The following is a 135,613-nucleotide window of genomic DNA, read 5'->3' as shown; positions in this document are numbered from 1 at the left end:
ACCTGTCCGTCAGTCCATCAGTCCGTCAGTCCGTCAGTCCTGTTTCTTGTCATCGCAACTCCTCTCAAACCACACAACAGAATTTCACGAAACCTTTTTAGATAATAAGGACATACTATGTAGTTGTGCATATCGACAGGAAATTACGATTCAATTCTTTTCTAGGAGTTACGCCCCTTTGAACTTATTTACTTTAATGTACTACTGCAACAGTTTGTCATCGCAACTCCTCTCAAACCACACAACAGAATTTCATGAAACCTTTTCAGATAATAAGGACATACTACGTAGATGTGCATATCGACAGGAAATTACAATTCAATTTTTTTTCCAGGAGTTACGCCCCTTTGAACTTATTTGCCCAATATACTACTGCAACGCAACCTTTTGTCATCGCAACTCCTCTCAAACCACACAACAGAATTTCATGAAACCTTTTCAGATAATAAGGACATACTACGTAGATGTGCATATCGACAGGAAATTACAATTCAATTTTTTTTCCAGGAGTTACGCCCCTTTGAACTTATTTGCCCAATATACTACTGCAACGCAACCTTTTGTCATTGCAACTCCTCTCAAACCACACAACAGAATTTCATGAAACCTTTTCAGATAATAAGGACATACTACGTAGATGTGCATATCGACAGGAAATTACAATTCAATTTTTTTTCCAGGAGTTACGTCCCTTTTAACTTATTTGCCCAATATACTACTGCAACCTTTTGTCATCGCAACTCCTCTCAAACCACACAACAGAATTTCATGAAACTGTGTAGATAATAAGGACATATTATGTAGATGTGCATATTGACAGGAAATTATGATTCAATTTTTTTTTCTGATACAATTTTTTTTCTTACACTTATTTTATTTCTCCAATGACAATGTGGGGACGTGGGGTATGTGAGCATGCTCACTAAGGTTCTTTAATTTCACATGTTTCATCATGAAAAATAAAAAAATTACAAAAAAAAAGTATTCAGAGGATAGAAGAAGAAACTATAGAGTGTTGCTCACTTTGATTTATGCCCATTAACAACAATTGCCACTTTCCAACATATCTAAATATATCAAACTACTTATTTAATAAGTTCAAAAGCAATAAGCCAGTTCTATTCTGGATTTTCAGAAGAAACTTTGAACTATGAGTGGTGTGATATTGCAATTACCTTGTTTGTAGTTCCAACAAATAATATATTTCACACTTTTCTCAGAAACAACTAAACAGAATTACTTAATATTTGGTCAGCGCTTGTCAGATACCTACATCTTGTTTCTTGTTACTTTTTTCTATATGATGAATGAATTAAAATTTTTCATCACACATTTCTCTAATACGACTGAACAGAATGACTTCATATTTGGTCAGCAGCTCAACAGAAATAATTATTAATGTGCGCATTTTTTGGATCTGTCAGGTAACTATTTCCAGTTTTCTAATACTTTTAATTGCAAGTGTGGTATGTTTTAATAGCACGACAAAGCAAGCATACTTGTTTGTTAATGATGTTGCTGTGATATAATTGTACACTAGTGACTTTGATGATAAATATTACACTGAACTATAATTTTAACATCCTATTTCTCAAGACGATCATATTTTGCACTTAAATTTGTACTTTAAATAAATAATTTATAAGTAGTTGATTCGTAAAGGAAAATCAGTTGAAAGTTCTTGTACGTTAAAAGAGACAAATTTAATATGCATATGGATGTTAAGTTTAATCGACCAATGTTCAAACCTGACAACTGGAATAAACTCTTTTTTTTTAATGATTTTAAAGAAAATGTTTGTCTAGTGGTATCATGCATGGACTGAAGACAAATGATCTGCAATGAAAATACATGAAATTTTGAACTCTTCATATGAAACTCGTTTTTGAGAGGATAAAAGATTGAAGGTAAAAAGTTAAGTTATTTTGTAAGTTATCTTAAGTTAACACAGTGGTCAGAGGATTCTTAAACTAGATGTGACGGAACGACAAGAATGGATCCGCTCTCAAAAAAAGCCATTTTTAAGAGTGTAAATTTGAGAAAAAAGTCTGTATAACTGTTATTATCATGAAATTTTCAAAGTCCAAAAGCCCATAATTTCAGCAAAAAGCAGCGGAGCGGAACCAAATGTAAATTTGATCTGTAACTCATCAAAGTAGACTCACATACTAAAAATCAGCTCAATATGTGAAGGCATTTAGAAATAAAATGCTTCGCTGGGCGCAGCTTGATACGACCGCAGAGGTCGAACCCTGAACAGTTGGGGCAAGTATGGACACAACATTCAAGCTTGATACAGCTCTGAATTTGGATTGTGATTAAATATTTGACACAGCATAGGTTTCTGACACAGAAAGAATGTGGTCTAAGAACTTCAATTTTTTTAATTTACCTATTATGGTCCAATGTCCAAAATCAAAATACATGGTTAGATTCAGCATATCAAAGAACCCCATATATTCAATTTTTGTTGAAATCAAACAAAGTTTAATTTTGGACCCCAACTTGGACAAACTTAAAAACTGGTCCCATAATCAAAAATCTAAACACATGTTTAGATTCAGCATATCAAAGTACCCGAAGAATTCAATTTTTGTTAAAATCAAACTAAGTTTAATTTTGGACCCTTTGGACCTTAATGTAGACAAATTTAAAAAACAGGACCCTAAATTAAAAATCTAAAAACACAGTTAGATTTGGCATATCAAAGAACCCCAATAATTCAATTTTTGATGAAATCAAACAAAGTTTAATTTTGGACCCTTTTGACCTCAATATGAACCAATTTGATAGCGGGCCCACAAATAAAAAATCTAAATACATGGTAAGATTCAGCATATCAAAGAACCCCATATATTCAATTTTTGTTGAAATCAAACAAAGTTTTATTTTGGACCCCAATTTGGACCATCTTGAAAACTGGGCCAAAAATCTAAAATCTACATACATGTTTAGATTCAGCATATCAAAGAACCCCATATATTCAATTTTTGTTGAAATCAAACAAAGTTTAATTTTGGACCCCAACTTGGACCAACTTGAAAACTGGTCCCATAATCAAAAATCTAAACACATTTTTAGATTCAGCATATCAAAGAACCCTAAAAATTCAATTTTTGTTAAAATCAAACTAAGTTTAATTTTGGACCCTTTGGACCTTAATGTAGACCAATTTAAAAAACAGGACCCAAAATTAAAAATCTAAATACACGGTTAGATTTGGCATATCAAAGAACCCCAATAATTCAATTTTTGATGAAATCAAACAAAGTTTAATTTTGGACCCTTTTGACCTCAATATGAACCAATTTGATAGCGGGCCCACAAATAAAAAATCTAAATACATGGTAAGATTCAGCATATCAAAGAACCCCATATATTCAATTTTTGTTGAAATCAAACAAAGTTTAATTTTGGACCCCAATTTGGACCAACTTGAAAACTGGGCCAAAAATCTAAAATCTAAATACATGTTTAGATTCAGCATATCAAAGAACCCCATATATTCAATTTTTGTTGAAATCAAACAAAGTTTAATTTTGGACCCCAACTTGGACCAATTTGAAAACTGGGCCCATAATCAAAAATCTAAACACATGTTAAGATTCAGCATATCAAAGAACCCTAAGAATTCAATTTTTGTTAAAATCAAACTTAGTTTAATTTTGGACCCTTTGGACCTTAATGTAGACAAATTTAAAAAACGGGACCCAAAATTAAAAATCTAAATACACGGTTAGATTCGGCATATCAAAGAACCCCAATAATTCAATTTTTGATGAAATCAAACAAAGTTTAATTTTGGACCTCAATGTGGACCAATTTAAAAACGGGGCCCAAAATCCAAAAACTTAATACACGGTTAGATTCAGCATATTAAAGAACCCCAAGAATTCAAGAATAAAACCCCATTGAAATTGATCAAGAAATAAGCAATTTATACGAAGTATCTTCTTTTGCACAATACTGTGCAATTGAATATTTCTTGCTATTGTGCAACACTGTACAATTGATAATTTCTTGCTATTGCGCAATATTGTGCTATTGGATATTTCTTGCTATTGCGCAATACTGTTAAATTGAAGATTTCTTGCTATTGCGCAATACTGTGCAATTGAAGATTTCTTGCTATTGTGCAATACTGTGCAATTGAAAATTTCTTGCTATTGCACAATACTTATTATATAATAATTTACACATCCTGTTTGGTGTGTATCTCCTACCATATCATTATTATTTGCTTTTAAGTATAAATCAGAAATAACCAACTTAAAATGGAAAATTTTAGAAGAAAAAAAAAAGGAAAAAAAGAAAAAAAAAAAAAAAAAAAATCCCCCCCCCCCAAATTTTTTGAACCCCCTTATGATTCATCACCCCCAAACTCAATCCCAGCCTTCCCTTTGTGGTATGGTACCTTGCAGTACAATTTCAGAGAGATCCATACACTTGAACACAAGTTATTGTCTGGAAACTAGAAAAATGCTTATTTTTGGCCCCTTTTTGGCCCCCAATTCCTAAACGTTTCGGGCAATTACCCCCAAACTCAATTCCAGCTTTCCCTTTGTGATATGGAACCTTGTAGTACAATTTCAGAAATATCCAAACACTTACACACAAGTTATTGTCATGAAACTAGAAAAATGCTTGTTTTTTGCCCCTTTTTTGGCCCCTAATTTCTAAAATTTTGAGGCAATTACCCCCAAAATCAATTACAGCCTTCCCTTAGTGATATGGAACCTTGTGGTACAATGTCAGAGAGATCCATACACTTACACACAAGTTATTGTCTGAAAGTCACAAAAATGCTTATTTTTGGCCCCTTTTTGGCCCCTAATTCCTTAACTGTTGGTACCATAACCCCCAAAATCAATCCCAACCTTCCTTTTGTGGTATTGAACCTTATGGTGAAATTTCATGGAGATCCATTCACTTAAACTAAAGTTAGAGTGCGAAAACCAATGTGTCTTCGGACGACGCCAGACGACGCCGGACGACGACGACGACGACGACGACAACGACGACGACGACGACGACGACGACGCCAACGTCATACCAATATACGACCAAAAAATTTTTAATTTTTGCGGTCGTATAAAAAAGTCAGTACATGTATAACTGTTTGTTGCAGAATGACGGATAACGGTAGCACTAAATGGCCCCAACCACTTTGTGGCTTGGCCATAAAAATAATCTTTAGTGAGAACAATAGACTGACGTCAGAGAAATGGGTTAATGCAATGTGATGCAAATTTACTGAGGAACAAACTTCATTTAGAAAACCTTAACATCATCAATGAATCGTAAGAAATAGGTTCAAGGTTAAGTACAATTCCTGGCCAATATGGAACAAACTCTTAGACAAATCAATGTCCCTGTGGTTGATTCCCTCAAGTGGCGGTGGTTGTGGGTTTGATCCAAATCTGGGTATAAACAAATACTTTTAAAACTGGTATTAGCAGCATTTAGGAATAAGAACAAAAATCTACCACAATGCACTACATTTCTATGAAAGATGAAAGTTTCAACTCATGCTTACAATATTTCAAGTAAATTGCTGATTCTCCTTTGCAATTAATAAATTCACAACAGGTAAAGTTGACCTTAGACTATTTTTTTCTGTTTTGTTAAAACCATTTTGGTTTCATGCTCTCAAAAGTTTTATATTTACTGATATGGATTTACAAACTTTCTGTCTCAAACATTCTTGATTAAAGTTGACTAAGAAACATGTTTGTGTGCAAAGAAATCATTTACATGTAAATACACATTTTTTTGGAAACTTTCAATGCCGATTCAATGCCTTCCATGAGATACATTATTCATATTCAAATGAATGTTGCTTTTATTCCACAATCTTTCGTCCTTTTAAACAATTAAAAATTTGAATTTCAACCCACATCAGCATTCCATGCATAAACATTATCCAGAGCACCGCAAATGCAATAAATAATTTAACTTGAAGACTATTATAAAACAAAAATTAAAAAAAATATTTTAATATATATAATATAAATGTATAATATATAAATATATGGCATAAATTAAGTATATATAATAGTTCCAATTTTCGGTACAAAGAAGAGGGTCCTAAAGTACCTTCAACATCCACATCTCAATTCATATAAAATTTTGTGAAGTTGTACAGTTCATTCTTTATTGTTTTTTTGTTTTCATTACATATCAATTATGTTACTGACAAGATAAATCTAACTAAGTATTACCTCCAACAACAAACATTAACAATAAAACCTTTATGTTTAACTGAGTTTTCTGATCACAATATGAAATATTCAATATAAATTAGCCTTTCACTAATGTGGGTGTCCATTGACCTCCCACAAAATTTTGCTTAAGCGGCTTTGTTTAGGAATATATTTGTGTATTTCAAAGATAAGCTTGGAGCAAATTATGTAGAGTTATTCCCCTTGTCTTTCAAATTTTTCCAATTTTAATCCTTAGTCTTAATTTCCAATTAATCTTTACTGTAGCTGTTCTGAGTTCTTTACTGATCAAATGTAGTCACATGACAAGTAAGGAGGTATTTTTTGTATGATATCATCTTGTTCATTATCAATAAAACAACACAAATTTTGAAAGAATTGAAGAATTTTACTATTTTTTGAAGTAGGAAAATGGCTCTTATCAAACCTCCTCGATTGACAGTTATGTAGCAATTCATAAATTACTACCTTACCTTTCATACGACTTTACCATTGATGATTTATAAAAGTAGAGCTATGCTGAGTATAGTAAATTGCAGACTGTGTGAAACCCTCATGGGTAGTCAAGGTATTTAATCACTAGTAGTAGTAGTGATAGTAAAGATGTTGATGAAATCAAATTTAACAGGATTATATGTATGCTTTCTTTTTGCACTCGCCCTACAAAAACAGGTGACTTGACCATGGGTCTCCTAGAACATTTTGGTAAAAACATTTAGCAGTTCAGTTTGATTGGATGAACAAAATTGCAATTGGGTCTGAATTTTTATTACAATGGATGAGAGAAACACATTAATATCGTCCTCAAATAAAGACATATAGAACTTGCTCGTTCTACCAGAAATATATGTTTCATCAAAGATTGAAATGCAAATGTAGCCACTAAAATCAATTTTAACTGTAAATAAAAAAAACCATCAGTTCCCAAATGTATCTATTGCTAATATGATTTATTATGGTTCATTTGTATTAAAATGAAAAACATATTTGGTTTACTATAAACATGATAAAAGTAATCAACATTAAAGCATACAAAAAGTCAATATTTATGTATAATATGTATGTAAGTAGGTTAACTTTCCATCACCTCCTCAATAACACCACAGTTCCCTTGAAGTATTAATCCAGTAATACTTATTTATAACCCTGTTAGTCAGTATAACCCTCTATTAAATGTACCCTCATTTTATTGTCCTTGCAATTTTAAAATTAGACTGGAGACAATTTTCATCACAATGATATAAGAAGTCAATTTCTTATTAATTTCATTCGACATAAATAACTGCCCCTCCACCTGGTTGTGTAGCAAACAGGTTTTCTGTAACTCTTTCCTTAAGTCTCTCATCCTTCCCATAATACCGTTCTGTAACTGACTTTATGAAAGAATCAACTTGATTGGCTGGAACCATGGAAACAGCACATCCTCCCCAACCTGCACCTGTAAGTCTTGATCCAAGAGCACCTGATTGACTGAAAAAACACAAACACTGTTAAAAGGTATATTTTTTCATAAAGATTTCAGATAAATATATTTAAAGATTAAAAACAAGCATTCTGAGAGTATTGCATGGCAATACATAGTCCCCTAACGGTTAAAAATTCATTGTATTGGAACAAAATGCTAACTTGATCTATAACTTGTCATGATAAAACAATACACCAAATATCAAATCAATATCTTCAAGCACGAAGAAAAAAAGTGTGGAAAACTGATTTGCCGGACTGACAGATGGACAGACTGACGGACGGAGTGCAAACCTAAAGTCCCCTTCGACTTCGTTGATAGGGGACTAATAAGGAAACGTATAAAAAGATATTTATCAGACAAATTGTATTATCTAATATTGTATTTTGAATTTGAAATACTACAGCTCCAAGAAGCCAAAATCTATTCTAATCATGTAGAATTTGCATTGAATTGTTACAGCATTTTTTAAAAGACAATGATGAAAACAAATGTAACAAAAAATAGCAAATTTATTAACAAGATTTCGGGAATAAAAATATAGTAATGACTAGTTTTGGAACCTGATTATAAAAAAGCAGTGCATGAGTCCCCATGTCAAGACTAACACAGCTGGTCATTGGGTATTTATCCAAAAATACTGCTAGCTTGAAGGCAAATATGTAACAAAATATAAATAATACCTGCAACTATTTGAGGCCTTAACCACTGCAGTAAACCCTTTGGAATCATATAGAGAAAGATTGACAGGGATTCAAAGATCTTGGTGGACATATCCTGTTCTGCTGAAAAACGATTTTGTTACACCATGTACAATATCACATGTATTTCATTGACAACCATTAGACCCAAAAAAGGAATTATATTCCTTTTGAAGTTGCTTTAAAAAAAATAAGTAAGTTTCCCCTAATAAGTACTTTGTGAAGTGCACCAAAACGTTGACAGGAGCATGCAAATACTCAATTACACAATTATTTACCAAAAAGTAGCTAAAGAATTGAAGAGGTTTCCAAAAAAATAAATTTGGGCTTTTTTTACTAGTTTGTACTATTCATGGTAATAGCAGACATGTGTGATGGTCATTATCATTATTAGATATTACTTACTTACTGTATTGATGATTCAAATCATTTTTAGTTCCAATTTGCAAAGCAGTATCAGAGAATGATATTTTTTTAAGTTTCTGAGGGATAATGGAGACACCTTGGAATAAAATTATAAAAAATACACTTCAATTTAAACTTGATATAAACATAAAAGCCAGATAATTAATTCTTACCAACAAATATCAACTAATCTATCCAAATCCTCACAGCTACATTGGTATAAGTCTCTACAGCTGGTATGGCTGTCATTCATCAAGTTACCCAAGACAACTGAAGCATCATCTGGTTTCAAGTCGCAAGTTCTCTTGAATTGTAATACCCTATTGGCCTCACTAAACACATGGGTGGCTCTGTCATGTAACTTAAATGATTTAACTGTAATGTACAATTATATTCACTTCCAATAGATATTAAAGTTTATTTTAGTTTAGATGTCATTATTTTTAATTGAATTTATTTTGACCGTGTTATTAATGATGTACTACTGCTAAAATACCGATACAAATTTGACCAATAGTGACTACAGAATAGTTTCATTAGTTTGTATGCAATCCTGTCAAAATAAGTAAATCCATTACCAACCCCTTCAAACACCAGGGGAAGTTCCAGCCATTTTTAAAAGGGGGTTCCAACCATATGTCCCCATTCAAAAGCTTTGATCGTCAAAAAAAGGGGGGTCCAACACCGGAAGCCCCCCCCCCCTGGATCCGCCACTGAACACTATATAAAATAAAATGCTCCGCTGGGGCGCAGCTTGATACGACCGCAGAGGTCGAACCCTGAACAGTTGGGGCAAGTATGGACACAACATTCAAGCTTGATACAGCAATGAATTTGGATTGTAATTAAATATTTGACACAGCATAGGTTTCTGACACAGAATGAATGTGGTCTAAGAACTTAAAAAATATTAATTTACCTATTCAAACCATATCATTATTATTTGCTTTTATATATAAATCAGAAATAACCAATTTAAAATGGAAAATTTTAAAGAAAAAAAAGGAAAAAAAATCCCCCCCCCCAAATTTTTTGAACCCCCTTATGATTCATCACCCCAAAATCAATCCCAGCCTTCCCTTTGTGGTATGGTACCTTGCAGTACAATTTCAGAGAGATCCATACACTTGAACACAAGTTATTGTCTGGAAACTAGAAAAATGCTTGTTTTTTTGCCCCTTTTTGGCCCCAAATTCCTAAACGTTGAGGACAATTACCCCCAAACTCAAACCCAGCTTTCCCTTTGTGATATGGAACCTTGCAGTACAATTTCATAAAGATCCATACACTTACACACAAGTTATTGTCCTGAAACTAGAAAAATGCTTGTTTTTTTGCCCTTTTATGGCCCCTAATTCCTAAAATTTTGAGGCAATTACCCCCAAAATCAATCCCAGTCTTCCCTTTGTGGTATGGTACCTTGCAGTACGATTTCAGAGAGATCCATACACTTGAACACAAGTTATTGTCTGGAAACTAGAAAAATGCTTTTTTTTTGCCCCTTTTTGGCCCCTTATTCCTAAAATTTGGAGGCAATTACCTCCAAAATCAATCCCAGCATTCCCTTTGTGATATGGAACCTTGTAGTACAATGTAAGAGAGATCCATACACTAACACACAAGTTATGTCTGGAAGTTACAAAAATGCTTATTTTTGGCCCCTTTTTGGCCCCTAATTCCTTAAATTTGGAGGCAATTACCTCCAAAATCAATCCCAGCATTCCCTTTGTGATATGGAACCTTGTAGTACAATGTCAGAGAGATTCATACACTAACACACAAGTTATGTCTGGAAGTTACAAAAATGCTTATTTTTGGCCCCTTTTTGGCCCCTAATTCCTTAACTGTTGGTACCATAACCCCCAAAATCAATCCCCACCTTCCTTTTGTGGTATTGAACCTTATGGTAAAATTTCATAGAGATCCATTCACTTAAACTAAAGTTAGAGTGCGTAAACCAATGTGTCTTCTTACGACGACGACGCCAACGTCATACCAATATACGACCTCAAAATTTTTTTGTGGTCGTATAAAAATACATTTTGAGCATCAAAAGTATAAGATTATTATACAGGTAGTATGTTAAAGTTGCTTTATCATGTGTAGTAACACATATTGTTGAGTTACAGTGTACTAGACAGTGATTAGAAAATATTACCATTTGATAGGAAATAATTGCTAAGATCTTTCAAATTTTATTAAAGCAGAGGTTTCCACAAGATAATAACAAAAATTAGAGTAAAATAAATTCAACAGTTTTTTTTCTCTCACAAAATCTAGAAAGCGTATATTAATAATTACCATCAAGTGTGTTTGCACTAAGACTAGTTTGAGACAGTTCATCAGCAGTTACTTCTAGAATTCCACAAACTTCCTCTTTTGTGTATGGCTCTGGATGAAGTATTTCCTTTACAACATTTACAGCATCATCTAAAGTTAATCCTAATGCTTTCTGTACATCAGCAAATCTTTTGAATTCCCTCCACTTTAATCCCTTTGTCTTTGCTATTATCTGCAAAACAATGCATACTACATTTACTACTGAAAGCATATATGTGTAAATAATTTTTATGCAACTGGTCATTTCTATTTTGATTTTCTCAATACCTGGTTTTAAAAAATGTCAATTAGTAACCAATATTGCTCCGGTGAAACTCAGATAAACATAAGGTAAAGTCGTGTAGAACATGCTGTTTCACTTGACCAATGTTGACATAAATACCTAACAATCGTATGAATATCTCTAGATAAAATTAAAACTGAACTGAACTATGGTGACCTATAGTTACTAACTTCTACATCATTTGGTCTCTGGTGGAGAGTTGTGTCATTGGCAATCATACCACATCTTCTTATTTTTATACAAACAGTTACAATAAAATTGGTAAACACATGTATGGATTCACTTGTAATTCAAATGTTTTATTGATATGACAACAGCTGTTTACAAATAATCAGTTCACTTTTATGAATGTAAAAATAATATGAATCTTCCAGTAACAGTCTACACATAATTTTGATGCTGTTATTAATATCATATATATAACTACAGGTTAAGTATTTAAACAAGCTCTTCAATTTGTAGAATTTGTTATTTTGGACTGAATATCAGTAACCGTAGAATTACCATTTAATTTCTAGCTTGTCCCCCCTTGTCCTAAAATTTAACTTCATCTAGTTCTTACAAGTAATTTGATGGTTAAAAAAAAGTACTATACCTGTGAAGCCAGTCGACATTCTACAACCCGGATATTAAAATGTGAGGTAGCTGCTTTGTTTAGTTCTACACAACTATTTGATATCACAAACACTACATCTTCTGGTAGTTCAACATCTGTTGATTTCAGTGGATTGAATTCTATTAACTTGGCCTATAATGATGAGTAAATACTTGTGAAAAAATGAATAATATTTTCTTATATTTACTGGACTTGTAAAATTTAAACATGATTTTCTTCAATACACACTGATTCAATATACTTTAAAATAAATTTTCTTTCTTGACCACAAACAATATCAGTCAAAATGTATCTTCTAGTTACTTTCAAGATGAAGAACCAATAATAGCATTGTTCCTTTGATATATGTTATTCCTAAGTATACTTTGGCAATATTGTCTCATGAACTCATCCTGTTTCCCATAGAAAAGATAAAATACTAAAGGTTTATTCACTTGTATCATAAATTATTCTACCATATGTGTGGTATGCACAGTTCCTTGATATGTTCATCAGACTTAAAAGATGAAAAATGTTTGCCGTGTATCTTGTCAAATGACAGACCAGGATAATTATATCATTAAATAAAGCTGTCAAATGAATGCAAGCATATATCTTCATTGTTAGCTTAGGACCCTTTTGAACAAATAGAGTTGATATTTATTATCAATTATATATAAAAGTTTTCCTTAATATTTGTGGGATACCAATTATTTGCAGATTTCATGGGTAGTTGAAAACTAAAAATTTAAACACTCTACAAAAAACAAATTTATGTTAACTTTGATAGGAGCAAATGATGAAACCTTGATATAGCATTTTTTCTCCAAATACAAAAATGGATACCAACTTAAATAAATGAATCCACAGTTTATCTTCTGTTTCCAGATTTTTTTATAATTAGATTTTGAAGAACTAATCTCAAAATCCAAAATGCAAAAGAAAATGCAGCACCCAGAACTTTCAAGATGAGGGTAATGTGATGACGAACAGATAGACTAATGGATAGATAAAACATAAGTATAGCCTCCTCAGCTAGGCTGAATATAAGTTTACTTACAGTGCCTTTGTTTGCCATAAATGATATTGCTTGGTCCATTCCACCTCCTTCAGTTCCTATATAATGTTCACAATGGGCACACATGTCAGACAGCTCTTTCTAAAATATATAGGTATTTCTGATAATATGTATTGTCAAATATATTATTAAAAACATTCTAATGTAAAGACAAAGCAAGAATGTGTGTCAATAGGACATGACCTGCTCGAACTATCACATTTCTAACTATGCTACTACATACATGAAAAATTTGCTCAAAGTTGTTAGAAAATGTGGAAAAAAAAACAAACAAAAACTATAAATTTCAAATTAAACTAATTTCATGAAACTCAATTCTTAGTGTTATAGCAAACCTTCAATATCAATTTGTTATTAATTTTGTTTATGATCATGTTTTTATAAGAATCTTTTTGTTGCAATAAATATAAGAAAAAAAGAATAAGCTACAACAGAAAAAACTTTCCATCATCTTATTATAATGAGTTACACATTAAGATCTACAGAAAAATTCTTTCAAACTTTTTTGAATTACAGATTTCTTAAAGTTTATTGCAAGAAAAGTAGGATTGATTTTTTAAATGCAGGTTTAAGAATATGAAATCACCTTTTTCAGAAGAACTGTCTGAAGTTTCTGTGTACAGAATTAATGCCAATAGATTTGAGCTAATAGTAGAGACAGAAACAGCTTTTCTATAAACAAATACTGCAATCTTTCAGAATATAACAATATTGCTATACCTTAGAAAGTGATTGTCCATTGGCATGCATAGTCACCAGTGCAGCACAACATACTAATGCACTAGAACTAGACAGACCAGCACTTTTAGGTATAGTGCCATCTACAACACACTGTAGTCCTTTTGGCTTGGTCACTTTACAATGTTCAAGTAGTCCTTTTAGTCCACACAGAAAATAGTTATGCCATACTGGTTTCTCTTTGTTGATGGAAAAATTGTTTATTTCACATTCAAACATTCTGAAATACAAGAACATTAGACTTTCAATTGCTTTTCACACCACAAGAAAAAGGCAAAAGAAGAAAATGTACATTTCACCTTTGTCATGTAATTGTAACCAAATTGTATAAGCTGCAATAAGTCATTATATATATTTTTTAAGGACATCACGTAAAGCTGATAATACATGTTCCACTTAGCATTATTCTGAACTATCTTTTCCTAAAGGAACATTTAAAGTGTATCCATTATTTGCTATATAAATTTTTATTATCCTTATTTCATACTTTGATAGTATTTTGCAAACACAAACATGATTGATAAAAAGATCTTAAGTAGGGTTTGGCAACTTGTTTGAAATTTGTACAAAAGACCAATTGAAACACTGACCAGTAACAAGTTTTTTAAACACTTTTTTTTATTTGATACAGTCATTTCAAATTAAAGTTCCCAGACATTGGGCAAAGTCCAGTAAAATTTTATTTGGTCAAGTTAATTGATATGCATTACTGGAGCAAATGACCGGTAAAATTTTTAATTTTGTCCAAATCAAATGTCCTGTAAAAAAGAGTCTGGTCCAGGTAAGAATGGTTTACTGGACCAAATGTCCAGTTGATATTTCTCAAAACCTTGAAAGGAAACCACTGTGATTAGATTTAAAAAAAAAAATTATATAAAAGAACTTTACACCACTGTCCCAGGTTAGGGGGAGGGTTGGCGCCTTTAAACTTGTTTAACCCCGCCACATTCTGTATGTGCCTGTCCCAAGTCAGGAGCCTGTATTTCATTGGTTGTCGTTTGTTGCTGTATATCATATTTGTTTTTCGTTAATTATTTTGTACATAAATCTGGCCGTTAGTTTTCTCGTTTGAATATTTTACATTTGTCATTTCCGGACCTTTTATACCTGACTATGCGGTATGGGTTTTACTCATTGTTGAAGGCCGTATGGTGAATTATAGTTGTTAATTTCTGTGTCATTTGGTCTCTTGTGGAGAGTTGTCTCATTGGCAATCATACCACATCTTCTTATTTTTATATTGTTATTTTTTGAATTGAATAAAAAAGAACTTACCCATATTCCATGTTGGTGTTAACTATTTGAAGACGACCACTGTCATTTGACTTTACAGCGATTACTAGATCCTGTTCTATAGCCATCGGCAACACAGAATATCCACAGTAATCTATATGTTCACCTGTCAATACAATTAAAGTCATGAAAAATAATATATATATATATACTCTATGTTATTTAAGAATAATTTCCATTTTCATGAATATACATTACATGTCCAACCCCAGAAAGTTAAACTAAGAGATTCTCTTGAACCTATATAATTTCTGACTTGCACTAAGTCCGACTGTACTATAAAGGGTATAGGTATGTTTTATTGTAGTGGTTGTCTATACCACCGTGAAATCAACTTATCTTGTATGCAATATTGTAATAACAACTAAACTATGGTCTATAAATGAGGTTTTTAACTAACATCAATCAAAACCACTTTCATCAGGTCATTTAAAAACATGGGATCATTATGACCAACTGACCTCCTTAATAATTTCATCTCTGCTTTGCAATATGTTACAAAGGAATACTGTAAATCATAAATTTTTACTACGGGGTTTATTTTAAATAAATGGGGAATGTGTCCATGGGACACAGATGATGCCCCCGCTTGCATATACCGTTATACCGGACATAACTCAAGAACTGTAAAAGTGACACTACCCAAATTTGTACTTGATCTGAGTTTTGTAGTAATAAGTATTGTTTATTAGTTTCATAACATTTGGTTGAGGCAAGTTTAAGTGAGAGAACGGAAACAAAAAATTCAGCAATTTTTAAATTTTTAAAGGGGCATAACTCTAGAATGGTAAAAGTGACACCACCAAAATTCAATCTTGATTTGTGTTTTCTGGTAATAAGCACTGTCTATAAGTTTCATAACATTTGGTTGAAGCAAACTAAAGTTAGAGAAAGAAACGAAAAATTCAGCAATTTTTCCATTTTTGTATAGAGGCATAACTCTAGAAAGGTAAAAGTGACGCCACCAAAATTCAAACTTGATCTGTGTTTTGTGGTAATAAGCATTGTCATTAAGTTTCATAACATTTGGTTGAGGCAAACTAAAGTTAGAGAACGGAAACCAATTTTGGGACGTACGGACGTATGTACATAGATATAGGAAGATGTGGTATGAGTGCCAATGAGACAACTCTCCATCCAAGTAAGAATTTATAAAGTAAACCATTATAGGTCATCATTTGGTTGAGGCAAACTAAAGTTAGAGAACGGAAACCAATTTTGGGACGTACGGACGTATGTACATAGATATAGGAAGATGTGGTATGAGTGCCAATGAGACAACTCTCCATCCAAGTAAGAATTTATAAAAGTAAACCATTATAGGTCAAGGTACGGCCTTCAACACCGAGCATTGGCTCACACCGAACAGCAATCTATAAAGGGCCCCAAAAATTACTAGTGTAAAACCATTCAAACGGGAAAACCAACGGTCTAATCTATATGAAAACGAGAAACAAGAAACACGTATGAACTACATAAACAGACGACAACTACTGTACATCAGATTCCTGACTTAAGACAGGTGCAAACATTTGCAGTGGGATTAAACGTATTAATGGTACCAAACCTTCTCCCTTTTTCCGTACAGACGGACAAGGGTAAAACTTAATGCCCCCTCCGCTATGGCGGGGACATAAAAATTTCTCAATTAAGATAAAATCTGAAAAAATCTCCCCTCACATAAATTTGATCTTTATGAAAGATCAAAATTAAGTACAAGAAAAAAAATGGAAATTAATAAATACGAAAACTTTTTGCCTAAAAAATCATAAAATTCAAATTCTGCAAGAAATTACCTTCACTACAATATGGGGTGTGCCATGGATGTTCAAGATGCAACAATAACATGTGCAACTGAATGACCCAATAAAAGAGTAATTTTCATTACTTAAACAAAGATTTCTCAGAAAATCAAGGTAAATCTTATTTATTGAATTATGTGGCAAATGTTAGGCTAATTTTTAATTTTAGAAATCCACTGCTTATGTGAAGAAAAAACAGAATCAAATTATCTCCCTTCCACTATATCAAGGCTATGGAGGTTCTGAAACCCATCATCTCCATAGTATTGGTGTAACACCACTTATTCGGCCTGGCCAGAAAGCACATACCAGAAAGTAGTACATATTTAATACAAAATAGTTCCTACGCATGAGTGTAACTTTCAAAATATGTAGAATATTTAGGTATTGTTGGTATCAAATGAAAGTTTAATGACTGGTGATCATTGTAGAACACTTTTTGACTTATAATTTTGAATATTAAAAAAACTGCACCAAATTTTATAAAGAGGGTACTTTTTGCCTGTATGTCAGATCTGAAGTACCTGTTTTGGTACATCCGAAGTTCCGGGAACCAGTTCTTTCTTATATGCCATTAAAGGTATGTTGATTTTTCCAGTACAAGACACCATAAAGTGTTGCTTTGACATGCAATGATTGTCACTTTATTTGAACTTGAAACAAAAGAGCTGTGTCTGATTGATATTGAGGAATTTAACATAGAAAGCAATGGGGCCATGAATTAGTGGTGTACTTCCTATTAATATAGTGGAAGGGAGATAATTTGAATCGTTTTTCATAAAATTATCTCCCTTCCATTATAAGACAATGGACATGATAGAGGTGTGGAAACCCGAAACCAACTGTGGGAGACACTCATGGGTAGTCAGGGTTGTTAAACACTCCCTTAGTAGGAACCCAAAACTTTTTAAGATGTGGCTCTTTGTTAAATGAATCTGATGAAAACTGAGTAAGTGTTCTGTTTAAAAATTTAATCACACACCAATTAGATTGACTCTTCCTGATGCTCTGGCATAAAAATCAGGTTTCCCTCCATAACATCCCATAAACTTTTCTTTAATTCTACCATATCTGAAATACAATTAAAGGAGATGAGCTTGTATTATTTTAATGTTTCAAATAAATGTATAAGAAAAGTGTCATTATGTCTTAAGATTGGAATGGTCTATCCTTAAGAATCAATATAAACTTATGTTACATGCTGTCAAGAAAACAACATATCAATTCAAGTGTAGATTTTGAGGTTTAAAAAAATAGAGAACCTGTTAGAATTGTATCTCTCATCTGATTTCTATAAATAATCCCTATAATATTTTTTTCCAAATATTGATCTAAATAAATCAAAAGGTTTCAATATTTTATGCAGTATTTTATTATAAATACTACCAAATGTTAAACTGTGATTAACCATGGCAGCCACAACCGAAATCAGATGGTATCATAGTGTGTAATAGACCATCTTAGTTTGTTACTTCAAAGTTTGATAGCAGTTCTCTTCTGGATTTTGCCAAACTTTCTATATTAGGCAACAGTGGTAGCCACAATAATGCATTGTTCTCTTTTGGCTTTCTGTGTTGTGCTTTGTTGACTGTTTACTTTTCATTCTTTTTTCCTTTTGAACATGATCATGATGATGCGGTTCAACTTCCTATAACTTCAAAGAGTTTTCATTGTTCCCTTTCTTGAACTTAAAAACCAATGAAGTGCTAGCTTTTGCATAGAAGACACAATCATAATTTCACAAAAAATTTACACAAGAAACTTCAATAAAAAAATTTACGACAAAAGAAACCATTTTTCTCTATATCTTTTTTGTCTTTTATGAATGCTGCTGTTCCATTTGCCCTTTCTCATGATGAAACCTTATTCCAAACAGGATGTCACATTCTAATTTGTATGTTAAATGTTCGTATTTCTATTTTGAACTGGCTTTGCAAAAGGCCATGTTTTTCTCAGACTGTTGATGACTTCTTTACACTAAATCAGTTGGATGTGCATGATGTGTACTGATTGAAATTTTAGTCACCATGGTCACTGAAAAAATGATTTATATTTTAGTTGGAATTGGACTAAGATGTCAACAGGGGTAAATTTATTACCTGCTTCCTTGAAGTTTACTTTTGTCAATTTTTTATATAATGTATGCTTCTCTGTGGTGGTTGTCCTTTTGCCAAACTGAACCTTTTCTCTTTATAAGACAGCAAAAAGTAAAATTACAAAAATACCGAACTCGGAGGAAAATTCTAAACGGAATGTCCCTAAGTAAATGGCAAATTCAAAAGCTCAAACTCATCAAAGGAATGGATAACAACTGTCATATTCCTGAATTGGTACAGGCATTTTCTTATGTAGAAAATGGTGGATTAAACATGGTTTTATAGCTAGCTAAACCTCTCACTTGTATGACAGTCGCATAAAATTCCATTATATTGACAACGATGTGTAAACAAAATAAACCGACATAACAGGTAAAAATGTCAAAAATAGGGGTACAGCAGTCAACATGATCATCGTGTTATAATCTTTATAGATTTAAACATGTTGTTAGGAAAATACACAAAGGTAATTGTGAAATAAAATTTGACTCCACAATTCTTGATTACAAAACAAAAATTAAAGCAAGTAAAATATCTAATAATCTCATTTTATGAAAAAAATATCTTCAATATTACATATAAAATTAATATAAATGACTCACTGTAATAGCTAAGACCTGATAGGTCCCAGGTAATAAGCAAGAAAAAAGGAATATATCTTTAATTCAGTCAAAATATTTTTTTATTAATTCTTTTTTCTTGGTTAATTTTTTTTTCAAATTGGTTCAAAATTTTGAATTTGATTTCAATTATCATTGAGAAAAATCTTTACAAAAAATGTTTAACCTAATTAAATAAAATATTTTATTTTACAATTTGAATGCCCTTTGGTATCTTTCGCCTCTCTAAATTAACCTCTTTGTATTCTCCTATCAATGTATTTTAATCTAAATTGTTGTCCCTTGTTAAAAATTGATAATTTGACAAAGAAGCTGGCAATACCCCTGTTGAAATCTTGTCAATAATAATAAACAGTTATCATTTCTAAGAACAACCACCTTTATCACTGTTTATTAGTTTTAATATACATATTTAATCATTGGACCCTCTTATCAACAGATCAATAACATAACTAGCTATATGCACACTGTTATGTATAACTGAAACTGTCAAAATAAACTATTAAAGTTACTATGAATTGTTATCAAATGAACTGTAATCTCAAAGTGATGAAAACCATATGGCACCGCCTAGACTGTTACCTACCACAGTTGTATCAATTGTCGCGATATATAATATGTTAACTTGCTTGATTATTTTAGTGTAGAATAAAATGCTAATCTGAACAGATGCCTTCTACTCTCAATAATGTTATAGTTAGTAATACATAACAAATTGGCGACGAGGATGGGATTGAACAGTGGACTTCTTATACAGAAAGACTAGAACAATATTTCGCTGTGAATGAAATTAACAACGATAAGCGTGTACCTGCTTTACTTAGTTTAATCGGTGGAAAAACTTATGCTTTGTTAAGAAATTTAACAACACCAGACAAACCGAAAGATAAATCATACGAGGATATTGTGAAAGTTTTGAAGGAACATTTATCACCCGCACCACTGGTGATAGCAGAACGTTTCCGTTTTCACAAGAGGGACCAAAAAAGTGGAGAGTCTATTAATGAGTATGTAGCACAAATTCGCAAATTTTCGGAATATTGTAATTTCCCTGATTTAAACGATACATTGAGAGACCGATTGGTTTGTGGGTTGAAATCAGAACAAACTCAGAAGAAACTATTGTCAGTCCAAGCATTAACATTAGAAAAAGCTATGCAGATTTCTGTAGCGATGGAAACAGCTACAAAAGACGCATTGGAGCTACAAGGAAAACAACCAGAATCAGCTGTACATAAGGTTAAAAGTCAAAAACCGAAGGTTAGCTTCCATCAACAGAAACTTATAACGTGTTACCGTTGCAACAAGCAAGGACATAAAGCCGATACATGTCGTTTTAAAGATCAAACGTGTCATAAATGTAAGAAGAAAGGACATATTCAAGCAGCATGTCGTAGTAAAATGATAAAACGGAATGTGCACTCACTTAATGCTGATGATTCTCAGGATGATGAATTTGGAATTTACACAGTGTTCAAAGATACACAGAAAGGAAACAATGATGTAGGGATTTATACAGTGAATTCCAAAACAAAGGAGATAACTGTCGACGTGAAAATCGACAACAAATCTGTTGAAATGGAAGTGGACACAGGATCCGCTCTCTCGATTATTCCAAAGAAGGAATTTGATCAAATGTTTCCGAATCGTAAGCTTGATTCAACAGACGTTATTTTGAGAACATTTTCGGGTGAGAAATTTACACCACTAGGAGTAACCGCTGTAAATGTAAACTACAACGACCAAAGTGAAATATTGTCGCTGTATGTCGTACAAAAAGGAGGAGGAATCTTATTTGGAAGGGACTGGTTACGAAAAATCAGACTAGACTGGAGTAAAATCAACAAAGTAAGTGTTGAAAATGTTGATGAGAAAACAAAAGAATTGCTTGCTCAACATGCATCTGTATTTAGTGACAACATCGGTTGTGTGAATGGAATTAAAGGAAATTTAATTATGAAAGATAATGTTAAACCTGTGTTCATGAAGGCGCGACCGATACCGTATGCACTAAGACCGAAAGTTGAACAGGAGCTCGACCGTCTTGAAGAGGAAGGTATTATTACAAAAGTGCCAACTAGTGAATGGGCAACGCCTATTGTGCCTGTCGTGAAGAAGTCATGGGGCGTGAGAATTTGTGGCGATTTTAAGGTCACAATTAATCAGCAGCTTCAAGTTGATCAATATCCTTTACCTAGAATTGACGATATTTTTGCTTCGTTATCTGGAGGTGAAAAATTTTCGAAAATAGATTTAAGACAGGCATATTTACAGCTCGAGATGAATGAGGAATCCAAGAAGTACTTGAATATCAATACGCATAGAGGACTTTATCAGTACAACCGAATGTTATTTGGTGTAGCGTCTGCACCTGCAATCTGGCAGAGAACCATTGACCAAATACTCCAAGGGTTGACAGGAGTACAATGCATATTAGATGATATGGTTATAACCGGTAAAAATGACCGAGAACATTTAGTGAACCTCGACAAAGTTATGAAGCGATTAGAGATGTACAACCTTTCAGTTAATAAGGACAAGTGCAAGTTTTTCAAAGATGAAATCAAGTTTTGTGGACATAAAATAGATAAGCATGGATTACACAAAACAGAGGATAAAATCAAAGCGATTTTGGACACACCAGAACCACAAAATGTTACTCAGGTACGTTCAATCCTCGGATTAATGAATTACTACCATAAATTCCTACCAAATATCTCATCTGTTGTGCGCCCATTACACAGACTGTTAGAAAAAGATGTCAAATGGGATTGGAATAAAGAATGTAAGGTATCATTCAAGAGGGCCAAAGATTTGGTAACATCTGAGCAGGTTCTATGTCATTATGACCCAGAACTACCTATTCGATTAGCTTGTGACGCTTCTCCATTTGGATTAGGGGTAGTTTTGTCACATAAAATGCAAGATGGAACGGAGCGCCCTATTGCTTTTGCGTCAAGATCACTTAATAAAGCAGAAAGAAACTACAGTCAAATCGACAAAGAAGCTCTAGGTATAATTTTCGGCGTTAAAAAGTTTCATACTTATCTGTATGGTCGTAAATTTACACTGATAACAGACCATATGCCGCTTGTGTCAATATTTAATCCGAAAAAGGGAATTTCTACCACTTCAGCAGCACGTTTACAGAGATATGCGTTGTTTTTAAGTGGATATACATATGACATCGAGTACAAAAACACTAACAAGCACACAAACGCAGATGCGCTATCGAGAATACCACAGGAATCTACAGAATCAGATGGTGAGGAATTTGATGCAGTTGACGTTTTCATGTTAAAGCAACTAGAACAGTTAAGCTTAACAAACAACAACATTAGACGAGAAACTGCGCGTGACAAGATCTTATCAAGAGTCTATGAATTTGTACAAAAAGGTTGGACCGTCAATGATGATATTGACTTGAAACCGTATTTCAACCGGAAAAACGAACTTTCTACCAGTCAAGGTTGTTTACAGTGGGGAATACGTACTATTGTTCCGACAAAATTTAGACAGCAAACTTTAGAACTGTTACATTCTGCGCACCCAGGAGTAGTGAAAATGAAATTATTGGCAAGGAGCTACGTATGGTGGCCACGTATTGATTCTGAGATAGAATCTCTAGCAAAAAGTTGTTCCGGATGTCAAAAACACCATCGTAACCCGAAACAGTCACCACTTCACCCATGGGAGTGGCTGTCAAGTCCGTGGAAACGTATACATATTGACTTCGCTGGACCATTTATTGATCATATGTTCTTGATTGTCATTGATGCTAATGTCTAATAAGGGGACAATCCAATCAACAATTCAATAAATGATGAAAATGCATTAGATGTGTTTGTCTCTTCGTCAAGTTTGTGGGTACTTAAAAATAGAAATTAAAAAATCCTATTCTTATTTAAGTGGTAAAATGTAAACAAAAAATAAGGACCATCTATTGAACAAACTCAGAAATGATGACAGCGAATATAAGCTTTGTAAATAGTAAAACCTTGAATTTGTCTCCACAGATACTTTTCCGACCGGCACGTTCTCCATCTTTTTGTCATGTGGCTTATCATAGTCATGTACATGCTTGAATAAAATCGTCTGCTTTGTGCTTTGTTTTTTTTTTCTACCAAATAATCGCAAGACATACCCAGATCAGAATAAAGATGGCGATCTCCACAACAAGATCACGACTTTTCAATTTATTTGACAAAATCAGATATAGACGCTTTATTTCAAGGTCAAATCAATCATCTGCATTACTGAAAACAGAAGAACAAGACAATGATCTACACTATCCTCCCATTAAACCAAAATACCCACCTGGGGAATGGGGTGGAATGGACAGAGATATTGCATGGACCTGGCATGAAGAAGGAGAAACATGGAAAAGTATGGCATCTGTAGAGGAGCGACTGAGTTTTTTGGCAACCAAAGAATCAAAATATGGTTCTAAATTGTGGAAGTATAATTCAATTCAAGCAAATACTGGCCTGTCAGATTATCAGCAGGATAAAACAAAAACTGTTCTTATCAATGATGCCCCAGATGTTGTCAAAAACATAGATATAGATATTGAAAATGAATTTAAAGACATTAGAAATATTCTCCAGGATAAACTACTTGAGGAACAGGAGTTTTTGGTTCAACATCTTGGCAAAATGTTTGATCCTAAAAAGCCAGAGGCTTTGAATACTAAATTAATTCAATCTTTGGTTTTCGATTTGATCACAGTACTTTCAACTAAATATGAACATTTGTTTAATTTACAATTTGATCCAGAAGTAGAAATTTCAGCCTATTGGGATAGATATGGAGTCCCACCAATGAAACCATGGAGAAACTATGAAAAGGCAAAGACAGATTACTCAATTCCAACATGGCCTCTTCCCAAAAAGTATTTTCAGAACTATTCCAAGTATCAGTCAGAGAGCAAGTTAAGCTGTCAGTTACGGACATCAAATCCACTACCAGAGGTAAACAGAAATTTGCCCTCATTTCTAATAAGAATACCTCTTTATTATTAAATGGTAGTAGGTTACATGTATATATGTATATAATATAAGGTTTCCTAAAAATTGTATAAGAAATGGAAATGTCTGTTTGAAAAACCCAAATAAAATAATTATACTTGTCATTTGAAATATAATGAATGAATGATATTATTAAAGTTATATATGTTTGTTTCCATCATGTCCATTATCAGTCCATATTTTTCATTTAAAGCAGAAACTGTTTAAAAAAATATCAATGTAAGTCTGTCTGTTTTTTCATCCTTCATGTTGAAGGGAGTTTATGATTAACTTGAAACTTACATGTTGTACATGTACATGTTTTTAATGATATGCACTTTTGTTTTTTGATCAAGATTTCACAGTTCACTGAAATGTCATAGTGTGATCCCGACATGGTACATTTTTAGCTCACCTGACCTGAAAGGTCAAGTGAGCTTTTCTCATCACTTTGCGTCCGTCGTCCGTAAACTTTTACAAAAATCTTCTCCTCTGAAACTACTGGGCCAAATTTGACCAAACTTGGCCACAATCATCATTGGGGTATCTAGTTTAAAAAATGTGTCCGATGACCCTGCCAACCAACCAAGATGGCCGCCATGGCTAAAAATAGAACATAGGGGTAAAATGTAGATTTTGGCTTATATCTCTGAAACCAAAGTATTTAGAGCAAATCTGACATGGGGTAAAATTGTTTATCAGGTCAAGATCTATCTGCCCTGAAATTTTCAGATGAATTGGACAACCCGTTGTTGGGTTGCTGCCCCTGAATTGGTAATTTTAAGGAAATTTTGCCGTTTTTGGTTATTATCTTGAATATTATTATAGATAGAGATAAACTGTAAACAGCAATAATGTTCAGCAAAGTATGATCTACAAATAAGTCAACTTGACCAAAATGGTCAGTTGACCCCTTAAGGAGTTATTGCCCTTTATAGTCAATTTTTAACCATTTTTCGTAAATTTTTGTAATCTTTTACAAAAATCTTCTCCTCTGAAACTACCAAGACAAATTTAACCAAAATTGTCCACAATCATTATTAGGGTATCTAGTTTAAAAAATGTGTCCGATGACCCTGCCCGCAAACCAAGATGGCCGACATGGCAAAAAAATAATACATAGGGTAAAATGCAGTTTTTGGCTCATATCTCTGAAACCAAAGCATTTAGAGCAAATCTGATGGTATAAAATTGTATAAAACTGAGGGAAACACATCAACTATAAGAGGAAACAAAACGGAACAACATCAACACTGAACTGCTACAAAAACAAACGCCAACATACATAGAAACAGACTATTTGATAACAACTGCCATATTCTTGACTTGGTACAGGACATTTTTAGAAAAGAATTATATATTTTTGCAACAATAAATCAATTAAATATTTTCCAAGGACATCTGTTACTGAGTTTGCCTCTTATCAGATTTATTGTGTTTCATGCTCATTCAACAGTTTCCTTTTTTTTCACTTTCATAAGTTTTCTCATGAACAACGATGAAATACTGTGTAAACATCAGAATAAAAAATCAGGATTTAAAATTTGGATGTAATCATTAGTTTGCCTAACAGTTTGTACCAATCAAATTTATATTGTAATATGTAGCAGTGCTATGTTTTAATTTTCTTAAACATAATAATTTTTACAACCTTAAGTTTAAAAATAGAAATTCAAACATATCAAGTGCATACTACATGTATATATAATAAGAAAAACAAGGAGTTTTCATGTGTGAGTGAATATGCAAAAAAACTAGAAATGTTTTGAAACTTTCAAGCAAATACTGCAATGTATTTCAAAGTAATTCAAAAGTTATCCATAATTTCCTGACAGATAAGCAATGTACATGTAACTCATTACTTTCAATTACAGTTTTGTACTTTTAAAATTGTAATTACATGTAATTACAGGTATTATTACAATTACCTTTTTTAATTACCCCAGTTCTGCAGCTATGGATACATTTTCTTGTTGTTGAATTGGGTATTTTTATGCCTCACCTAGGGGCATTATGTTTTTCGGTCTGTGCATCTGTCCCGCTTCAGGTTAAAGTTTTTGGTCTAGGTAGTTTTTTGATGAAGTTGAAGTCCAATCAACTTGAAACTTAGTACACATGTTCCTTATGATATGATCTTTCTAATTTTAATGCCAAATTAGAGTTTTGACCCCAATTTCACGGTCCACTGAACATAGAAAATGATAGTGCGAGTGGGCAGGTTAAAGTTTTTGGTCTAGGTAGTTTTTGATGAAGTTGAAGTCCAATCAACTTGAAACTTAGTACACATGTTCCTTATGATATGATCTTTCTAATTTTAATGCCAAATTAGAGTTTTGACCCCAATTTCACGGTCCACTGAACATAGAAAATGATAGTGCGAGTGGGGCATCCATGTACTATGGACACATTCTTGTTTATATTTATATACCTTTTGAATTTTCTCGTCTTTTCAGTTTGTACCAAGAGATGATGTCAAATGTACAAGTGAACCCTATCCAGAATGTAGACTATGGCCAAATGTGTTAGGAACTCCTAATGCTTGGGTCAAACCAAAGTGTGATCCAGGTCTGTACTAGATGTTGTATGTCTGTATTTTCATTGAAGTCCCATATGTGCATAAATTCATTTCAGAATTGTTTACTCATTTTCATCACTAAATTGTATCTTTTACAATGACGGTCATTGAACAGTCACCAGCAAGTTTATATTAGTTGTTCTAAATCCTATATAATCATTGATAATGATGTATACATATTTACATGAATTGTATTTCTTACAATATAGAAGCTGATTGTACACCTATCAGAAGATGAAATAGAGGCATGCATTAACAATAGTTAATGTCAATTGACATTGAAATTCCTCATAAATAAATCAAAATGCATTTGTTTTAAAAAAAAATTCAAAGATACAAGACTTGTAATTTGGTATGCCAGTTGACTATTCATCCTCATAAAACTCACCATAACAATTGGAAGGCCAATCAAATACCAAGTTAAAGAGCATTTAAAATGGAGAAATCTAAAAAAAAAGTTGTGCTGAAAGTGAAGTTAAAATATTGAATATTGATGTTATTTTAATATTTGATTACCGGTACATGTGTACATGTCGTATGAAACAAACTGGAATTTATTTCACAAAACTCCTAGAAGTTACATAACTACCTTTACAGGAATAGTTAAGTGAAACAAAATAAAAGGTACAACTGTGGGCCAAGGGTATGAATTGATCTGTAGGGATCTTAGTATCAGTTTCTATACTTGGAAGCATTTAATTAATCAATTTAATTATTTTTTTCAATATATACATGTACATGTTGTAGTGTTCAATGATCCAACCTGCCAATTTGCCAACCACTATGGCACTGCCATGCAGATATGGCAAAAAGTAGAACATACATGGTAAAATGCAAGTTTTGTCTATTATCTTGAAAACCACTACCATGACTAGAGATAGAGAACATCTACCTACTGTCCATTTTCATTAAAAATGTCAGAGGACTTATAGGAGTAATTGCCCTAAAATGACAAATTTTACCATTTTTTTCTTTATTTTTGTCTGTTATCTTGAAAACTAAAATAGATATAGAGAAACTTTTTGAAAATAGCAAAAATGGTCAGCAAGACAAGAATGAAGATCTGCTGAAAGTCAACATGGCAGAAATGTTCAGTCTACTCCTTGTTGGAGTTATTGCTCTTAATGAAAATGTTTACCAATTATTTGCAATTTTACCCATTATCATAAAAGATTATAATAGATAGTTACAAACTTTTAATAGCAAAAATGATCAACAAAACAAGATCTACAAATAGGTTAAACATTGCTGAAATTGTCAGTTGACCTTATAGCAGTTATTGTCCTTAATTGATGATTTTTGCCTTTTTTTTTCTTCTTTCGTTATTGTCTATTATTTAGATAACTATAATAGAGAGATACTTTAAATAGCCAAAATGATCCACAATACAAGATTTACAAAAAGTCAAATTGCCAAAATACTTGGTCGACTCATTATAGAATTCATTACCTTAAATGCAATTTTTTACGTTTTTATACGACCGCAAAAAAATTTTGTGGTCGTATATTGGTATGACGTTGGCGTCGTCGTCGTCGTCGTCCGGCGTCGTCGTCCGAATACATATTGGTTTTCGCACTCTAACTTTAGTTTAAGTGAATGGATCTTTTTGAAATTTGACCATAAGGTTAAATACCACAAAAGGAAGGTTGGGATTGATTTTGGGGGTTATGGTACCAACAGTTAAGGAATTAGGGGCCAAAAAGGGGCCAAAAATGAGCATTTTCTAGTTTCCAGACAATAACTGTGGAACGGTGTATGGATCTCTCTGAAATTATACTACAAGTTTCCATACCACAAAGGGATGGTTAGGATTTGCTTTGGGGGGTTATGGCTCAAACCGTTTAGGAATTAGGGGCAAAAAAGGGGGAAAAACAAGGTTGTCCTGGTTAATGGACAAATACTTTAGTACAAAACATAATTTAAAGCAGTGTAAGGGAGATAAATCAAATACATCATTGAAATTATCTCCCTTACACTGCTTTTAAATTATGTATAAAGTAATGGTTAATGAACAATAAAGATAATCTAAAACAGTGTAAGGGAGGTAATCCAAATACAACGTTTTGGTTACTTCCCTTACACTGCTTTTAAATTATGTTTAAAGAAATGCATATTTATAAAGGAAGACCAGTAAAAATATCTGCAAATGTTTTCAACTTTTTTTTTTACAAAAAAATCCATATGAAAGATTTGACACTATATTTTTATTAATTCTATTATAAAATAGATTAAGTTAGCACTATGGTAAATTTAAATGGGTAATTATGGTTGCCAACTCCATTGGAAATTTGAATTGAGATTATGACCATATCTTGAGGGAAAGAATTTTTTGGGGGGAAAAAGGGGGGGGGGGGGGATAAAAAGAAATTGTGGGGGGCCAATTTTTTCTCATTTCAGATTTCAGAAATTAAAAAGAATTATTCTTCAAATATTTTTTTTTTTTCAAATTTCAAATATTGAAAAATTTCAAGAAGTAATCTTTAATTGCACAGTATGGCGCATTAGATTTGTAAAATCTTTGATCACATTTATTTATTTGTTATGCCGAATCTAACAGTGTATTTAGATTTTTAATTTTGGGTCCAGTTTTCAAATTGGTCTACATTAATGTCCAAAGGGTCCAAAATTAAACTTTGTTTGATTTTAGCAAAAATTGAATATATGAGGTTCTTTGATATGCTGAATCTAAACATGTATTTAGATTTTTGATTTTTGGCCCAGTTTTCAAGTTGGTCCAAATTGGGGTCCAAAATTAAACTTTGTTTGATTTCAACAAAAATTGAATATATGGGGTTCTTTGATATGCTGAATCTAACCATGTATTTAGATTTTTTATTTGTGGACCCCGTTATCTAATTGGTTCATATTGAGGTCAAAAGGGTCCAAAATTAAACTTTGTTTGATTTCATCTAAAATTGAATTATTGGGGTTCTTTGATATTCCAAATCTAACGGTGTATTTAGGTTTTTAAATTTGGGTCCTGTTTTTTAAATTGGTCTACATTGAGGTCCAAAGGGTCCAAAATTAAACTTAGTTTGATTTTGACAAAAATTGAATTCTTGGGGTTCTTTGATTTGCTGAATCTAAACATGTGTTTAGATTTTTGATTATGGGCCCAGTTTTCAAGTTGGTCCAAGGTAGGGTCCAGTATTTAAACTTTGTTTGATTTCAACAAAAATTGAATATATGAGGTTCTTTGATATGCTGAATCTAAACATGTATTTAGATTTTTGATTATGGGCCCAGTTTTCAAGTTGGTCCAAATTGGGGTCCAAAATTAAACTTTGTTTGATTTCAACAAAAATTGAATATATGAGGTTCTTTGATATGCTGAATCTAACCATGTATTTAGATTTTTTATTTATAGGCCCCGCTATCAAATTGGTTCATATTGAGGTCAAAAGGGTCCAAAATTAAACTTTGTTTGATTTCATCGAAAATTGAATTATTGGGGTTCTTTGATATGCCAAATCTATCCGTGTTTTTAGATTTTTAATTTGGGTCCTGTTTTTTAAATTGGTCTTCATTGAGGTCCAAAGGGTCCAAAATTAAACTTAGTTTGATTTTAACAAAAATTGAATTCTTGGGGTTCTTTGATATGCTGAATCTAAACATGTGTTTAGATTTTTGATTATGGGCCCAGTTTTCAAGTTGGTCCAAGTTGGAGTCCAAAATTAAACTTTTTTTGATTTCAACAAAAATTGAATATATGGGGTTCTTTGATATGCTGAATCTAACCATGAATTTAGATTTTTTATTTGTGGGCCTGGCTATCAAATTGGTTCATATTGAGGTCAAAAGGGTCCAAAATTAAACTTTGTTTGATTTCATCAAAAATTGAATTATTAGGGTTCTTTGATATTCCAAATCTAACCGTGTATTTAGATTTTTAATTTTAAGTCCCGTTTTTTAAATTGGTCTACATTAAGGTCCAAAGGGTCCAAAATTAAACTTAGTTTGATTTTAGCAAAAATTGAATTCTTGGGGTTCTTTGATATGCTGAATCTAAACATGTGTTTAGATTTTTGATTATGGGCCCAGTTTTCAAGTTTGTCTAAGTTGGGGTCCAAAATTAAACTTTGTTTGATTTTAACAAAAATTGAATATATGGGGTTATTTGATATGCTGAATCTAACCATGTATTTTGATTTTGGACATTGGACCATAATAGGTAAATTAAAAAAATTCAAGTTCTTAGACCACATTCTTTCTGTGTCAGAAACCTATGCTGTGTCAAATATTTAATAGCAATCCAAATTCAGAGCTGTATCAAGCTTGAATGTTGTGTCCATACTTGCCCCAACTGTTCAGGGTTCGACCTCTGCGGTCGTATCAAGCTGCGCCCCAGCGAAGCATTTTATTGCCTTTTATCTTGAAAACTATAATTGATGAATAATTTTAATAACTAAAATGATCAGTAATCTGGCTTTAGGAGATATTGCCCCTAAATTATAATTTTTACAAATTTTGGGCGCTTTTGCCAGTACTTGTACTATCTTAAAAAATATAAAAGATTCATGTAGATAAAAACTTAAAAAAATCAAAATTTATCACCAGATCTTATAAATACATCAACATGCTAAAATGGCCTAAATAGTCAGTAAACTTCTTACAGGAATATGTCCTTGAATGATGTTTTTTACCTATTTTTTTATTTTTTGGTGAAAAACATTGGTGGATAAACAGAAACTGCAAACAACAAAAAATTCATAAAGTAAGATTTTCTTATAGGTCACCTTCAACATAGCTGTAATTGATGGTCGTCTCCTTATAGAAGTGATTGCCCTTAAACGATGAGTTTTCCCCTTTTTCATTTTGGCAAAAAATATAGAAGATAAAAGAGAAACTGTATACAGTAATCAAAGCACTGTAAGCGCTGTAGGCAGTTAACCAAAAACCAAGGCAAACGTAATTATGAAAACTGTGGCAGTGTTGCTTCAATTTTTTTTTAAAGATTTGAAAGAACAAACATTAAACATTCGTATATTGTACATTTATGTTCATTAAATGAATTGATTATTAAGGCAAATTAATTAATATTTCATCAAGGTTTTCAAAAGCAACTCATATATCAATGTAAATGACCCCATCTTCACCCCAAGTGCATGATGTTACTCCATACCAAGTTTGGAATAAAATGACAGGTGATTATAAAACAGTTGGTCAAGTATTCTCGCTTTACACTGCTTGAAAGATTTATATGTTTTCTTTAAAATGAGCCATAAATGAAAATTATTATAGATAGATATAGGAAGATGTGGTATGAGTGCCAATGAGACAACTCTCCATCCAAGTTACAATTTATAAAAGTAAACCATTATAGGTCAAGATACGGCCTAGAAATAATTTAATAAATAATTAAAGTAAATTCAATTAACCTAGACTTATTTTTTGCATCAATAAAATTTTATAATAAACAAGAAATAATTGTAACAGGATGCCGTTATGAAGTCTCCCAAACAAAGCCTCCATAATTCGTCATTCCCATGGTCTCCTGACATTGGGCAAAGTCCAGTTTATATTGGTTTGGTCTAGTAAAGTTGTATGCATATGTGACACCTAGGAGATTGACCCTGTATGTCATTCAAATCTTTTTGAAATGATGAACAGGAATAAATATGGTTTAGGTGTGGGTATCTCGACCGTTTACAAGTTCTCAAACAGGAGGGGTAGGGGTGACCCCATGGACTTCCCCTATATTTCATTTGATTTGTTATATTGTCCCATACATGAATACATATGGTTTAGGGGTGGGGATCTCGACCATTTCCAAGTTCTCAAACAGGAGGGGTGGGGTGACCCCAGGGACTCCCCAAATATTTCATTTGATTTGTTATATTGTCCCATACATGAATATATATGGTTTAGGGGTGGGGATCTCGACCATTTCCAAGTTCTCAAACAGGAGGGGTGGGGTGACCCGAGGAACTCCCCATATATTTCATTTGATTTGTTATATTGTCCAATACATGAATACATATGGTTTAGGCGTGGGGATCTTGACTGTTTACAAGTTCGCAAACAAGAGGGGTGGGGTGTCCCCATGGACTCCCCCTATATTTCATTTGATTTGTTTTATTGTCCCATACATGAATATATATGGTTTAGGGGTGGGGATCTTGACCATTTCCAAGTTCTCAAACAGGAGGGGATGGGGTGACCCGAGGAACTCCCCATATATTTCATTTGATTTGTTATATTGTCCCATACATGAATACATATGGTTTAGGGGTGGGGATCTTGACTGTTTACAAGTTCTCAAACAAGAGGGGGTGGGGTGTCCCCATGGACTCCCTCTATATTTCATTTGATTTGTTTTATTGTCCCATACATGAATATATATGGTTTAGGGGTGGGGATCTCGACCATTTCCAAGTTCTCAAACAGGAGTGGGTGGGGTGACCCGAGGAACTCCCCATATATTTCATTTGATTTGTTATATTGTCCCATACATGAATATATATGGTTTAGGGGTGGGGATCTTGACTGTTTACAAGTTCTCAAACAGGAGGGGTTGGGGTGTCCCCAGGGACTCCCCCTATATTTCATTTGATTTGTTTTATTGTCCCATACAGGAATGTATATGGTTTAGGGGTGGAGATCTCAACTATTTCCAAGTTCTCAAACATGAGGGGTTGGGGTGACCCCATGAACTCCCCATATATTTCATTTGATTTGTTATATTGTCCCATACATGAATATATATGGTTTAGGGGTGGGGATCTCGACCATTTCCAAGTTCTCAAACAGGAGGGGGTGGGGTGACCCCAGGGACTCCCCAAATATTTCATTTGCTTTGTTATATTGTCCCATACATGAATATATATGGTTTAGGGGTGGGGATCTTGACTGTTTACAAGTTCTCAAACAAGAGGGGTAGGGATGTCCCCATGGACTCCCCCTATATTTCATTTGATTTGTTTAATGGTCCCATACCTGAATATATGGTTTAGGGGTGGGGATCTCGACCATTTCCAAGTTCTCAAACAGGAGAGGGTGGGGTGACCCGAGGAACTCCCCATATATTTCATTTGATTTGTTATATTGTCCCATACATGAATATATATGGTTTAGGGGTGGGGATCTCGACTGTTTACAAGTTCTCAATCAGGAGGGGGTGGGGTGTCTGCTTTACATTGTTTGTTAATATTCTGTAAATATTGTTGTTTAATTTGTATTAATCATTCTTACTTCAAGCATAACTTTTTTAAGACATTGCAGATGGACTTTTATGTTAATTTTTTTTTTTAAATTCCATTTACCCTGGTAATTCTGAATAAAAGGGTAAGACAGAAGATGAAATATTTCATACAATTGTTCTTTGACATCGTAGCCAAAAGCACAGGGGATATAAACTACGTACGGATTTCTATTGACCACTACTTCCTATGTGCAACTTCAAAACTTTTGGGTAGTTCGACGATCATTTAAGGTTTTTCTGGTCATATTTTTTGTATTCCAGAAATAAAAGTATTAAAAAAATGTCCAATTAGTTATAAATAACATAATAGCCAGCTAGATAATATTAATGGCACGTATTTCAGCATTTATTGGGTAGAACACAAATCTAGGGTGCTCGCATAAGGCAGCTTAACTGCCTAAAAATGATCAGAAAGACATGATTAGCCATAAAAGAGGTTTTAGTCATAAATTATATTATAGTCTACAATGTTGGAGAATGGCCATTGTTGATGATTCACATAGATCCAGGTGAGCAACACCAGCTCTTTAGAGTCTCTAGTATATATGATATTATGGTTTATGGTTGAAATCATTTTGACCTGAACTGTCATAATGAAGTTTTATTTGTTACCAAATTCATTGAAGTTTGCATTTCTATATTTTGTAGGTTATCTTCCACAAGATCCATACCAGTTTGTAAATCTATCCTTCATACCACGTAACATATCTTACTGTCAGTATTTAGAGAAGAATCTCGGAGAAGAAATAGCTTCTGAATCGCTGAAATACTATGGAATGAACACTGCCTTTATATCCACTGTAGCTCAAGCTTATAATCAAGGTATATTAGTGATAGTGTCTTGATTCACTCCATATTTTTACCGCAGTATATTTACTTGCATGTATACAAAGAAGAATAAAGTTCAGTTTTCTTGTTTGCTAGGTTAACAATAACATCAACATTTACCTTGTTTTCTACATTTGTACCTATTGAAAGATTGATTGATTGTTGATGTTTAACACCACTTTCACCACTCTTGGCTTCATCATTGCAGCCAATTTTTATTGGTGGAGGAAGCAAACTGTACCGACCACGACCTCTGGCTATCTCAGTAAATTAAGATCTGAGACCAACACATTTTATCAAGCTGTTATCAAATTTCCAATCTCATTGTCTACAGGCTAGTTACTACTTACAGTAAACTTTAAATTTGTGCAAAAATCATGCCTTCATCATCAGCATGGGGTGAATAAAAGATTTTGAAACATTTATGTGGGTATTAAAATGCTATATTTTTATCAAGAATTGTTCCAAGTAGTACCATCATCTCCTTTAGGGTTTTGCATCACAGATTTGACAGACTTGATTTCATAGAAGACAATAACTAAATTTTAATTTATACATGTTTGCAAATAGTTCATTCAAGCTGATACACATATATTTCATTTTGCAGGATTCAGCACCTTTGTGGATATAACTTACCCATTTACAACACAGACAATAATGACAGATGGTAGACTGTTTTCTATCTATTCTTATCAATTAAATACACTTCATTTGTGGAAAGGTGATGATGCGAATCCCTTAAGGAACATATGCTTCTTACAGGACAGTCTACCTCTGTATGATGTCATTGAAAACGGACAGTTAAAAGGTTTTAATGACGATACCTTTAAAGCCTTAATGAGATGTTTCGCGTTAAAGCCAGTAGATCGTGGATGTGAACTGAGACCAACAATTCCACAAGATTCACCAGACAGAATGCAACCAGAAATTCCTAAATATGTGGAAGAAGTAATTATTGAAAAAGAAGTTACTTATGATGAAAGCTAAAAATGATGGAAATGTAAGCTTTAGATGAAAAAATAAATTGTTTTAGACAATTTTAGAGTGGTGTAACAGCAAAATATAAGTACAAACTAAATATCAGTTGGAAAAGGACTTGAAGTGTGAAGCACAAATAAAAAACTAACAAAAGAACAAAAAACGGAAGGTGGTACCTATATGAATACTCAGTTAATGAAAACTAGCTTCTAACCTGGTTAGCTTTACAAATAATATATAAAATTGAGAATGGAAATACCACAGACAAAAGTTTTTCCAGTGATGTATTATTTTAGAATTAAAAAAGTTGGTATTTAACAACATGAATTTATTTTTTGATATTTGTTTGAAACCTAGATCATGAATGGTATTAATACCAAGGTACACAACTGAACCATATGTTTGGTAAATTTTATGATCATTTTTGCCTTGCCTGTGACGGCATCAACTATTTGTATAAAGCTTTATATTTCAGAATATAGAATACCTGGATGCATTATACCTTCACGACTTGTATGCAGATACTTTGTTACAATTTTTCCATCTGTCATATTTCCATTGTCCTTGACCTCATTTTCTTGGTTCAATGACAGCTTAAAAAAAAATGCATTTTTTTCTTAAACTGAAATACTCACTTATTATGAGTAATAGGATACTGTCAATTCAGAAATTATTGTATGCATTTATTATTGCGATTTTTGAAGAATGGGCAAAAATGCGAAATTGATTATTGCGATTTTAGGAGAATCTGAATACAGCCATATGTATCCGATATCAGAATGCAAGTTCTTATTATTGCAATACTCACCCAGTCGCATTAATCGCATTAATAAAACCTCGCAATAATTTCTGAATTTACTTAACTATATTTGGTATATGGTTTCCTTGCAAGGTCTATATGTCTGTCAGGTAGGTTTCACCTGACCTCTACCTCATGTCGTGGATCAGTGATCAAGGTTTAAGTTACATGGTCAAGTCTATATCTCCAATATTACAGTATATGCAAAAGGTCAACTAAATTCGGTGTATGGAATGATTGTAACGTGTACATATCTGACTGGCAGGTTTCATCTGACATTGACCTCAATTTCATGGTTCATTGGACAATGTTTAGTTTTTTGTGTTTTGATCTATTTCTCAAGACACTTTAAGCAATAGGGCCTCTACATTTGGTGTATGGAATGATAGTAAGGTGTACATGTCTGTCGGGCAGGGTTTATATTACCTTGACCTCATTTTCATTGTTCATTATCAATTTAAAGATTTTGTTGTTTGATCTGTTTCTCAGGTACTATAAGTGACGGGATCACTATATTTGGTGAATTTAATGACTTGTAAGGTGAACATGTCGGTCTTGCATGGTTTATCTGACTGTGACCCCATTTCATAGAACATTGATAATGTTAAGTTTATGTGATATGATACTTGTAGTAAAGCCTTTATATTTCAGGCTTTCAACATAAATTCAATTTTAAGTAAAGCAGGCGAGACATTTCAGTGGTGTGCACTCTTATTATAGGAGAAAAATTACATTAAAATGCCCAGTGAAATTATTTTTAAGTCCACAACATGTTTCATGATTTGTAAATGCAGAAACAAAATTCTATCGTTCCTGAAGCTAAATATTCACACATGTACTGTCACTTCAAACTCTGATAATCAAATAATCAAAATCAGGTTTATCATCAGCATTTCCTGTACAGATTAATTTAAAAAAGGTTTTCTCATTCCCTTTGAAATACGTTTGGGGTTAAAATTAAGGGAACCTCTGCCATTCCTGTACCAAGTCTTTTCTTAGTTCAGCAACTGTTATAAATCAAGGTACTTTCTGATTAATGTTTTGCATGATAATATCCCACATGTGACATTGCTTGAAATGGTTTGGTGTCAATTGCCTCAGATTCCAAATTTTGTCTCACAATCCAAGCACAATGGGGTCGAGCATTGTCATCCTGAAAGATAGGTCTATTGGCCAAAGCATGACCATCAAAATGTGGCGATACTGTCCTATCCAACATGTGCAGGGGACAATAAGTGTATTCACTTGAAATTCATCAAGCTATTCCTCAGACTATCTTAATTCTGAATCAAAGGTAACAGCTAAATTGAAATCATTCAAGTATGGAAATGATGTTCATTATCCTTTTGACACAATTTTGAAAGATTTGATTTTTTTTTTCTCATGTGAGGTTTCATATATCATATCACATCAGGGGTACCAATCTTAAATGTTTACACCAGTCTTATCCCACTCCTACATAACCATCATTTAATTGTGAAATTGAGAACAAACCACCCTCTTTACATAATACATCTTGTATCAAATGTATATAGTAAACCTAGAATATTAGATACCTGCTTGGAAACATTGACCATAGTTCTTAGTTACAACTACATTGTTCTTTTAAACAAAAATATGAATGTTTGAGACATAAATTTTGAATAGTCTGCATCTCCATGTATTAACTGATGTTTCATGTTTCTATGTATCTACTTCACATCACACAATCTGAACCTTGATGAGAGGCAGATGGACACCCTTGTGATTGTATCTTCTTGACAAAATTATGTAGGCAAGGACTTAGATGTGAATTTTATGGCATCATCAACTATGTAAAAGTTTGCGATCAGGTTAGTTTATGGGGAATTACAAACAGATAGTTGATGATAATAGGTATGCAGTTGTATTAGCATTGGCACATCATTTCCATAAAGATTATTTAACTCAGCCTTCTCAGTCATGGTCTACTGAGGGAATAAATTTCAATATTTGCTGTATACTAGCAAAATTATAAACAGGGGAGACATAACACAGTGTCAACTGTTTATAATTCAATTAAGAAAAACTGACAGAAAAACAATGTTTTAAATAGATATAAGAAGATGTGGTATGAGTGCCAATGAGACAACTCTCCATCCAAGTCAAAATTTATAAAATTAAACCATTATAGGTCAAAGTACGGTCTTCAACACGGAGCCTTGGCTCACACTGAACAGTAAGCTATAAAGGGCCCCAAAAATTACTAGTGTAAAACCATTCAAACGGGAAAACCAACGGTCTAATCTATATAAAAACCGAGAAACGAGAAACACTTATGAACCACATCAACAAACGACAACTACTGAACATCAGATTCCTGACTTAGGACAGGTGCAAACAAATGCAGCGGGTTTAAACGTTTTAATGGTACCAAACCTTCACCCTTTTTCTGAAACAATAGTGTAACATCACAACATAGAAAGACACACAATAAAATATCAACTGAAATAGCTTAACTCAATCAAAGGACATATTAACACGAGTGAACATACACTGAACAAATAAATTTGACCTATGATACAATGCAAATACAAAATAAATAAACTAAGGGAAGAATAATAAAAGTAACCTGTTATATCGGTATGAAATGTTAAACAATTTAAGAAAAACAATATGCTCGAACAAAAATATCAGCCATTTGCAATAACTTTAAACACAGGTAAATGAAAATAATTGTGTTGTTAGATATACGTGTACAGTTCCCATAGAGAAAGGAAATATTTTTACAAAATAAATAATTTTGATGTTCATAGTACGAAACGCCATATTATGACCTATTGTTTATTATATATCCACATCAATTGGACTCTGATGGAAAGTTGTCACAATGGCAATCATAATGCATCTCTTTATTTTCATATGTACCTTGATTTCACAGAAATGTAATTAAATCTCATCTCATGATTCTCATGATTTATTTTTTCAATCCCCACATTTTTGTGTTGTCAGTTTTGCCTTTTCCTGTACAAAATATTCATATTGACTCATATAATCTTGTTTAGGGAAAGAAAGAATATTTGATGAAAACTGCAGACAAATATCCTATGATATACTAGAAACTAACCAATACCTCAAATTAACTCAGTCTTCATTTCTCCATCTTGATAGTTTCTCAAAAGTCTTCATCAATGAACTGAAAAGCTCCAACCTTTGTGCAAAGTCAAGAATTACATTCCTTTTGAACTCAACAGACTCTTGAGGCTTATTGAGCTAGTGGGCATGATATTTGTCATTGTAACCTTACAAAAACATTTTCTAAAATTTGACTTTTTACAAATGATGTACTTATACAGTATATTATAAAAAAACAGTGGCCAATCTTATAACATGGATTTTATGCAGTATATGTTCCAAAAAACAATTGATCCACGTTTTAAGATAATCATAAAATCAAGCAGTAAATATTGCATGCATTCTCAGGACAACATATCCTTTGTACTAGACTGATATTCTGACTCATAGCATCAACAGTACTTTGGCCTATAATTGTTTACTTTTTACACCTTGTGACTTGGATGGAGAGTTGTCCCATTGGCACTCATACCACATCTTCTTATTTATAAGAGCTAATCAGTCTCAAAACTAAATGCTATGTTAAGTTGAAAAGCAGCACATACCAATATGAAAACCCTTTTAGCCTTGACCCTATGACCTCACACACAAGCTGCAAGGACCAGAACACCAAGATAATCATTCATTAACAGACTAACAGTAACAACTTTATAATGACACTTGAATGTTTCAATGCTATAACAGAAAGTCTCCCTCTCTACAATAATGAACAACACATGTCATGTGGTACTTTTATTTATTAACAGAAAAAATAGTAACAGTCTACCTCTGAATAATTAAACAAGAGAGATTGTAACAACAAAAAATACTAATGTTAATTACTTTAACATTGTTTATGATTGAAACAGAACATAACAAGGTATTGGTATAAACTGTATTAAACCTGTAACGCTACTGGACTGTTTACAAGTTGTTATTGGATAGATGCAGGATAGTGGTCTATTTATTACAGGGATTTAACCATGATTTATGAAAAGGTTATTGATGAAATTGCCAGGCAGAGGTGTTGATTATACAGTACTTTAAGCACTTAATAACATTTCACCATGGTTGTGTTTCTCCTATTTCTTTTTATGGACAAAGATGATGATCCTAATATCAATCGTCTACTATATTGAAAATATGTGAAAATGCATGCTCACACAAAGCTTGATACTTAGCTTCAGGAATACATGGTTATACCTCCTTTATAGCTGGGTTATAACGAGAAAAACAGATTCCTTCCCTCCAACCTTCTTTGATAATAAGAGTAAAATTATCTGACAAGAAATGAATTATTATTCATAATATTTTAAAGAAACTTTTAACAAATATATATGCATAAATCACCTGGTTTTGTAATACTTCACATTTTAGGCCAAGTAGGGCCCACAGATCACCTTCTTCTTTTTAACAAAAATGCATGCCTTTATCTAGTTGTTTTTAGATTTAAAAAAAAAATCACAATATTTTAGGACAGATCTTGGCCCTTATGATGGCTTATCCTTTTTACTTCATTTTAATTCTGTAGGAAATGGAGAACTGTCCTATTCCACAAAAATAATCATTAGATGATCATTTTCAGTAGCACCATATTAGAAATATCAACCTTCAAATTTAATTGAATTACGTTCTTGATAAATAAACATAAGTAAGCAGATATAATGATGGATGTCCAATTACACTCTAATGCTCAAAGTTTTTATGCTTGGAATCTAAAGAAGAAAAAAAGTTGTGCTGCATGATGTTTCCAAGGCAGGTTTCATGATTAAAACATATTTCCACTAATTGCTGCCAATTTTGTTTAACAACCAAGCTGTTGGTTTTATGAATATGCATGCTGCCATTTAGGAGACTTCCTGTTGATTACAGATATGCTGCCCATCCAATATACATCTGACATTGATTCTTCTCATCTGTTGCTTCCTGCAATAGTTCAAATAAATATGAAAATGTGAAATATGAAACCATTTGAACATATATCCTATCATACACAGCTATTTCTATGTACTACCCATAATCCATTTCTAAACTGAACCTCAACATTCAAATAAAAAAAATTTAAATTCGTAAGGGTTCCGCGGAACCCAGTGTCTCGCCTACTTTTGCTGTTAGTCGCAGGCTCAACAAAAATGGGGACATAATTATTAAAATTTTCCTCTAGATACTATCTTTTGAATGTAAGAAGCTTCTGTTCAAGTTTGGTAAGAATCCAGGATGGTTTATGAATCTAATAAATGTTTTAAAAACTTTAACTGCAGACTGTAATGTTAACTGGAAGAAAAACTAAGTCCATTTATAAGTAATATACGGAAAAACAGGAAATTTTTTTTTACAAAATTTCCTTCTAGATACTAGCTTCTGATCATAAACAAGCGTCTGTCCAAATTTAGTACAAATCCAGGATAGTTTAAGACAGTTATTAAAATTTTGAAAACTTTAACCACAGAGTGAATGTAATGTTAACTGGCAGAAAAACTAAGTCCATTTATAAGTAAAATACGGATAAACAGGATTTTTTTTTTTACAAAATTTACTTTTGAATACTATCTTATGATCATAAACAAGCTTCTGTCCTTAGTATGGTACAAATCCAGGATAGTTTAAGACAGTTATTAAAATTTTGAAAACTTTAACCACAGAGTGAATGTAATGTTAACTGGCAGAAAAACTAAGTCCATTTATGAGTAAAATACGGATGAACAGGATTTTTTTTTTTTTCAAAATTTACTTCTGGATACTATCTTATGATCATAAACAAGCTTCTGTCCAAGTTTGGTAGAAATCCAGGATAGTTTAAGAAAGTTATTAAAATTTGAAAAACCTTAACCACAGAGTGAATATTTGTGGATGTCGCAGCCGACGGAATGTAGGATCGCTATGTCTCACTTTTGCGACAAAAGTCGCAGGCTCGACAATAAAAGAAATTAATGGTCTAATTCAAGTACCATCTCAAAAATACCTTGTGCATGAAATTAACTTACACAGGTATTACATTTTAAAACCATAATTACATAATGTAATTTGAAATGTGGAAAATAATGTACAGACCAAACCATACTTTAAGGTTACCGGGTACCTGCATAGATACACCTTCCCTGTGACCATGCTGTGTGGTTAAGCTATTCCCTTATCTTATCTTTAAGTAATGTTGTTTTAATCCCCAGCTGGTTAAACCTTAGACTAGAAAATTGCTAATCATTCATCATTTAGGAGTAAGAGCAAAGATTTGTCAACTCAAAGAGTCAGAATAATGTGTCCATGGACACATATGCTCAATTACTAACATGTTAAAAAACAAGCTCTGGATGTCAGTATAATACAAAGTAGGGTTCATTTTCATATCATATTATCATGTTCTCGTTAAGGCTTCCAAAATGGTCATATATTTCGGACATTTGTATAATGTCCGGTAAAAGTCCGGCTGGGCAACCATGGGCAAAGCATGAAACGGTCATCTACTTTTTAGTTATCAAGGCTTTCTTAAGAGACAGTCATTTTAACATAATTCGCGATCTTTTTGACCCAACCTTTTACCTTAAACAGCCACATATTTCCGGTCATAAAAGTGACATGATCATTAAGTACTATCAAAACAACCCCTACTTTAATACCTTCTCATTTTAATCAAGGCTAATTAGTTGTCTAACAGCTGAAATTTACCTGTTCAGGTGACAGGTAAACTATTTTGAACCGGACATTGATCAGTCTATTCAAAGTTATTTTCTTACATTTCAGCGGTTTGCATCTAATTAATTTAGTTAAAAAGATTTAAATTATCAGAAATACGTTTACAAATATGATTTGATGAAAAAATTAAAAAGGTGAAAATGAAAAAATCGTCATAACCACGTTGATTGAACCAGAGACATGTCTCCGTTTGAACTAGTACACGTGTGCACATGTGCGCAGGTGTGAAATTTAATTATGCATCCTAATTTCTTCAAAAAATGCTTAAATTGTCATTGATACATTTATCTCACGTTTATTTTGAATATTTTCTTGAAGAAATAACGTAGAAAGAGCTACTTACACTCATTCATGCTTTGCAAACATACACGGAATTTACATATCAGTCTCTGATCCATGTTTTACCATTGTGAAGATAACATCCGGTATTAGATTTAAAAACGAAAGTAAAGTTTTTGACAACGTTATTTTGCACAAAAAAGAGTCTAAGGCAGATATAAGTACGCTGATCTGCACACTTCGAATGATGCACTGCCAATTTAACAGTTTACGTCAGAACTTCGAATTTGAATCAAAGAAAGTTTAATATCGGTTTTTTTTAATGTCAATCATTGGGATGGCCAACTCGGCAACTGATTACCATAATTGCCTTTTGTTTATTTTTTCTTAAGGGATTAAAATCGGGATAATATATAAAATGTCCGGCTGGCTAAAAATAATTTTGGAAGCCCTGGCTGGTTCTCGTCCTGATTTGCATGTAAATATTATTTGCTACTCTACTGGAAGTTAAAACACAACTATTCATCACAAAATACTGCTACATCTTTAGAACCAAATGACTCAACATATTTAATATCTTAATATCTACATTTGATTTTAGATCTACCTACATTTATTAGATGATTGACATGGCCCTCTATAGATAGAGCAACACTTTTTGGTTTAGCTTGTCCTCCTTGCTTAGGTTCATTTTTCAGTATTCCTTTCAACCTGTCTTCAATGTCTTGTACATGTTTCATGGCCTGAAATTTATGTTTCAAAAAGACAACATGTAGATTATGTAAAAATCATTTAATATGTCTTTTCTCATTGGCTAAAAGCATACAAAGTCTTCTTTGATAAAACATTATATTCATTGCGGGAAAAATCATGAGGTTAATATAAGATTTGGAATAGCTAACGTGTTCCTTAATATAGATATTCCAAGGCAACGTCAATGACGTCGAATTATCACGTCACACAAATTCTCATTTTTTCTTTTTCTTCTTGTTTTCGTTTTTTTTTTTTTTTTTTTCTCTTCTTGTTTTCTGGTGTATATTTTTTAGTAAACATTACTGAATATTTGAACTTATGAAAGTTAGCAACTGCAAAAGCAGATAATATATTTAGTATAAAAACAAGGAGCAGTTTGAAAAGTATCTTGAGCAAATAGTAGAAAATTTGAGAAGGGTAAAAAGTCATATAATAAAACAATTGTTGACTTTTGATTTTTGTTGATACAACGATTTATCAACCCCAGCGATATGACATTCACACTCGGCTGTTGGCCTCGGTATATATCATATCTCTTGGGTTGATAAATCATTGTATCAACAAAAATCAAAAGTCAATAGTTGTTTAATAATGACATTTACAGCAAGTTAAATGACAAATGCTTGTTACAATGTCTGTATCCCATATTGAAGACACAACTTATATTGTATAAGAAAATAGATATCAATAAACTGTTAACACAGAGATATGTCTCGCCTATTTGTTATTTTGATAATGCAAATGTTGAAATTAAAATAGCAATACTTTAACATGTATAAAGTCGTTCCCTTTAAACAAACCTAAACACAAACATTAACTTGTAAACTATGTAAAAGTTTCAATGTCAATGAACCATAATTAGGGGGTGGGGTTATATAATCTCCATGGAAATGAAACTTGCAAATGCCAATACATTTGCATACGAAATATCATTGACTTAACATTAGTGGTTCATCTTAATCTGACCTAATCACAAACTAATACATGTAAACTAAGCAAAATTTTCAAAGTCAATAGACCATGACTGAGGGGTAAGGACCAAATATTCTCCACAGAAATGAGATGTGCTAATGATTATACACATTCAAACCAATTATCATTGACCTACCACTAACAGTTCCCCTTAAACTGACCTAATCACAAACTAATACAGTCGAACCTCGTTGTGTCGAACTCGGTTGTGTCGAAAACTCGGATGAGTCGAAGTAATTTCTCGGTCCCGGTAAAATTCCTGTTTGATTAATGCATAATTACCTCTAATGATAAGATAAGATAAGATATTTTATTTCCAATTATGGGCCCCAAAGGGCATAAACATTACAACATCAATAATTTTTCATAATACAATACAAACAATGAGATAAAAAAAAAAAAAAAGTTAAACGAGAACTATTTAAGTTCTTAAAGAATACGTAGATAAAGAATCTATAGTATGTTGTTTTTTTTTAATACTAATGCATTTTATTGCAAGTGTGGTTGATATAGATAACAAACAAGCAGCCCAAAAAGAAAAAAAAAGAAAAATAGATATCCACATATGTATAGTACACAAAAAGTTGGATCAATTAAATATATAATAATTAGCCAAAAAGAAAGTAGAAATTAAACATGTCCATGACTCATCCTGTGTCAGCAGCAAATAGGAAAGCATTATGGTTTCCTAAAGGCAGCTGACACCAGGGGGCGATACCTTATGGGCCATAGGCATGTAAAATGAGTAATGAGTCGAACTCTGTTGATTCGAATACTCGGTTAAGTCGAGTAAATTTTATAGTCCCGTCGAAGTAAAATTAATGTAAATGACCCCGATGTCTCGAAGTTCGAAAGTAAGAATTTTCGAAAGATGCAGGGCTAATGATAAAAAATCAAATCGGATGTATTTCTTATGTCACCTAATCATTTTCAAAAGAGATTAAAGCTGAGTAAACATACTTGTTTGTATAACAGTTAAAATGACATGTTTATGAAGACCGCTTATTAACACCTTTGTTGATCGTTCAAGCGGAATGTTAGTGTTGTTGAACATTTTTCACCTGAGATAAAAACGAAACGAATTTAAATGACCCAAGCCGAGATTAAATGAAACGTTAGATTTAAAACTCATTAATTACAATAAATAAAAGGATTAGGACAGTTTTAATAAATTCATGATAATTTAATGTAAAGCAGACGACCTCATCAGAGATCGTTCAGAACTTATTTCGTGCCGCAAGGGATTTCATAATTTATAGTGACTGACATTTGTAAATATTTGTGTAGACTATTGATTTTATTTGTGCATGATTTGTATCTGTACTTGTGTGTTTAATTATTACGAAGGACCAAAAATGGAGATTGAATACACAATCATAAAGTGTCATATCGAAAAAAGGCACACTGTTCATTGTATCTAGTTTACACAAATCTCATACCGTAGTTCATGCATTCCAAATTTATGACGACACACTCGACCTCGGATGAGTCGAACCTCGGATGAGTCGAATACTTTGGTCCGGTCCCTTTGACTTCGACACAATGAGGTTCGACTGTATATGAAAACTAAGCAAAAGTTTCAAAGTCAATAGACCATGAATGAGGTGGGAAAAGGGGGGGGGGGGGGGGGGGCAAATAATCTCCATGGAAATGAGATATGCCAATGCTTATACAACTGCATACCAAATATCATTGACCTACCACTAGTGGTTCCCCTTAAACTGAACTGACCTAATCACAAACTAATACATGTCAACAAAGCAAAGTTTCAAAGTCAATAGACCATGAATGAGGGGGCGGGGCCAAATAATCTCCATGGAAATGAGATATGCTAATGCTTATACAACTGCATACGAAATATCATTGACCTACCACTAGTGGTTCCCCATACACTGACCTAATCACAAACTAATACATGTAAACGAAGCAAAGTTTCAAAGTCAATAGACCATGAATGAGGGGGCGGGGCCAAATAAAATCTATGGAAATGAGATATGCCAATGCTTATACAACTGCATACCAAATATCATTGACCTACCACTAGTGGTTCCCCTTAAACTGACCTAATCACAAAATACATGAAAACTAAGCAAAAGTTTCAAAGTCAATAGACCATGAATAGGGGGCCAAATAATCTCCATGGAAATGAGATATGCCAATGCTTATACAACTGCATATCAAATATCATTGACCTACCACTAGTGGTTCCCCATAAACTGACCTAATCACAAACTAATACATGAAAACTAAGCAAAGTTTCAAAGTCAATAGACCATGAATGAGGGGGCGGGGCCAGCTAATCTCCATGAAAATGAGATATGCCAATGCTTATACAACTGCATAACAAATATCATTGACCTACCACTAGTGTTTCCCCATAAACTGATGCAATCACAAACTAATACATGTAAACTAAGCAAAGTTTCAAAGTCAATAGACCTTGACTGAGGGGGTGGGGCCACATAATCTCCATAGTAATGAGATATGCCAATGCTAATACAACTGCATACCAAATATCATTGACCTACCACTAGTGGTTCACCATGAACTAGACCTAATCACAAACTAATCCATTGTTGAAGCATACCCATGTCTCGCTTTATGACTCCGTCAAGGCGAGACAAAAACCTATGCCACACAGAAGTTAATATTTTTTTCTTCCTTTTTTTCATCAACATTCAAGAACTTCTATTTCAAAGGACTGGTAATTCACAGTTTGATACTAATATCAATACACCAGTTACTTACTATGTAATAATAATATTATTTAACCCAATAGTTTAGACAAATTTGTACCATTATCAAGCCAACTTGGTTTGCAAGTCCATGAATTGTTATATTGACCATTCTTAGTGCTATTTTCCTAATGCTTGTAGTTTAAAGGTTTGGTTGGCTTGCTTGCTTTGTTTGCATAAATGTTTGCTCAAGCATTGTAATTAAGATTGACATCTGCAATCAATAGATTGGCGGGGCTTTAGCTTGTATACATTATACTCTGCATTATACTTGACATCCAATAACATTTAAAAGTATAATGTATACAAGCTGAAGCCCCACATATCTATTGATTGCAGATGTCAGTCTTAATTACAATGCTTGAGCAAACATTTATACAAACAAAGCAAGCAAACCAACCAAACCTTTAAACTACAAGCATTAGGAAAATAGTTCTAAGATTATTGATTTCTTATACTGTAAATTCAGAAATTATTGCGATGTTTTTATTGTTGCAAAAAATGCGACAGAGTTATAAGCGCAATAATTTAAACTCGCATTTTGAAATTTTTTATCTGAATTAAACAGGATTTTTCTCAATATCGCAAAAATTAAAATCGCATTTTAGTCTTAAATGACAAAATCGCAATAATAAATGCACGCAATAATTTCTGAATTTACAGTAATTGACTGTCTTAACAAATCCAAATACCTGTTCATTATTGATTTCTCCAGTATCAATAACACTTGTCCTTTGACCAGGGACCAATGCTGACCTCTGACCCTGAGGTTTCACTGGTTTACTCCACTCCACTAAAGGATCATAGATAAAAGGCTTTAACACACTGCAATGTAAATAACATATAATTGGAGATTTTTTAATGATGAATTCCTATGAATTTTAACCTACACATAGTATTATAGGTTCCAATATAGTACTAGTTACCCTGTTATCAAACAATTGTGGTAGTGTCATGGTAGCCTGCTTGTCTCTAATATAAGATCTTTTGTTCAATTTCCCTCTGAGTCATTCCAAATACTTCATAACTGTATCTGATCCTTCGTTAAGCATATCACATTTAGGGGTAAGAGCATAGATAGGTCTGCTTAAATCTTTTTTAAATATCTGTATTCCGCGTGTCGATCTAGTGCACATCAAGGTATATTCAAATGACAGTTCAATGTTATTGTAATGAATATAGTGAAGTAATTTTATGTCCCCCATCATCTGATTACCAGTCAATTTTATCCCAATAGGCCACTCAAAAATAATGAAAACTCTTTATTTCCACTTTTTATCATTGATAATTTTTTAAGTAGAATCTTATTCTTGAATGTACATGTATAAACAAAACACTTACTACTTTAAAAATGTTTAAGATTACATGTTTCACATTCTGCAGCATGCATTGCAGGTGTGACACAAAATATACTAGTATATGTTTGATTTAAAGAGATATATTTCAATCTTCATACCTCATCAATGGATCCATCTGTGTCCTCATTACCCTTAATGTTACCTCACTGGCTTTCCTGAATATACCTTCATAACCCATAGGTCCCTGTAAATAATTTGTATTTAGTAACCTATAAAATTTCATTTGCGATGCATCAATTCCAAAAGAAAGTTAGGAATCTAACACTATATAAATGCTATGATATGTTTTGTTAGTTTAATAAACCATTCTTAAAACACAAATATATATCTGGTTGTCAACTTAACTGGCTGAGGAAAACAAACTTCAAAAGCAAACAATTAACCCTTACCAAATAGTTGCTCTGTCCATTTTTTGTTCGGATGCTCTAAAATGAGTTCTGCTTGTGACATCTCAAAATTTTGGTTGACAGCATATCAGATGAAGGTAAATCAGTATATGTGTAGTGATTAATAGAACAAAGTAATCATCTTGCTTATTTTGAAAATGAATGGAGCAACAGTTGAACACCTTTCTTACAAGTTATTGGCTCAAATGCTTGGTTTATGTAATGTTGTTCAGCTGAGCAAATCTCTTCACAAATCAAGATGAAAATTTTAAAAACTTATTTTGTTTTGATGATCAGTCATGAATAAGCATCCTTTTTTTTTAAGAAACGGTTACCAAAATATCTTTGCTGTTTACAAACCTGATAAGTAAAATTGAATTTTGAAAATACAGTAAATTTGCTTTTAATTTAAAAACTAACATTTGTCAAATAAGTGAACAATGTGTGAATTTAATGCTTAAGTTACATGGTCAAAAAAGGAAGCTGAAACTTTTTACAGTTAAGTCTTGAAAGACCACAAAAAATCCTGGCTCACATTATATTCAATAAAAAAAACCTTTGTTCTAATAGTGTTAGGGGAAAAAATAAACTGAAAGTGCTATTTAAACGCTCTGATAACCAAACTACACATGTGTTTTACCTGAATGTTTATTGCTAAAAATGTCCTGTTTGAAAGCATTTGAAGGAAAACTTTACCACCTATAAAAAAATTTCAGTTTTGACCCACAAAATAATGTTAAGGTACTTACCATAGCTTCAATCATGTTATGTGTCAATCTGAATGGCACTCTTTCTGGCCATTCAAAGGTTGTACCCTAGAATAAAATAGTAATGAGCAAGTGAATACATGCAACAAGCTTTTTTAAGTCCATGTCACTCACTTGGTTGTTATTCATAACAATGAAACAACTAGAAAAATTTGTCCCAGCTGTAAAAATAAATCTGTCCACTTTCGCTTAGAATTTATCAATCTACTGAATATTCTCCCTGGATATTTCATAGTAGTAAATTTAGCAGGGATACTTGATGGAATGCTGTACACCAAGTTTTATTGTTAAAACAGCAATATGTGCAATAAAGATCTTGAATTTGAAAAAAAAAAAAAAAAAAAAAAGAATTTATCAATCATTCAGGGGGAATCAGACAAAAGCATTTTTTCATGGACACCAAATGGGGACAAAAATACTTCAGTTTCTTGAAATTAAAACCTTAAAGAAATTTGTGTCATTATTTAAAACTGTTATTTTACAGTAATGTAAGAAAAGATTTTCAAAATCTACTATTCATAGCAAGCTATTGTTACAGCATGCTTAATAAATAAACTCATCATAAATACCAGGATCAAAACTTTGAATGCCAGACGTGCATTTCGTCTACAAAAGACTCATCAGTGACCCATGAATCAAAAAAGGTTAAAAGGCCAAATAAAGTACCAAGTTGAAATAAATGCAAGTTAAATAAATGCAAGTTAACAAAATGATAAATATTAATTTTATTCAATAAAGTTACATGTACAATAAATATAAAAGCTTACACAAACATAAATCTATACCCCACTCACCTTCTAACAAACATAAATAAAACAGAAACATTATAAAACTGACCATGTACTGTTTCAATTACCTTATTAAACAGACAATTGAAATCCACATGTACACAATCTCCATTTGTAGAATCAAACAGTATATTTTCTCCGTGTCTGTCTCCAAGTCCTAGTATATATCCAACCATACTCATAACAGCAGCAGTACGGGCATAAGATACACGAGCATTATACCTAAAAAGAAAATTAACTCATACTATCTTCTATTTACCTTTAGCTATTAAAAAGATACAGTTACACTTAGGCTGTGGATGTGAAATCTGAACCTTGTTCTTAGGATGTAATCTCTTAATGGTGAATAACCTTTCAGCTCATTATGTAACAACAGTCAGTATTCTGTTGTGTGTAGGAACATCCACCTTTTTCCACTGATTCTGATGTTGCAAAACTTTTTTTCCATTCTCTGGGCCAGTACACTTTTCAAAACATAACTGATTTATTGCTGAACTTCTACTAATTTAAAAAAATGTGCGCAAAATGTGTCTCTTGGTGAAACTAACAATCAATCAACAAGTTGTATATGTATTACAGCTAATTTCATTCAGTGTGTAGGAAAAGGTAATATCTTTGGTTAGCTTGCTTGCTAGCTGAACCGTGAAGTCATTATTAGATTAGGTAAACCACCGTCCTATATGAATAGACTAGTCTCACAGATAACCTTCTATCAGTCTGTCGGACTAGTCTACTCATAAAGGAGTGTAGTTTACCTAATCTAATAATGACTTCACGGTTCAGCTAGCAAGCAAGCTAACCAAAGATATTACCTTTTCCTACACACTGAATGAAATCGGCTGTATTTATTTCATTCCTATTTATTTAAACTCTGAAATACAAATGGCATTTGTAGTCTATTTTAATTTTGAGACCAAATATCACATAAACATGTTCTGAAGCTGACTTTTCAATACTATTACAGCATTATTTACCAAATATATTTACAAGTTTTATTTCATAGTCAAAACATAAAAATGAAAGATATGAATGCTAAAATCACTCACATGTATGTATGCTGTATCATGTTTATAGATTGAATGATTAATGGGGTGTAAAATGGTGACAAAAATAGCTATATACAGACATACTTACCATTCCATAGTTAACAAGACTTACCAAGATGTTGGGTCTTGGAAAGTTCTTAGAAACCATTCTTTAAACACTGGTGGATGACGTGGTAATAACTTCTCCTTCAACACTTGCAGTTTTGTTCTGTAATTACAAAATCATTTGAAACATAATCTAACATAACCAAAGTAATATCTGCACTTTCTATTGAGATAAGATAGAGCCTTGCAATACTCCTCAGGTATAGAAATGGCAAAGTATTGCTTTTACAACTTCTCATGTATAATGAACAGCTTTTTTTAAGAATAATGTTCCATAACTCCTAAATGTCATATCAGAAATTTATAAAAAAAACTAAAGGGAGGTTATTCTAATAGATATAAACCAGTCACCAAAGTTTCATGAAAACTGCTCAAAGCACTTTTGAGTTGTCAGAAAACTGAAAAATCCCCCTTTTTTAATGAATAAAACCCCATAACTCGGAAACTTAAAATCTAAAATTTATAAAAATTGAATGGGAGCTCACTTCAAAAGATAGAAACAATTCACCAAAGTTTCATGCAAATTGGTTAAAGCGTTTTTGAGTTATTGTACGACATGTTGACGACGGACGGATGGACGGACAACGGTAAACCATAATTCGTCCCGTAAACGGTCGTATAAAAATGAAAAAGAATTTGTTTTGCTAAGGCAAACTCCTAAACTATGAATTAAACTATATTTCCCGCTGTGTAGAGATGATTTCACAGTTACATAATGAAGTAATTCTGTCAAATTAAGTACCATTCATATGAAATTTGCAGGTGATTTAGTGTTGTCAAAATGTGTTTTTTTTTTACCAAAAATACTGCGAGTTCTAATGCTTTTTTATATGTGAGTATTGTGAGCAATGTTGAGCAGCATATGTTTTACAATACATGTATATCTAACATTAAGTGAATGGAAAGTTATCATATATCTAAAATATTAATATTGTTGACCTGTTTTTTTCCAGCACCAAGCATATATTTTCTGACCAAAGTTTAGAAAGCACACAATAATGCTGGCTCAAAACTAATATTATTATTACATAAATTATGACATTGTTGACCAACTCTATGTCAAATCTCTTTGATGTCATAAGCCATTATTAAAGAAGTTCTGAAGAGCTAAACAGAATGATCTAGATATTATATACTTACTCCAAAGAGGATTGTTTGGAGGGACAGGCATCCTTTAATTCCTTTCCTGTCATACCACACCCCCTTTCTCTGTAATACTTCAGTAATATATATCTCAACCCACTTGTGTTATTAACCCACTCTATTAGTCCACATTCTTCATTCAGTGGAATCACAGACTATAAATAGATATCAAGAAAAAGAATCTAACTTCTATGTTTGAATTTGGTACAAAATTTAGGTATGCTACTACTTTATTATTTAAGCATAGTATAAAGTTTTCTATAAATTAGCTATCAAGTATTCATCTATTCATTCTGGAATAACAGTTATCTTCTAAAAGCTCAAAACTTAAAACTGCAAATGCATTAATGCATTATCTAAAGTCAATCCACTTACTGTTCAAGTGGATAAATTCTCTACATCATAACATATACTGTGTACTTAATTGGTCATCTTGGACAGAGGAATAACAAAATGAATGCTATAATGAGACATAAAGTTATGCTTATGCAATGCAGAATTACCAAGGCATTTAATGTGGTTTTTTTTTTAATTTACAGCCAAAAATGAAAAAAAATATTGCAATTCAAATGTAGGTTGACGTAAAAGTACATACATAAGTTCTGATATGAAGTTGACGTCTTCTTGAATCCGGATCCTTGTGTAAAAACTTATTGATAATTCCATTAAATTCCATCAGTCTGCAATCCTTTCTTAAATCATCCTAGAATGTACAAAATACTTCAAACTCATCTACCATGCTGTAATTTTAATTCACATTTTAAAAACATTTACAAATGTGTACCACCGAAACTAATTGTTAAATTCAAATTGTTGCCTACTAAAATTTCCTTTGTGCCGATATCATTTTAAATAACAATTCTAAAACAAGATATAAAAAAAGTTTAGAGATTCTGTAATGAATTTGTATCTATAGGATCTTTCTCATTTCAAAGTTTTGAAAAGAAAATAACTGTTAGCAGAAGTCTTAAGTCTTACATTCTGAAAACAATTTCTGAGAGACTTTGCAGGTCAGTTTTAATGACTAAATTTCTAAAATTGAAATGTATATCAATTACTGAAATTTTTCACCCACCTTTGGTTTACACATCATGATATAGAGTTTACCATCACTCCCTGTTAAAGTTATCTTCTTTGGTCTCTGTAAGGATGGCAGCACTTCTATCTATAAAAACCAAGGTTTATAAAACAGATTTTCCAAAAACAAAATTTGAATCTTAATACAGAAAATTAATGACCTCTAAGAAATATCATTTATATAATTTTTCAGTCACTTGCTAATGTTTTAGTCCAGAGATCAAATCTTTGCCTTTTAATCTAACACCATCTTGATTTGATTAACTGTTTATATGGAATATCTGTATCACAGATTGCTGCCAATAGATTCATTTGTTGTTACTGGAGTTCATCCCCATTGTTTTGCACTTCTCTCTCTTTAATCTTTAGTTTTCTGTCGAGTGTTTTGTGGACAATTCATTTCTTCCCTTTTGTGCTATTGACCAATGTGTTGTCTCTGCCTCTCTTTGACTTATAATTGCCTTTAGGTACCTTCTTATTTATTTCAACTGGAACTCACACAGGCTATAAATATAATAAGCAATATTTTTCTATTATCTAGATGTCCATGATGAACTTTGTTATTATTGGATTGTTTCACTGATATTTTCTATAGATCTCCTTAATTCATATTTCTAATTAAACTCACTGTGTCTTCAAATCCTTTAATAAAGACTTCATTACAAGGGAAAGGGTTATGGTCCTGGTGTAATCCTGGTGTGTTTGGTAATGTCACTGTCATGGAGGACTGCAGTGGTACCAATATCTTACTGAAGTTGCTATGAAGAAGATATGAATATCATTCTTTAAATACCCTAAAAATGTTCAACAACTTTATGACACTGACCTTGCTAATTTCCTTCACTTCAATTTACACATACAAAAAAATTTATCAAACCTAATCAAATATATTTTCAAGAATGCATAAATCACTTTCATAAAACATAAAGAAATTATTTTTATTGCAGTTTCTACATAATAAGAATTGTTAAAATATTTTGTACACTTTTACCTTCCAAACTACAATATTTTACACATGCAAATTAGGCAACAAGATAATAGCATATATACATGTAGTAAACAGTTTTTTGCCAGACCATGATTATAAGTTGCTAGATCATCACAAATCCCAGGACTTAATCAACCTTACCTGTCCTCCAATAGTCTTTTCAATGGACGGAAGTGTTGTGTTACACTAATTGTTAAAGCATTTTTAAAATCCTTGTTACATAATTCTAATAACCTCTCTGTTAATTTAGTGCCATCCTGTAACAGAGTGAAAATCATTATAACATAGGTATTTATCATTTCAAAGGAGAAGGTACAATAAGGCACCTAAGTTATAAAGTGTCATAAATCTATCTAACAGACACCTTTACATCTTCATACGTCCATTAAACTGTCAGATACAAATATTGCTGTTTCTTTTTAACATGACAGATGCCACTTAAAGAGAATGAACTGCTTACCCTCCCTGAACACCTGAGTCGACTCCATTTTTTGTGGAGAAGGGTTTCTGTGTTGTGCTATGTTGACTTTTTAACATGACAGATGCCACTTGAAGAGAATGAACTGCTTACCCTCCCTGAACACCTGAGTGGACTCCCATTTTTTGTGGAGAAGGGTTTCTGTGTTGTGTTATGTTGACTTTTTAACATGACAGATGTCACTTGAAGAGAATGAACTGCTTACCCTCCCTGAACACCTGAGTCGACTCCATTTTTTGTAGAGGAGGGTTTCTGTGTTGTGTTATGTTGACTTTTTAACATGACAGATGCCACTTGAAGAGAATGAACTGCTTACCCTCCCTGAACACCTGAGTGGACTCCATTTTTTGTGGAGGAGGGTTTCTGTGTTGTGTTATGTTGACTTTTTAACATGACAGATGCCACTTGAAGAGAATGAACTGCTTACCCTCCCTGGACACCCGAGTTGACTCCATTTTTTGTGGAGGAGGGTTTCTGTGTTGTGTTGTGTTGACTTTTTAACATGACAGATGCCACTTGAAGAGAATGAACTGCTTACCCTCCCTGAACACCTGAGTTGACTCCATTTTTTGTGGAGGAGGGTTTCTGTGTTGTGTTATGTTAACATTTGAAAAATAAACTTTAAACACAAAGATATGGCAGTTTTCCTGTTGAAGGTCATGGTTCTCTCCTGGCACTCTGGCTTCCTCCACCAATAATAACTTGCCATCAGGATATAGCCAAGAGTGCTGAATGTTAAACACCAGCAATCAATCAATCATCCAACATGGAGTAGTTTTTCCATGAAGGGTGCATAACGAGTACAAATTTTCTGCTGCTGAAAGTAGCGTAGTACTTTGTGAGCTTTTTGTTAGTGAAAAATTAGGAATACATGTGTGCATTAAATCATGCATTTGTTGATGTTCACTGGAATATGCAAGATTTAAGCACCATACTTCCAATAAACAGCTGCGCCATGAGCGCATGATACTCACGTTGTCTTGTGTGTGAGGTTTTATGCAATAATCATAAATCGTTACTGAGCTACGGTGCGACATGTGAAAACCCCCCTTTTTTTTATAAAAAATCAATGTCTAAAATAAAATTTTGAATCATCACCAAAAAGTATACAGATCTTTAGATTAATATAATTAAGAAGTGTGTAAAGTTTTCAGCAATAATCAAAAATCGTTTTTGAGATACGGCGCGACATGTGAACCACCCCCCCCCCCCCCCCCCCCCCCTTTTTTTTTTACAAAAAACTCAATAACTCTAAAATAAAATTTTGAATCATCACCAAAAAGTATACAGATCTTTAGATTAATATAATTAAGAAGTGTGTAAAGTTTTAAGCAATAATCATAAATCGTTTTTGAGATACAGCGCGACATGTGAAAAAAACACCCCCCTGTTTTAGTTACAAAGTCCTGTAACTCAAAAAGTTTTAATCTTATTTTCACCAAAAAGTAAACAGATCGTTTGACCATCATAAAAAACAACCATGTTAAGTTTCATGAAATTTGGATAAGTCGTTCTCAAGTTACGGTGCGACATGTGGAAGCCGGACAGACGCCGGACATTTGTATACCATAATACGTCCCGTCAAAATTTTGACGGGCGTATTAAAATGCTTCTGGAAATTTAGATGTAAGAAAAATTAATTTTAACTGACTCTATCCTTATAACACAACAATAAACACATAAAACTTAATGACTTGTAATTGCAATTTATCTCACCTCTATAAACTTCTTTAAATCAGAATTCCTGGACCTATTAAAGAAAAGAAAAGATTACCTGCCAAATTTCTATTTTAATATGAAAAGGTATATGTCTAAAATTTAACTGCATATTTATTTAAGAATTTTTATTTTGTTTTTAAACCTTTTAAATTATAAAACATCATTGCATGATTATATAAATTGAGTTCATAAATATTCATTGGATAATACTTTTCTTCTTTCATAAGCAGCATTTTTTCTGAATTGGATTATATTGAAAAGAAAGTAATATTGTAATAAATAAACAAATGAAGGAGGAGATTTAACTTAAAGATCAATTTAATGACAGATTTCTTAACCAATATCAATTAAAGAAAGTTTTATCTCGAACTCATTTTAGTAGCTGTAAAAACAATTCTATTGATCGAGTTCTTTCCTCCAAGTTTTTTTTTTAATGATCATAAAGTCAATAGATACATGTTATTGCCTTTACCACCAACTCTCATTTTCAACTCATGAAGAGAGATAAAACATTTCAGTTAGCATTGCTGTTTGAAAATAATATCAAGTATCAATTGATCTTAAACGACATATTAAGAATTTCACATACATGCATTCTTTTTAATCACAAAAAATTAAATTCAATCTTACTTAGCTTCAGCAAATATATCTTGACATCTCTTCACTCTCATAGAATAGGAAGACTAAAAATATAAAGTCAAATATATTTTATAAGAAAAGTCAAACAAAAAGAAGATTTACATATGTAAGTCAGAACCAAGTGCAGAAGGTTTACATATGAAATTCAGAACCAAGTGCAGAAGGTTTACATATGTAAGTCAGAACCATTCCAAGTGTAGAAGGTTTAAATATGTAAGTCAGAAACAAGTGCAGAAGGTTTACATATGCAAGTCAAAACCAAGTGTGGAAAGTTTACATATGTACTAATTCAGTTTTACTGCCATTTAATGATGTTTGGTGCAAAATTCAAAATAAGAAAAATTTTCATAAAACTTTTTTTTGAATAGGTAACCATGAACACTTGGAATGAGAAATCCTGATACTATATATATATATAAACATCAACTTTAAATCTCTGTACCTTTCAATGTTAAATTTGAAAATAAGAAAAACATCATCTATAAAATATAAAATTCAAATTTAGACTATTTAATACAGTACTTTGTTACCTACAAATTAAAGACTATTTAATACAGTACTTTGTTACCTTGGAAACAGCCATCATCATCCACAGGGACTGTTTAGGGAAATGTACAAAGATTCTTGCAACAATATCTTTAAGATGCTGGAAAACATCACTCTGAGCATGGCAAATCCTTGATATCAATTGAGGATATGCAGTAAACAACTGGTATGGTGCTAACTCCTTCCCAAAGTTACTTATCAACTGAAATGTAGTAAAACATTACATTGTACTAGCTAAATATCAACTTGTCAACTGGAAAAAGAAACAAATAAATATGTGACAACATTTTATTTAATTCATATTAATAGTAAATTATCAACAGCAGCATTTCCAAAATGTGATGTAAAAATCTTCCAAAAAGTTACAATGCAATGAACATATGGGCAGTACAGAGCATAACATCTCATGCTTTTTGAACCTCTACAGTGCTTTAAAGCTTTAATCTTGTAAGCATTGCAACTTGATCTATCACGCTGAAACTGAATGGAATATAAGCGATATTCATGACCAAGCACTTCACAATGTATAATTTTTGGATGAAAGACTGTAGCTAACAGTGCCTACATGCTTTAAATATTTTTCTTAATTCAAGTTGTGACCTTGACATTGAATTCAAATAGCATTTGGCATTTATAAGGTGCCTAATGGTGTCAATTAATATTCACTACTTATTGTAACAGGCCATTAACTCTAAAAATAAACTGTTGAAGATTGGATGAAATAATGTAACTGCATATATCCTTCAAGAATGACATAGAGGGACTAACATGTTACTATATCCCTTCCATAATTTTTTCGTTGGTGAGTAAACAAACAGTGTGTAAGAAACTAACAAACCAAGATACTGGTGAACTGAACAACATCTAGTCTAGTATTCAATTATAAATTTGGTTGGTTTCAGTTACTGTGGATTTATTATTATTCATGGGGTAACAATTTATGTGGCTTTCATGGACATAGTTGAACCACAAATTCAAGTATTCCACAAAATGCACATTTCTTGTGGGCTTGTATGCAAACTTTTGCACTACTACAAAATCAAGTATCCATGAAAAAACAAAAATTCTATAATCCACAAAAATTGATATCCATGAAAATAAATGGATCCACAGTAATAATCAATAAAATTCAGAGTAAAACATATGGGAAAATCAGGAAAAATTATGAAAAATGAAAGACTTTGAAATAGATTTTTTTTTTTTTTTTTTTTTTTATAAAACAAGAAATTCTGTAAATAGACTTGTACCCTATTCAACTTTCCAAGAATGTTTCTCATGTTCTGTAATCTTTGAGAAATTTGAGGTTTTTGTTTATCCTGCTTCTCATACTCAGCCACCTGTGTTCCATACTCTAACCACAGACTGAGGAGTCTAGGCATTGATTGGTATATATACTGGTTACCATGAAGTAGAGATTGTCCAAAATTCCTGATCACATGGTAGATAAAGTCACTGAAAAAAACCCAAATACACATTATATTCTGTGTAGCTATAACTTAGTTTATCAGTATATAAGGTTTGTAGTTTCTTAACAATCTAAGAATTTTTTAACTCTTTAAGTTGGTTGCTACCAATATCTTTATTTTTCTAGTGCTCACCATACTTTTGGGAATTGCCTGATGAAGGGTCATCCAGAAAAAGAAAAAAAACCACTACTAACAACACAATTTGGTAGGTACTATAGTTTTTAATCCACAGACCAAATTGCCACTCATACCTTTTACTAAAATTACCATTTGTCAGACTAACAGTTGCATTCAAAATGATTGGGTAAGCAATGATATAAAGTTTGCTTTCAACACAAACACGTTATTCCTGCTTCCTGCTCTAAAAATCAAAATCTGACCCCCCCCCCCAAAAAAAATGAAAGAGGTTGCAAAACTGAATATTGGTTAATTTAAACTTTGAAAAAATAATGGTGAGATTTAAGTATAAGAGATACCTATCCTCTTCATCATCACTAATGGATAACATGTTAGAATCCTCTGATACCATGTTCTCTTGACGAGAAAATTTGATTGCTGTACTTTTTGCCATCCTACTATATGTAAGAAATGAAACTGGTACATGTCAAAGTTGTATATGATTCATGCAACGAGATATCCATGCTCATGCAATCACACACTGAAGAGAAACAACGGGCATGTCATATTTGACAAAAAAAGACACACTTCATTTCTAAATACAGATATGCCAGTGATTATACAGCATATGCAATAAAAAATCATAAGAAACTCTCAACTTCTGGTGTCACAATCCATTGCGTCTTGACAATAAAAAATCTGAAGTAAAACTTATAAGAACCTAAAATTTAGACTTTATTGACAGACTATGACAGCAAATTAAAGACTAAGGCATCATGCAACCAATTAGCACCACATTTGGATATATCCAGCTTACAATACCAAAGGTTGGTTTTTTTCAAAAGTTAACAGGTATGGTCACACTTGTAATTCGAAATCTCTCAAACCTAAAGGCTACCATGGACCTGAATCAATCAACTTGTGGTCTCCAATTATATGACTTTTTAAATTATACTCTTAACTGGTATGAGAGTAGTGTACATCCATTTACAAAACCATTATGTCTCAAAAAAAAGTTTTATTCTAAATTTCTATTTCTACTTTTTGAAAAATATATATTCTATAATTAAAATACAAATCTATTCACAGTAATGGAGCTGGATTGATTGATTGAGATTTAAAAATGTGTAAAATTGGTACAAATCATGCATACTAGTGTTTGAAACAAGGTGGCCTATTTGTGTCAGAAATGAATTGTTCAAAATTTATAAAGGTAACATGACGGGTGCCCTTAAGGGTAGGTGAAAACAAAAACATTTCATGATAGGAAGCATATCAAATACTATACCCTTTTGCAACATTCTCCTCAAACAGTGTGGTCATAATTTTGTCGTAATACTGTGCCAGATAAAAATGTCCTTCCTCCCAATCATTGTAAATATCTATCACCTCACGATATTTCCTGAGAATTGAGTTACTTTCCAAACTAGATGCTTCATCACTGTATCTTCCAAATAACAATAAAGCCTGCGATTTAGAAATAAAAACAATTCATCAAAATGCTTTATGAGTGAATGTTTATTCTGATTCTAAAATGTGAATAAACAAGCATGTACAAATGCTCTTACATATAAAAGAACATCACAAAACAACTCAGGATGCAATATTCTAATATCATGGCAAATACTTTGAAAGGACAATTATTTCATTTTCAGATTGCATCATTCGAAGAATTCAATTTCATACACATGACAAATTTTTCATGATTATCAACTGAACAAGGAAAAGCACACTCATTATTTAGCATATCCTTATAAACTTGTTACAACAGACAGCTACTTTGAAAAAGTAATATGGAACAGACTGTTGTTTTCCTATCATCTTTTATTCTACCCCCTATATAATAACCATGACATAATCATATATGCAGAGTTTTTTACCCATATATTTGTCTTTCAGTAATTGTAGTCAGTGTATCAGTATTTATCAGTAGTATAAACTCGCAGCACTGCTACACTGTTGAATTTGGCAAAGGGAGTGGGGAATTCAAATTTAACTGTCTCAAGTGGAGAAATATCGTAATACATGAGTTAAAGTGGTGGAATCTGTTTCTCTAATGATTTTTAGATGATATCTAAATATAGTTTATCCTTCCTTTTCAAAGATTTGCAGAAAGTTGTGCTCTTTATATGTGATGTCATCAGGCATGTTCGCCTTTTTTCATGACGTCACAATAGGAAATTCAGAAGAAACCAAGAAAATTTGACGTCATTATCAAATTTTGACTAATCATTTGCCAAGAACAAAGTTTTCCCTAAGAGATGAGAAATATTTTTCTCACACTGATCGCAAAATGTAATAAAGCATGAAAATTAGAGAATTAAAACTTCATCACTTCAGCATACATTTTGATCTCCTTTAAATTTTAATTTCATTACCAGAGCATATATTTTAAGCCTCTTTATAGCTTGTTCTGTAGTGTCAGATTTAAGTGCCTGTATATCATTACCTGGGCGTATATTTTAAGCCTTGCTTTAGCTTGTTCTGTAGTGTCAGATGAGAGAGCCTGTATATCATTACCTGAGCGTATATTTTAAGCCTTGCTTTAGCTTGTTCTGTAGTGTCAGATTTGAGAGCCTGTACATCATTACTGTTCTGTAGTGTCAGATTTGAGAGCCTGTATATCATTACCTGAGCGTATATTTTAAGCCTTGCTTTAGCTTGTTCTGTAGTGTCAGATTTGAGAGCCTGTATATCATTACCTGAGCGTATATTTTAAGTCTTGCTTTAGCTTAGTCAGTAGTGTCAGATTTGAGAGCCTGTATATCATTACCTGAGCATATATTTTAAGCCTGGCTTTAGCTTGGTCTGTAGTGTCAGATTTGAGAGCCTGTATATCATTACCTGAGCGTATATTTTAAGCCTTGCTTTAGCTTGTTCTGTAGTGTCAGATTTGAGAGCCTGTATATCATTACCTGAGCGTATATTTTAAGTCTTGCTTTAGCTTAGTCTGTAGTGTCAGATTTGTGAGCCTGTATATCATTACCTGAGCATATATTTTAAGCCTGGCTTTAGCTTGGTCTGTAGTGTCAGATTTGAGAGCCTGTATATCAGGGAAGTGTACAGACATCCCTCTCTCTAGACAGGTGAGGGCTTGGTCCTTATCTCCCTTGCTCCAGAACCACTTAGCTTTCTCTACAAATACTTCAGGTAGATTATAATCTCCTGCCTGTAACAGTGAACTGTATGCTGTCTGGTTATACCCTTCTCTGCAAAATAAAGCTTTTTTCTAGAAAACCCTTTAAATCAAGTTTTTCAAAGACATGCCATTTACCAACAGCCATTTCAGGGACAAATAAACAATATCTCTCTTAATTCATATTTTGAACTTATGGATATGAATGTAACAGAAGATGGTGTTTACAGACATGTTCAAATAACTTCACATTTCAAAATACTGTAGGTAAGAACACTGACTATTTTTTTTTTCTATCATCATGATTATATAATCAAAAATATATACTGGCAACCATTTGTACATACTTTCTTGCAATCTTGGCACTCCACAACCACCAGTGACCAATTTCATGATCAACATCATGTCCAGTCATCTGCTGTGCAAGATTAAACAATGTTCTTCTTAAAGTCAGTAATGGTTCCTGTGCTCTGAAGGACCACTGTATCAAACAATACACTTGGTTTAAAAATAAAACTAGTAGAAATATAAGAGCTGAAACAGTCACTAACAGCATCTAATCTTTACATTGCAAAACAATATCAAACTGTGACTTTTAGTTGTTTAGATCTGACAATAAGAGTGAAACTTAACCTGAAACACTCCTGCATAAAAATTCAAAGTTGACTGAATACTGCATTTTGCATACACTACAATACTATCTAATAAATATCACTATTCTCTTAACCCTTTCAGCTGACAATAAATTAACCAGGATGCAATGAACCAAATACACAAGTACCTGCATGACTTGTAGTCTCCTATCCCAATTCTTTAATAACTCCTGAGGAGAAATCCTGGGCCCATCACCAGAACCTCCCATCTCTGTCTTTAGATCTGCTAACACTCGGAAACACTCCTCTATTTCTGTCAGTAAGTGTAGCCTGAAAACAGATGTATGTCCTCAAACCAAGTCTGAATAAAAAGTTAAATCACAAATGGGACTTAAAATTAACAAAAAAGAAACCTAACAACAGTTATGATTTAAAACATCATCAACATGGTAAAATTAATTATGATTAAAGTATCAACATGGTGAAAATGACTTATCAAATAACATCCATTTTCAAGACAAGAATATATTATCATTATACACCAATCCTCCATTGCACTTTTGATATTTAAACTGATTACTAAAGTGACTTGCCTGACAATATGTTGGTAACCTCTCTGGTATGATCCACTCTCCATACTGGCAGCAGACAATGGACCTATTTGTTCACGTCGTACAATCTGAAGGTGTTTCATAAACTTTTCTTCATTCTAAAACATGAGTCATATAATGATTAGCTGTTAAAAAAAGAGAGGCAAACGATACCAAAGGGACATTCAAACTCATAAGTCGAAATAAACTGACAACGCCATGGCCAAAAAAGAAAAAGACCAACAAACAACAGTACACAAAACACAACTTATCGCACCGCCGGTAAATTATCACGTTGTGATTGGTTTTACGCCGTCACTTGGTGACCCCCTATGGATCCGTAGGGGGTTAGTAAATTTCATAGGGGGTTCATGACGTCACGTCTACTGTTAATAGTGACGTCATCTATTAATGTTGTTGTGTTTTATTGTTTATTTCTCTACAAAACACAGCGGAAAAAAGTCAGGCGGGCGATAAATTCGTTATACGGTTAACTACTGACCCCCTACTGACCATAGAGGGTGAATAAAATCCATAGGAGATTCGGCCTTCGGCCTCACCCCCTATGGATTTTACTTACCCTCTATGGATCCGTAGGGTGTCAGTAGCGAACCATATAACTTATAATAGAAAACCAAAGACTGAGCAACACGAACCCCACCAAAAACTGGGGGATTACTGATCAATAAATGACAGCCTTATTTACAAGTGTACCAAAAGCATACCAAGAGGAATGGGTTTTCAGCATACCCTTTCTTCTAACATTATACTATGTACACTTTTTTAAATGTCTAGATATTAGCTCATTTCATTTATAAGATTTATAGACAAATATAATTGGAACCATATTGAGAATTTTTCAGGTATAATAGTGATATGAGACTAATCCACATGTGGAATACAATATGTAGTATTAGTATGAATTGGCTGGTTCTTCGAAGATGAACTATATATTATGATTATGGTTGATTAGGTTGATTAGTAACATGTAACTTTTGACAGGAAGGAGATATAAAACATGAGTGCTCTTCTCACTTGTAATAAAGGTTGAAATTTTCAGATTACATCTACAGAGAACTAAAACTCACTGAAAAATAACTTCTATTAATGTAGCACTCTGTTCTGATGTCCATGTATATTAACTTATCCATATAACAGTTTAATGTCATTCTTTTTCTATTTTTAAAGATGCTAATAATTTGCACAGATTTACCTTAGCTTTTGCTGAAAGAAGTAACTCTCCAACACCAACAGCCCAGTTTCTACCTGTTTTCTCCTGTAAAATAAGAAATGTTTTACATATGTGCACATGCATATCTAAATACAATATAGTTGTGCATATAAATTTAAATAATTTTTATCAGTCTCCATTTTTCTAATGCTGCATTATTTTAGTTACTTTATTATTATTTTAGTTTGTCAAGTGACATTCAGATATTTAATTTTATCGTCCAATTATATTCCTCTCAGAAAAAATTAACTGAAGCAAAAAAAATGGATGTCCAGGTTAGGAGGTTTAGAAAATTCATCAAAATATTTTTGCAAATGTAATGATTTTTATGACAGAAATTAGAAAACAGCTTCACTTTTTTCGTGTTTTTTCTTTCTTTTTAAAGATGTAAATCCTGACACCTATAGTTTTCTATACACAGAAGATTCTAATGTCGTATTTTTTCTATAACAGATCCTCACAGATTTGATACATTTTTCCAGTTTATCCCAGTTACCAAGCTTCCAAGCTGCCTCCACCATGTAAGATCTGATATGTGGAGCCCATTCTGGTCTGTAAATATTGAAGAGAAAGGTAAAACTAGTCCTATGCAACTCATTTACTACATAAAACTATGTTTCAGCTATACAATAAAAAAATTCTACTTTTGGATTAGAAACATTAAGATATCCAATATCATCGTTTTGAAAATTTCTACACTTCAATGATTGTTTTAACAGTTTCTAAAAGTACAATTTTTTGTAAATGCAATGACCTGTATAAGTAATTCAAAGATTCAACAAACTAACCATAAATCAATGAATCTGTGATTTTTTTTAGGAGAGATAATTCATATAATAAAAAAGTCAAAAATCAGGGGCAGATAAATTGTGTTTTCTTACAAATCAATAGTTTCCTAAACAACATTGTATAAAAAATAAACAAGAAGTAACACTCCATTTTCTGAATATATCCTGAAAGTGTTGGAATCATTTGATCTCCATAAAAAATTGTAGATTTTTGTATATATAAGATTAAGCTTCAGTCATCATACAGAATGATTTCCCCTAATATCATCTACATATCAAATTGAATTAAGAATCCTGTCTTTTTCAAATATCATTTTTGTCACCTATTATTGCCAGAATCAATTTTGTATTGATAATCATTTAACTTTCTTTCTGGAACAAAAAAGTAGTAAAAATCTTTGTTTTGAAAATATTTTAGTATCAATCTACCTCAACTTCATTGTTCCACTGAACTAGTGAATATTAAATGAAATTCAGCACCATATTTGTAGTTGTACTTTCAAAGTACTTCTTAAAATGGTGATTTCTGTGGCTTATAGCAGAACCTTACTCTGTTCTTATAAACCCCCTAAAATTTTGTAGATGTTTTAGGTGCTTTGACCTACCTCTCAGCAATGGCTCCTGTAGCATGCAGCAAGGCCTTGTTTTGTTGTCCTAACTCCATCAAACTTTGTAGTAGACCTTTATGGTGTTCAACACTATCCACTTCACTATCAATTGCCTTTTCATAACAAGCCTGGGCATCCTGATGTTGCCCTAGTTAATAAATTAAGACTTAATTTATATAGATTTTTTAGCTGTAAAGAATTAAAACTGGTTAATCTCTTTTTATCAAACACCATTGCTGCCCTCACTGCAGTGCTTGAAATTTGTTTCATATTCTAAAAGATGAAGACCAATTCTAAATACAACATTGATTTTCCATGAAACAGTTCAACATATGCAAATCAAGGTTACAGCTTGTCCAAACATATGACAATTTCCCAATACCAATTTCACCTTTTTCAGCAAATTACTTATATAAATTTAACTTAAGTTTACATAACTGTTAGGTTTTGAATAAGTAATTTTCTCGTTCTCAAATACCCTTTTATTGATTATTTAAGAAATTATTCATAGGGGCTTGAATTTATTGTGATTTTACCACGGGTAAATTCAAGCCCCCATGAATTATTTCTATTCAAATAGGACAAAGACAGCAGTTCTTTTGTTTCGAAGCGCTCTAAAATTTTTGCTGTTCCCGTAATTAAAACACACTAATAATATTGACGTAAAATACGTAGAAAACTGAATAAGTGACATGCTTAAATGATTTACAATAACATACTAAGACAGGTTTGCACGATTATCTTACTTTTATTTAAGAAAATGGGCTTTCAACAAATTCTTATCATCATTTGTTTATGTTTTCATGTTTTGACGACTTTCAGTTTCAAAATCATGCATTTTCCCATAGAATGCTTATATTCTTACGTCATTGTTCAATGATGTCATAGCCACTGGACGTTAAGCAACCAACAATCAATCAATCAATGATGTCATTTACGCCGTCTGAACTTGGGTAACTCATTCATAAAAAGCAAACAACGTGGGAGTAAGATTGAAATAGCCCAAACAATCCATGACGTTGGCGTATCAATATATTCATATTTTACCAGGGGTGCATACTCAAAGCGTTTGAAGAATGTCATATTAGAATTTAAAATATAATATCCTTTTATTGATTATTTTAAAATATAATATAACACCCTTTAATTAGTCTTAGTCACTGGTATGGCAAATATGATAATTCTAAATTCCAAAGATTTTTGAATTTGTGAATGTAATGGGGTCTTCCATTCCCCACGTGTCTTTAGAGTTGATAATTTATTTACTGCACAGTTTGTGTAAAGACATAAAATCCATATATATATGAATGCACAAACATCACATCTTCATATGACTACAAAAGTATAGACACTCCATACTGTTTGTACTCCTACAATCTAAGATTTCATTCTGACAGTTTTGACTGGACACTAATCACATAATCTTTCTTGGATCAATATTTCCTTTATCAGTGTTGACTTATGGTATATAATGGACACAGATCACATAATCATAAAGCAGTTATCCACTTCCAATTTTCAAGAATATTAATTTGTACAAATGCGTGTGGGGTCTAGGTGGCCAAATGGTTGAAGTAGTTTTCTACAGTGATCACTGTTGTGAGTTCAATCACCCCTCATGGCTGGTTCGTTAGACTCCCATCTTAGTTTACTAGGATCAAAGGCTATTTGTTCTCTCTGGCTTCCTCCACCAATAAAAATTGGCACCATTATATAGCCAAGAGTGTTGAAAGTGGCATTAAACAACAATAATCAATCAATCAGTCAATCAGTCATTACGCTTGTTACATGATCAGACAACAGGTATTCATTCCAAGGGTGACGGAAGAATAGAAATATGGTCACTATAGGTCTTATTTTGGACCGGCATTAAAACCCTTGCCAAAGTGGGGCATCCATTTGGCTGTGCGGGATGTACAATTACGCAGCCATGTCTGGGGATGTTAAATCAGATGCCTTATGTAGAGAAAATGCAACGCTCTCTGCACGTTAAGAACCCTTGCAACAACACTTTGAAGGGTCAGTAGGTGGCCTGTTGCAATGCAAAATTCTGTCCCTATCCAATTTCGCCTCATTTTCAAGTGTCAGTCTAAATTTCCCCCTTCATCCCAGACAACCTCTATTACAGGACCTACATTTTGTATTGATTGTTAATTTGTTCTCGTCCTGAACATGCATGAAATATTTGCCACTGGACATTAAGCAACCAACAATCAATCATTCATTCCAGTTTTCATGGACTTAAATATATTGTGTTGGCTGTCAGTTTGATGCAGGTATTCATCAAAAGTTTGTGTAAAAGGATTTGTTAGTTGAGGTTGAGTATGATAGCTGTTATGCAACTTGACTTTCAAGAATACAATTTTAAGCATTGTTTGATGTGCCTTTCTGACAGTTGTTACTTACCCAAACTTTCATGGATCAGAATTTGTTCAATCAATGTTGGCTGTGTCTGTCTGATGGCTGCTACTCCAATAACACCATCAGATTCATCCATTGCTACATACAATCTCTATGAAAAAGAAAATAATACATTGAGCTCCACATTTTTTTAAAGTCATTAGTCTCAATTAAACAGAACCTTCTGTTTTGCTTTAAATAGGTATTTGTATAATTCTAAATCATTGGGAATTCACAAACTTAAAAAAAAAAAAAAAAAACAATAGAGGTTGTTAACCATTTTCAATACTTTTTGTATTCCTTTCACTGACCACTTAGAACTTGAAAATCAGATTAATCTAGTATGGCATGAATTCCAAGATTCAAAAATTCTTAATATATTGCAACTTTTATGACTGTTTCAGATTCTATTGCAACTTCAGTAAATATGTAATCTATGATATTATGTAAAATACAATCAAATAAAAAAAAAAATTCAACTTGTAGGAAAGTTTAATTAAAACTGTCATTCTCTTTAAATGATTCCTTTCTACTTTGAGGGACAATTTTATTTCAGACATTATGGTGTTAATCCACTGATCAGATAACAAATTTGTACTCTCTAACCTGAAGAAAGTCGAGATGATCTTGAACATTTTGGTTTTTACTTGACAGGAACTGTTCAAAGTGCATCAATGCTCTGGTATAAGCTCCACAACTAAAACAAGCTTGAGCCAGGAGGTCCTGTGGAATCTTATTCAGAAAACTATCTATAGCTCTGTATCCTGAGTCTGATAAATATGCAGGTCCTACAAAAGGGTTGATAGACAATATATCTTGTGTTTATAGGATGTCTCTTTTAGAGAATTTTAAGTATATTTTTAGGTTTATGTTGAAAGATGCAGTCTTTTTCATGTAACCACTTTTTCATTTGAGCGTCACTGATGACTTTTTTGTAGACAAAATGCATGTCTGGCGTAATTTTTATTTAGCCTGGTATCTTTGATGACTTTTAGATAATCAAGTATAGAAATGCCAAAAAATATCTTTCTTTGATTCAAAAATCATAACTGTAAAAAATTACAATGTTTTGAAAATGTAATTGAAAAAAGAATAAACTAATACAATATGTACATTTTGCAAAGCTGCAATAAATTCTAATTTCAGACATTACCTTTACCAGGAATGATACCACTGGTCTGAGCTTTCTGCCTCTTCCATTTGGTTAAGTGATCCATTATAGAAAAGATGGTCTGAGCACTCATATGGTGGAAATTCCCATCTCTATGTTTAGTGTCGGGTTTCTGAGTGTGACTTATAACTTCTAGTATCTCTGTAAAAACCTAAAAAAATACAAGATTCAATGTACCACACCCTTCTGCAAAACAGGTATATTGAAAAGACAAACATAATATGTACAAAAACACTCATGCGTCCATTTATATTTCAAATTTGATAGCAATACTAGTATATATATAAGTTTTAAAAATAGTTTTTTTTTCCTTCCCAGAAGGATTTAAACTAATAAACAAATGCCTAAAATATTGGTAATATAAATCTGTTCCATGAAACTAAATCTGTTAAGAAAAATCTGCTGTAGAACTCTCAATCCATTCAAAACGGCCTCCATAAATTTGTAAGGTTTTAGATTTAAATAATATGACCAAACTTCCATTGTATCAGAACATGTTTATTATCAGCTCGATTTAATAATTAAAATAAAATAATACTGTAAGTGAACTTCACTGTAGGAATTTTTTTATTTGCATCAATCAAACAAAAAACTCCTAAAAAAACAGAAATCTGTGAATTAGATTATATTGCCATGGTAACTGACCTCTTTAATATCATGTGGAGATCCATCTTGTAAGACTTGTGTTACTGCGTAGGGTAGTATATACAGAGCAATGTGTACATCATTCTTTATAGCTGCTGTACATGATACAAACACACTTCTGGCATGATCTTGTTTTACCTGAAATGTAAGTGTAACAAGCAATGATCATTATGATAAAGATTTCATAACTTCATGAGTTGGATGTTGTTTTCGTGAATGCGTTACATTACACTGTTAAATATTGTTATAAAGCTGAAAATGTACCATCTCTTTTGCTGCTATCTAAATGTTTTCTTTTCTGAATAAACTTTCATTAGGAAAGCTCAAAGCTAAGTTTGAAAGACTTAGAAACATAGAAAAACTAAACCACGAAAACAGCACTTTAAATAGACAGCCAATACGCTCTAAGGTAGACATCTACTGATGGAGATGGGACTCTTAGGTTATGAAAATATATTACATGCCTCATTTATAATTGCTTCATGATAACAATATTGTTATCATGCCAAATGTCTTCATAAGAAGTAACTCACTTATTGAATATGAACAAATCAAGTTTTCTGAAGAAATGCAAAATAAACCTTACCTTTGATAACAAGTATCCTGTCCATGTACTGACCCATTCTGCAAACGTCTTTGATTTCTCACTAAGGAATATTGGTTTGGTTATTTTAGACCAGTCTTGTTGACTTGTTAATGTATACCTGTGAAAGTATGTAATAATAAATGTTTATATGATAATGAAATGGTTCCAAAAACAACTTTAAAACTGAGATCAAGCAGAGGCAGATATAGGACCCTCCCCCCTTTATAGAGCTACATATATGGTTAATGCAGACTTTTTACAAGTTCAACTCCAAAAAATGCCTTGGTGGCCATCCCCCTATTTTAAATCCCAGGGTCAGCAAGTGTTAAGGTCTACATGTATAACCAATCATCATATCGAACACACACCAAAGCTTTAATGTCTCAATTGGAATTGTCTGCACATTTTTTTCCATTTTTTTCCCATTTCATTTATTTTACACAAAATAATTCATATTTCATAAAGATTAAAAGAAACAAGAAGAATATATCTAACTTTGTAGTAAATAATGGAAGAAGTATTTCCTTGACATGATCAGCAAATCTTTTCCATAGTTTAGACGTCTCTGTTATCTTGAAGATCTTTAACAATTCCTGTAATGCTAGTGCAGTGCCATCCTGAAAAGTCAAGAAATTTTTTTTTTCCTTTACCTTTTTATTGGCACCAAGAAACAGCACTCAGTTAAGGTACTTCAGTTTAACTAAGTAGCCAAATTAGGCATAATTTCTGTTGCCAATCGCCACTTCAGTGACAACATTGTACCAAGTAAGAAATTACATACTGTAAGCCATCTAATTTTCCCCGAGCGAGTTATTTTCGTGACTTTCGTGAATAGAAAAATAACGCAATTTAAATTGCTGTGAATATGTGAAACTTGGATCTTCCCTTGTATGAATATATAAATAAAAGAAGAATGTGTCTGAGGACAAGAATGCCCCCACTCAAGCTTTGCAATTTTCCAAGTTAAAAAGGGGCATAACTCTAGTACGGTAAATAATTCACAACCGAAATCCAAACTCTGTCTGTGTGTTGTAGTTCTTAGCATTGTATATTAGTTTCATAAAATTTGGATTAGACAAACTTAAGTAAGAGTGCGGAAACAAAAAAATTTGCAATTTTCCAAGTTATAAAGGGGCACAACTCTAGAACAGTAAGTGACTCACTACCCAAATTAGAACTCAGTCTGCAAGTTTTGGTTCTTAGCATTGTGTATGAGTTTCAGAAAATTTGGATTAGTAAAACTTAAGTAAGAGTGTGGAAACGAAAGAAAACATTTGCAATTTTCCAAGTTATAAAGGGGCATTACTCTAGAACTGTAAGGGACTCACAGCCCAAATTCGAACTATGTCTGCAAGTTTTGATTCTTAGCATTGTGTATGAATTTCATAAAACTTGCTGCAAGAGGCAAACTTAAGTTAAGAGTAAAGAAACAGAATATGGGACGGAAAGACAGACGGAAATAGGGACGGTCAATGGTAAGGATGTTGGTTAGAAATAACTCAACACGAAAAAAATATGTGGGAAAATAAGTTGGTTTAAAGTACTATGACTGAATGTAAGGTTCTAAAGCTGATCATTAATCTATATATTTACCATAAAAGAAGAAATATCTTATGCAAGTCCCTTGATAGAATCAGTGTTAGTTAACATTTTAATTCAAAAGAAACCGAAGTAAGAAACTTTTTTTCTTCATAAAATCATTACAAATATTTGCATAGTCGAGTCACATTTGTTTGTCCCTTTCCAGAGAAAAAGTTCAAAGTGTCTATGCCAGACAGAAAGATTGAAAACAGAGGCCAAAGGATTGCCATAGAGGTCACAGTCACAAAGTATTCATCCTAGTGATCTAAAAAAGTTAGAAGTTTCACAAACCTGAATTCTTGTTTCGGTTGCTGCAAGGAATCCTTTGACAACTTGATTTATCAGGTCAAAAGCAAAATTATCTTCACAAATGTTATGGTGGAATTTAGCATTGTCTGCTTTGGGATCATTTGTAGTCAGCTCTAACCTGAAAACAATTAAGTTGTCATGACAATGAAAGTTTTTCTCTAACATCTTTCCCACACACAATTTTTCTATTACTACAAAACCTGTAATTTTTTATTTTATATCTTTGTACATGCAATTGTTGTCCTTTAAAACCATTGACATGAGTTAACACAATTATTTCTCTTTTAAACAATGTCAGTTTGAATTTAATAGAACAAACTTAACAGTAAAAGTACCTTCCAGGATCTATGGCACCAAGTTCTCCAATACACTCAGCATATAGTATTTGTGCTCTGCTATCAGAATCTCTAGAACCACTCAACAGCTAAAAAATAACATTACAGTCATTCTAAATAATATTTACACCATAAATCATTGAGTTATTTACTTCTTTTCTTGTAAGTGGTCTTTTCATTGCTTTTGCTACATGTGCTTTTAAAAAATAATTAGCTGTGGAAAACAAAATTGATGAGACAGAATTCTAGAAAAACTTCATCAAACTAACTGTCATTTTCAAATATTGAGCTTGTAATTGGCCATTAGAAAATTGCTACTGAACTTACCACAGAAACAATCTTTGATACAATAGGATCAGCAGTCTCATTACCTATCACAAACTGGTATAGTGCTTCCTGTTATAGATAAAATATGTTCAATGAAATTGTTATACATGTACTTTAAAAAAAATGTTTCTATAACATTAAATAAGACTTATAACAAATAGATTATAGACCTATGACTAAAGGAAAATATTGTACGACAATTCCTTTAATAAAATTAACTAAAAATTAAACCAAAGACTCTTTATTTAATGGCAACAGCTACAATTTCCATTACTTTTCTCCTAACAAATATTGCTGGATAATTGACATTGATTGAAAGAGATAAATAGGTAACAATGGTATAGTGTACTCATCTACACATGTATGCAGTTCATGGTACGGCTCTGAAATTTCTTCAAAATTTTGTATTTGTCGTAATTTAATGCTAGCTTTATGGTTTGGAAACTTGCCCATCATTAAAAGCTTAACTTGTATCGTTGGTTTGCTGTTTCATTCATGCTTACCTTCTCATTCCATTATATATAATTTATAATGATTATAGTCAAATTTCACAGATATTTCCTTTGAAATTAATTTATACATCTTTTTCGTTACAAGTAAAACGTTGAAAAATAATATGTTTTCTTACTTTTTCATCACGAAGCAGGTTCTTCAATTTGGACAGAGCATGAAGTCTAACATCCAAGCTTTCATGTGTTATTCCCTTCATTGAATGATCCAGTCTGGTCCTCAAATCTGATTGACTGAAACAAAAAATAATATATCACAGAATGTTTTTCTAATGAATTCAAAAATAAATAGATTCTCTGAATCTATGGTAGAAAAGCAGGATAAAATAAAAGAACCTTAGTGAGCGCACTCACATACCCCACGTTCCCACATTGTCATTGGAGAAATAAAATAAGTGTACGAAAAAAAATTTGTATCAGAAAAAAAAATTGAATCATAATTTCCTGTCAATATGCACATCTACATAGTATGTCCTTATTATCTACACAGTTTCATGAAATTCTGTTGTGTGACGGACAGACGGACGGACAGACGGACGGACGGGTCAAAAACATTATATTGGGGTATAATTAGTATAAATGGTAATACTATGATATTTTAACATCATTCCTTAGGAAACAAAGTTCTTCTGACCTGATTCTTCTTCAGTAAAATTTGTATGTAAATTCTTCTTCAGTATTATTTTTATGTAAATATTTTATATAAACTACAAGGAGGTACCATTAATGCAACTTCTGGTACTGTTGTTTTGATTAATCTTGCAAATATTTGCTGTGTGGTTTTCATGTTGTCACTAAGAAATTCCTTAAGTCCCTTTGATAAACTTGTTGAGATTGATTACAAAAAAAACCCAGTACCTACCTAGAAGATCCCTCTGTGTACTGTTTCAGTATATCATTAGCAACAGCCAACTCTGGTATATCAGGCAGGAAGTAGACCTCATGGAAGTGAACTGATAATGTCTCCCTAAAGTGATCATCTTCTTTATAAAAACAGTACATACACAGATACTTTAAGTTTGTGGTTCTGATTTTTTTTAATAAGAATACCTTTGCTGGTTGAAAATTGTTGTCATTGTTGTTATTATAGTAGAGTAAACTACAGTTACTGGAATCAAACTTCATAAGATAATACCCCTTTCACCTTTGCATTTATCTTGGTGTATAAATACAATCAAAAAGAATATTACAATTTTCAACTCCCAAAAAACACTCTACCCTAAATAAGAATAGCCCATTTGTAGTCATCAACAACCATATGATGTATCATTAATATGTTTTCAAGGCATTCGAAAGGTTTAAACCAGAAACAACTTTGTACATTAGGGTTTGTCATATAAAATGTTTCAGAAAGCTGAGCAACATTTGTACCCTTGACATTGCAGATTGACAACTCCAACTTATTATTGCCTGCACTAAAAATAATCTTCATTGAATTCTGGAATTAAATGTAACATTTCGATCTCACCTGTTTTCTACTATCATGAAATTGAAAAGTTCTGAGACCTGTTTTGGTAATGAATTCAACAAAGGGAGAAGTGTGGCAATAATCTGTGACATCATCTGTCCAAGAAAGGGAGTTTCTAAACTGAAAGAGAAATTTTACAGTCAACACTAAACTATTTTTAAATTAAATATCCCTACCATCATATAAATGCATACTAAATGAATTTAACTATTTTTATGAATATTTTAGAAAAAAATTCAACTGCTTACATAGGCATAAACTAAGGCAAAAATAAATAAATTATGTGTTTTCGGTTTCCTGACCTTGCCTCCGTTTCTGACGCCGACCCTAAACATTTTCCAGATCTGATTATTCGTTTAGAATACTACTGATCTACAAAGCGATTGATAATTACGACTAATAAGCATAAATAAAGCATATCAAGAACCAAGATTTAGAAAAAAAAGCATGGCTTGTCGTAGCTGCGGAACCAAAGCTTGTAGGTCCTTATGATATTTTTTGACAATTTGATAACCATCCGCACAAATCAGAAAACATAATAAAGACCATTAGAGTGAAGTGAATTGACAAACAGATTTAGTGTGTAACGTGTTCAATTTACTGCTAAAATCAATCAAGCTAATGTTGTACAGAATCGTGCTCAAGAAGCAGCATAAAAGGCTGTCAATGCTTTTGAGAAGTTTAGTTAATGAGAGCCGCGGGGTGGGGGGCAGACAATGTATAACGAGAAAGAGAAAAAAGAAGCGTTCCCCTGTAGGCAGACATGGTGTATGATTCATGTTCATTTATAAATAAATCTGCCCAGGCACCATGTCAACTTTTATTCTATTTTTTAATTTTCTCTGGCTGGTCCCATAACAATGTATACAAGAAAAGGAAAAAATATTCCCCATTTTGACCAATGAAATGCATAAAATTTGCATTAAAGTTTATTTTCATATTTCTGACACAGAACTAAAACAGAAAAATAAAAATGCTGCAGATCTAAGTACTATTCTAGATATTAAAGAATCAGGCAAAGGGTGGCACACCAACAATTTGATTTGGAATCTTTTTTTTTCTGCTGTCAACAATAGAAAAAAATTTTAAAAAATGTTTTCATAAAATAAAATGTTTTACCTACCTACCCTACCTATTTTTTTGGTAGGTGAAATAGGAATTACAAAATTATTTATTTTGGCTTAATTAATCCTTAAAACTGCTCTCTTCTATTGAAAAACTTGAATGAAAATTCTTTGGAACTCTATTAAACATACATTTCAAGCAACAAATTAGATTATTATTAAACCAATCTCTTTTCACACAGTACTATATATTCAAATATAAAATCCATGGTCAAAGTTCTTATTTCAAGATAAGTTTTTTTACCTAATTTTAACCATTTTATCTGTAAGTTTTTTACCTAATTTTAACCATTTTATCTGTAAGTTTTTATTCTAATTCTAACCAGTTTAAATTTAAGTTTGGCCATGCTTATTACCTATAACCTTACCTTTTAACAAAACAATCCCAAGCTTTACAGGATATTTCCTGGATATCTCTATCTGTGATTTGTAATCCTATCCTCAGTGTATTGACAATCTTGTATCTAATCATTCCAATGTGTTTTCTACCCATCAACCTAATAATGGCTGTCAAACTTTCTAATGTCTAAGGAATAAAACATAAAGAAGGATAAATGATCTTTTTTTATGATCAAGGTTAATTAGGTCTTTCCACTTTTCTGTGGAAAGACCTATTGGTTTTCTTCTGATTATTTTTTTTTTTTTTTTTTTCTTCCGCCAAATTTTGTTCTTGCGATAAATTTTTGTTTCGCAAGATGTCGCTTAGATGTTTCGTATATGATATCGAACAGTTTATGCGCCTTTGAAATTGACCCTGCTTAACCGAATACTTTTCTTTGTAGGAGTTATCTCCCCGAACACTGTTTTCCTTGTGCTAAATCTCCTCCGTAACCGTAAAAGAAAGCGACAAATTTATTTTACCAAATTGCTTGTTATATCCTCAGGATGTTTTGTCCAATTTTGACCGAAGCGATACGTAAACTCCATATGAGAGTTATTTCCCCTTCTGCATTTGACATAAGGGATATATAAATGTATTGCATGAATGGTAAGTGATAAAGACCTAAGGTATATTGATTTGAGTTCATTGGTTCATTTAAATGAAATTGAGGCCAAGGTCAAAGGTCAAGGTCATATTCTAAATTTTGACTTTTCCTTGTTATTTGATCTCCTCTGTCACTTTTAAAATTACAAATTAAAGAACTAGTGCAAAATGTTTGCTTAATTGTAATTAAGATATGATACATTTGGTCTGAAACAATCCAATGATATCTTATAGGAGTTATTGTCCCTGAAATGATTCAATTTAAGGTTAATTGATTATTACTCCAACTTGGTACATGATAAAGCCATAGGGTCTTTTGCAAACTGTTGGTTGACATATGACCTTGAAAAAAGTAAACCGGAAGTGACCTTGAGTGAACCGGAAGTAGTATTTTTTGCACTTATTTCATGGAAAAGTACCTAGAAACCATATATTTTTTGAATGATCATAGGTTAACCTATCATTTGAGACCGAAAGTGAAATTTTATATACCGGAAGTAGCATATTATCTTCCTTATAACAGGCATAAGTATATACAAACTATATATTTTTTGAATCAGTGTGAATAAAGCTATCATATGAGACCGGAAGTGACATTTTCTAAACCGGAAGTTGGCAATTATCTCCCTTATTTCAGACAAAAGTATATAGAAACCATTTATTTATTGAATCAGTATGAAGAAATCTATACTTTGACGCTATTAATAACTTTGAGTAAACCAGAAGTAGCTTCCTATCAATTATTTAGAAAATTGATGTGGAAAGACCTTCAATTTTTCTGACGGTGCTTTTTTTCTTCGCAAGATGTCGCTTAGATTTTTTGTGTATGATATCGAACAGTTATTGCGATTTTGAAAGTGACCCTGTTTAGCCGAATACTTTTTATTGTAAGAGTTATCTCCCCATACACTGTTTTTCTTGTGAACGCATCTCCTTCGCAACAGTAAAAGATTATGACAAATTTATGTCTCCAATTTGTTCGTTATATCCTCAGGATCTTAAGAATAATTTTGACCGAAGCGGTCCAGAAACTCCATATGAGAGTTATTTCCCCTTCTGTATTTAAAATAAGTAAAATGTAATTATAATTGGTAAACCATAAGTGATAAGGACCTATGGTCTTTTGATTTGAGGTCCTTGGTCCAAAAAAAAGAAAATAGGGTCAAGGTCAAAGGTCAAGGTCATTTCTAAATTTGGATTTTGGCTTATTTTCACCACTTTTCAAACATGATATAAGATATCGACAACATATATTTATTTAATTGTTAGTTGCAGCATGTCGTAACACATACATATTGGTTTAAAGGGTGCGCTTACATCAAATTACAGTTTTCTCCCCTCTTTTATTTAAAAATATGCATATGGTGATATAACTCATGAACCAAATTTAATTAAGTCCTAGGGTCTTTTGATTTTAGGTCCTTGGTTGATGACCTTGAAATTGAGCACAAGGTCATAGGTTAAATTGAAGTTCTAGATTTTGACCTTTTCTTTTACCTCATATGTATACATGAAAAAGCCATCGGACTTTTTGCATTTAGTTGCAAGCCATATGACCTAGAAAAAGGAACCGGAAGTGACCCTGTGTAAACCGGAAGTAGCTATTTTTTTGTACTTTTTGAATGTAAAAGTATATAGAACCATATCTTTGGAATCAGTGTCAATTAAACAGTTAAATAATACCGGAAGTAACCTTTTTCAAACCGGAAGTAACAAATTATCTCCCTTATTTAAAAAATATTGTATAGAAACCACATATTTTTGGAATCAGCGTACAATAAGCTATCATTTCTGAAGCTGGAAATGACATTTTAAAACGAATTTTACTATTTTCATATTAAAATACATGTTTTTTTGTGGAAAGACCTTCAGAACAATTGGTTTTTAATTTATTTCGGACTACTTTTTCTTAAAAACAAACCGTCATTTATAGGCAGGGGTTCAAATTTACTTTAGGCAATGAAAGGTCCAGGACCTTTGACCAAAAATATTTAAAGGTCCTCCGTTATTCTTTGAAGGTCCAATTTTTATTGAAAATTCAATTTATAAAAAATCGAAAAATGCTAACCATTCCAAAGCACTCATAATATCTTACTACATTAACCTCATTTTTTTCTGAATTTCTTTAATAAATTCAGTCATAAAAAGGCTGCCCTTTTTCCTTAACACTATACTCTGTGTTAAATAACACTTTGTACCTTTTAAATTGTTTTGGTTTTAATTGCTGCTTTAGAACACCATGGACACACTGGCCTAACTTTGAGTCAGATAACACTGAGTTTCGTTTTTTAGCTTTGGGTCAGTTCCTTTTAACCACATATTTTGGCAAGATATATAGATGCTGGGAGGAAATTTTTCATCATGATTTTTTATGGGGTAAAGTTTTCAAATTTTGTCTATGGAACCAGGGCAGTTTCTCTTTCACTGTGAGTGGGAAAAATCTACGTACTCCCTTTTCCCTGTCATATATTTGGTCTTTAGTCAGATCCTGTCTTTGGGCTGCGTTAAGCTGTCAATCACACCCGTTTCATCAGGGTTTCTTTCAGAAGAGGTCACCCCAAAACCAAACAGACTCATATTGTTTACCAGTTATTATAAATAAGAAGATATGTTATGCTCTAATTTTATATTCTCAAGTTTCCTGGTATCTTGTACGACGACCGGTCACGTGAATGCACATCAAATCAATTGTGAAGAATTTAAGCAATCACATACTTTTCCTTTCAGTATGGTTGCATATTTTAAGATTATTTTTATACTAGATTATTATATTTTTATTCAAAATGCTTTGGTAATTTTTTAAACTGCAAAAATACGAAAGTCCGTCGGGTGTAACTAACTACCGATGGGAAGGTCAAAACCGGTAAATGGAAGGTCACGGACCTCAGACCACCACTAATTTAAACCCCTGTTTATAGATAGAATTACTAAGAACAAAGCTCACAAAATGATAAACCCCAAGGCCCTGTGTATATCTTACTGTATAAAGTATACTGAAGTCATTCTTGAATACAAGACATTCCAACCTTATATGTGACATACCCTCTGGTGGTCAGCATCAAGAATCATTAATATCCTTGAAAGACATTCAAAAGTTTAGAGGCAGACATGACATTTGTATATTCAAATATGGGGATGTTTGGTTGAACTAAGTAAGTGCCCTTGACATTGCAGACAGACATTCCAACATTATCTACAAAACACCTTCTGGTGGCCAGCAACAATAATACCACATATCATTGATATCACATACCAGTAGTTGTTTCCAAGTAAAAATGATTATGTAACATAAAATTAAATGTATTGATTTACCAATTTCTTATCTTCAAGAGGAATGTTGTTATTCAAAAGCTGTAAATCAAAGAATCCAATCACTCCAAGTAGTTTAGGTTGTAAATAGTCTGCCTGAAAATAAAAGGTGGTTAATCTTAATGATAGTCAATATTCAATTGGAAAAGAATTTATTTCTTGCATGGCCTCTTTCACACTAGTATATGCCAGGGCTTCCAAAATTTCCTGACGACAGCCGGACATTTTTCAAAGAAATATTTTTGACGGTCAATGATCAGCTGGATACTTAAATGTAACTGAGAGGATGCATAAATTGATATATGTGTCTAAATAATTAGTAGTGTTATATGCAATAAAATTATTTATAACTGTTTTGTTTTCTTCATTCTAAAAATAAATAAAATATTATCCTCGGTATTGTGTCATTTTTCTGTGTATCGTAATACAGTAACCATCATTGCATCAATCAGCTTCAGTACCTGACTGTTCTCATGTTTTTGTTTCTGTTTATATAATCTATCTTCTCTCTGTGAGTACTTAACACTTTGTAAATTAAGGCCATCTTATTTGAAACTGTTGATGTTGGCTTTAATTGCAGTACAACTTGATCATCAATACACGTGATACTTTTCTTTTTGTGTATTGATTACCTGACCACGTGACTTTTACAACTGATGCGGTATTTATAGATAACATTGAGGAGGCCCGATGAAGGATATTGTTTTAAACCGTGTAAAATCTACTGAACAGTGATAACATTTTTCTTTGTACAATTTCCCAACCTGATTTAGAAAATAAGGAATAAATAAAAACATACTCAGTTGATAAATAATTTAATGAATAACAACATGATATTTTATGTAAGCATATAACAACAATAAAATGTCAGAAGAGCACAATGCTGACAAACACACGCAATAAATATTACAATGAGCACATTGAAAAGAAGCACAGATCACAGCACAAGATTAGAGTTCATTTAGTCTAATTAAAGATTTTACATTCATGAGCTTGCTAAATGCATTGTTCTGATAAACATGGCGGTTACGAACGGATTGCCATTTGCGGATAGCAGGAACAGGGTCAAAGTCTTTAACATCTACACCTACTAAGCTTATCCTCATAAGTTGATCTAAAGCGTCAATACCTAGACTACACCTTAGTCGATCATAATTCCCACGGCGGGACTTAACTTTACGTCGGACATCACCTCTTTCTCTATAACATCGGAAATTGTCTGAATAAATTCGGAGCAGGCATTGTTCTCTTGATATAATTTAGAAGTGATCACGGCACCATTTAACTTAGTTAAATCATTTATTGACTGAAATTTGTCCATTGGTTTTTCCTATATATTTTAGTAAATTTTCCCCTTGAGAGTACCCCAGTATTTAACACGATGTACAGTGTTAAATAAAATAATATATATCATACTTATTCATTTATAAATATCCTTATTTGAAGAATAACTTTTAAATATCAGGATACTTTTAAAACTGAATGCTCATTTAAAATAATATCTATAAAGCGTAATTAAATAGGATGTTGTTCCATACACGCTTACATGTTTGACCTCGTTTACCGGATTACCTTTATGTACATTGTTATGCATCATTAATTCTATTGATAAAGATAAGCTAAGGACATCTCATCAAAGGTAACAAACCTGTAATCAGTGAATGATTTATGGCTTCAATATAACTTATTGAAGGGATAATTGTTTGACAGCTTGTTGTTATTTAAATAAAAGAAAACGTGTTTTTTCTACTTTTTATTGATGTACACAAGCTAAAGACCAAGCCGTACATTTATGTACCCAGAGGATTAGACTAACTGAGACACTTCAAAGTATCTGAAATATGCTGCTTCTGTTTTATTAAACCCAATTATGACCGAAATATCTTTGTGAAATAGATTGCCACAATTATAAACTAAAATGCCCAAACGGACATGCCCAAAGCCCCAAACGGACATTTTTATCGATCGATAGTTGGTAAAAATTGAAATGACCGTTTCATGAAAATGCCTTGAATAACAAAATGTGGCACACCAATTCTATTTGACCGTTTGAGGCTGAGAGCAGCCGGTCTTTTTATGAAAGTTTCGGTCAAGTCCGGAATATATGACCGTTTTGGAAGCCCTGGTATATGCTTAACAAGTACCACAAATAAAGTAGCGCGAGTGTTTATATGTTGGGTTTGACAGCTTCTTTTAAAACATTCACATAAACTGGTGCATCCACGTTATACCAATTACAACTGCTACCCCTAATTAGCAGATCCACTGTACCTTGTCATTTTTGCCCTTATTCAGGATAAAATATAATGAAGTTTATTGTAAGGTAGATGTTGATCAACAAACTTACTGAAGTCCCCTACCTGAATATTTCAGAATGTATAGTTTATATCAACATGATCAATACAGTTTTTGTTTTTTTCTTTCTTTCTTGAATGTGTCTATCAGCAGGATTTTTTAAAGTCTTGTCATACCAACTGTGTAGCAGTCTTAGCTGCATAATTTTGTAAGCCTTCTGCCTGCATTGTTAAGTGCTTCTTATATTCTGATTGTATTTACCATTTCTGCAGATGTCATTGTCTGTGGTTCTTCATATCCCTGAGTCTTTACACATTTAGATAGCACAGTCAGTCCACTAAACACCTGCACAAAAGAGATTCATTACCTATCATTAAATACTGTTTTTCTTTAGCATCAGCAAAACAAAAATTACATTTGTACTTTAAAATATTCATTTCAGTTGGTATAAAGCAAATAATACAATCTCAAACTATTATCTTTCTTTTAACATTATAAAACACTCAAATCATAAAAGTGACATCAAACTGCTGAAATACAAACATCAGGGTTATATCTTAAAATTAATCACTTATATTGAAAAGAAGAGATGTGGTGAACTAATTCACAACAAAATTACTGAACACTGAATAAATCCAGACGCAAAGGAACAGCTCTTGTATTGGTGTTCTTTGTTTCAAAGTCATAATGAGGCCTTTAACACAGGCTAATAACTCACATCTGACTACAAATTCAAAGACCCTTACACAATAGCAATGTATGGTTTATTTCTCCATGTTCATGACAATGATATCAATGAAGGTTAAATCTATCCTGGTTACATATCTATTCCATTAACCATTCGATAAAAAGTTTGTTCATACAACATTGTCAACTTCTATTTGGCAACTTATTATTCAATTAAAGAATCTTTCTCTCTTTTATAATTACTTAAAATGATTTGTTCCAAGACTGAATTGTTAATTTAAGAGCATATTGAGATCATTGATAATAACCTTTTGATAATGTGTACCAAGATGTAGGAGTAACTCATTGTGTGTTGTCTGAAACTGACATCTTAGTAACTGTTCCATGTCAAATGCCGTCTCTTTCTGAAATAAAAAAGATTACCTTGCATGAAAACCTTTTATGCGAAGGTTCATCTTAATACCATCATGATTATTCAAAAATATGATAAAAAAGTTATTCAAAAATATGTTTAAAAGGTTTGAAAAGTTATAAAGTAAAGGTACTGGTAGATATTATCTTTGAACATAATTTCTAATTTAAACAGGATTTCAACAATTTTGGAATTACATCATTATTTCTTTTCTCTGTATATACCAAATCTAATAATAAAAAGATTTTTACCTGTAAAAACTTCATAGCTTTTCCTTGTTCTGCCTCTTGGAAGTAGATAGCTATATAAGGAAATATATACTTTATATTCTCCATCATTATCTTCTTCCTGTTCTGTAAGTAGATCAATCAAATAATATAAAGATGATGAAAATGACGATGCAAAGAAATGACAAAAGCTATCCTGATCCCTTAAGTCAAATGAACTTTTTCACATTTTGTGAAATAAAATAAACAATTTCCTCAATAAAATAGCAAATCTAATCATTTATGTTGTACTTAAGGGCATACAGTACAGTAGCAAGTGTGGATAATAATGCATCCAAATTTAACACGTTTTCACAATGTAGCTAATTTTAACCATACCAAGTATTTTCAATGGGTAAAAAAAACATTATGTATATTTAAGCAGGCAAAATCTACTGTGGGGGCATAAAATTTGAGGCAAATGAATACTGTTTACTTTTCAATCATTAATAAATTTGTATGTATGACAGTAATTTGTACTGCGTTTTGATGTAAGGCAGGAAAAGTTGCAAGACTATGCACTACTTCAAGAACGTTATATCGAAATTGCAAGAAAAGATCAATAAAAGAATTTTTTCTAAATGCATTTGTATAAGCAAGAAAATCGTCTACGGATTTTTATTACAAATAACTGTATGATTTCATAAAAAACCTTCATTTTAGGAACTGCCTGAAAATCCAATAAATTAAAGAACACTTGCTAAAAACCAGGTGAAAATGTTTCATTCCGTTTGAAAGCTAGTATTGAAAAATGAAATTTTGTGTTTTTACATAAAACATGCAAGTTTCAAACTGAAATATCTCAAAGAGTAGTATGATGGTATATAATGCTTTGCATATTTCGATAGTGCATATCAAAATTTACTTTGTGTCAAAATCTTAAGGAAAAATCAATGAGGGATCTTTTCTGTATCATATGCACTTTACAATAAAAGACATAATTCCGCTCAAATTAGTTCTAGGGGCTGTCTTAAACTTGCAGAGAGGTGAGAGTTTTGTTCTATGTTGAAGGTTAACTGTTACTTTGAGATGAAAAACAGCAATTTTGATTTTGGTGTTTTTTGCTGTGCATATACTGATTTTGTGTCATGGATGGATACTCCATATCCTTTATTTTTATTATGAAACCCATTCTCAGCAAACCAAAAAAGGTTTTTGTTGCTTTGAGAGAGTCCATTGTCTTTCAAAATTACAGAACAACAACAAAGATACTTATATTCCAACATTTGTGTCAAAGATTTAGTCATAGCACTTACTGGAAGATCAACTATCATTGATATCTTCTTCAATAAATTAGATGCCTCTGGTGTTGCTATACTCACTAAGTGTGGTACTATAAATTTGTTGGCTGACTGAAAAAAGAAAAATATTTATAGCTAAATTATTTATTATTAAAATTGAATACAAATTGCATAGGTTTTCATGCTTAGCTTACCCCCACTTGTTATTCAAGATATTGGAAAACAGGAAGTAGGTATCAGACAGATCTGAAAAGCACTTACAACTCATCACTGCCAAGCTGCTGACTATCATTCTTTTCAGTACTTTTCTAGAAAAGTGTGCTGAAAATTTAATGGAGAAATAATTGTTGGACAAACAGATGGACAAACTGAGGGACAAGATGAATGCAATATAGCCCCCACTTAGGAATGGGGTTTAATATGAATTTTGCTCATAATATTCTGTAATCAAAATCCATATCAATCTCCAAATTCGAAGCCTACATTGACTTTAAGGTACCCTGATCATAAAAGTTAATTCTATTCTTACATTTCAATAACATAATTGTAATAATACAGCATTCGTTGTGCTCATTGTCAAAGGCTGTATAGTGAACTCTAGTTGCTTATGTCAACATTATTTGGTCACTGGTGAATAGTTGTCACATTGGCAATCATACATCTTCCTATTTTTATATACTACCATAATAAAGAATTACCTACAATAAAACCATGATATCACATTCTACTTACCTGTAAAAATCTCTTATCATCAGGGAAATCTAAAACCTTAGTAACATCTCTCAGGATATCTGTAGAAGCGTCAACATCATTACAGGATAACATTTTCTGGTGCATAGCTTCTGCCAAGAACTGTAATCCATGGTTAAAGTTAAAATTTCATTTGAAAACAGTATGATATAATTAGTTTCAGGCCAAATAGTAATTTAATAGCCTATAATACTCCTTTCCTCTCTATTAATATTGCTAGCATGAAAAACATACAAAGTGTTGTGAAATTGTATGATGAAAAATTCCTATAAAAACCTTTCATTTTAACTAAGTTGTTTGTTTGTATATATTCCAAGAACAAAGGAGTGTGTGCAGTAAAAGACTCATTTGCCCGTTAAAATATTTTCAATTATTACTATATGTGCATTAATTTGTTCATTTACTAACTAACTATGCAAGAACTTTTGAATAAAACAGACATGAAAACTTATATAATGCCTTATAAATGATTGATTGATTGATTGGTAATGCCACTTTCAACACAATTGTGCTATTTAGTGGTGGTAAGTTTTTATTGGTGGAGGAAGCCGGAGTGCCTGGAGAGAACCACCAACCTTCGGTAGGAAAACTGACAATCCTAGTCAACTAAGATTGGAGTTGAGTGCACCTGCCCCATGCGGGATTTGAACTAACAACTTCAGTGTTGACTGGCTAGTGATACATTAGTTCGACTACTTAGACCGCTCGGCCACCAAGCCCCCCCTTATAAATGAAGCTAGCATTATATTTTCAACCAAAATTTAAAATGCCTTTTTAGAAGACATTTGTGTTCAGAAAATATCAACTACAAATATGAGCTAAATTAATATCTATACAAGATGGTATCTACAATGATAATTTGGTAGACTATTTCACTGCTTCTAGCTTTAGTTACATGTCTACAAGGTCTAGGTCAAATCAAGCGAACTTTAACCTTACTTTACAGATAGGTAGCCTGGATCTCATGAAAAGGTCTTGTGTCTTCATTTTCTTGTACTGGGCAATATACTTCAACTGAAAAAAAAAAATGTTTCTAGCATACATGTATTAAAATCTGTGGTTTTAAATAACTTCAATGATTTTATTATAACTACTGCAGTAAGGGCTATTCCATTAAAAAGGAGGTACTAGGGTCGGAAGGCAATTTTTAAGTACCCCCATGACCAAGAGGAATGTACCATGTATCTTAACACCAACCAACAGGAAGTTGTTTCATAATAATACAAGAACCAACTGGAATATATCTAACTTATTTTATTCTAATTTACCACAACCAAAGGAATTGTTATTTAAACATTATAGTTGCTGGACAATTTAGAGGGGTTGGATAGGGTTAAGGGAACCTGGGAATGAGGGGGAGGGAACTGGGAGTTGGAGGGAAGAAATGAGATCAAACTTCATTGTATTTTAAATCTTAAATATGAAAAATATAATTTGGTCACCGGGGTTTGAAACATTTCAAATCTTATAAAAATCACTGATGAAAATTAGAACTGTGGTCTATAGAACTGCAAATGGATTGTTTTGTTAACTTAATATATGTTGGCCATTTGCTTCCAATTGGCTTTTTTGGCTCAGAGATGTTTGAAAAAAGTTTACGATGACGCAGACAAAGGATACGAAGAATCAACAAGTGAAACTGCGAGCTACTGCTCACTGATGATACCCCCACCCAAATATGCATTTGGAATATTTAAATAGTTATTTTTAAAATGATGTAAGTGTTCAGTAAACAGGAAGTTTTTGAAGTGATTTCTCTTTTTGAAACTGATGGGTAGAAGTGGTGAGATTTGGAAGAGAAGTGCTCACTCAAGGATCTACAATGATGATATAAAGGGCTATTTGTATCTCTTTTCTTTATATTGTTCAATTCATAACAGTTCAAATTCAAAGCTGTTTAAATGTATCATATCTAGTTGCACTATTATATTAGTTCCTCTGTAAAAATAAAGTAAGAAACTTCCAGATTTTTACTGGCCCTTCAAAATTGAGAAGAAATTACCTCTTGGAATTGTAGATATATGTATACTCTATAAAAACATCTACATGCAATATCAACATTTATTAATGATAAAGAAAATTACTGTCACATTTCATTGGATTTTGACATGAAAATTTGTGAACTAAAAGATATTTTGAGTTTCTGTATAAATTATTTCAAGCTTTTTCTTTCTTTTCCATATATCTTTTGGTTTTCAATTCTAGTGTTTATATTTCATCATCATAGATGTATTTTGTCACCTGCCTGGAATTATTATTTTTTATTGTATTTGATCGGCAAACCGGAATTACCCTTATCCGACCCCGGAATCTGATCCGGTATTGTAATCGTCTTCATTTCCGTTTTTTTTTCAATGTTGTTTTTGTCAGTCAGATACGATTTTACTCGTATTTACACATTACTTGTTGGCGATTTTCAGTATAAAGCTAGCGGTTGAACAAAATGAGCATCGCTGTCATGAATAATAAAGATAAAAATAATTTTTGAGATCGTTTGGAAATTGGTAAAACTGTAGGGTATTTGCCATTGCCAATAGGAATGGGTCCTGTATTTGGACCCTGTGGAATGCTAGAAAAATCCCTGGAGGGGTATACGATCTCAATAGTAATATGGCTTTAAAATGACCATACTGATGGTTAAAAAAGTCGGCAAAGTTAATTTTTATTTTCTTTCAAGTCGAAGGTCCGTCTGGCCTAGTTAGTAACCAAAACGAAAGTCTGATTGCAATAGTGGAAGGTCGCAGACCTCGGACCACAGCTAATTTGAACCTCCGAATATTATTTTCAATAGAATTTGACATCTTTCTCCATGTGCTTGTCATTAAAGGGATTTAACTCTTGCACTTCCGGAACTGGTACCATAGGTAGAATACAACGTTGCGCCTGCCGCTGCGTTAGTCGCGGGAACAGTTTTGTTTTCCAAAATATCACGATAAGAGCAGGAGACAAAAACAATCGGTTATATAAGTCCTTGCACAAACAAATATTAATTAATAACGAAAAATAACACAATGAAACCGACAGTCATGAAAACTGACTGTCAAAGAAGACCAACAACCAACAATACTTAGTTTCCCTAAACACCAAGTGCCACTGGCCATGAACGCTTCAACAGATCAACAACCAACGGGATTTTTTATAATTGCCGTCCAATCCTGGTACATTCTTTTTAATGGAATAGCCCTAAGTATTTGATTGATAGGAAGTTGATAAGCATTGTATGTGAAAACACATCACACAGTAAATCATGCTCACATGAAGCTTGATACCAAATTTTAAGACTGTGAAACATAGTTCCTGAGAAAATGCAATGAAAATTTCATACACAATGTTATGTGTAAGAATACAAGTATTTGGTTACCTGGAATATGATGAACAACGAATCTGAAAATACATCAGTTGGTACAGGATGATCACATAAAGCTTGATAACTAATTTCAGGAAGCTGAGAAAAATGTGATGAATTTTAATACATGGACATTATGTGTAAGAAAATAAAGGTATTCCGTACACAGAAATTTGAGGATATAGCATGATCAAATAAAGCTTGATACCAAATTTCAGGAGGCTGTTCTTAAATTTAAGGTTAAGCTCAATAATTTTTTCATCATTAATCACCTGTTCATAAGCCACAGCAGCAATCAGTGGTATAGGTGATATCATACTCTCCAGTAGATTCAGTATCACTACCAATAACTGCTCATTTTCTGCTATCCTACAATTCACATATATAATTTCAATACATGACACAAACTTCATTAATATGGACAGAAATGGCAAAAATAATCAATGTTATAAAAGATGATCCAAACAAATTGTTTTTAATTTGCTCCTGTTTTTTTATGGCAACTTTTACATTTTTCATTTGACTTTCTATATCAATTAATCAAGATGTGCAGTACATGTTAATGATAAAACAACTTAAGTACACATTAACCAAAAGAATATATTCTTTAGTTTAGTGCAATGGTCTGATATAGGCCTTACTTATATCTATAGAATCAGGACATTTTTAGAATGTTTTTTTCTGGCTGTGATCTATGTTCTCTCATACTAGAAGATCAAACAATAAATTCCAGTAATCTTTTAACTTTGTATACTAAATGTGTAGGATACTGTCTCGCACCTTTTCATATCTTTCATTTCATAAAATGACACAATAAAATGTTAAGGCTTACCTTCCAAACTGAGCCAGTGTTAGAACAATGGTTTCCTGAAGTCTGATATTCTGTTCCATACATGCTGCATAGTAAGCTTCCTTCAGTTTGGTCACAATTCGTTGATTTGTCTCATTACAATTTTCACCTACTAGGTAAGGCACAACTTTGCTGAAAATAATCCAACAAGATGCATTTCAGAATATGCAATCAACTACCTATTGATTAGTCCCACTTACAATGTAAATTTTTCAAAACTCAAACAACAAATCAATCATTGGCATTACAAAATAATGAAGATTATCTTAAATAGCTTCTATAGGATTAAAGATAATCAAACTTACCTAAAGCTAACTCTGATATTATAATCAGGATCAACTAGAACTTCTAGAGCTGTATCTAACATACTGACTATTGTAGAACTTTTGGCTCTCACTCCTATATGGCCAAACATTCTCTTTAAACTCTCTATGATACCTATAACATAATGTTTTGATCGTCAAAACAAAAACAAAGCAACAATCTAAATAGTACATATAAAACTAAGATTTATGAATAAAAACAAGAAATTGCAGTTTTTGTCGTTATATTAGGTATTGGAAACAAGCACTAGGTGTCTAACAGATCTGAAATGCGTTCATTCATCACACCATTATTTACAAACTGTAGTAAAAATAGCTGAAAAATATAAATTTCAAGTCACACAGCTAAATCAAAAGATTTTTTTATGATAGATGAAAACATTCATGTATTGTTTTAGGCTGTAATTTTACCAGTAAATTTTATATTCATCAAAATCTTGAAAATTGAGCCAAAATTGGATAATAGGATGTTAATTCTCTCACTTTTCTTGATTGTTGTATCATCAGATGACAGTAATGAGAGATAAGGCACAAACATATTTGGATCCACAAGGTTTGGTCTGCTCTTAGAGGCATTGTTCGACTGCTCATCTGAAAATCAATAGCAGGATACATAATTCTCCTCTTTATCTTAATCAAAGCATTGTGGATGTTGTGAGCCAGCCATATTCATAGCTAGTCTGATATTCTTTCTGACCATACTTTTTCAATATTTTTTTCTCTTTTCATTTCCAATCTTACTGTTAAATTTCCATGTTATTGCCCACAGGTAGGGAATTTCGCAATATTGATGCAAATAATGATATATATATTGATATTTCAATTTTAGACTCTGTCAGATTTTTTTTTTTTTATAAATATTTGTAATTTGATGGTATTGACATGAATGGAAAGGGAAATCGTCAAACAAGTAATATATTTTTTTATATGCCATTAATAATAACTGGCTTAATAATTTCCAGAAAGAGGCCTTGGAAATGCACTTTCTCAAAACAAAAATAAAAAAAATAATAACTAATTTTTATCTAAATTGATGTTCATTGTTTGCACCTGTCCTAAGTCAGGAATCTGATGTTCAGTAGTTGTCATTTGTTGATGTGGTTCATAAGTGTTTCTCGTTTTTTATATAGATTAGACCGTTGGTTTTCCCGCTTGAATGGTTTTACACCAGTAATTTTTGGGGCCATTTATAGCTTGCTGTTCAGTGTGAGCTCAGGCTCCGTGGAGAAGACCGTACTTTGACCTATAATGGTTTACTTTTATAAATTTTGACTTGGATGGAGAGTTGTCTCTTGGAACTCATACCACATCTTCTTATATCTATTCATTAAGAAAAAATACATTTCCTGTATTCAAATTTAAATGTACAAATACCTAATGCTGAGATATTTCCAATTACTATTAAATAGCAATATAATGGGATATAAATGCAGAACAAACAAATAAATTTTATTGCAGAAAATGCTCAGGTAAGATTTATGCAATTTTGTTTATTGTTTCAACCAACTGTCTGATAATTGTAACTAATTAATTAGATCTTGATTATTGACTTATGTCATATGATAATGACACTGATTTTACAAGTGAAATAAAATTTGCTTGCATTTTTTACATATTTTATACATATTTTAACATTTTTTGTCTTTTCTTTGAAAAAAAACCACGCCTGATTAATCATTCAGCTAGCTAGCAAAATAACAGAATATTTTAATGTAGTGTAGATCAAAATAAATAATACATTTGTAGGTTTACTATTGAGGTCAAGAATGTGTGTATTCAGTTTGGTGTGTAATAAATTGTGCCTATTTAATTATGTAACAGGTCAGGAGATATTAAATGTGGTGAATTAAGACTGGGGTTGTTTCCAATTAATACTAACACCTTTGAGTGTAATTATTTGAAAATCATGACAGTTTATAACAGGGCTTCCAAAATTTCCTGACGACAGCCGGACATTTTTCAAAGAAATATTTTTGACGGTCAATGATCAGCTGGATACTTAAATGTAACTGAGAGGATGCATAAATTGATATATGTGTCTAAATAATTAGTAGTGTTATATGCAATAAAATTATTAATAACTGTTTTGTTTTCTTCATTCTAAAAATAAATAAAATATTATCCTCGGTATTGTGTCATTTTTCTGTGTATCGTAATACAGTAACCATCATTGCATCAATCAGCTTCAGTACCTGACTGTTCTCATGTTTTTGTTTCTGTTTATATAATCTATCTTCTCTCTGTGAGTACTTAACACTTTGTAAATTAAGGGTATCTTATTTGAAACTGGCTTTAATTGCAGTACAACTTGATCATCAATACACGTGATACTTTTTTCTTTTTGTGTATTGATTACCTGACCACGTGACTTTTACAACTGATGCGGTATTTATAGATAACATTGAGGAGGCCCAATGAAGGATATTGTTTTAAACCGTGTAAAATCTACTGAACAGTAATAACATTTTTCTTTGTACAATTTCCCAATCTGGTTTAGAAAATAAGAAGAATAAATAAAAACATACTCAGTTGATAAATAATTTTTAAAAACTAATTTTCAGTTCACCAGCTTTGAGGTATGATAAGTACAAAATTAAATGTTTTTGCGTAGCCAGATCAGTTGACTTGTCGATCATAATTCCCACGGCGGGACTTAACTTTACGTCGGACATCACCTATTTCTCTATAATATCGGAAATTGTCTGAATAAATTCGGAGCAGGCATTGTTCTCTTGATGTAATTTAGATTTATTGGACAACTCAGCTATTCTCTGTGTTTTTCCTATATATTTCAATAAATTTTCCCCTTCAGAGTACCCCAGTATTTAACACGATGTACAGTGTTAAATAAAATAATATATATCATACTTATTCATTTATAAATATCCTTATTTGAAGAATAACTTTTAAATATCAGGATACTTTTTTAAACTGAATGCTCATTTAAAATAATATCTATAAAGCGTAATTCCATACACGCTTACATGTTTGACCTCGTTTACCTGATCACCTTTATGTACAGTGTTATGCATCATTAATTCTATTGATAAAGACAAGCTAAGGACACCTCATCAAAGGTTACAAACCTGTAATCAGTGAATGATTTATGGCTTCAATAAAACTTATTGAAGGGATAATTGTTTGACAGCTTGTTGTTATTTAAAAAAAGAAAACGTGTTTTATCTACTTTTTATTGATGTACACAAGCTAAAGACCAAGCGGTACATTTATGTACCCAAAGGATTAGACTAACTGAGACACTTCAAAGTATCTGAAATATGCTGCATCTGTTTTATTAAACCCAATTATGACCGAAATATCTTTGTGAAATAGATTGCCACAATTATAAACTAAAATGCTCAAATGGACATGCCCAAAGCGCCAAACGGACATTTTTATCGATCGATAGTTGGTAAAAATTGAAATGACCGTTTTATGAAAATGCCTTGAATAACAAAAAAGTGGCAAACCAATTCTATTTGACCGTTTGAGGCTGAGAGCAGCCGGACTTTTTATGAAAGTTTCGGTCAAGTCCGGAATATATAACCGTTTTGGAAGCCCTGGTTTATAATCATACTGACTCTTACTTGCCTATGGAAAGAATTGGAGTAATACCATTTTAAAAAAGTGTGGGAATCAACTTAGATATATTAACACACATGTTGACCTAAATTTCATAGAACAAAAACTTACACAAGCATAAGATAATAATATAATACTTTCAAAATTGTTATCAACTGATTCAATTGATGTAAAAATACTTTTTCAAATTAATTCATAAATAGTAAATCATTATAAATTTTGATTTAGAAAGGAACTATATGCAAGTGTATATCTAAAATAAAAAGGTTGTTCAACCAATCTTTTCTTAATTTAAGGGCAAATAACATGTCAAAAGTTGGCAGTTGATGATTAAAATGGTGTAGAAAGTTTCTGCAAGTCATAAAAACACATAATTAGTTTCATGACATGTCTTCAACTTAGTATTCTGCACCATCTCCAAAAACAGAGTGATCGCATAGATCCAGCATGGCTGAATCAAAAATGAATGTTAATCAATTTTCATCACTTAAACTTCAATCTTATGTGAAACAGGTTTAAGATACCACAATATCAAGGTAAAGTGTAGCTACCCCAAACATATAATTTTCACTTCTATTTTGTTCTTCCAGAAAAGTCATTTTTTATCATGTTCGTTTATGACCTTTCATTTTCCTTTTCTAACTGATGAAAATGAATCATTTTCTTGCAGACATTCTATGATACAGTCCAGTACATTTGAAATCCAGAAAACAACAGTACAAGTCCATATGACACCACGCCCCATCTACAATCACATTTCAATGTTCAGTGAACTGTGAGATCTAGGTCAAAAACCCTAATTTGGAATACATTTTAGAAACATAACACCAAAATTTCAATTTGATGTGACCAAGACTTTATGGTGAATTACCTTTAACCAAAACTTTTAACTTGGAAAATTTGACAATTTATGCAGTTTTTAATACCTTTCAAGTTATCACATGACAAACACTGTATCTCAAATGACTCATAAAAAGGATTTTTCAGCTCATCAGATTTGAACCTGAAACAGAAATCATTTGTAACAGATAATCATTTTTCACAAGAATTCATGCCCAGAAAATAATCTCATGAAATCTCTTGAAACTGGGAAAAAAAGTAATACTTTGTATCATCTTTGAACATCACAACAACTTATTCTTTCAGTGTAAAAGCCTTGTCATTATTACTTGCAATTCAAACTTTACACAATTACTGTAATGTCGACAATAAAGACAACAACACTCAATTTTTACCGCAAAGTATCTGTTTATTAGGTCGACATGTTTCACCTATAAATAGGCGTCATCAGGACAATGCTACATATAAAATTTACAGTGAGGTGCATTTCTTGCGGTTGACCAAAAGTGTAAGTATAATTACGGTAGTTATGGTGACGTTATATAAATAGAAAATGAAAGTGAAAGTGAAAAGACATAGAGAATATAAATAGAAAGAAAAGTAAATGTTGTATAAATAAATTAATAAAAGTTTGTAAGAGTTAGTTCTTCCTTGTAGTCTTATGGTATAGTATATAGTCTTATTGGAGGTTCCTAGTGGTATCGTTTGATGATAAAATGTTCGGTTTAATTTCCAAAATGGACACCAACTCATTTTTTTCAAGATGACTGTGAATACCTAGCGGTATCCACTTGTTTTTACCCTACCGCACGATCACCACTTCAGGTGTTGGTTCACTTATATTTTTACAATTACTGTAATGATGCAACTGGAAATCAACTTATTTTTGCTTATATTTTACTCCTGATTAGCTCTTTCTTTTGCATCAATTATTTTCAAGATTTTCTTGATGTATTTATATAACTGAGGGTCAAAGTTTAACATGAACTTGACAATGATCTATATTCATGATCATTTTCTAGTCGCCAAAATCACCAAAATAGATCGCTCAGGATAATTTAATTGGTTTACAGTATCTGGCAGTTTTGTTTCACTTATGTCATAGATAAATCCTTCTGTCAGATGAAGAATTTATCTTTTTTTTTTTCTCTTTCTAATTAAATGGAAACCAAAAACATCTTATATTCCAAACGACACAAAAGTAATCTTAAATGTGTGGTAGCAATGTATGTACAATAAAAGTTGATTACCTAAGAACAGCCTTCCTGCAAACAACACAGGCTAAAATCCCAACATTATTGGCCAATGATAACTGAACTTCCTTACTTTTATCATCTATAACAGGACTGAAATAAATAAATTGCATGTTTTATTAATTTGATGACATATAAACAAATTTCAATTATGTTTTGTAAATATAACAAATATCAAAATAAAATATAAAAGATATCATAATATTTTTTATGTTTGACATGAAATAACTAAAATGTTCTATGATTTTATTTATATATAATGTCAACATGGGCAAACACTTCACAAATTCATTGAAGTTTTCTAAAAATAAAACTAAAACCTCTGTTAACTGGAAACTTCTTTAACTTAATGTATACCATACCTGATAAGATCATGAACAAGATGGTTGGCATTAGGTCCTAAATGTAGAAGTAAGGTAGGGAAAGATGTCATGGCTGTATTTCTAATCTGCCAATCTGTGTCAGACTAAAGATTTAGATAACAATATTTTATTCTATACACAAGTTCATCTTTTTTCAAGAAAGTTTTTGAATTAAATAACATCACCAATGTATAAAGGATTTATAAAATTTGTTTAAAGAGTGTTGTTAAATATGAAATTTCTTTATTTTTCTTAACACTTTAAAGAATTCTATTTTGTATTTTGTTTGCATTTTAAATTATCAGCAGAAATAGGGCAGTTTCCACTAGAAGAACCTAGAAAGATTTTTCCCAAACTGGCTGTTTTTCCAAATAGATATGGATCTTTAGAGTATTTATTCAATCAAAATCCAAAATCCAAATTTAGAGTTTCAAAATATTCATATAATTAGATTTTGTAAACCATTTCAGCATTTATGGTCCACATTTTCTACCATTTTACAGTTTAATAGTTATGCAACTGTATTATAGTTAGTTATTTCGTAATATTCTAAAACTGTACCGTGGAAAATACTCATGTAAAAATAATGGCTTAAATGTATTTAGATTCATCAAATGTATCTCTCGTTTTGAATATTTTTCATACTAAATAAATATCTATCACATTCTGAAATTATTTAATGATTATATAAATAAAAATGACAATATTTCATTTTTAAAACTGTCATGACCTATCCAGGGATTGAACAGTTAGCATATTAACCAACACATTTGCTAATTTGTACACCATTAAAACGGTGTTCATTAGTAAAGACTTTGAAACTAACAAACTTACAAATGCCTGTTTGAAGATATGAACCCTCCATTTAGGTGACATGTCTTTGGGAAACAATGCCAATCCCTCAAGCAATCTGCATTTCACTGTCATTTCTATAGAAATAAAAATGTATATGTATTGACATGCTGTTGAAAACTGGAGCTAAATGTAGAAAATGGGTCAACTGGTGCTTATACTAAGGCCCAAACAATGTAATGGGTCTAGGGTTTACAAACCCAATCATCAGAGACCCTGTTGTGTTTTGTACTTTTTTCTCTTTTTTAGTAACCACTAGTTTATTTCATCAAAATGCAGAATAAAACTGATCAGAAACCTATTAAACATTGTAACTTTGTTAATTGATAAATTGCAAATGGTGGCAGTTCCAGTAAAGAAGTATGTATCATACCGGAACCAGACTCAGTTATAACTCAATTTTTTTACATTGTGACTATAAATTTTTGTCCTATTGCACTGTAAACAACAATCGATGATTTTTTATCAGTATTATGCTAAACATTTAGATGCAATAGCCAAACAATCAGCCAACAGTTTTCTTCATTAGAATCTTTGGAAAAATATTCTTTTTCCTTAAATGCAGTCATAAATTGATGTCATTTTTACTAATGTCAATATTCTTTAATATTTAGATTTTCTTTTTCCCTTCATGGCATTACTAGTACTAGTGTACAAACTTTCCTCAACACTTTCATACCTATTTTGTCTGACAAGTTCCTTGCTACATTAGCTATTTCCTTAACATGGTCTGGTTTCAAGTCATACCAAGAGGGATCATTCTGAAACAAATATTTTCCAAATTTACAAAAATTGCATCTCATGATAGTTTCTGAATACAATAATTGCAGGTAAATGTTATTACTAAAAGGTTCACAAAAATGAGTTAAACGAAACCCAATTTTTGCCATTTTTGTCTTTACTATCTTAAGTGTGTCCACAAACAAATTTACACTTATCTCAGACTTGTTCTTAGATCTGAATCTTGAATCAATAATTTACATAGGACAGCATGCCCAGCTTGTTATATGACAATACCATGTTTAGTGAACCACTTAGTTTGGCAAGCACTCTAATTTGGCTAAATTTCATTTCTCAATCAACTTTCAAATGCATAGAACTTAATACAAACTAAAACCTAAATCATACATGTTTGAATGTTGGTCAAGATACTTGTGTTACTATCCTAGATATGTCCACTAAAAATCATTTTATAATTAGAATAAGTTTTTAAGTTGCCAAACAATTAATAAGAAACTTTCAACTTTAAAACAAATATTTTTACCATTTTCTTTTTCAGATCAAGAAAATGTTCCGATGTGATTAATTTCTACAATGGAACTGGACAAAGTTTTTAAACTTACAGGTAACCAAGGCAAGGATAGGATCCACAGAAAATTCTGTAACATTTCTACAACAAGGTCACATGTGTCTGAAACAGAATGCTATAATGTTAAGTTCTATTAATCACTAAATCTTATTTCTCATAATAATACTTCTTTAGAAATCATCAAGTTCTTTGTAATGTTTTGAATTTAAGAAGTGGCACTCTTTCATGATCAAAAAGCCTTTCTTAGTTAAGATTTATGATTGTTAGTGCCTTCCTTGTATCTGTATTTCTTTTTAATGTATACAACTGTTTTAATATATTAACCATTGCTTATTACCAAAGAATAATTTTACTACTGTTAACCCTTTCGCCGACAAATCCCAGTTTACCGGGATTCACGCTTCAGACAGCTGACGATGAGTCCTGGTTTACCGGGATCGGAATACCTTTTTTACATTTCCCGCTAAAAACATTGGAAACACAAGTTATCTTTCTTTGTTGAATACCCGGATGAAAGTGTAAACATGGCGCTTCCGTTTGTTGAAAACCATGTCAAAATCAGATGAAATTTACGGATTTTACTAGAATTTGAAATAAGGAAACATTTTTTTTGAAAGAATATGGAGGAATTGAAGCCAGACTAGTATACTTTTTTGACATAAAATGCTGTTTTATGTACAAAAACACTTGGAATGGACATCGTTCAGTGTAAGAAATTTGTACAACCTTGTTGAATTTTTCAAACTTTTGCCGTTTTGGGTTAAAAAATTACGATTTTGGGTCAAAAAGTCGAATTTCGAGAATTTCATCTCTCTAATGCCGAAAATTTGCAAATTTTGATTTTTTATGAAGAAAAAATGATCAAAACATTAACAAAACTGTGTCCATGGTGTAAGTGAATAATATAAAGACATAAATAATTACAGACAAGTTTTTATTGATATCTAATATATAGATCTCCCACTTGTGTCATAATAGCCAGGCAAGCCATCGTCTCAGAGTAGCTTCTGTCAGGCCGGCTATCAGTGAAAGGGTTAAAGAGCCATAATAATTTTTTCCTACTCTGAAGGTTTAACATGATACCTAAAGGTTGAAGCAGATATTAACCTTTTTTATGATATAAATGCATGTAAATCTTAAAAAAAATAAAATTATCAAACCTTTAAGTCTCAGAAAATCTGAACAAATAGCAAGTATGTTGAGCAAACAGGAAGTAACTGCTGACTGTTGCCATTGGTTACATCTGACTACTATGGACTGTATACATCCCTCATTTAATTGTTGAAGCATTTTAGGTTGTATCCACCAATCAACTGACTGCATGTCCTCTGTTACTTGGTAACTAAAAATTAATCATTACACATTATTTTGTTATGGAGGACAGTGCAAGCAATAAATGCTTATTTCTTTAGCATATATTATGTCATCAAGTAAACATTTTATTTACTCAAAATTATTGCCCAAATGGTTGAATTCAAACTTGATCTCTAAATAACGATCTAATAAAAGAATGCATATCACGGTCAGCCATAAACATAAAATTTGTTAAAAGTGACTTATAATAACAATACAAAATGATATACCTGAAATCTGTCTTTGTTTTATCTTGACATACACACAAATAATAACATGTCAAAACAGTCTCCAATCCAACTTGTATTCCTTCTAGTAATGGTATTGCTAACTCCTATACAACAGAAAATAAGCAATCATCAATTGCCTATACATGAAGAATATCAATGTGAATTCCTATACCATGGTAAAGTCATAAACAAGAACTTGTTACAAATGTACTTAAAAACAACTACAGTGCTGACTTTTTATCCAATTAAAGAAATATTGTCAGTTTCATTTGAAAACCACTAAAAACAAAAAACATTTTTTTACCTCAACTCATGAAATTGTTGAATCAAATTAATTATCGTAGGAGAAAAATAATTTCTACACATGTGAAAACATACATGTTAGATCCACGTCTTTTGGACTCTGGTGGATAGTTGTTTTATTGGTATTCATACCACATCTTATTTTATAAAGGTAACATTTCTGAAGATAATACTACCTGATTAAGATGTTTATCAAGTTGATCAATTTGAATCTGTATCTTTTGACATAGTAACTTCAGTGTTTTGGTCACTTTCCTCCTTTTTGGCTTTTCATCCATGTCTAATTTCCTTTTTATAAAAACATGTTTTTTTACAAACCATAAATTAATCAATTGTATCGAAACAAGAAGAATTATAAGTCTGTAAGTCATAGATGCCCTATCTTGATTTTGTTAAATTCTGTGAGAATGGTCTGAATACTGTTAACTTGGTTGTACTGTATATGAGAGCTTGAGGGTTGAATGAGGATTGATGTACAACATCTAATTTCTAAGAAATATGCACCAACACAAGACTTTTCCAAATTCATTCTAGCATAAAATAAAGGTGCCAGTGGCCCAATTTTTGCTGAACAACAATGTACAATACAAGAACTACATTGAAATATCATGGCTATATTAAAATGGATTTCTAAAAATTAACCAAATTAATGTAGGTCATAGTGATCCAATCATTGCTGAACAAGTGTACAAGATGACAGCAGTGGTGAAATATGAAATGTGCATTGTAGAAATTTTCGTTTTTGTATCTTTTCTTTACTTTTACTTTTACTATGCAAAAATTTTCAGCTGGTCATTTAAGTTCAAAATAAAAATAATTTCATTAGCTCAGCTCACCTTTTTCTTTTGAACTGAGATAAAGCTAGTTTACTGGAACCCTGTGTAGCACTGGTTTCCTGTTCTGGAGTAGATTCTATTTTAATACTGACTGTCCCCATCTCAATAAGAACTAACTTAACTAGTGGAGCAACAAGATACTGCAAAGTATAATATGTCATTTACATTATTACTTCTCTAAATGATCAGAAAATATATTTACAACAACAAACATTTAAACTTGAAATGTTTATTTATGCAATCTGTTACCACTTGATTGCAAGAGGGGTTCTGACTGAAATACACATCCTGTGTAAAACCTTTGATTTCAAGGATTTGACACAGCTCTGCTTTACTTCTGTTTTGAAGAACTTTTAGGAATTATTTAGTTTTATATAATGTTATTATACCTCAGTTGTCATTTTCTATATAAAATAAGTACACAATATTTTCACTATTTTTCAAACGGCAAGCATTGAACTATTTGACCGGTCAATAGTTTCCAACTATTTGCCCTCGATGGAACTATTTGACCCCAAGCATCATTATATTTCGTGGAATTTCAACTGCAGCTACGGGATTGGCTAACGGTATTTAACAATACATTTTAGGACTATCTGAATTCATCTCTATTATTAACGTTGATTCCAGAGTTGTTCAAAAATACACACATAATTGAAAATCAAAGCACTGTAAGCGCTGTAGGCAGTTAACCAAAAACCAAGGCAAACGTAGTTATGAAAACTGTGGCAGTGTTGCTTCAATTTTTTTTTAAGATTTGAAAGAACAAACATTAAACATTCGTATATTGTACATTTATGTTCATTAAATGAATTGATTATTAAGGCAAATTAATTAATATTTCATCAAGGTTTTCAAAAGCAACTCATATATCAATGTAAATGACCCCCATCTTCACCCCCAAGTGAATGATGTTACTCCATACCAAGTTTGGAATAAAATGACAGGTGATTATAAAACAGTTGGTCAAACATTCTCGGGCTTTACACTGCTTGAAAGATTTATATGTTTTCTTTAAAATGAGCCATAAATGGAAATTATTATAGGCCCAGAAATAATTTAATAAATAATTAAAGTAAATTCAATTAACCTAGACTCATTTTTTGCATCAATAAAATTTTATAATAAACAAGAAATAATTGTAACAGGATGCCTTTACGAAGTCTGCCATAACAAAGCCCCCATAATTCGTCATTTCCATGGTCTCCTGACAATGGACAAAGTCCAGTTCATATTGGTTTGGTCTAGTAAAGTGATATGCATATGTGACACCTAGGAGATTGACCCTGTATGTCATTCAAATCTTTTTGAAATGATGAACAGGAATAAATATGGTTTAGGTGTGGGTATCTCGACCGTTTACAAGTTCTCAAACAGGAGGGGGTGGGGTGACCCAAGGGACTCCCCCTATATTTCATTTGATTTGTTATATTGTCCCATACATGAATACATATGGTTTAGGGGTAGGGATCTCGACCATTTCAAAGTTCTCAAACAGGAAGGGGTGGGGTGACCCCAGGGATTCCCCAAATATTTCATTTGATTTGTTATATTGTCCCATACATGAATATATATGGTTTAGGGGTGGGGATTTTGACTGTTCACAAGTTCTCAAACAAGAGAGGGTGGGGTGTCCCCATGGACTCCCCCTATATTTCATTTGTTTAATTGTCCCATACATGAATATATATGGTTTAGGGGTGGGGATCTCGACCATTTCCAAGTTCTCAAACAGGAGGGGGTGGGGTGACCCGAGGAAATCCCCATATATTTCATTTGATTTGTTATAATGTCCCATACATGAATGTATATGGTTTAGAAGTGGGGATCTTGACTGTTTACTAGTTCTCAAACAGGAGGGGGTGGGGTATCCCCAGGGACTCCCCCTATATTTCATTTGATTTGTTTTATTGTCCCATACATGAATGTATATGGTCTAGGGGTGGGGATCTCAACCATTTCCAAGTTCTCAAACAGGAGGGGGTGGGACGACACCGGGGATTCCCCCAAATTATTTTCATTTGATTTCTTTTATTGTCCATACAAGTATATATATTGTTTAGGGGTGGGGATCGCGATGGTTTACAAGATAAAAGTACATTTGCAAATTGAAGGGGGTTGGGATGACCCCTAGGGACTCACCCTATATTTTGATTGATTTTTTTTATTGTCCTGTTCTCATTACTGAAGACTGCATGTGTCTATCACTTACTGTTTTCGAGAAATAGTCATTTGAAAATTAAAAAAAAATAAAATCCCATAGGGTTCTATAGTAAACCCCTCCCTTCTTCAGGCCCCTCCAAATACCCCTAAATAGACCCCAATGCACAAACAAAAGATTAAAGGCTCCGCTAGACATGTTAGTCTAATATTTTATGAAGCCCTAAGTAAATCTGACAAACGGTCAAAGTTGTCTTCTTATACGGTTTGAGTGGATTCAGTCCGACTTGTCTCGGGGACGAGTTGTCCACATTACTTAAAACATCCCATCAACGTCGATTTCCGCATCTGTTCATTCATAAAATAACAACAACCTTATTTGGCAAGATAAGTTAAAAATTACCGCCCACTTATATAACTTTATTTCCTCTAACATAGAGATTTGTTGTACATGAACAATATTCCTGCGCATTTTGCCATTTGGGAAATATAAACGACTTGTAATTACGGATTTTCGGCTATGAAATATTTCATACGATTGTTCTTTGACATCGTAGCCAAAAGCACAGGGGATAATAAACTACGTACGGATTTCTATTGAGCACTACTTCCTATGTGCAACTTCAAAAGTTTTGGGTAGTTCGACAATCATTTAAGGTTTCTCTGGTCATATTTTTTGTATTCCAGAAATAAAAGTATTAAAAAATGTCCAATTGGTTATAAATAACATAATAGCCATCTAGATAATAACAATGGCACGTATTTCAGCATTTATTGGGTAGAACACAAATCTAGGGTGCTCGCATAAGGTAGCTTAACTGCCTAAAAAATGAAGCTTTAAACTTACAAATTGCCTGCTTATTATTGGAATGCATATTTACAATCGAATAATTGTCATCACTATGTGTCTGTTGTCTCTTACCAATGTAAAAATAAATTTTGGTCAGCTATGTCGATCAGTCCTTGGCATAACTTTGTGTCTGTTGTCTCTTTCGGTATAATAAAACACTTACTGACTGGATATTCGTGGAACAGTAAGTTTATTGTACCCTTGGATACAACTATTGCCCTCGGCTATGCCTCAGGGCAATAGTTGCACCTCGGGGGACAATAAACTTACTATTCCACTCATACTCAGTCAATAAGTATAAAATATACACTTCAACAAATTTTGAGGTGTAAATAGGGAGAGTATGGGCCAAAAAAGTCAATATTGGTGTTTCACCCCTTTGTTTAATTTTCATTAAACTATAACCTGGTTGGTTGATTTCCACTTTGTCAGACATTACTTGAAAAAAAGACTATTTAGAATGATAAAAGCAAATTTTTACAACCTGACAATTATCTGAAGTTCCTAAAATTTTTATCAAAGCAGTTGTCAAGGACTCCATTACTGGTTTCAAAACTGTTCCTTGAAGCTGTGCACTATTTAACCTATTGATACAGTGAACAATCAACTTCATCACAGAATTTTTCATATTGTTTGTAGCTAGTTTTTTCATCTGGTGTGTTACTACGACAACAGTCATCTGCTGTAATGTTTGTTGTATCTGTGATATTGACATGTGGTTTTGGTTCAGTTCTTTCTGGTCAGCTTTAATTATGTTGTCTATAACCTGACTTGTCATCTCCTCCAGGTCTAATATCTCACTACAAAATATATTAAATGAATTGGAAAATGAAATTTTTTAATGATCAAAACGATAAAGGCTATCTAAAAATTTAAATGTACTCAATATAACTTTACAACATAGTGTATACAGGGCTTCCAAAAAATATGAGCCAGCCGGATATTTTTTGTCTTGTCCCGATTTCACTCCCTTAAGACTTAGTAACAAAAGGCAAGCATTTTAATCAGTTGTGCATCATATAAACAATGATTGACACAAAAACGATTTTAAACTTGACTTTTGATATAAATTCGATGTTCTGACGTAAACTGATCAATTGACGGTGCATCGTTCGAAGCGTGCAATATCAGCTTACTAATATCTGCCTTAGACTCTTTATTTGTGGAAAATTATGCTGTCAAAAACTTCGCTTTCGATTTAAAAAAACACATTTTTCTAATACTTGATGTTGACTTGACGATGGTAAAACATGGACCAGAGACAGATACGTAAAATCTGTGTACGTTTACAAAGCATGATTGAGTTTAAGTAGCTCTTTCCACGTTATTTCTTCAGGAAAATACTCGAAATTAACGTTAGATAAAGGTATCAATGATAATTTTAGCATTTTTGAAAAATTCCGATGCATAATTAAAACTCACACGTGTACTAGTTCAAACAATGTGGTTCTGACAATTTTTCTCTTACAACTTCTATTACTACCTTTTCTATTTTTACATCAAATCATGTTCATATACGTATTTCTGATAATCTAAATCTTTTTTTACTAAATTGATTAGATGCAAAACGCTAATTTAAAAAAACAAAAACATTTTAAATAAATAGACTGATCAATGTCCAGTACAAAATAGTTTACCTGTTGCGTATAAATTATGATCTTATCGTTTTAAATACGTTTTTCTGATAGTTTCAATCTGTTTTGTTAAAAATTAGTTAGATTTAGACCAGGAATGTTTTTAATTTGAATAATAAAAATAACTTCCAAAAAGATCGATCGATGTCCAGCACAAATAGTTTACCTGACACAGGTGATCACAGGTAAATATCACCTGTTAGACACTTAATTAACTTTGATAGTAATGAGAGGGGATTATAGTAGGGCTTGTTTACAGAGTACTGTCACTTTAACATGTTTAATGACAGGAAAAATGTGGCTGTTTAAGGCACAAGGTCAAGTCAAAATGGTTGATTTTTCGGAATCACTTGAACGATGAAATAGCAAGCCTACATAGGATGTTCGTTTCATGCTTAGCCTTGAGTGTATAAATAGTACATGTTACATTATCGCTAGATATTTTTCACTTAATGCAGGTCATGACCTACCGTTCCTACTCGCTTATTAGTCGGAAAATTGGGAGTAAAATTCATAATCCAGAGAGGGGGACCGACTAATAGACGAGATCTAGCGACCAGAGGAAAAAACCAAGCTTGAGAAAAGTGGTCAGGAGTGAATTTCCTGGTCAAAACTACGTTTTTGATTGCCAAACCTACATAAATCAATAAATAAAAGGTTTTTGTTGAAAATAAATGACTACAATACTGTCTTTGTGTTTTATTTGTTCTTTGGTAACCATTTTCTGCAAATTCGTGTTGAAATTCTACTGTTTCCGGTTTGTGTATTGATTTTCATGGTCACATGGTTTTCCTATAAACCCAAAAGAAGAGCCAAGAACCAAAAATGAAAAGGAGATAACAATGTACCAAATATGTGAAAGGATGTTTTCAGCGGAGTTATTGTGTCATTATTGTGATATCATGATATCAATTCAATGCTTATAAATCATATAATAATCAAGAAATAATTTTAAGATTCATTCCCAAAATCAAAATATTATTCATTAAAGTGTCTCAGGTAAACAAAAATTACAAAATTGATTGACAAGCCAATATAATCCATTGATAACCCCAATTAAGAGACAAAGAGTTGTATTTACTAAAGGTGTGAAAACTATCAGTGATAGGTAAACAGATCTCACACATGAGTTCGAGTTAGTTATTTTAATATATTGATTAGCTTCACTTAATTTTTTTAATCCTTTAATCATCACAATATAATAAGAATTATGAAGTGTATACATGCTCATTTAACACCGAGGTATGTATGCTGTGAAAAATATTTTCATCAAGTATTGATTGACTTTAAATTTTTCAGGTTCATATTGGTTTATATTCGCTTTTCTCAAACAATAGGTTGTTAGTCATACTCTACAAAATCATTGATGCATTACGTAAACAACACATGGCTAATCAAACATTTGAACAGTGAACAATACAAAAGAAATGAAAACATCTTTATTATTAACAGCAATATAAATTATCTTGATGAGCATCAACTAAATTCAAACCAAACAAACATTAATGCAGAAATGAATATTATTCCTGGATTTGCATTGGTTATACCGGCGTTCAGTTACTGTCAGCTGGAAAAAAAAATGCCCAAATTTTGTCCGACTTATACGAGGGTCAAGACTAAATCCTTAGAATTTGGAGTTGAAAAGGGCACCCGACTTATAGTAGGATCGACTATTAGGCGAGTTTCTACGGTATATTTGCATTTCCAGCGTTTGACAGATATGAAGAAGATAATATATATACTAGACATGCGTATAATAAAATAAATACTTTACCATTTGTTTCCACCTTCACATCCTGAACATAAAAGTTCTATCAGTGCTAGGACACATGACAGGAAATATTTTGTTATATCAAGGGTAGGTAATCCAGAATGTATCAATAGACGTTCCAATACAATCAATGATTCCTAAAATACACACACAAAACTTTGGTTAAACAAGTATGCTGAGGAGTAGGAACTTTTTATTTTTTTTTCTAGACCAAGATTATAATGGAAATTTATGCATTATTTGTTTCAAAAGCAAAAGAAATTCCATAATAAAATTCCCTCTATATTACTTTGACACATAATGAAAATAACAAACATTCTTTGGCAATTCTCTGCTTTCTCTTGTACAATATACTAAAATTTTCAGTTGAAACAAATCTGAAATCTAAATTTAGCATATCTGCCATTTAATTTTTCTAAAAAAGGTTTGTAAAAACTGTTAACACAGAGAAATGTCTCCCCTGGCTGTATAACCTTATTACAAACTTCAACAATTCATAAGCCACAAATACAAAAAACCAAACCTATGTTTGACTTCTACAACTTGAAATTTAAGATTGTAATTACCTTTTTCATGACAAGATCTCCCATTTCCACATGACAACACATTGAGCCCCATGCTACATGACATGTACTCTTAGCTATCATGTGGGTAATATCATCTGATGCTAACTGTAAAATCCTCCTACAATGAAAGTAGACATTTAAAAATTAAATCAAGCAAATTAAAGTCTTACTCAACACCTGCAAATTACACTTGGTATTTCCATGGATGACCTGATAAAATTGAAAAGACAGATTATGGATCAGTAGCAAATGATGCCAAATTTTTATATTTTAAAACTAGGAAAACTAGACATCATTAAGATGGTAGCCATCTCTGTGGACCCTGCTGACCTTGAACTTTCACCTAGGAAGTTGTACAAACATAATGACACACCCTCTGGTGTTGATTAATATACATGTCAAGTATAAAGTATAATTATAACGGTTCTCTAGATATAGAGCGGACACAATTGTTTCGGACAGATGGACTGATCACTATAGGGCGACCCGCCACTAGGCGGGGCCCTAATAACTAAAGAGTTCATACATACAGCAAGACCAAAAATTCCTTAGTATCACCTTAAACAGTTCTCACAGTTGTTACATATATATTTGTCTCTTTCTGAAAAGAAATATTTATGAGTAGTTGATAAATTTGACATAAAATTGGTAAATTCTTTTAACATCAATATTTGTCACAAAGATCCTAAAACACAGATTTCATATGCTATCTGCCATCATCCATTCTAAATTTGAACTGTACCAATAATATAACAATCAAAAGTTTTTAATACTCACACTGCATTTAGCTGAAGACATTCACAAATTTTAATACTATTAATTGTTAATGTCACCTGGCTTTTAACAGTTTGTGGAATACCCTCTTCTCTCTGAAAAATATACAACAGTTATTGGGCTCATTGCAATTAAAACAATGAAAAAGACCCATACCGTATAGTCAGCTATAAAAGGCCTCGACATGAAAATTGTGAAACAATTCAAAAGAGAAAACTAGCAGCCTAATTCATTACAATTCAATTTACAAAAAAACAATTTGACAGACATGAACCAACGACAACCACTGAATTAAAGGCTACTGACTAATTGCTTATTGGTGTTTATATTTGTTTTGGTTTTGGTCTTTTAATTCATTGCTGTTTTCTAGCTAGCTAAAAAAAAGAATTATCGAATTTTGATGTATGAAAACAATCAAAAACCTTTTTATTGAATAGCAAAGCTTGAAAAACTGTTTCAAACGAACTTTTGTCACTAATGATGTCTATAACTTAAAGCTTTATTTGCATAAGGGCAATATATAATAATGGTATTAAATGGCTGTTTCTGAATAAGTCCTGGTATAGGTTCAAGCTTTAGCTGTATAGGTCCCAAGACTTGAAGAGTTGATATCCAATACAACTGATTAAGAATCTACACCAGTGCCAGTACAGAAACAGCCAGTTCATAAAAATTTTATTAAATGATTGTCATTCTTCCATTAAACTTAGAAACTTGACTTTCAGTGAAGCTGGTACAGAAAATTTGATCTTTTCCCAGTCAATATAGACAGGATTTCTGATTTCTCATTCTCGTACTTAAGCTATGCTAATGCAATATATTTTATCTGCCACATATAAAGTAGCTGGGAAGAATAAATCAGAAATTTAATCATTCTTTGATATTGTCTGCATTCTTGTGATTGATCAACGCAAATAAAACAGTGATATTAATTGATAGTTCTACTCATAATGGCTGTGGAATATTTCCTTTTTAAATTGAAGTGGATCAAAATAAAAAATTTATTATCTTATTTCTAGTTACAAAATATGTAAAACTAGACAATGTGATGCTCCCGCACTACTCCACTCTGCAGTAACTGTATTATAACAAAATCAATGTAGGACTTTCTTTGAGATATTATTGTGTCTGGGAGACACAAATCATGCCCCTTCAAATCAAAGTGTTACTTTCAAATACACAAACTTGAGCATGGGAGCACATAGATCTATGGTTCACTGTAGGGGGAGTTATCCGGAAACACTATGCACCTCTCATGCAAGTATATACTCCAAAAATGACAAAGTTCAACTATCTCCCAAAAGAGCAAATATTATAAATAAAAATCAAAACCCTGACCACATGCACACCTTCAATATATGTACAAACAGCCAGCAAAGTGAAAAGGAAGGACGGACAGTGGTAAAACAATATGCCCCCCAAATTTCAGTTGCATAAAAATGCATCTTTTGCATCAAAATATGTCAAAAATTTTGTGAAGTGTAAACAATTTGCAACTGATAGTGAATATCCTGTATTAGCCAAAAAGCTGTATTAATATCAACAGGGCAACGTCATTAGTATTGCACATGCTGGTTTATCCATATTAGGGCTTATTTGATCACACATTTAATAAAATAGAATATTGGAGGCTAAATTTCAAAATACATTCTGTGAGAAAATTTACGTTGCTATACACTAACCATGCTAACATATATTTCTATCCCAAAAGCCTTAGGGAAATAAAGCCTAATAAACTTTTCATCCAATGATGATCAAATTTGAGAGTTGTATCAGTTGTCTTTTGATACAGCTGATTTTGGGAATTCCACAGACCGTATAAATCTGGAGCCCATGACTACTTTTGAAAACACCTCATTACATGATTCAATTTTAAATATAAATACGTTACCTTGTCAGGTGGTACAAGACTCAAGTTTACTGTACACAAGTCAACAACAAATCTTTTCAAGTCCACACTGTAATGGTTGTTACTCTCGTACAGTCTATCGTTAGCTTTCACTAAATCTAAAATATAAAGTCATATCTTTCTACAATATACACAAGTCTTTTCCGTAATTTTTATTATTATTTGTGAAATAAAATAAGCAGTGTTTTATATAAATCAATCTGCTTCTATAAATGTTAAAATTTTCTATTTTAGTAACAACAAATAATTCTAATTCCCAATATTTTGATATCAGTAACACTAAAACAGAGTAAAATAAAAGCTTTCTTTTTTATACTGAACCTAAGAAGATTTCTACCTGAAATTATGTGTACAATTTCTACCTGCAATGATGTGTACAATTTCTGTTAACATGGTGCAGTAATAGTAACCATTTCTCCATTTCAAAATAAGGAACAGCTGTTTAACTATGTCAATACATAAGTTCTGATAAGTAGCCTCAAATTCTACTTCACTCAGGAATCCAATCAATGTACGCATAAACCATTTGGAAAACTCTAAAATAGGAAAAATAGGAAAATCACGAACATACAAATAATCCCTCTTGTAATGATCAGGCAAGCAGTTTGTTAAATTAACCTATACCTTTACTAAATGGACTGTTAACAGTGCGATAGTTTTCAGAAAATGTCAGAATTTGTGTAAAGTATTTTTCTTTTTTTTTGCTGTTTTTTTGTAATGGTCATACTTTTGACTAAAGTGCTTTTTTAGACAAGAGTTTTTTGTATCCTATGTTTATCATGTGACAAAACAGAGACATGACTGGTAGTCCAAACAAGAGGATTAACCAGTTCAAATGTTAATGTTTAATGTGCCTGTCCCAATTCATGAACCTCATCGGTGGCTGTTTTTGTTTTCAATGTTCTTTATAAAAATATGAAGATGTGGTATGATTGCCAATGAGACAACTATCAACCAGGACCAAATGAAGTCGATGTTGGCAACTGTAGGTCACTGTAGGGCCTTCAACAATAAGCAAAACCCATCCCGCATAACAAGCTATAAAATGCCCCAAAATTACAAATGTTAAACAATTCAACTGAGAAAACCAACGGCCTGATTTAAGTACAAAATCAAAATACAAATTTGATATACAGCAAATAACTACAACCTTTGATTTACAGGATCCCGACATGGGACAAGCACATACAGAATGTGGCAGTGTAAAGAATGTTTGCCCAACCCTCCGCCTTATCCAAGACAGTGGTGTATTATCCATTTGTCCATTTAAGTTTTTTAAGTTTTAAGTTTGTGACAGTAGATTTTCCACATTGTCTTTAATCACAACCTGTCTGTTCAATTCATTGAAAATTGTATGATGACCTCTTGGTGTGTTTATTGATTCTGGTGTTGGGTTGCTGTATTATTGATTTCCTCTACTGTCTTTTACTTTTATCATAGAATAAGTTTCCATCACATTAATTTTTCAATGAGTGCCACTTCAACATACTTTTTATCAAAGTCATCATGTGTAACTGATCTTTACTGTTTTGAAGCAAAACTTTTTAACATCTTAAATTTATCTTATAAAATATTTTAAAACAGTACTTACCAAATGATATTTTTTCTTCCTCTGAATCAGTCCTGACTTGTGATAAAACTGGTGTTTCATCTCCTTGATGCTGAGGTGTTGCAAGGAATATCTCACTCTTATTTTTTGTTAGAATTAGAAACCATTGAAGGATTGTACAACACTCACTCTTATCCTGGTTTTCTTTCAGAGACTGTGCAACTAAAACCAAGAATATACATACACAAAATGTGTTACCAATTGGCTGACAAGCATGTATTTTTCAAAATGCTGAGGAGGACAGATGATAAGAGCCTTTTTTTGGCTCCTGAAATTTCAAAGATAGGAAAATTCTTTGATTCTTTCAAAAGTTATGTTACTTTTACTGATGAAAGAATGGGTTGATGTATTCTTAAAACTTCAGTTCAGAAATGTCAGATAGGATGTCACTATAATGTCATTTTATACACAGTTTTTGATAAAATTATTTTTGAGCCGAGGCCTTACCCAAAAGATATTTCATCTATCATGTCTATCTTTCAGTAAAGCTAGGGTTTATAGTTGGTTTACAGATTTTTAATGTGAAAATAATGGCTTGGTCATTTAATTTTTTTTTAAATTATAAGACATAATTGTAATAGCTTTACTGTATATTTCAGAATGATCACCATAACATAATCAAAGCACTGTTAGTGCTGTCAGGCAGCCCTTTTGAATTGAACATCCATACATTTGAATGATTAAATTAAGTTGTTTCTTTATTCAAAGCAGTTGTTTGAATAGAAAAGAAAGGACATTGTGTATCAATTTATGACAGAATTTATGACACAAGGTCACTAGACAAATGAAAAAACCTAACAACAAATTTTATTCAATAAAACAAGTTTTATCCATTTGCAGTACAAACAGTCTTGCTGATAAAGTTCAGGACTAATTCATTATATTTATTTTTCCCATTCAATATCTAGTAAACCAACATTACAATGTTTGAATGAATCACCTTATTTAACATTATTATTTTGTAGATAAAATTTCTATCATTTGGTTCTCATGCATATGGAGATTCCCATGTTACAATGTAGGCCAGGAAAAGCTTAAAACTGTCAAATAATGAATAGATGATATATTGTTATAGCTATTTCATATGCTCAAAATACATGCAATATTTGTTGCTTGAAGTAAAATAACTGACAACAAATCAATCGATAATATACAAAACAATACCTTTTTCTGTGTTTGTGAAGAATGTCTCCCATAAAATGTATATCTTTTCCCTGCATTCATACGATGTAAATTTATGGAAACTAAAACAAAATAAAAATCTTAGCCACATGCTTACAATTCTTAGATGTAGTGTGTCATACAGTGTCCTAAAATCAGCAAATACCAGTCACCTTTAAAAAGTGTTCCTTCTTTAAGGAATCTGAACATTTCTGTATAATAATATTGTCAGTACTAGTTTTATATTGCATGAGTTTGAGAGTGCAATTTATACTGAGTAAAAAGTTCAGCAACAAATATGCCTAATTTTATATTTCAAAAATAATTTATACATGCTTGTAAACAACAACAAAAAAACTATTGCAACAATTAAAATAAACAAGAGTGCACACGCTGAAATGTCTCGCCTGCTTTACTGACCATTGATTTTATGTTGATAGTCATAAAGATAAAGTTTTACTATAAGTATCACATAAACTTAACATGATCAAAGAAAATGAGGTCATATTGATATAAACCTAGCCAGAAATACATGTACATGTACACCTTAATATCATTCCATACACAAATATAGTTGACCTATTGCTTATAGTATACAAGAAACAGACCAAACTATGAAAACTTTATATTGAGCAAAGAACCATGAAAATGAAGTCAAGGTCAGATGAAACCCTGCCAAACAGACATGTACACCTTCCAATCATTCTATACTTTAAATATTGTTGACCTATTGCACATAGTATCTAATAAATAAATGGGGAATGTGTCCATTGGACACAGATGATACCCCCGCTTGCATATAACGTTATAAAGGGACATAACTCAAGAACAGTAAAAGTGACGCCACTCAAATTCATACTTCATCTGCATTTTGTGGTAATAAGCATTTTGTATAAGTTTCATAACATTTGGTTAAGGCAAACTTAAGTTTGAGAACCGAAACGAAAAATTCAGCAATATTTCCATTTGTAAAGGGCATAACTTTAGAAAGGTAAAAGTGACGCCACCAAAATTAAAACTTGATCTGTCTTTTGTGGTAATAAGCATTTTGTATAAGTTTCATAATATTTGGTAGAGGCAAACTTAAGTTAGAGAACGGAAACCAATTTCGGGACGTATAGACGTACGAACGGACAAGGGTAAAACTTAATACCCCCTCCAATACAGTGGGGGCATAAAAAAACTCCAGCTGATGAATTTAAGTGACAACTTTGGTGCATACATATCTATTTTTGTTGGGAGGGAAAATCCCACCCAAAGTGGGTTAAATTTTAACAAGTGTGAACTGGGGAAATGAATTCAGGTTAACTATCGGGTTTCGACCCAGAGCAGATTTCATAGTGTGAGCATGGTAATAGTCTGCTCAATTCTAAGATCTCTCCATATACCCTTTAAAATAAATTTTGGCATTCTGTCCTTATTTGGTTCAATCTTATATCTAAGTACTAAACAGTTTAAAGTTCACACATGTTCATGAAATAAAAATATAACCATATAAACATTTTATGAATTTGTTTCAAACTTTAATTTGATACAAAAAATTTTCTCCTTTGTTATCAAAATAAAATAAAAGAACAGAGATCCAATGTCCCCCTGGTTGCACATATTTTATGTATCAAAGTTACAAGGGCAATAACTAAACAAAAAACTTTTTTTTTTGTAGCATTAACAAGGCCATTTTCCATAAATTTAATATTTCCAAGGGGCATAACTCTTTTAAAATAAATGTGGAATGTGTCCATGGGACACAGATGATAACCCCACTTGCATATCATATAAAGATATAAAGGGACATAACTGAAGAACAGTAAAAGTGACGCTACCCAAATTTGTACTTGATCTGAGTTTTGTGGTAATAAGCATTGTGTTTAAGTTTCATAACATTTGGTTGAGGCAAACTAAAGTTAGAGAACGGAAACGAAAAATTCAGCAATTTTTATGTTTATAAAGGGCCTTAACTCAAGAACGGTAAAAGTGACACCACCCAAATTTTGAACTTGATCTGTATTATGTGGTAATAAGCATTGTGTACAAGTTTCATAACATTTGGTTGAGGCAAACTAAAGTTAGAGAACGGAAACGAAAAATTCAGCAATCTTTGTTTATAAAGGGGCATAACTCAAGAATGGTAGAAGTGACGCCACCCAATTTCAAACTTGATCTGTATTATGTGGTAATAAGCATTGTGTATAAGTTTCATAACATTTGTTTGAGGCAAACTAAAGTTAAAGAATGGAAACAAAATATTCAACAATTTTTATGTTTATAAAGGGCATAACTAAAGAACGGTAAAAGTGACGCCACTCAATTTCAAACTTGATCTGTGTTTTGTGGTAATAAGCATTGTGTATAAGTTTCATAACATTTGGTTGAGGCAAACTAAAGTTAGAGAACGGAAACCAACTTTGGGACATACGGATGTACGGATGGACGGACAAGGGTAAAACTTAATGCCCCCTCGGCTACGGCGGGGGCATAAAAATACTTAACCAGGAAAACTTAACATTTATCAAATAACCATGAAAGGTCAGATGAACCCTGCCAGACAGACATATACACCTTACAATCATTACATGCAATCGCTGCTGCTGGCTCACTATCCCTATATCTCGCTTTCTGCGACAGAAGTTGCAGGCTCAACATAAATCAGGTGTACTTTTTACTTAAATATATTGAATGTTAAATTATTTCTGCATTTTAAATTCTAAAGTTCATATCAATTTAAATATATGTTGCTAATTATTTTTTAGTATATATTCTACGAGACAAAATAAATACCAATATTCATGCTATGACCCTATAATTGTACAAAGCTGGAAAACTGTTTAAAACATATATTTGTCACTGACACAATGTATCAGCAATAATTAGAACCTCAATTGTGCAAGACACTTTTGTAAATCAGGTTTTCAAAATTAACCACATGCGACTCCTAATGCCCCGGTTAGTAAAGTAAATTGGAGGTATTATCTGACTTTTATAAAACTTCTTTGCAATAATTTTTAAATCATGGTATTAAGTCAAGATAAAACAAGAATGTGTCCATAGTACACAGATGCCCCACTCACACTATCATTTTCTATGTTCAGTGGACCGTGAAATTAGAGGGAAGATCATATCATAGGAAACATGTGTACTAAGTATCAAGTTGATTGGACTTCAACTTCATCAAAAACTACCTTGACCAAAAACTTTAACCTGAAGCGGGACAGACGGACGGACAGACCGAAAAACATAATACCCCTAGGTGGGGCATAAAAAGTTCTACCTACGTTTTAAATATCTCTACAACAAAATTTATATCTTCTCTGGACATGATGAATTCTCATTTATACATGTACCTGAAAATAAACATAAACAACAAGTATTAACACAAGAAATATCCTTTCAGTTGATATGGGGATTCAAACTATATAATCACCAAGTCCCAATTATAGAGATATACTCTTGCATGAACCATACACATGTACATGATGAATGTGCATATTTAGTAGGGCCACACCAAGCAAAAGTTGTATTCTTTTGAAATATTTACCAAGTACACATTTTCTGCCCACTCTCACTGTATTGTTTGAGATTTACACATTCTTTTCTTATTTCTGGTTAAATTGACAAACACAACTTTCCTAATCCGTTTTTTGTGATTCTGGCATAATTTAACACTAGCAGTAAGGGGTAACACTTATACAAGTCATTTTTATGTACTTGAAGATGTAAGTAATATTTCTATCTTATTTTAAAGGTTTGAATTACCAGTATCTCCCCTTAATCTTCTCCAAAAATTTACTTATGCAAGTAATTTTTTTTTTTTTTTACAACCCTTAAATTCTCATGTTTTGGGAGGTCAAAACATGCCTAAACAGAATTTTAGTGGTTTGCTAATTAATTTTTTATTAGAATTCAACCTTATTTCTCAAAACTAAGCAAAGAAATCCATTGCGCAAAGATGTTAAGTAACTGCGCAAAAACGTTAAGTCACTTTGCAAAGATGTAAAGTAACTGCACAAGGCCTTCAAAAATTGCTCCCTGGAGGCTTGTAAATGAGCAATATTTTGAAGATAACAGACAAATGAGGTTTTCATTGTCCATGAATTATACTAGTCTATTATGAATAGTAAAGACAACTATTAATGACAAACAATTAAACATTCTATTAGAGCAATGTAGTCAAGAGAAGTTCGAGAGTAGAAGAAGATAAGACTTTTTTACTTGCATAAGTAAAACAAAGTCTGAATGTCTAAGGGATATAACTCTGCCTCCAAAATATTTTACCTGTACCAGTAAATAAATAAAATGCTCAGTGATACGCAGCTTGATACGACTGCAGAGGTCAAACCCTGAACAGTTGGGGCAAGTATGGACACTACATTCAAATTTGATACAGCTCTGAATTTGGATTTTGATTAAATATTTGACACATCATAGGTTTCTGACACAGAATAAATGTGGTCGAAGAACTGAAATTTTTTTAAAAATTGGTATTTTACCTATTACGGTCCAATATCCAAAATCTAAATACACGGTTATATTCAACAAATCATAGAACCCCAAAAATTTATTTTTTGATGAAATCAAACAAAGTTTAATTTTGGACCCTTTGGACAGTAAAACCTGTATAAACTGACTGGCTATGGCAAGATCGTTGTTTTGAGTCTTCGTATTCATTGGCTTAAGAAATTTCAGAAATTGGTTGTCCCCCAAATTCAAAAAAATAATAATTGAACTTTTTTAACATATCCTCGTATGTCAAATAGCATCAGTCTCCGACTCGCCAGTTTCATTTTCACTTTTTCATTGTTTTCATTTGCATCAGAATCCTCATGTTGTTTGATTTGTTCAACGAGAGTTTTGTTTTACTTCCATCATTCATTTATTACGATGGTAAAATCTGTTGAAAGCAAGAATTTTATCAAACAAAATTTCATCATGAGCGGAACATCGTCATACAATGTAAGCTACCCATAAACTCGACAATGGAATGTCGTCATCCAGGTGTTCTTCATTATCAGGGTCATTGCTTTCAGGGTAGTCAACAGGGAACCCAGCATTTCAAAAACAATATGTAAATTTCTTACTCCACGATTGGAAAAAATTTATCAAAGTTACAACCTAAGTTCTATCCAAGATATGTTTGGCGTGTCTTTTAGCTTATTTAAGTTAAAACTTAATAGTGTTTCAATAATATAGTTCACTACTGTAAGTTCACTGTTTAACAACTTGCTAACTGATTATCCTGAAAATCCATCTTGTATAAACATGCAGTTATGTTTTAATTGCACATCAATCAATACTGTTATCATGTTAAATTAATTAAACAAAGCTGGTTTTGACAAGTAATAATTAACATGATTAATATAATTAAGAGTATATGGACTGCATAATTACAACGGAATTCAGAATACACAGGGTCTGGTTTACAGGGGGTATATTTACAAAGACTTTGCAGGGGAAAAAATGGGACTTCAATTTTCGTCTGGAATGGACAGGAAACCAGTTTATTCAGGGTCCGGTTTACCCAGGTTTGACTGTACTTAGTTAAATACAAATGTAAATATGTAATACAAATTGTGTGTAGTTTTTAAAGGAAGAAAAAAAAAATTTCATTTCTTTTAAAATAATAATAATAATAATAATAATATAATACATGTAATAATAAATCTTTAATCAAAGAGGGTTACACAGTTAGCTGTAAAACTAATCATGAAATACATTCAAATATAACAAAGAATTACAAAATAATCAAACAAATACACACATTAGCTAGTGTGTAGGGGATTAATACATCACAAACTTTCCTTCATTCATTTCAATGTCTAATCTTCATGATTAGTTATAAAAATATTAAAATAAACAAAATTTAAATTAACTTCCATTGTTCCTGTCCTGGAGTGGTAATACCAGAAACTGGACACAATCATCTCTGCAAACTCAGTTTTTTGTTTTAAACATCTGTTTGTTCAGTGATACTATCTGTCCCTTTATCAGCATGTGATGACAGATTTACAGCTCTACTTAACCATTTTGTAATTGAGAAAAGATATGAAACTTTCATTTTGAAGGGTTTAGATTTAATCTTTTAAATATATAAAAGTTACTGTTAATCAAATTTAAAATATTTAATAATGAAGAGTAAATTTCAAACTGTATTTATACATGATTTGATGTTATATCTATGACTCTACTTATAAAATTTCTATTTATTGTGCAATACAGCTTAGAATTTAAATTGTGATTATATATTTGGGTCAATATCCCTAATGCGCCTCAAATTGAGGAACTCAAAAGTTGTGCATAAACAAAAAATCTCTGTGTAGTGATATTGGACATGTTTTTTTTTTTACAAGTGACTGAGCTTAATCATTTGTGTTGATTTGGAAAGTAGCTAGATATATAGAGTACCACAGAATAAATGTGTAAAAACTATGGAGCTATTAAATGTATTCAAAGTATTAAATTTTCAAACAACTTATTGTGTGAAAAAAGGGATTTTTTACCACAAGGAGCCGCATCACGAAAGGATTTCAGGGTATGCTAATTTAAGGAAAAATGAATCTCACTTCGTACCCAGAAAATTTAACCACATACTCAGCTTCGTAACAAGCCATCATACATATCCAAGTTTACTATATGGACTGAGCTACAGAAGAAAATGTTACCATAACCGCTTATGGGAAATCAATTATGCATATTGACCCATTTGACATAGCAGTTTCTGACACAGAATGAATGTGGTCTAGGAACTTAAAAATTTGAAATTAGACATTTAGCTATTATGTTCCAATATCCAAAATCTAAATAGTTTTTACATGGTTAGAATCAGCATATCAAAGAACCACAAGTATTTATTTTTTGATGAAATCAAACAAAGTTTAATTTTGGACACTTTGGACCTGTATGTGGACCAATTTGATAACAAGGCCCAAAATCAAAAATCTAAATACAAATTTAGATTCAGCATATCAAAGATCTCAATATTTCCAATTTTTGTTGAAATCAAGCCAAGTTTAATTTTGGTCCTTGTTTTTGACAACTTGAAAGTTGGGCCCAAATCAAAAATATATAAATGGTTAGATTCAGCATATCAAAGAATCTCACATAATCAATTTTTGTTGAAATCAAACAAAATCTAATTTTAGGACCCCAGTTTTGGACCATCTTGAAAACTGGGCCCAAAATAAAAAATCTTAATACATGTTTAGATTCAGCATATCAAAAAAAAACCTTGAATTCAATTTTTGTTCAAATCAAACAAGTTTAATTTTGAACCCTTTGGACTATATCATGTAGAACAATTTGAAAACTGGTCCCTAAATCAAAAATCTGAATACTCTGTTAGATTCAGCATATCAAAGAACCCCAAGAATTTATTTCTATTTTATATCAAACAAAGTTTAATTTTGGACCCTTAGGACCTTAATGTGGACCAATTTGAAGACAGACCCCAAAACTAAAAATCAAATACTTGGTTAGATATCAAAGAACACCAGTAAATCAATTTTTGATGAAATCAAACCAAGTTTAATTTGGACCCTTTAGACCATAATATATACCAATTCAAAAACAGGGCCCAATATCCAAATTCTAAATACACGGTTGGATTCAAAATATTAAAGAACCCCAAAAATTCAAGACTTTCAAGTAAACTCCATTGAAATTGGCCAAGAAATAAGCAATTCATACAAAGCATTACAAAAGTATTGCTTTTGGGCCCTTTTTCCGAAACGGTTAGGGTCATTACCCCCAAAATCAATCCCAACCATCCCTTTAGGGTATGGAACCTTGTGGTACAATTTCATAGAAATCCATAGACTTATACTCAAGTTATTGTCAAGACACCAGCAGATCCTTGTTTTTTGGCCCCTTTTCTGCCCTTAATTTCAAGACGATTTAGACCATGACCCCAAAAATCAATTCCAACCTTCCTTTTGATGTATAGAACCCTGTGGTAAAATTTAATACAGATCCATACACTTAAATACAAGTTATTGTCCTGAAACAAGAAAAATGCTTGTTTTTGGCCCCTAATTACTAAACAGCTGGACAATAACCCACAAAATCAATTCCAACCTTCCTATTGTGCTATGAAACCTTGTGCTAAAATTTCATAGGAACCAGAAAAATGCATGTTTTTGCCCCTTTTTGGCCCCTAATTACTAAACAGCTATGACTACAACCCCCATAATCAATCCCAACCCTCTTATTGTGATATGGAACCTTGTGCTAAAATTTCATAGAGATCCATACACTTATACTCAAGTTATTGTCTGAACCAAAATGTCTTTGGATGACAAATGTCTTTGGACTGACTAGTGAAGTGTTCTAGAATCATTTACAAGCATTTTCAACTTCTACTAGATGAAAAAGTTTTTTTTTCACAAAATACCGCAAACAATCACGTATCATGTATCTATGTCTATAATCATGTATTTATTCAATATCAATAATAGAACAGAGTTCCAATGTCCCCCACATTGCACATATTTTATCTATCCAAGGTACAAGGGCAATAACTAAAAAAAGCAATTTTTTTTTGTTCTTTAAATTTTTTTATTAATATCTTAAGAGAAATGAAGGCTTCAGAGCAAATGCAATGTGATTTCCATTATAATTTATATTTCCAAGGGGCATAACTTGCTAAAAATATTTGATCAGAACTTATTTTGAAAGTGTCAAAGACATTGCTGATATAAACCTATGATATAAGTTTCAGAAAATTCTGGCAAGAATTAAACACATGAGAACGATAATTTTCCATATAATCAATATTTTCAAGAGGCATAACTCTTTTAAAAATAATTGATTGGCACTGATTTTTGAACTCTTCAAGAACATTGATGGTATAAACCTATAATATAAATTTCATAAAAACTGGCAAGAATTGTACACATTAGAGCGCTCATAAGGCAATTTTCCATATAGTTAATATTTCCAAGGCGCATAACTCTTTTAAAAATTGTTATTCGGCTCTGATTTTCAAATTCGTTCAAGACATTGCTAATATAAACCTATGATTTAAGTTTCATAAAATTCTGGCAAGAATTGTACATATGAGAGCGCTAACAACGCAATTCTCCATATAATTTATATTTCCAAGGGGCATAGCTCTTTTAAAAATAATTGATCGGCACTGATTTTCAAACTTGCCCAAGACATTGCTGATATAAACCTATGATATAAGTTTCATTAAAATCTGGCAAGAATTGTACACATGAGCGCGCAAACAAGACCGGACGGAAGGATGCCCGGTATTTCCATGTCCCTGCAAACGCATTACGCGGGGGGAATAATATATTTGCAATCTGTTCAACATAAACACTGATTTAATCATAAAAAGTGGATTTCTGGCAAAATTCTTTGTTCCTTCTGAGATTTGCATTTTTTTTGTGTTTGTTTTGTTATAGAATACTTTTAAGCAGGCCTTAATTTAAACATTGTCATTTTCAAGTTTTTCATTAGGAACAATGTTGAAAATTTTCGTCAGACATCAACTTTTAATGTTTGAATCAGTGTTTATATTGAACAAATTGAAAAAATATTATTGATATTAAATAAATACAGCATCTCATGCAGTTTTGTGAGTTGATACATGTATTTTCATCTACTTAGAAGATACTTTTTTTTTCTTGAGGTAAATTAATCAATGAGTGATGGATTTCTCTTAGAAGAAATTTAAAAGTCCCAGTGAATACACTACACAGAGAACAATACATGTAGCTATTGTATTTATTCAATGGAACAAGTGAACTAACAGAAGTTTAAATACCTTGACAAAGAGAAAAGTGATTCTGTGGAAAGGTTTCATTTCTTTCGCAATAAATTCTTAAATGATAAGTTCATCAGAACATAGAGACTGAGGGTAAATTATTTCCTTAAGGTTCATAAGAAAGCAAGGTTATCCAAAGATGATGAAATAAACATGATAAAGTGAATCATCAGAATGAATAAGAAAGTTCTCAAAAGTTATGATGACACAGTGATTTCTTGATATTGTGGCACAAGAAAGAGGAAATTAATCTGATAGGTAGTCTATTAAATAATTTACCCACTTTAATAGTCATTTAAAGTAATGCCCCGTTTATGGATTTTTCATAAGAGTCCTTACATCTGTAAATAACTCTCTGGTATCCGTACATAACTCGTTTCAATTCACACACACTCTTTAACAATCAGTGAAAAGGAGAGGCAAATTTATTCATGTGTCAATAAAATGCTCCGCTGGGGTGCAGCTTGATACGACCGCAGAGGTCGAACCCTGAACAGTTGGGGCAAGTATGGACACAACATTCAAGCTTGATACAGCACTGAATTTGGATTGTAATTAAATATTTGACACAGCATAGGTTTCTGACACAGAATGAATGTGGTCTAAAAACTTAAAATTTTTTAATTTACCTATTCAAACCATATCATTATTATTTGCTTTTATATATAAATCAGAAATAACCAATTTAAAATGGAAAATTTTAAAGAAAAAAAATGAAAAAAAAATCCCACCCCCCAAAATTTTTTGAACCCCTTATGATTCATCACCCCCAAACTCAATCCCAGCCTTCCCTTTGTGATATGGTACCTTGCAGAACAATTTCAGAGAGTCCATACACTTGAACACAAGTTATTGTCTGGAAACTAGAAAAATGCTTGTTTTTTGGCTCCTTTTTGGCCCCAAATTCCTAAACGTTTAGGGCAATTACCCCCAAACTCAAACCAAGCTTTCCCTTTGTGATATGGAACCTTGTAGTACAATTTCATAAAGATCCATACACTAACACACAAGTTATTGTCCTGAAACAAAAAAATCCTTGTTTTTTTGCCCCTTTATGGCCCCTAATTCCTAAAATTTTGAGGCAATTACCCCCAAAATCAATCCCAGCCTTCTTTTTGTGGTATGGTACCTTGCAGTACAATTTCAGAGAGATCCATACACTTGAACTGGAAAGTAGAAAAATGCTTATTTTTGGCCCCTTTTTAGCCCCTTATTCCTAAACGTTTTGGGCAATTACTCCCAAACTCAATTCCAGCTTTCCCTTTGTGATATGGAACCTTGTAGTACAATTTCATAAAGATCCATACACTTACACACAAGTTATTGTCATGAAACTAGAAAACTGCTTGTTTTTTGCCCCTTTTTGGCCCCTTTTTCCTAAAATTTGGAGGCAATTACCCCCAAACTCAATCCCAGCATTCCCTTTGTGATATGGAACCCTGTGGTACAATGTCAGAGAGATCCATACACTTACACACAAGTTATTGTCATGAAACTAGAAAAATGCTTATTTTTTGCCCCTTTTTGGCCCCTAATTCCTAAAATTTGGAGACAATTACCCCCAAAATCAATCCCAGCATTCCCTTTGTGATATGGAACCTTGTGGTACAATGTCAGAGAGATCCATACACTAATACACAAGTTATGTCTGGAAGTTAAAAAAATGCTTATTTTTGGCCCCTATTTCCTTAACAGTTTGTACCATAACCCCAAAATCAATCCCCACCTTCCTTTTGTGGTATTGAACCTTATGGTAAAATTTCATAAAGATCCATTCACTTAAACTAAAGTTAGAGTGCGAAAACCAATGTGTCTTCGGATGACGACGACAACGCCAATGTCATACCAATATACGACCGCAAAATTTTTTTGCGGTCGTATAAAAATCTTTAAACGATTGTCCACGGATTGATTTTACCATAAATAATTCGTAATAATCTGTTAGTATCGTAAACAGCTCATGACAACACTTAACCATCCTTTAAAAATTTAGATCAGATTTACCAGGTGTTGCTACATGTATATAGATCATTTTCATGGGAAACACCAGAGACAGTCTGAAAATGTAGGACTGCTCCTGGAATTGGAACAAACAATGTTTTATACACAAACACAGCAACACAAAACACTAGACAGTATTGTAAATAAATTCAATGATGTGCAAACTTTCAGATACCCAGCGAAAATATTATGCAACTCACTAACCCTGAAATTTGTCACCAAATGAGTTATTTTTTAAACAAATGGATTAGGAGCAAATCACTAGATTTTAACTACAATGGAATTCTGTGTCGGGAGCAAATTTGGATTCTGGCCTCATGAGAACTGCTTAATTTGGAAAGAGTTACAAGATTAAAGATTCAAGATTTCATTATCCAATCTTGGACCCTCAAGGGGCATACACACAAAAATTATACAACAATCTTACGAACAAGAAGAATATAAGTCCAAATAATTATGACGTCTTGAAAGGCTATGATATTTTTCGCTGTAAGGCGTCAAAGCAAAAAAATATCATAGCCTTTCAAGACGTCATAATTATTTGGACTAGAAGAATATAATTTCCCACTCGTTTTGAATCCTATAACGTTTTCTCATCCCTTTCTTTTCCTAGTCTATGTTCAATACTTAATACTTCATCAAATAACCGACCTCTCCGGTTAACTGTTTACATATTCAAATTCAAGTAAATGTATGGCTAGAGTGTAAAAAAAATCACTGATAATGCGAACCTGAAAAAAAAACTACTTTCCCGCCGTATTAGGTGGCCTGGTATTCAAATTTAAAATTGCTGTTTAGAGTCAAGTGGTAGTAGAAAAACGAAATATAGTACCAGTTCTAACACTATTTCTATCTTCACAGATGAAACTGAATGCATAGACTGGTTTCTTGTCCTCTATTTGTTTGTCTCAGATACCCGTATGTTGCAAGGAAGAGGACCAGCCTACTGATTGCACAATATTGAAACACTGACAGCTTGATTATGAAAGAACCACAGTTTATAACCAATTTAATGTAAGATTGTTTCCAAATTTACTTATATTTAACTTAAAAAGTAACTCTTCTTGTGACATTTATGATATTGGGTCGTTTGTTTACCTTGGTAAAAAGTAAAATAACATAAATACCGAACTCCAAGGGAAATTCAAAACGAAAAGTCCTTTTATAAAATGGCAAAATAAAAAGCCCAAACACATCAAACGAATGGAAAACAACTGTAATATTCCTGATTTGGTACAGACATTTCCTTTAATAAGTAGAAAATGGTAGATTAAACCTGACTGATACTGATTTTTATGCCCCTGCCGTAGCGGACAAGTCCAAATAATTATGCCTTCTAGAAAGGCTATTTTTATGCCCCCGCCGTAGCGGTGGGGGCATTAAGTTTTACCCTTGTCCGTCTGTACGTACGTACGTACGTCCCGAAATTGGTTTCCGTTCTCTAACTTGAGTTTGCCTCAACCAAATGTTATGAAACTTATACACAATGCTTATTACCACAAAACACAGATCAAGTTTGAAATATGGTGGCGTCACTTTAACCGTTCTAGAGTTATGCCCCTTTATAAATGGAAAAATTGCAAAATTTTTAGTTTCCGTTCTCTAACTTAAGTTTGCCTCAACCAAATGTTATGAAACTTATACACAATGCTTATTACCACAAAACACAGATCAAGTGTGAATTTTGGTGGCGTCACTTTAACCGTTCTAGAGTTATGCCCCTTTATAAAAGGAAAAATTGCAAAATTTTTAGTTTCCGTTCTCTAACTTAAGTTTGCCTCAACCAAATGTTATGAAACTTATACACAATGCTTATTACCACAAAACACAGATCAAGTGTGAATTTTGGTGGCGTCACTTAAACGGATCTAGAGTTATGCCTCTTTATAAAAGGAAAAATTGCAAAATTTTTAGTTTCCGTTCTCTTACATAAGTTTTCCTCAACCAAATGTTATGAAACTTATACACAATGCTTATTACCACAAAACACAGATCAAGTTTTAATTTTGGTCACGTCACTTTAACTGTTCTAGAGTTATGTCCCTTTATAAACGGAAAAATTGCAAAATTTTTATTTTCTTCTGAATATCAAGTTATTTTTAAAATTGGAGTTATCTTCCTTTGTCCATGATTATAGTTGAATCAACAACAATCAATGCTTTATAAAATGCAATGTTTAATTTTGACTTCCACTGATAAAACACAGATCAAGTTGAATTTGGGTAGTGTCACTTTAACCATTATTGAGTTATGCCCCTTTATAAATCGAAAGATTGCAAAATTTTGGGTTTCCATTCTGTAACTTAAGTTTGCCCCAGCCAAACATTATGAAACCTATATACAATATTCATTTCCACAAAACTAAGATCAAGTACAAATTTTTTGTTTCCGTTTTCTAACTTTAGTTTGCCTCAACCAAATGTTATGAAACTTATACACAATGCTTATTACTACATAATACAGATTAAGTACGAAATTAGGTGGCGACACTTTTACCATTTTTGAGTTATGTCCCTTTATAAACATAAAAATTGCTGAAGTTTTAATTTTGTCTCAACCAAATGTTATAAAACTTATACACAACTGTTCTAGAGTTATGTGTGTTTACAAATAGAAAAATTGCTGAATTTTTAGTTTCTGTTCTCTTCTTAAGTTAGCCTCAACCAAATGTTATGAGATTACACACAATGCTTATTACCACAAAACTCAGATCAAGTTCAAATTTGGGTAGTGTCACTTTTACCGTTCTTCAGTTATGTCCCTTTATAACTATATGATATGCAAGCGGGGGCATCATCTGTGTCCACATGTGGACACTATCCACATTTATTTTATTTTGCTGTTACGCCTTCCTACGACGTTGAAGGAAGGCGTCCAAAATTTTTTTATCAAAAATCCGTACATAAACGGCATTATTTGGACTACGTCCGTACATACGAACATCCCAAAATTGGGTTTGCGCTCTCTAACTTTAGTTTGCCTCAACCAAACATTATGAAACTTATACACAATGCTTATTACCACAAAACACCGATCAATTTTGAATTTTGGTGGCGTCACTTTTATCATTCTAGAGTTATGCCCCTGTACAAATGGAAAAATTGCTGAATTTTCCATTGCATTGCTGTAATCTAACTTAAGTCTGCCTCAACCAAACGTTATGAAACTTATACACAATGCTTATTACCACAAAACACAGATCAAGTTTGAATTTTGGTGGCGTTTTATTTTACTGTTCTAGAGTTTTGCTCCTTTACAAATGGAAAAATTGTTGAATTTTTCGTTTCCGTTCTCCAACTTTAGTTTGCCTCAACCAAATGTTATGAAACTCTTTCAAATTGGTCCACATTAAGGCCCAAAGGGTCCAAAATTAAACTTTATTTGATTTAAAAGGAAATTCAATTCTTGGGGTTCTTTGACATGCTGAATCTAACCATGCTGTGTATTTAATTTTTTGATTTTGGGACCGGTTTTCAAATTGGTCCATATACAAATGTAGTTCAAAATTAAATTCATTTTTATGAATTTAAGGGGTTCTTTGATATACTGAATCTAAGCATGTATTTAGATTTTTGATATTGGGCCAAGTTTTCAAGTTGGTCTAAATCGGGATTCAATAGTAAACTTTGTTTGATTTCAACATAAGTTGAATATATGAGGTTCTTTGGTATGCTGAATCTAACTTAGTTTTTGGATTTTGGGCCCCTTTATCAAATTGATCCACATTGATGTCCAAAGGGTTCAAAATTAAACTTTGTTTGATTTTACAAAAAATTGAATTTTTGGCATTCTACATGTATATTATGCTGAATCTAAGCGTGTATTTGGATTTTGGACCATGATAGGTAAAAGTCCAATTCAAAAGTTTCAGTTCTTTGACCACATTCATTCTGTGTCAGAAACCTATGCTGTCTCAAATATTTAATCACAAACCAAATCCAGAGTTGTATTAAGGTTGAATGTAGTGTCCATACTTGCCCCAACTGTTCAGGGTTCGACCTCTGCAGTTGTATCAAGCTGCACCCAGTGGAGCATTTTATTTTAATTGAGAAAAGATTGTTACACTGAAATCATTTAAAAAAACAGAGGAAAAATTGACAGCTCATATGACTTTATGAATTAACCTGAATCACCCTGCAGCTATCAAAAATATTACTTAGTATCCCTGTTTATACTGTATCTTCTATCTACTTGTATCTATTTTATAACTTTGGATATGAGAAGTAAAAACTTGATAATTGGTAAAAAAAATCCCCTTTTAATGCCAACTAGTTGGTACCAATAGATACTGGGTTTAGTATAAATTTTGAAATCCACAGGCCCCAATCCTAATTTTACAAAAATTTCAGCTATTCAGATTTTTTTGGTCTGTAGAGTTGATTTTGTTTTTATCTTGAAACCTATAGCAGATAGAGAGAAATTTTAAAAAATAAAACTGACCAGAACAATAAGATCTACAAAAAAGGTATCTTGGCGGAAATCATCAATTGAGCTCTTATAGCATGTATAGAGTTATTGCCTTTGAATTATATTTACACTTTTCATTTTTGCAGAAACTATTGTCAATAAAATTATAGATTATCGATAGTTTTTCAAACGACTGACTATTTAGTAATCTACAATCTCATCAAAGGGCAACAGCTCTGAGATAAGATGTGGCAGAGAAACATCCTAGAGTTTGAAAGACCATTGATAATCTGTTTATTGCTAGTTTTCCTACGACATCATTGACGTTTAGATTGACAACAGCATGTGCGCCCTAAGTTTCTAGCAATGATTTTACATCTCAAGTGAGTAGCATGCTATGAAAAATTATCTTAAAAAAGAGATCAAAGGAAAAATACACAAAATAGTGATAAAGATTGATTCAGTTGTCAAGCCTTTAAGCACTTTTTGATCTACAAATAAGTCAACACAGACGAAATTGTCAATATTATAGGAGTTATTGCAGTTGAAAGTCATTTTATACCCATTTTTTTACAGAAACTATTATAGAAAAAGAGAATTTGAGCAATCAAAAATTTTCAGCAAAATAAGACCTACAAGTAAGTCAACAAGTAAGAGTTATTGCCCTAGGAAGTTGACTTTTAGCCATTTTTGCAGAAACTTTGAAGGCCTGCAATAAATGATTCTAACAGAAATAGGATATACACCATTTTGTAGATAATTTAATGTAGATTTAAGACATAACAAGACTCAGTGGAATAAAATCTAAATGTTAAGGAAGTTGGTGAACGAGTGGCATTTCTCCAAAAAGCGAGTTGAACACTCAGTTGGGTACCTCTTGTTATATTAAGGCATATACACTGTAGGTATTTTTTCAGAGACAAGTGCTTGTAGTTACTGTCCCTGAATGACCATTTTTATCCATTTTATGGATTTTTGCAGAAACAAAGATAGTTAGGGAGCAAAAATGTTCAGCCAAAAAAGATCTACAAAGAAGTCAACATGGTTGAAATTGTCAATTGACCCCTAAGAGGAGTTATTGCCTTTGAAAGATGATTTTCTTTTCTTTTTTTGCAGTTTTTTCACACAAAACTATAATAAAAAGAGAGAAACAGTAAACAAGCAAAAATGATATTTACAAATCAGTCATCAAGGCTGAAATTGTCAACTGACTCCGTATAGAAGTTATTTCCCCTAGAATGATTTTTATCCATTTTTTGCTTTTTTGTCAAAACTATAGGAGTTAGAGAGAAACTTTAAAAAGCCAAAAAAGATCAGCAAAATAAGATCTACAACTTATCACACTAGTTATTGGATTTATTGCCATTGAATAACGTTTTTTATCTCAAAATCTTAAACAGATGAGTATAAACTGTAAACAGTAAACAGTAAAAATGATCATCAATACAAGACCTACAAAAATACCACTAAATAAGATCTACAAATAAACAAACATAACTGATTGCCATAAAGGAAAAAAATAAATATGAAAGTGGCATATTTGTTACCAGGTGAGTGATTCAGGCTCTTATGAGCCTCTTGTGTATTTAAAGTTTATTTCAACCATAGAGTAATATTGTTATGGTCTGATTCTTAATTTGACTAATTATGTTTGTAGTGTCTGATACATGGCTTTCTTAAGTCAATAGATATGCCAAAAGTAAGGACAAAGAGGACTGTGAAGTATATACCTTATGCTTCTGGATATGTTCCTCCTACCAATGAAGAACAAATTGAAGCTGTAGGGTATGATTGTTTTGTACCACCTGAATATAATTGTCAGCCTGATAAAGATTTTAAATTTTTCAAGCCAATCCCCACGCCAACAAGTATTGATGATTGGTTAGCCCAATATGTTGATCCAGGTCAGAGCTTTGCGGATTATTTATCTACATGCTCATGGTTGTCACCAAGTCAGGTCAGGGGTATAAATCAGAAGTTTGTTCCAACTGGTAGAAATCTATGTGAGAAATATCCTGAAGGAAAAATCTATCTTCTACCCATTGGGAAATTTAGTGCCAAAGGCTTTGTCCACTTCAATGAACTTGCAAAGTTTGCCGAAATATATTTAGGAATACCTGTTGTTATCTTAAATGGCATTGAAATTGATGTGAATTTCACAGATAAAAAAGTTTATTGGACAAATAGTGTTTTGGAAACCTCATCCTATGGTGAGAGTTCAAAGCTCCCTAACAAAACAGCGTTGGAAAGTAGATTCTATGGCAAACATCACAGATACCAGATAGGAATAGCCAGTTTGTTATATATGCTTCGTCAAAACATTCCAAAAGATGCCTTGTCATTGATAGGATTAACAATGAGTGATTTATACAGAGAACAATCAGACTTATTTGTTGCAGGGTGGGCTGCTGGTGGAGATCATGTTGCAGTATTTAGTTTCTTCCGTTATGATCCATCATTATCTTTTTCCAATGCAGATTGGTACAATATTCGTAGAAATCAGCGCATGTCTCAGGAGCATATTCAGAAGTTGACATTCCATAGAAGTTGTAAATTACTTGTACATGAGATAGGGCACTTATTGGGTATAGGACATTGCATATTCTTTGAGTGTTGTATGAATGGTTCGGGACATTTAGCTGAAGATTTTCGCCAGCCTATGCATCTTTGTCCAGTGGATTTACATAAACTTCAAACACTTGTGGGCTTTAATGTCATAACAAGATATGAAAATCTTCTCAAATTTTATCAGCATCATGGTATGAAAGATGAGGCTGAATGGATTTCCAGACGTATTGACTTTATAAAAAATGCACCAGTAGAAATAATTTAAAATCTTGACAGTTCTATTCTATATTACTATCACTTTCATTGACATTTTTTGTATTTGATAAGTGTATTTTATTTATAATAATAAGATTAAAATAAATTGGACACTCTTGTATTCTGAGAGCAAAAACAGTGTACTGTATGATCTGTTGTGTGATGGATATAGCATTTGAAATGACACTGTAAGTAATAGAAAGGGTTGGAATCAATATTACTGTGCCTGTCCTTAGTTGTCTTCTGTTATAC

The 135,613-nt window shown here is 32.3% G+C and overlaps 5 protein-coding genes across 7 annotated transcripts in view; 2 read left to right on the top strand and 3 right to left on the bottom strand.

The window, feature by feature from the left end:
• Positions 1–5,980: 5,980 nt before the first annotated feature.
• LOC127734136 (N-acetylgalactosamine kinase-like) lies at positions 5,981–23,695 on the bottom strand. The gene is made up of 9 exons (XM_052243816.1): positions 23,635–23,695; positions 17,904–17,992; positions 15,102–15,225; positions 13,809–14,046; positions 13,071–13,169; positions 12,011–12,163; positions 11,094–11,304; positions 8,966–9,167; positions 5,981–7,691 (listed from the first exon to the last, which is right to left on the bottom strand). The coding sequence occupies exons 1-9, from the start codon at positions 23,679–23,681 to the stop codon at positions 7,487–7,489; spliced, it is 1,368 nt and encodes a 455-aa protein (XP_052099776.1). The 5' UTR covers positions 23,682–23,695; the 3' UTR covers positions 5,981–7,486.
• Positions 23,696–23,784: 89 nt separating this feature from the next.
• LOC127734135 (28S ribosomal protein S30, mitochondrial-like) lies at positions 23,785–36,555 on the top strand. Its single transcript, XM_052243815.1, has 4 exons — positions 23,785–24,607; positions 27,097–27,208; positions 35,068–35,241; positions 35,855–36,555. The coding sequence occupies exons 1-4, from the start codon at positions 23,798–23,800 to the stop codon at positions 36,232–36,234; spliced, it is 1,476 nt and encodes a 491-aa protein (XP_052099775.1). The 5' UTR covers positions 23,785–23,797; the 3' UTR covers positions 36,235–36,555.
• Positions 36,556–40,836: 4,281 nt separating this feature from the next.
• On the bottom strand, positions 40,837–93,996 carry LOC127734134 (serine/threonine-protein kinase ATR-like). Its single transcript, XM_052243814.1, has 48 exons — positions 93,497–93,996; positions 92,996–93,128; positions 92,673–92,822; positions 92,113–92,209; positions 89,434–89,508; positions 88,477–88,596; positions 87,760–87,855; positions 86,489–86,590; positions 86,134–86,229; positions 85,400–85,483; positions 82,847–82,939; positions 78,918–79,075; positions 77,426–77,545; positions 76,820–76,924; positions 76,077–76,191; positions 75,449–75,517; positions 75,122–75,210; positions 74,769–74,904; positions 73,392–73,513; positions 72,897–73,014; positions 72,311–72,448; positions 71,648–71,816; positions 71,101–71,282; positions 70,501–70,606; positions 68,092–68,242; positions 67,160–67,250; positions 66,681–66,743; positions 65,471–65,586; positions 65,066–65,207; positions 64,632–64,765; positions 64,135–64,357; positions 62,437–62,615; positions 60,813–61,017; positions 59,588–59,767; positions 59,011–59,063; positions 58,378–58,411; positions 56,325–56,440; positions 55,824–55,953; positions 55,194–55,283; positions 54,714–54,821; positions 54,116–54,273; positions 52,983–53,078; positions 51,893–52,046; positions 51,019–51,084; positions 49,982–50,067; positions 49,218–49,350; positions 44,677–44,808; positions 40,837–42,022 (listed from the first exon to the last, which is right to left on the bottom strand). The coding sequence occupies exons 1-48, from the start codon at positions 93,549–93,551 to the stop codon at positions 41,963–41,965; spliced, it is 5,628 nt and encodes a 1,875-aa protein (XP_052099774.1). The 5' UTR covers positions 93,552–93,996; the 3' UTR covers positions 40,837–41,962.
• A 3,472-nt stretch (positions 93,997–97,468) lies between these two features.
• Positions 97,469–119,720, bottom strand: LOC127733422 (serine/threonine-protein kinase atr-like). Its single transcript, XM_052242786.1, has 19 exons — positions 119,640–119,720; positions 116,371–116,450; positions 115,189–115,368; positions 113,960–114,133; positions 113,580–113,695; positions 111,692–111,783; positions 110,915–111,032; positions 110,352–110,485; positions 107,428–107,743; positions 103,934–104,073; positions 103,274–103,385; positions 102,795–102,898; positions 102,372–102,553; positions 101,246–101,313; positions 100,582–100,663; positions 99,885–99,979; positions 99,051–99,154; positions 98,686–98,781; positions 97,469–97,598 (listed from the first exon to the last, which is right to left on the bottom strand). The coding sequence occupies exons 1-19, from the start codon at positions 119,681–119,683 to the stop codon at positions 97,469–97,471; spliced, it is 2,367 nt and encodes a 788-aa protein (XP_052098746.1). The 5' UTR covers positions 119,684–119,720.
• Positions 119,721–129,036: 9,316 nt separating this feature from the next.
• Positions 129,037–135,613, top strand: part of LOC127734132 (archaemetzincin-2-like) — a 12,575-nt gene continuing 5,998 nt past the window's right edge. The window contains exons 1-2 of one of the 3 annotated variants that reach the window (XM_052243813.1): positions 129,037–129,145; positions 134,196–134,323. The gene's annotated coding sequence lies outside the window, so the exon portion shown is untranslated. Of the gene's footprint in view, positions 129,146–134,195; positions 135,550–135,613 lie in introns of all 3 variants that reach the window. The other 2 variants (XM_052243811.1, XM_052243812.1) reach the window with 2 other exon arrangements.

This window comes from Mytilus californianus, unplaced genomic scaffold (assembly GCF_021869535.1).
Source record: "Mytilus californianus isolate M0D057914Y unplaced genomic scaffold, xbMytCali1.0.p SCAF_3, whole genome shotgun sequence".
Lineage (NCBI taxonomy): Eukaryota > Metazoa > Mollusca > Bivalvia > Mytilida > Mytilidae > Mytilus > Mytilus californianus.
Note: the sequence above shows the minus strand (reverse complement) of the source record. Positions and strands in the feature narration are given on the sequence as shown.

What these genes read in the sequence shown, in the direction of transcription:
- LOC127734135 (XM_052243815.1), top strand. Translation starts at nt 23,798, where the DNA reads ATGGCGATCTCCACAACAAGATCACGACTTTTCAATTTATTTGACAAA. An exon ending in CATCAAATCCACTACCAGAG is followed by an intron (nt 24,608 to 27,096) that starts GTAAACAGAAAT and finishes TCGTCTTTTCAG; the next exon opens with TTTGTACCAAGAGATGATGT. An exon ending in CAAACCAAAGTGTGATCCAG is followed by an intron (nt 27,209 to 35,067) that starts GTCTGTACTAGA and finishes TATATTTTGTAG; the next exon opens with GTTATCTTCCACAAGATCCA.
- LOC127733422 (XM_052242786.1), bottom strand. Translation starts at nt 119,683, where the DNA reads ATGTCCAGAGAAGATATAAATTTTGTTGTAGAGATATTTAAAAC. An exon ending in GAACTTCAGATAATTGTCAG is followed by an intron (nt 104,074 to 107,427) that starts GTTGTAAAAATT and finishes TATACTTTGCAG; the next exon opens with TATCTTGTTGCTCCACTAGT. An exon ending in TTGATAAACATCTTAATCAG is followed by an intron (nt 102,899 to 103,273) that starts GTAGTATTATCT and finishes TCTGTTGTATAG; the next exon opens with GAGTTAGCAATACCATTACT.
- LOC127734136 (XM_052243816.1), bottom strand. Translation starts at nt 23,681, where the DNA reads ATGGAGAACGTGCCGGTCGGAAAAGTATCTGTGGAGACAAATTCAAG. An exon ending in TTATGGCAAACAAAGGCACT is followed by an intron (nt 12,164 to 13,070) that starts GTAAGTAAACTT and finishes TCATCATTATAG; the next exon opens with GCCAAGTTAATAGAATTCAA. An exon ending in AGATTAGTTGATATTTGTTG is followed by an intron (nt 7,692 to 8,965) that starts GTAAGAATTAAT and finishes GTGTTTTTTCAG; the next exon opens with TCAATCAGGTGCTCTTGGAT.
- LOC127734134 (XM_052243814.1), bottom strand. Translation starts at nt 93,551, where the DNA reads ATGTTTGTGCCTTATCTCTCATTACTGTCATCTGATGATACAACAATC. An exon ending in CTCTTGAAGATAAGAAATTG is followed by an intron (nt 79,076 to 82,846) that starts GTAAATCAATAC and finishes TTTATTCCTTAG; the next exon opens with ACATTAGAAAGTTTGACAGC. An exon ending in GAGAAATCAATAATGAACAG is followed by an intron (nt 44,809 to 49,217) that starts GTATTTGGATTT and finishes CATAAATTTCAG; the next exon opens with GCCATGAAACATGTACAAGA.